Below are 144,179 nucleotides of genomic sequence, written 5' to 3' on the forward strand. Positions count from 1 at the left end.
TCAGTCAATATATTGTCGGTTTGAAAATGTTATTGACTGTGTGAATCCTCCTTTAGATTGCCGCATCTCAGAGCTCCAATTTTCCTCCACTCAAGTAGTGATGGGGAGCTCGTGAATGAGTAGTTCAAATGAACGCTTCACTTCCGTGAAGTGTGAACTAACCACTCAATTTCAATGAAATGGTACTTCAAACTCTTCACAGATAGCACACTCCACACTTTTTTCTAGTTCACTCACTCTCTTTCCCTCTCCCTCTTGGATCACCAATCACATCTATCAATTATAAATTTTCACCAATCACCAGAAATTTTATCTCCACCAAGTTGTATCTCAGTCCTAGGTAATTCCATTGATGAATTAAAGTCACCCAACCCAGTTGACATAATCTGCCTCTCTGAACACCATGTGACCACTGGTATAGGAACTAGGCCTAAGCACAATGAGAAACTCAGACAGGAGAGTACTGCAAATGTTAGAATAAGGAAAGGTTCTCATAAAAGTATAATTAAAAATAATGTAAGTATATTTCATCAAAATATTGGGAGTTTAAAGAATAAAGTAGATGAGCTTCTGGTTTGTTTAGAAGATTTAGAAGCTGAGAATGAAATAGATATACTATGCCTGTCTGAGCATCACATTGTTACTGATATGGATAAGGTAAATGTAAGTGGTTATAAGCTCTCTGCACATGTAATGAGAGAAAATATGGAGAGAGGAGGAGTTGCCATATATGTCAAAAGTTATCATTGTGCAAAAAGTACAGAAACAAAAAAGTTTTGTGTAGAGAAACATATAGAAGCATGTGCCTGTGAGCTTAAATTAAATAAAGGCACATTTATAATTGTAACTGTATATAGGTCCCCATCAGGAAATTTTCATCTATTTCTGAAAAATTTGGACTCCTTGTTGTGCTATCTGTCAGACAGGGGGAAGCAAATTACTATTTGTGGGGACTTCAATGTAGATTCTCTGAAAGAGGGTAATAGGAAAAATGACCTTGAAGTATTACTCGGTTCTTTCAATTTGACACCTGTTATTGATTTTCCTACTCGGGTGGTAAAGGATAGCAGCTCGCTGATAGATAACTTCTTTATAGACCAAGATAAGTTTAACCAGATAAATGCTCAGCCTGTTGAGAATGGTCTTTCTGATCATGGTGCACAGCTAGTTACAATATATGACATAGCTCCATTCAGCAATACTAAACAGTCCTCCAAAGTAGTACGTTCAGTCAACGATTTAACAATTGCAAATTTCAGGGAAAGCCTACAGCAGTTAGACTGGGATGAGGTGTACCGTGAACCTGATGCCAATTTAAAATATAATTTATTTCATGACATTTTTGTAAATGCATTTGAAAACTGCTTCCCCAAGAAAATAGTTAAATATACTCGTAAGAAACCTTGTAACAAACCATGGCTTACTAAGGGTATAAAAATATCTTGTAACCGGAAAAGGGAAATGTATCTGACAGCAAGAAAGAGTAGTGACCCAGAAACTATCAAAAATTATAAAAACTACTGTGTTATATTAAGAAAAGTTATTAAAAAATCCAGGAGTACGTGTATCTTGTCTGAAATCAGCAACTCTGACAATAAAATTAAAACAATTTGGAATATTATTAAAAGAGAAACAGGTCAACCAAGAGCAGAGGAAGACAGTATTACCATCAAATTGAATGAAAACTTTACGAACAAAAAGTCAGAAGTTGAAAATATTTTTAATAATCATTTTCTAAATGTTGTGGACATAGTAGGATCCAGGTGTTCATTAGAAGATGCTAGGCTGTTAATGGAAGAGGCCATACCTATGCAATTTGATACAATTGAAATCTCACCCACTTCTCCCTCTGAAATTAGGAAAATAATAAACTTGCTTAAAAGCAAAAACTCACATGGAATTGATGGCATTTCCAGCAAAATACTATAAGCTTGTTCTCAACAGATAAGTAAGATTCTCAGCCACCTGTGTAATAGCTCTCTGGAACAGGGCATTTTCCCTGATAGACTGAAATATGCTATTGTTATACCTTTGCATAAAAAGGGGGATAGATCTGATGTCAACAATTACCATCCAATCTCCCTTCTAACAGCTTTATCCAAAAATTTTGAGAAAGTAATGTATTCAAGAGTAGCTTCACATATCTGTAAAAATGAAGTACTAACAAAATGTCAGTTTGGTTTCCAGAAAGGTTTTTCAACAGAAAATGCCATATATGCTTTCACCAGTCAAATTTTGAATGGTCTGAATAACCGAACACCTCCCATTGGGATTTTTTGTGATCTCTCAAAGGCTTTTGATTGTGTAAATCATGAAATTCTGCTAGACAAGCTCAAGTATTGTGGCATGAGTGGGACAGTGCAGAAATGGTTTAATTCGTACCTAACTGGAAGAGTGCAGAAAGTTGAAATAAGTAGTTCTCATAACATGCAAAGATCAGCACACTCCTCAAACTGGGGAACTATCAAGAATGGGGTTCCACAAGGGTCAGTCTTGGGTCCTTTGTTGTTCTTATTATATATTAATGACTTGCCATTCTATATCCATGAAGAGGCAAAGTTAGTTCTCTTTGCTGATGATACAAGTATAGTAACCACACCTGAGAAACAAGAATTAACTGATGAAATTGTCAATACTGTCTTTCAGAAAATTACTAAGTGGTTCCTTGTAAACGGACTCTCACTGAATTTTGATAAGACACAGTACATACAGTTCCGTACAGTGAATAGTATGACGCCATTAATAAATATAGACCTTAATCAGAAGCATATAGCTAAGGTAGAATATTCCAAATTTTTAGGTATGTCCATTGATGAGAGATTAAATTGGAAGAAACACATTGATGATCTGCTGAAACGTTTGAGTTCAATTACTTATGCAATAAGGGTCATTGCAAATTTTGGTGATAAACATCTTAGTAAATTAGCTTACTACGCCTATTTTCACTCATTGCTTTCATATGGCATCATATTTTGGGGTAATTCATCACTGAGGAATAAAGTATTTATTGCACAGAAGCGTGTAATCAGAATAATAGCTGGAGTCCACCCAAGATCATCCTGCAGACATTTATTTAAGGATCTAGGGATATTCACAGTAGCTTCTCAGTATATATACTCGCTTATGAAATTTGTTATTAACAACCAAACCCAATTCAAAAGTAATAGCAGTGTGCATAACTACAATACTAGGAGAAAGGACGATCTTCACTATTCAAGATTAAATCTAACTTTGGCACAGAAAGGGGTGAATTATACTGGCACTAAAGTCTTTGGTCACTTACCAAATAGTATCAAAAGTCTGACAGATAACCAACAAGTATTTAAGAAGAAATTAAAAGAATTTCTGAATGACAACTCCTTCTACTCCATAGAGGAATTTTTAGATATAAATTAAGAAAAAAAATATTAAAAAATAAAAAAAAAATAAAAAAATAAAAATAAAAAAACACAAAAAAATAAAGTTGTTATATTAACTTAAATATGTTGTTAAATTAACCTAATTATGTCATGTATTGGAAAATTCGACTCGTTCCACATCATTACGAAATATCGTATTCATGATCCATGGAACTAGTATTAATCTAATCTAATCTAATCTAATCTCCCACTACATCGGCGCAACGTCACTCATCCTCCCTTCACTTCAGTCCTCCCTCTGCTGCCTGTCGACGAATCGCGCGGGGTTTGTGGGGAAAGATAGGTTTACGAGCGGTTGGGCGGCGAGGGGCGAGGGGAAAGCAACGTCATCTGCTACGTGCAGTGCTGACATTACTTGTGACTATTTGTGCAGTTATACTTCGCGTCTACGGGTAGCCTACCGTTGGCAGCGCTTGCAGACAAATAAATATTAAAGATATAAACGAAGGGGCTGGCTGTGTGAGCACGCACAGCCCACATGAAAATAAAAGGTTTGTTAATAACACTGAAAGAGGGATTTTACCTGAAATCGTACCAATGACTACAGGTGACAGTTTACGTTTTGAATCTGGAGGGTTATTATTCTCAACAAAAATAAAATCTACAGGAAAACTTCTGAATAATTACTTAACGTAGGTATATAGACTGTGACAGTGGTAAACATACTCATTCGATTTTGGATTAAATTTTACAAGGAACATAAAATTGGACTGCATTTCGTTGGTAGCCCTATTTTTCAGTTCATGAATACCACAAATAATATTTCATTTGGCAGATAAAGACTTTTTTGGACGCTTTATGAGAAAATTTAGAGCAAGATTAAATGTAATACCTTCTTTATATGTGACAGGCTTCTCTGTTTATCTTTCCTTTGTCCCCTTCGACCATGCTCTATTTAAGTTAACTCAGACGCTGTAAGAGCGCAAAACGTTGCGTGCACGTTACTGCATAGTTCGGCCATCTGTTGTAGAGGTGGGCCAAACGGTTATTCTGGAGTAACCGTTATCACAGTTACAGTTATTCTTTGATAACCGTTATCGTTAACCGTTATTAATTGCCAAGTTATTTTTCGCTAGCGAATACCGAATACTCCGACAGTTAAATAACGACATAGTTGGAATCCATCAGTTTAGTTACCAGTATAACTGCGAGTAGCGTGAAATAGCAGGAATGTCGTATGAATCGTGTCATAACCTTAGCTTATTAACTCCGGGTACATTTTAGTTGATGTTAGAACGATTATTAGTGTTTCGTATTATATGTTTGTAGGTTATCGGTCGCTATTAGAAATATTATCTTCGCAGCTGCGACAGAAAGTACGCGGAACTTCGCCAAAGCACTGTTTAAGTAAAATGTTAACAACGTGCGTTTTTAAGTATGAAGTAGTATGTAAACTGAGTACTGTAGGTTAAATTTGAAGCTTAATTTCTTGTGCTGCTCACATAATAGAATAAAGTGTACACCCTTCTAATACAACAAAAAATATACCTAATGTGACAGATTCGTTTACTCCTGTACTGTAAAAGCTAGTCCTGTTGGGGAAAGTGTGAGCACGCTAGTCAAAGTTTTATGTCAGATTTGCAAACTGCTCGATTTCTCCAGCGACAGCATGTTTATAACATATGAAGACATGCAGATCAAAAAGGTTGACAGTGTTACATTTCTGGGACTACAATTCGATAATAAATTCAGTTGGGAAGGGCATACCACATTTTTTCATTCTATTATTTCATAAGGGAGCATATTCTGTGGTAACTTATCAAACGTAGTAAAAGCGTGTAATAAAAATCGTTTGTGGTATCATTTCAAGAACATCATGTAGGAACCTGCTCAAGGAACTTTGTATTCTAACCACTGCTTCCTAGTATATTTATTCCTTAATGAAATTTGTTACAAGTATTTCCAACCAATAGCTTAATACATAATATCAGTCATAGAAATGGGAACAGCAATCTACATAAAGACCTAAAATTACTTACCTTGGTCCAAAAGGGTCCAATATTCAGGAACATGCATTTTCAATAAACTGCCAGCAAGTCAGCAACCATTAAAAACTCGGTTTCAGATAAGGCACGGTTTACATTGTTTTTGAAAGACTATTTGATACAGAAGTGTCTGATTCCACCCGCCATCAATATGCCTGAAATGGCTATTTTAAGTGTGTCTATGATGTCACTACACACACATGGCAACAAACACGAATATACATATAAATAATACAATAACATTTCCCACCAAAAATACAATCAAACCAATGAAACAACTGCGGGAAGTTGGGGGTTTTAGGGTGAGGACAAGCTAGTAAAAAAAACACACCATGATCCCAAAACACAAAATGAAGATCAAAAAGAAAAAAAAATACAGCATTCTGCTACACCAACAAAAATCTGCAGGAATCGAACACTGCACTTGAACAATATAGGTCAACTATAGGTGACCATACCAAAACACCAATACCCACAACTAAAAGTACGAAAATTGGAATCAGACATTTCCCTTGACCTACATAGGTCAACCTCAGATGACGATACTAAAACATCAACACACACAACTATGAAAATGGGAATTGGTCATCTCCGGTGACCTATATAGGCCCACCACAGCTACTGATGCCAAAAAACCAACACCTACAATTGCGAAAAATAAAACCACAATCCCAAAAGTCCACAAATCAATCATCCCTACATAAATTAAATCACATTCAATACTTCATAAATACACAAAACATCACAGCTAGAAAAAAAAAAATAATTACCACCAGCAAATTCCGGCACTGCAACGTAGATCGACAGCCCCCCCCCCCCCCCCCCCACACACACACAAAAACCAACTCATAAACACCGTGCCGTAATGACATTCACACACCACAACACCTTTACGTCGAAGCAGACGGGTGGAATCAGACGCTTCCATTGACCCCTCCTTCTACTCTGTAGATGAATATCGTAACAGAGACTGATAGACCAGCTTAGGTAAAAATTCTGCTATATTTCAGTTTTGATAGCACTTGGTTGCAACGGTCAAGATCGGGTATTCTGCGTACGATAAATTTATTAAAAGTACGTAACTGTGTTTTATTCTGTCAGTGTACCAATTCTGTAAATATCAGCAGTTACTGTGATATATTCACATATTTTGGCAATCTCCTGACAAATGATGAGGATAAAAATTATTATATTCCACTGTATTATGTTTTACTTTCTGACATGTTATTTGTCATTCGCGATGGCCAGCGGCTATTTCCGTAGCAGTACGAAAATATTTGTTCGCTCCAGTTACTATCCTCTCTGGAAATATCACCTGGAACTACGACCTTTAACTGGAGTCACCGAGTCAGTAACGTCTAGACACACAGTTACTCCGTTACCAGCTTCCAGGTTATCTGTGGTGGTGGCCCGATAACTACCAGAGAACTAGAACTACGAGCCAATAACGATAACTGCCAGAGGAGAATACAGGTCTCTGACAGTTATTTCCATAGTCGCTCGAATTCATTAGCAACTTTCCTTGTACTACCCGTCCAAGCTAAATTAACACGTAAGGCGGTGGCTTAAGGGAACGACCGTACTTGTTAATGCCTGTACTGCAGCTCCTATCAGCCACGGCTCGGACATGAACTTTATTTAATTGTTTATGCTAAAAGTAACGAAGGCCCACGAAATAGTACACAGTTCTTATTAACAGATGGCGCGCAGTCTCACAGTTATTCCCATGGTCTATAGAACGCCTTCCAAATGCGCAGTACGATCTTCGGTCAACAGATGGCGCGAGGCACTGTTGACACTAAACAGTTATTGAAATAACTGCCAGAATCAGAGGAACGGTTATCGCAGTAACCGTTACTTCTCAGTAAGCGGTTATTTCTATCAGTTACGTTATTTTTTGCCACCTCTAATCTGTTGGTAAAATTATGAAGTATTACGAAGCTTCATTGTACGAGCGAGGCGAAGCGAGCGTAGCAGCGGCTGAGCGGCGAACTGGGCAACTTTGACAGGCTTCCGTACTTCACGAATGAACTACTTCATTTGATCGCTTCACGGCAAAGAGTGAAATGAATGAAGTAGTTCACTGGAATGAACGAGTTCGAAACATCTCTACACTCACGGTCATACATTTCTATGACTGTGGTTCCAATGTAGTCAGTGGTGTTTAAAGGAAAGTCTTTGATTAGTAAAATCTTTGGATGACGTTATCGTTTGGTGGTTACATTTGAACTTTGTTGTTTAGCGACTTTGCGTTGTTGTGACATTTGACTCATAACAGGATATGGAGGTAAAATTTTGTGTATGTGATGTGCTTCGGATGATCATAGAAAATACTTTTGTTTGTAATATGTTACTACGGGGATTTTATGCTACATAATTTGGAGACTAGGTAGTGGTGTGTATAAGGATTTCAAAGTTCAGAAAATAATCGTCGGAACTTGCTTGTTAATAATATAACTTTTTCAATGAAAATTATTAGACCTTATAAACTTTAGAATGTTAAATATTATCATAATTGTACAAGCTTCAGTGCGCGAGATTAAATTAAGTAAAGTTAAGCCTGAAAAGAGCGAAAGTTTAGTTTTACCAATTCTGCAGCTGTCACCACAACCAGTATTTCAGGGTTCGGTCCACTTCCACGTACTAACCATTCCACGCCATCTGCGTTAGTGAAAGGCTTGTAAAGCCACTTGATTTTTCGAGGGAGGTGGGGTGTGGAATCTTCATCTTTAGTGAGGGAAGAAAGATTTAGAAAATTCCTATTTCATTATGTGAAGTGGAGACTGCGTTGGAGGCCATTAACCTACTTTCTTTGCAAAAGTATTGACCTCTGAAATCTGGTGGCATGTTTTCTTTTTTATATCTTGTGGTTTTACTTTGTTTTTAATTTCTGTTACCTGTATAGGAACAACAGCATGAAGTTCAGAGGCTATGTTTACTGTTATCAAATTTAAAAAATGAGAATGAAGGAATGCAGAATGTTATTACACCTTTAGAGTTGGAAAATGAGAAGCAAGATAAACTGGAAGCAAGCACTGAGAAGGTACACGAGACAGAACTAGCTGAAATGAATAAAGAGGTGAGTGCCTGATGTTTCAACCCAGTAGCCTACTTCATGGTAATTTTTTGCAACATCTTTATCACGACCGAGAGAAGTAGCGCAGTGATTAGCACGCTGGAGTTATGGTCAGAGTAACGACAGTTGAAAGCTATGTCCAGTCATCCTTATTTGTAACAAGTTTCCAAATGAAAAGGTATGAAACATTCTAGCGACCAAACTGGTTGAAATTTGCATGTCAATGGAATCAATGAAAACCTCGTAGCTCCAGCTGTCTGTGAAAGCTTCGTAATTCCAGTAACTGGTAACTCCGTTATCAAAGAGAGATTTGAAACTACATTGATTTCTCTAATCTGTCAATAACTAGGTTTCTACTGTATGGTTACACATGTAGCAAACTGGAGTTATGAGGTTTTCGTTGCCTACCATTAATATACTGCTTTTGGGTAACATAGTGAGGCATCTAGGAATGTGAATGTGGTGCATTGCCTTCCGAAAAAATTCAAAGCTGTGCACAAGGCAGGCAAGGTGATGTTCACAAAGATTTTCAATGTCCGAGGTCAAATACTCAATCATGGAAAAACCGTTAACAAGGTAACACTCTTATTGGATTGCATTGTGGTGAACAAATTAGAATGGGTTGCTCAACCATCCATGCTGCTGACGGTTTGGCTATTCAAAGCCTGCTACCCTCTCAACTCTGTGAATTGCAGGAGGGAGAAAGAGGAACTGCCAAATTTTATTGACTGAAAGCTTTGAGGGCTCTGCTGACACATGATTAGTGTGTAAACCGAGTTTGTTGATTTTGCGCTTCGACATTCGGAACCAGTCGGGTCTTTGCAGAGACAGCTGTGAGTAAAGCTCTGGTAAAGTTTGGCATTGTTGAAATATGTTGCCAAACTCTTTGACTGAGGGGACAGTTGTTACATTGGTCGTGATTATAACAGTTTTGCTGAAAACTTACGGTGCATGATATTGGTGGCTTTATCAGTTTCGCTTTTCATGCCACACGTGGCTCCATTCTCCATATATAAAATTTGCATTTTTCACGTTTCAGTAGCATTAATTCAATAAATAGAATTAAAGTACAGTGTTTTCATATAAATTTCAAATTAACAGACATATAGTTGTATCAAATGTTGTCTGGTGCGTGAAAAAATTAGTTCATCAGGGGCAGCCTGTTGTGAATACCATTACTGAACAATTAGACTTGTGTGTGTCAGTGAGTGGTCTTATCGGAACCAGATCACTGCACTGGGACAGCCCACTGAAACCATCATACTGTATGAGTGCCAGGGCTCCGTCTTGCATGGCCTGTGTATGCTGAGACGTCCTGGCACTGAAGTCTGCCTGTGGTGCAGTGTGTTATGTTCGGCATATCTTAACTATATTCATGTTACACTTGCAACATGTCAACAAACAATACAGTTCAAAAAAGATATGGTAGCAAGATGGTGTGGATCTTAATTACTTCTGTGGTTATATGTATCCGAACCTTTAATAAACAGAAGTAATAATAATAAAAAAATAATAATGCTTTCCTTGTGGTAATGAGGTTCAGAAGTGAGACTAAAGATCAGAGTGGAAGGATATCAGTGATAAGATTTGATGATGGTGTTGCTGTTCTCTATGAAAGTGGGGAAGAATTACAGTGCCTGTTGAATCGAATGAGTCATCTGCTAAGTACATAGCATTTATTTGGAATAAATCAAATACACAAAAGTATGTGGTAGTAGAAATGAGATCTGCAATGAACTTATGGAAATTGTGGACTACATAGCAGACAGAGGTGGAATTCTGCTACCTTGTAAGTAAACTTAATGTGAAATGGATGGAACTAAAAGGCATAAGAAGATGATACATGCATATTTTTCTAGTATTGGTTATTGGCCTTAATTTGAGGAAAAAATACCTTAGAATCTACATCTGTAATGCAACATTACATGGAAGTGAATTGTGGACTATGACGAAACCAGAAAAGAGACTGAAAATTTGGAAGCATATTACAGGAAATGAAATTGCGCCCTCACGACTGCTTTGACCTTCCTCCTGAGGTCGGCATTTCATGTCATGGGGGTGTCATGTTGCTCATACAGGATGACATTCATAGTCATCCCATCTCCCCGACTACCCATCTTCACGCTGTTGCAGTTCGCCTTTTCCTTCCCCGCCTGACTTTTTTCCTCTGTACCTTAAACCTCCATTATTTGATGGCACCAGGGCAGACTTCCTTCAGCTTATTGGGCAGTTTCCTCCCCCGTTTTTGCTACTGGGTGATTTTAATACGCATCATCCCCTTTGGGGTTCTCCCAGGGCCTGTCAGAGGAGTTCCCTCTTGGCTGACCTCCTTAACCAACTTAACCTTTTCTGCCTTAACACTGGAGCACCTACTTTCCTTTCCAACTCCTTGCACGCCTATCCCGATTTGAACCTATTATTTTGCACTGTCCAGCTTGCCCCTCGTCTTGAGTGGTCCACTCTTTCTAACACCTACTCGAGTGACCATTTCCCACGTGCTCTCTGTTTGCTGACTCCTGCCCCCATCTGCGTGCACGTCCAAATGGCACCTTACTAAGGCTGACGGAGCTTTACTTCTCCCTGGTGATTTTCGAAGAACAATATTTCCCCAGTTGTTATGACCAGGTGGACTACCTCACCAACGTTATCCTTACTGCTGCAGAATGTTCCATTCCTTGCACTTCCTCTTCACCACATCGTGTCCCAGTCCCTTGGTGGACTGAGGTATGCCGCGATGCAATTCGCACACAGAGATGTGCTCTCTGCATTTTTAACTGCATTAATTACAAATAGATGCATGCAAAGTGTTGTCATGGTCTTTGAGGTAGCAAATGAGCTAGCTGGAATTCATTCGCTAGTGCATTTAACAGTTCCACCTGCGTCGTGTGACCCAACCTCCGACGGCTCTCAGGGACCAAGATCCATTCTCCCATTTCTGGCCTGACAGTAGCAGACGGCATTATCGTGGACCCTATTGCTATCTCCAACATCTCGGGCCACCATTTTGTGGAAGTTTCGAGCTCTTCCCACTATCATCCTGCCTTCCCCCACCAAAAATTAGTGGTGGAGGCTCGGGCAATACCCTTCTCTTCTCTGAATCGTGAGTGCTACAATGCTGCCTTTGCTACGAGGGACCTCAATCATGCTCTCAGTTCATCCTGATCCTTTGTCCCAGCATCAAACGCCATCCACATTCAAATGTTGCAGCACCTTTCTCTTGCGAGCAAGCACTTTCTGCTTCACACATGCAACCACATCTGGACACAGGGCACATTTCCCAGACACTGGCGTGAGGCCACCGTCATACCCATACATAAGCCTGGTAAGGACAAAAACCTTCCTTCTAGCTACCACCCCATCTCTCTTACCAGCTGTGTTTGCAAGGTGATGGAACATATTAGTCATGCCCGGCAGGTATGGTGGCTCGAGTTTCGCAATTTAATGACGGATGAACAGTGTGGATTTCGAGCATGGCGTTCTGCAGTTGACCATCTCGTTACTTTGTCCACCCATGTCATGAATGGTTTTCTGTGGAAATCCCAGACTGTGACCCTGCCAGGATTTGGAGAAGGCCTCGACACCTGCTAGAGAACTAGTCTCATCCGTACTCTTTACATGTGGGGCTTCTGTGGCTGCCTGCCCTGTTTCCTTCAGGGATTTTTATAGACTGAGTTTTCAAGGTATGTGTGGGTCCTGCCTTGTCGGACACCTTTGTCCAGGAAAACGGTGTGCCTCAGGGTTCCGTCCTGAGCATCGTCCTATTTGCTATTGCCGGTAACCCTATAATGGCCTGTTTCCCACCGGCATCGGATTACGCTTTTCCACTGACAAAACCCTCTGTATAAATTTCTGGCGGCGCAATTGGTTCCCCCTGCGTGTTAGGGGGTAAGAATAGGCCTGTGGTATTCCTGCCTGTCGTAAGAGGTGACTAAAAGCAGACTCAAACGTTTTTGCCCTTATGTGATGGTCCCCTCTTGGGTGTGATGACCATAGCTCAAAATTATTCTGAAGAGCGAGCCAATTGGGGAAGGGCACCTTACTTGGTGCGTTGAGTCCATCGTGCATTGAGACCTTTAGCCAGCTTATTTGTCATTGCATTGCAGTCCCGCTCGCTCTCCATCTCTTGGGCGAGGATACATTCCTGGGTGCGATTTCCACCATGCACTCAGCAGTGTCGCTTTCTGCGCTGATGACGACCATGGACCGCTCGCCACCTAATATCCGATGCCTATCTCCCTGGGGCATCGGGACTGCCAGGTGGCCCTTGCTGTGGCTGGGTGGCGCCCACGGGGAGGGCCTTTGGTCAGAGTAGGTGGCATCAGGGTGGATGACACGCGATGAAGTGTGGCACATCTTCTCTTGCTGGTGGCCAACCACCAGCAGTCTCTTAACTGTTAGAGGGCTCACTTTAATGCACACATGTATGACCCCAAATCGTTCCCCTCTCCGGCCACACCATGGGAGGAACGAAAGGCTATGAATGAATGACAGCGAGACGTATTCACCCCAGTATCTAGTCTGTACGAGAGCTGATGGGGAATCCTTTGTGTCCATGAAGCCTCAGTTCTCTGTAGGGCATTTAGAGGTCAAGTTCGGGGAGGAGGGCTTGTCAAAAGTGCAGTCCGGGTCAGTCTTGCTACAAACAACATCCTCTGCCCAGACACAAGCATTACTCGCTTGTAAGAAGCTGTGAGATGTTTCTGTTACTATCATGCCTCCCCAAATCTTAAGTATGGTCCAGGGCATTATCTTCCACAGAGACCTTCTTTTACAGTCCGATGACGAGCTGCGCGTCAACTTAGAACGACAAGGTGTCCATTACATCTGGCGCGTCCACTGGGGTCTGAGGGATAATCAGGTTGACACCGATGCCTTCATCTTGGCCTTCGAGGGTGACACATTACCCGAGAAGGTGAAGGTGATGGTCTATCACTGTGATGCTAAGCCATATATCCCTCCCCCGATACGGTGCTTCAAGTGTTGAAAGTTCGGCCATATGTCTTCCCGCTGTGCTTCCAGCGTCATATGTCGCGATTGTGGTCGTCCATCCCATCCCGATACTGCGTGTGCCCCGCCTCCCATCTGTGTCAACTGCGGAGAGCACCATCCCCCTTGCTCGCCGGACTGTAAGATTCTACAGAAGGAACAGCAAATAATGGAATACAAGACCTTGGACCCAGTGACCTACACTGAGGCTAAACAGAAATTTGAACCGCTTCATCCCGTGTGCATGACGTCATCTTATGCTGCCACTGTCACTCCTGTTACAGGTTGCACCATATACAGGCAGCTCTCAGAGCCGAAGGACCACACCTGCCCCCTTGATGGTGGGGGGGTTCTCCCCTCCCTGTTGCTCCCGCACCACCTACCTTGGGAGCAACAACCCCTCCTATCGGGGACACCAGTCCCCACTTCTAAGCCGGAGAAGCGTAAGTCTTCTTCGCCTTCTCTCTGTAGGAAGGGATCCCTTGGGTCGCTCCCTTCCCAGGTTCCTACCAGTGGCAATCCAGACACCTGTCAGGGGCTGAAGAAGCTGCAGGTAGCTGGTCATAGGGCTTCGCGGTCCTCTTCGGTCCCGGAGACTGAATCAAAGAAGCCCTCTCAGCAAGGGCAACCACAGGATCAACGTGAGAAATCAGTCAAAGACCTCTAAGACCAAGGAAATCATGGTGGCACCCACTCCACCGCTACCTACAAGCCATGCATCTGAGGACGCAGTGGAGATTCTGGCGTCCACTGAGGATCTAGATCTCACTGGTCCCTCAGACATGATGGATGTCGCTTCTGTCGGTACTCAGTTGGTGGCAGCAGGTGACCCAGTGGTATAATCTGCCTCCTTGGTCCCTTCATGCCTTTCTCGGCCATGGACAATGTCATCCTCCAGTGGAACTGCAGCGGTTTTTTCCCACCATCTTGCTGAGCTCTGACAACTTCTCAGTCTTCACCCTTTCGTCTGCATTGCTCATGAGGAAACTTGCTTTTCAACAAGGCGAACCCGCGCCCTCCGTGGCTATCGTGGTTATTATAAGAACCGGGCAGCTTATTAGAGGGTATCTGGTGGCATCTGCATCTACGTCCTTCACTCTCTTTACAGCGAGTCTGTCCCTCTACAAACACCTTTAGAGGCTGTCGCTGTTAGGGTGTGGACGCCTGAGGCTGTTACTGTCTGCAGTCTCCATCTTCCTCCGGATGGTGATGTCCCTTAGCATGTCCTGGCTGCACTGATAGACCAATTGCCGCCACCTTTTTTGTTACTGGGCGACTTCAACGCCCATAACCCTCTGTAGGGTGGATCAGTGGCAACAGGCCGAGGCAGCATTGTTGAGCAAGTATTGTCACAGTTCGACCTTTCTCTTTTAATTACTGGTGCCTTCACAAATTTTAGTGTGGCACATGGCATGTACTCAGCCGTCGACCTTTCGATCTGCAGCCATAGCCTATTACCATCTGTCCAGTCCAATGAAGTGTGCATGATGACTTGTGCGGTAGTGACCACTTTCCGATCTTTCTGTCACTGCCACAGCGTCACTCTGCAGATGGGCTATGAATAAGGCTGACACCATTGATGTGGTGGTTCACTTGGTCACCACCGGCATCATTACTGCAGCAGAATCTTCCATTCCCTGTTCTTCTGGGTCCCTTCGGCAGAGAACTGTGCTTTGGTGGTCGCCCAAGATCGCCGAGGCGATTAAAGATCGCAGGCAGGCACTCCAGCGTCACAAGTGGCATCCCTCGTTGGAACACCTCATTGCCTTTAAACGGCTCCGTGCCTGAGCCTGCTGCCTCATTTGCCCACGTAAGCAGGAGTGCTGGGAAAGGTATGTCTCCACCATTGGCCTCCGTACCTCTCCATTGCAGGTTTTGGCCAAGATCAGGCAACTATGGCTTTCGGACCCCCGTCAGCTTACCTGCGCTTCACTGACTCTGACACAATTGCAAACTGCTTAGCGGAGCATTTTGCTCAGAGTTCTGCTTCTGCAAATTGCCCACTGGCCTTCTGCTCCCTGAAAGAGCGGTTGGAACGTCGGAGCCTTTCATTTCACACGCGCCACACTGAATCGTACAATGCTCTGTTCAGTAAGTGGGAATTCCATAGTGCCCTAGCCACTTGCCTCCCGGGCAAGATAGCATCCACTGTCAGATGCTCAAACACCTCTCGGTGGACTGCCAGCGACGCCTCCTAGACCTTTTCAACTGTATCTGGATTGAGGACGAGTTCCCATCGTGATGGCGGGAAAGCATTATAATTCCCGTGTTGAAACCTGGCAAGAACCCCTGGAGGTGGACAGCTACCGCCCCATTAGCGTCACCAACATTCTTTGTAAGTTGCTTGAATGCACGGTGAACCGGAGGTTGAGTTGGCTACTTGAGTCTTGGGGTCTTCTGGCTATGTCTCAGGGTGGGTTCCATAAGAGCCGCTCTGCCACCAATAATCTGGTGTACCTCGAGTCTGCCATCCATACAGCCTTTGCCCACCGTCAGCATCTGGTCGCCATCTTTTTTCATATGCAGAAGGCTTACGATATGACATGGCGGCATCACATGTTCTCTATGCTTCATAGTTGGGGTCTTCGGGGTCTGCTCCCAATTTTCATAAAAAAATTTCTGTCGCATCGTTCTTTACGCATGCAAGTTGTGGCCTCCCATAGTTCCTCCCAAGTTCAGGAGAATGACATACCGCAAGGATCTGTCTTAAGTGTCTGCCTCTTTTTAATTGCAATTAATGGGCTCACTGTGGCGGTGTGAACATCTGTTTCAGCTTCCTTGTATGCTGACGACTGCTGCCTATCTGTTAGCTCCACTGTCATTGCAGCTGCTGAATGGCAACTGCAGGGTACTATCCGCATGGTGCTTTCTTGGGATGTGGCTCATGGCTTCCAGTTTTCGGCTGCCAAGACCTGCGTTAGGCATTTCTGCCGTCAACACACTGTTCACCCTGAGCCATGGCTTTATCTTGACGGCAAACCTCTTGCTGTGGTGGAGATGCATCAGTTTTTGGGATTGGTTTTTGATACTCTGTTGACTTGCCTCCCTCATATTCGGCAGCTTAAACAGATGTGCTGGCAGCACCTTAACGCTCTCCGTTGCTTGCATCACACCAGTTGGGCTGCTGATCGGTCTACCCTTCTATGGCTGTACCAGGCGTTAATTCAGTCCCATCTAGATTATGGGAGCCTGGCTTACGGTTCAGCATCCCCTTGTGCATTGCAGTTGCTGGACTCCATCCTTCACAGTAGGATCAGACTCGCCACTGGAGCTTTCCGGACAAGCCCTGTCAACAGCATACTTGTGGAGGCAGGTGTCCCTCCGTTGCGGTTCCGGTGCCAACGATTACTGGCCGCTTATGCTACACATGTTTGTAGCTTGCCCGGGCATCCCAATTATCGTCTCCTGTTCCCTCAGTTGGTCGTCCGTCTTCTGGAACAGCGGCCCCAGTCAGTGTGTACAATTGCGGTTCACGTCAGAGCTCTTCTCTGTGGGTTTGAGGTTTTCCCTCTTCCACCTCTTTTCTGGGCCCCTTTGCGTATACCCCTGTGGCGTGTGCCCCGCCCATGCCTTCGGCTCAATTTGGCGCAGGGCCCGAAGGACTCAGTCCCTCCTGAGGCCCTCTGCCGCTGCTTTCTTTCAATCTCTGACACATTTCAAGGCTCTGACGTTGTCTATACTGACGGCTCGATAGCTGCTGGTCATGTCGGTTATGCTCTTACTCTAGGGGATCGTTATGAACAACACTCATTGACGGCTGGCTACAGTGTTTTCACTGCCGAGCTGGTCACCATCTCCCGCGCCCTAGAGTATATCCACTCCTGCTCAGGTGAGACCTTCGTTATCTGTAGTGAGTCCCTGAGCGGTTTACGAGCTATCTACCAGTGTTTCCCTCGCTCTCATCTGGTGATGGCTATCCAGGAGTCCCTCCATACTCTTGCCCGTTGTGGCCGCTCTGTGGTCTTTGTGAGAACCTTGGGTCATGCCGGCATCCCAGGTTATGAATGTGTTGACATGCTGGCCAAACAGGCTGTCGGTGCACCAGCCTTGGAGATTGACCTTTCGGAGAGTGACCTCAGGTCAGTTTTGCGGCAGAAGGTACTTCGCACCTGGGGTGAAGAATGGCGCCCCCTTCCTTCACCCAACAAACTTCGGACCATTAAGGAGGCTACCGGTTTGTGGCGCTCCTCCTTGTGTGTCTCTTGCAAGGACTCTGTTGTCCTCTGCCGGCTGCGCATTGGCCACACCTCGATGACACACAGCTATTTATTGCACCGTGAGGACCCACTTTTATGTCACTGCGGATTAGCTTTGACGGTGGTCCACATCTTGTTGGACTGCTCACTTTTAACTCCGCTCAGGCAGATGTTTGCACTGCCTGATACTCTTCCTGCACTTTTATCAGATGACGTTGCGATGGCAGATTTAGTTTTGAGTTTTATTTGTGCAGGGGGTTTTTATCGCTTGATCTAAGTGTTTGTCCTTTTTTTGTGTTGAGTCTGGCCTTTGGCCTACGATTTTAGACTGGGGTTTTTTGTGCGTTTCTTGGTGGTTGGCTTTTCCTTTTTTGTTTCTGTGGTCGGCCAACCACTGTCACACTTGGTGTGATTTTAATTCCTTTTTTCTGGTCTCTGTCTGTCTCTTTCTTGTGCTGTGTCATCTCTTGTCATCTCCATTGTTTGTTCTTATTCTTTGTGGGTGTTTAAAGTTCGTGGAAAAAGGGCCTGATGGCTCTAGTAGTCTGGTCCCTTCAATCCCACAAACCAACCAACCGCAATTGGTTTCTCCCACCATTTTTACATCTTGGGCCTTTTGTCCTTCTACAAAATCGGGCTCATGCTTGATAGGAAACTCTTGGTCTTCCCATGTATGTTACCTGGCAGCCAGCTGTACACAGTTCCTATGTGGTACTTCCTGGGGTGCCGATCGAACCACCTTCCTCTGTTTGTACCACTCCCTTGTCCGTTTGAAACTCGACGATGGGTGCTTTGTTTATGCGTCTGCACGCCCAACCCTCTTACGCCATCTTGACACTATCCATCATTGTGGCATCAGTTTGGCCACGGGCAGTGTTTACACCAGCCCGGTTGAGAGTCTGTATGCTGACACTGCTGAACTACCGTTGTACTACCGCTGTGACTTTATTCTCAGCAGGTATGCAAGCCGTTTGTCTGCCCTGCGTGGCCATCCATTCTATGCCTCCTCCTTTGATGATTCCTTTGATCGTCAGTATGGAGCTCGTCCTTATGTGTTACCTCGTGGAGTCTGCTTTCTGCACTTGCTACGGCGGCTTAACTTCACACTACCTGCACCTTTTCCGGTGGATCTGAACCCTTCACCACCTTGACTTCGTGAAGTGGCCCATGTTAACTTTGGCCTTGATTTGCTTCCTAAGGACACTACTCCAGCCTCAGTTTATCGCCTTCGGTTTCACGACCTTCACATGGAACTTCGCGATATTACCTTTGTATACACTGATGGCCCTCAGACGGACTGTGTGGTCAGGTGTGACTTCATCATTGGCACCAATGTCTTTAGATTTCGGCTTCCGGCACACTGCTCAGTCTTACAGCCAAGCTCTTCGCCTTGTAGCAGGCCATGGAGTACATCCGGTGGCACAGGCTTTTCAATTGTGTCTTCTGCTCAGACTCGCAGTGCCCTTCAAAGTCTGTGTGTGCTGTACACTGCCCATCCCTTAGTGCAGCGGGTCCAGGAAAACTGTCAACTGCTCATTCATGGTGGAGCCAGTGTGATGTTTCTGTGGGTTCCTGGTCATGTCGGTCTGCCAGGAAACGAGGCTGCTAAAGCTGCAGTCCTCGTACCTCAGCCTACGAGTACCTATATTCCCTGCAGTTATCTCTCTGTTGCCGTCTGTCAGGAGGTGGTGTTGCTTTGGCGTGGCCAATGGTCCTCCCTTCACGGGAATAAGCTCCGGCTTATTAAGCCTCTCCCAGCGGCTTGGACGACCACCTCTTGGCCCTCCCGCCGGGCAGAGATTATTTTAACTCTGCTGCGTATTAAGCACTGCCTTTTTAGCCATAGTCATTTGCTAAGTGGTGCTACCCCACCACTTTGTGCACATTGCACTCAAGTTTTAACTGTCTGCCACTTCCTGGTGGAATGTCCATTTTTTAACCTTTTACATCCCCGTTTGGGTTTGCCGTCGGAGTTATTGGCTGTTTTAGCAAATGACGCATGGCTGTCGACCGCATCTTACTTTTTATCTGCCAAAGCAATATGGCAAAGGCCACTTAATTTTTTAGTTTTGGACCTCTATTTCTGTGTGGTGTCGTTTTAGCCCTTTTTCCACGTGCCTGTTTTTAGCTGTCTTCTATTATGTCAATTGGGACTGACGTATAGTCGTTTTTTAACTCCTCTCTGTCTTTGTGTTCTACAGTTTTGACATGGGCTTGTATGACCACAGTTTTTTTGCGCCCTAAAGCAAAAAGAGAGAGGGGGAGAGAGTGCTGAATATTTATTTGACAAAGATAAGAAACGAGAAGCACTAATTATATGAAGTGACACAAGCAAAGCACTAATTATACGAAGTGGCACAATTATACGAAGTGGCACAATTATACGAAGTGGCACAATTATACGAAGTGGCACAATTATACGAAGTGGCACAATTATACGAAGTGGCACAATTATACGAAGTGGCACAATTATACGAAGTGGCACAATTATACGAAGTGGCACAATTGTACGAAGTGGCACAATTGTACGAAGTGGCACAATTGTACGAAGTGGCACAATTGTACGAAGTGGCACAATTGTACGAAGTGGCACAATTGTACGAAGTGGCACAATTGTACGAAGTGGCACAATTGTACGAAGTGGCACAATTGTACGAAGTGGCACAATTGTACGAAGTGGCACAATTGTACGAAGTGGCACAATTGTACGAAGTGGCACAATTGTACGAAGTGGCACAATTGTACGAAGTGGCACAATTGTACGAAGTGGCACAATTGTACGAAGTGGCACAATTGTACGAAGTGGCACAATTGTACGAAGTGGCACAATTGTACGAAGTGGCACAATTGTACGAAGTGGCACAATTGTACGAAGTGGCACAATTGTACGAAGTGGCACAATTGTACGAAGTGGCACAATTGTACGAAGTGGCACAATTGTACGAAGTGGCACAATTGTACGAAGTGGCACAATTGTACGAAGTGGCACAATTGTACGAAGTGGCACAATTATACGGTTTTTGTTGAGACACCAGGAAATGAAAGAAACAAAGCCAAAAAGATAATTGCAGCATCCAAGAACAAATCTTCGGAAGACTTTGGAAATAGGTTGGAGACTTTGGGTCAAGCTGCTGGAAAACCATTCTGGAGTGTAATTAGCAGTCTTCGAAAGGGAGGTAAGAAGGAAATGACAAGTATTTTGGACAGGTCAGGAAAACTGCTGGTGAATCCTGTTGATGCGTTGGGCAGATGGAGGGAATATTTTGAAGAGTTGCTCAATGTAGGTGAAAATACGATCAGTAATGTTTCAGATTTCGATGTACAATGGGATATGAATGATGGTGGAAATCGGATCACATTTGAGGAAGTGGAGAAAATGGTCAATAGATTGCAGTGCAATAAAGCTGCTGGGCTGGATGAAATTAAGTCGGAACTCATCAAATACAGTGGAATGTCAGGTCTTGAATGGCTACACAGGTTAATTTAAATGGCGTGGGAGTCGGGACAGGTTCCATCAGACTGGACAAAAGCAGTAATCACACCAATCCTTAAACATGGAAAGAGAAAAGATTGTAACAACTACAGAGGTATCTCTTTAATCAGCATTGTGGGAAAAATCTTCACAGGTATTGTTGAAAGGAAAGTGCGAGTATTAGTTGAGGACAAATTGGATGAAAATCAGTGTGGGTTTAGGCCTCTTAGAGGTTGTCAGGACCAGATCTTTAGCTTACGGCAAATAATGGAGAAGTGTTAAGAGTGGAACAGGGAATTGTATCTATGCTTTGTAGATCTTTGTAGATCTGCTTCCTAGGAGGAAGTTATTGTCTGTTCTACGAGATTATGGAATAGGAGGCAAACTTTTGCAAGCAATTAAAGGTCTTTACATAGTCAGGCAGCATTTCGAGTTGACGGTAAATTGAGTTCATGGTTCAGAGTAGTTTCAGGGGTAAGGCAAGGCTGCAACCTGTCTCCACTGTTGTTCATATTATTTATGGATCATATGTTGGAAACAATAGACTGGCTAGGTGAGATTAAGATATGTGAACACAAAATAAGCAGTCTCGCATATGCAGATGACTTAGTTGTGATGGCAGATTCAATTGAAAGTTTGCAAAGTAATGGCTCTGAGCACTATGGGACTTAACATCTGTGGTCATCAGTCCCCTAGAACTTAGAACTACTTAAACCTAACTAACCTAAGGACATCACACACAACCACGCCCGAGGCAGGATTCGAACCTGCGACTGTAGCGGTCACGCGGTTCCAGACTGAAGCGCCTAGAACCGCACGGCCACATCGGCCGGCCTTGCAAAGTAATATTTCAGAGCTAGATCAGAAAAGTAAGGACTACGTTATCAAGATTAGCATCTCCAAAACGGAAGTAATGTCACTGGGAAAGAGACATAAACGGATTGAGTGCCAAATAGGAGGAACAAAGTTAGAACAGATGGACGGTTTCAAGTACTTAGGATGCACATTCTCACAGGATGGCAACACAGTGAAAGAACTGGAAGCGAGATGTAGCAAAGCTAATGCAGTGAACGCTCAGCTACGATCTACTCTCTTCTGCAAGAAGGAAGTCAGTACCAAGACTAAGTTATCTGTGCACCGTTCAATCTTTCAACCAACTTGTTGTATGGGAGCGAAAGATGGGTGGATTCAGGTTACCTTATCAATAAGGCTGAGGTTACAGATATGAAAGTAACTAAGATGATTGCAGGTACTAGTAGATGGGAACAATGGCAGGAGGGTGTCCACAATGAGGAAATCAAAGAAAAACTGGGAATGAACTCTGTAGATGTAGCAGTCAGGGCGAACAGGCTTAGATGGTGGGGTCATGTTACATGAGTGGGAGAAGCAAGGTTACCCAAGAGACTTGTGGGTTCAGCTGTAGAGGGTAGGAGGAGTCAGGGTAGACCAAGGAGAAGGTACCTGGAATCGGTTAAGAATGATTTTGAAGTAATAGGCTTAACATTAGAGGAGGCACCAATGTTAGCACTGAATAGGGGATCATGGAGGAATTTTATAAGGGGGGGACTATGCTCCAGACTGAACGCTGAAAGGCATAATCAGTCTTAAATGATGATGATGATGATGATCAGGAAATTACTTCTGTGAACAGTGAACCATCTACTTTTTGTGTGTGCAGTGTAAGCTCTGATACTTTGCCCTGCGTCAAACTAAAAACAAAAGATATAGATGCTTCTTGCAGTCTTATGATTACACATTGTAATTAATTGATTATGTTGTGCTGAACAAATGAATTGTATTTACTGTCAACACTTCTGCAGCACTAGAGGACCACAAGGGGCAAAAATTGTAGTGCAGACACGGATTGGAATATATGGAGCATATAATTTAGGACATTGGGTGCCAGGTCTACTCTTGAGCATGGTACAGGGCAGGAAATAACAAGCTGGATCTAACCAGTTGGAGGAAAGCAAAATAACAATTCAATCTATGCTTGATAATGGGAAAGTTATGCTTGTTTAGCTGCTAACATCTATCTTTCTACTGAACTTGAATAGTGGACTATGATCTATGGGTTATAGAAATGGATGTGTATGTATTCCACATTTCCTCATAAATCACTGGATCGATTTAAACCAAACTAGGTACACACTAGATACTAGTCACATGGATCACTTGTTGTTGTTGTTGTGGTCTTCAGTCCTGAGACTGGTTTGATGCAGCTCTCCATGCTACTCTATCCTGTGCAAGGTTCTTCATCTCCCAGTACCTACTGCAACCTACATCCTTCTGAATCTGCTTAGTGTAGTGGATCACTTACACATGGAAAAAAAAAAAAAAATTGCTGAGGGTTGCCTATAGCAACTTCAAATAAATTTGCCATTACATGAATCATTTTTTATAAAAAGTGCTGTGGGATGAGCATGACTAGAGGGTGATGAGCTGGCAGGAATACCACGTGGTGGCGGTGGTGGTTCAGAATGCTAGGATGCGGGCGCACATGAAGTGGGGCAAGGACAAAGTGACTGACTCAGGTGTTTATGTGTTGATGACAGTAGGACTAACCTGGCAGTTCTTATGCTGATTGCAACTACATCTGATCATCGCTCGCCTCAAGCCATGCTCTTTTTCTGTATGCTAGTGACAGTAGTAAACATTTTTTGCATTTGTGTTTATCTGTTAGCTTGTCTCTACACTTTGTTTCATTGTTCTGCCCCCCAGTAGAGTGACTCGCATGTAGAGTTATGTTACCTTTTTTTGGTTCCAACTCACAGCTTTGCTGCTGAGCTGCTCTCAGCTCATATAGTTTACATTTGTGCCAACAGTGATGGTTCATGGCATTGTCAAGCCTTGCACAGATATAAAAGTGTGATGTAGGGTGACCTTACGTATGTGATACTTTTCTTTCTTCCTTTTTCATTGGTGTTAAATTGTGGCCATCATAGACCTGACATTTTTGCAATGCTGGCAGTAGTATTTGCATCTCCAGGAGTAACAACAGAAACTTCAGCAGGAGCAGATGCAGGAACTCTTCAGTGAGAATGCGTGATTGCTCCGTACTCATGCTGTGCTGACAATGAGTCAGGCACTGGCGGAGTAGCTTTCTCCATGCCACCCCAATGTTGTTCTCCCCCTTCGATGAGTCTATGGAAAGTTGGGAATATTACCTGTGGCCATTCTTGCTGCACTGGCAAGTAAGGCACAGTGTCAATCCAGTTGATAAGGCTGCCTCATTAATGTCCAACAGTACAGGATTATACAAAATTGTACGGAATTTGAAGCCCCCTACCGAGCCTGAGAAATGTGACTTTGACGAACTTTGTCAGTTGCTCACACAGTATTTTGGTGGCCGAACCCATGTGCTGGTGGCACAGTTACAGCTTGACCAGCACCATAGGCACCCTTGCAGTCTTATGCAGTGTGAATTGCTGACCTGCGAGGTCTCTTGCGCAAGTGTCATTTTTTTTCCCAGTGTGCTACCTATGTGTGGCCTCGCTCGTTAGAGACACAATCTGATCCGTGGATCCAAACTAGGGTCCCCCTGCGGGTCCGGAGCTTAGAATAGGCCCGAAGTATTCCTGCTTGTCGTGAGAGGCGACTGAAAGGAGTGTCACAAATTTCAGCCTTTATGTGATGGTCCCCTGTAGGGTTTGTCCTCCATTTTTCAAAATTTTCCTGAAGAGTGGGCCAATTGGGGATGGGCGCCTTGCATGGTGCATAGTATCCATCATGCACTGAGACCTCTCCCATCCTTCATTGACATGAAACTGCACTTCCACTCATTCTCCAGCTGTCGGGCAAGGTAACCCTCCTGGGTGAGTTTTCTTCCATCCTCTGTGCAGTATCGCTTTCTGCGCTGTCGACGATAATGGACTTCTTAGCTTGTTTGCACCTGATATCCAGCACGGTAGCCAGTCAGTTGTGGTGGGGCCGCCATGTACCGTGTTGGTTGTAGCCCCATGACCAAATGGGGATCGCTCTGCTGATGACTGTGCCGTTAACTCCCCACGTATACCAAGGAGTAGATGTCTGTCACCCTGGGGCAATGGGACTCCTGACAATGGTCATCCTGGCAGGTGGCCTTTGCTGCAGTTGGGTGGCGCCTGTGGGGAGGGCCCCTTGTCGGAGTGGTTGGCATCAGGGCGGATGACACGCCACGAAGTGTAGTACATCATCTCTTGCTGGTGGTCAAACACCAGCACTCTCCTAAACGGTCAAGATCTAACTTCAGTGCTAAGAAATATGACCCTAAATTCCCCCCCCCCCCCCTCCCTCCCTCCCTCCCTCCCTTCCTTCCGGCCATACCATGGGAGGAAAGCCAGGCTAATGATGGCTGTGAAGCTTATTCACCCTGGTACCTCGTATGTACGAGAGTTGATGGGGAATCTTTCTTGTCAATGAAACCTCAGTTTTTTGGTGGAGCATTTTGAAGACAATTTTGGGGAGGTGGAAGGCTTATCCAAAATGTGGTCAGGGTTGTTCTTGATCAAACCAGCGTCCTCTCCCTAGTCACGGGCACTGCTTGCCTTTGACAAGCTGGGGGATGTTTCTGGTTCCATCACGCCCCATAAGAGCTTAAATATGGTCCAGGGTATAATGTTTCACAGGGACCTTCGTTTACAGTCTGACGATGAGCTGTGCACTGATTTAGAGCGGCGAATTGTCCATTTTGTCCTGTGCATCCACTGGTGCCTTCATCTTGGTCTTCGAGGATGACACATTACCCTAGAAGATCAAGGTGATGGTCTACCGCTGTGACATAAAGCGACATATCCCTCCCCTGATGTGGCGCTTTAAGTGCTGGAAGTTCGGCCATGTGTCTTCCCACTGTACTTCCAGCATCACCTATCGGGATTGTGGACATCCTTCACATCCCAATACTCCCTGTGCCCCGCTTTCCATATGTGTCAACTGCAGAAAGCACCATTCGCCTTGCTCACCAGACTGCAGGATTCTCCAGAAAGAAAGAAAAGTAATGGAATATAAGACCTTGGACCTACTGACCTACACTGAAGCTAAGAGGAAATATGATTGGCTACATGCTGTGCATATGTCGTCAACCTATGCCGCCGCTACATCTGTTCTACCATCTTCCATTCCCCCATGTACAGTTGGCTCTCAGAGCTGTCAAACTCCACCTCCCCCCTTGATGGTGGGGGGCACTTTCCTCCCTGTTACTCCTGCACAACCTACTTCAGTACTTAAGGAGCAACACTCCTGCCACCCCCCCCCCCCCACCCCCCCTTTCCCCCTTCCCCCAACCATCAGGGATATCAGTCTCCACTTCTCAGCCGGAGAAGCATTAATCTTCTGTCTCCTCTCGCCAGGAAGGGATCCCTTGGGTCACTCCCTTCCTAGGTTCCTACCAGTGGCAAAGCTGATACCTGCCAGTGGCTGAAGCAATCACAGGTAGCTGGTCGTAGGACTTTACGGTCCTCCTCAGTCCCTGAGACTGCATCAAAGAAGCCCTCCCAGCCGAACAAACCTAAGGAGCAGCGAGAGATAATTAACAAGAAACAGACGCCCAAGAACCAAGGCACTGCAGTGACTGCCGCCGCCGCCGCCGCCGCCACCACCACCACCACCACCACCACCACCACCACCCACCACCACCACCACCACCACCACCACCACCACCACCACTACCTACAAGCTCTGTGTCTGAGGATGAGGTGGAGATTCTGGCGTCAGCTGAAGACCTAGATCAAAATGGGCCCTCAGACACAATGGATGTCAATTGCACAGGTACTCATCTGGTGGCAGCAGGTGACCCTGAGGCGTTGACTGCCTCATTGAGTGTTTCATGCCTTCCCAGTCTCATGACCACATAATCCTCCAGTGGAATTGTGGCGGTTTTTTTCACCACCTGGCTGAGCTACGGCAACTGTTAAGCCTTACACCAGCTTTCTGCATTGTCCTCCAAGAAACCTGGTTCTCAGCAGTACAGACCCCTGCCCTCCGCGACTATAAGGGATATTACAGGAACTGTAGCGACTATAATCAAGTGTCAGGTGGAGTTTGCATCTATGTCCTGAACTCAGTATGCAGTGAACCTGTGCCCCTTCAAACCCCTCTTGAAGCTGTGGCTGTCAGGATAAGGACAACACAGGAAATAACTGTCTGCAATGTATATCTTCCTCCAGATAGTGCAGTACCCCTGACCGTATTGGCTGCCCTAATTGATTAAATCCCTAAATCTTTCCTGCTTTTGGGAGATTTTAACGCGCATAACCACTTGTGGGGTGGCATCATGCTTACTGGCCGAGGTAGGGAGGTCGAAAATTTACTGTCACAACTCGACCTCTGCCTCTTAAATACAGGTGCCCCCACACATTTCAGTGTGGCACATGGCACATATTTGGCAATGATCTCTTGGTTTAGAGTCCTGGCCTTCTCCCATCTATCCAGAGCACGTGACGAGCTCTGTGGTTGTAACCACTTCCCCATCTCCCTGTCACTCCCCCAGCATCATGCCCATGGACGCCTACCCAGATGGGCTTCAGTAAGGCAGACTGGGAAGCCTTCACCTCTGCTGTCACTGCTGAATCTCCTCCACCTGGTGCCATCGATCTTGTCATTGAGCAGGTCACCACAACGATTGTTTCTGTGTCAGAAAACGCGATCCCTCGTTCTTTAAGGTGCCCCCGGCGAAAGACAGTCCCTTGGTTGTCGCTGTAAGTCGCTGAGGCAATTGAAGAGTGTCAGCGAGCTCTACAGCAACATAAGCGGCACCCTTCCCTAGAGCACCTAATAGGCTTTAAGTGGCTCCGTGCCCACATTCGCCAGCTTATAAAATGACGGAAACAGGAGTGTTGGGAGAGGTACATGTCGACCATTGGGTGCCATACGTCACCTTCCCAAGTCTGGGCGAAGATCAGACGTCTTTTTGGGTACCAGATCCCAACAGGTGTCCCTGGCATTAACATCAAACAGCGACTGGAAGGGAAAGTCCTCTCGCTTACTACATGCCACAGTGAATCCTATAATGCCCCATTTACAGAGTGGGAGCTCCTCAGTGCCCTTGCACATTGCCCCGACACAGCTCCCGGATCAGCTCGGATCCACAGTCAGATGATTAAACATCTCTCATCTGACCACAAGTGACGTCTCCTCGTCATCTTCAACTGGATGTGGTGCAATGGCTTCTTCCATCGCAGTGGCGGGAGAGCACCATCATTCCGGTGCTCAACTCAAACCCGGTAAAAATGCACTTGATGTGGATAGCTATTGGCCCATCAGTCCCACCAATGTTCTTTGTAAGCTGCTGGAACATATGATGCGGTTGGGTTTGGTTCTGGAGTCACATGGCCTACTGGCTCCATGTCCGGGTGGCTACCGCCAGGGTCGCTCTACCACTGATAATCTTGTGTCCCTAGCATCTGCCGTCCGAACAGCCTTTTCCAGACACCAACACATGGTTGCTGTCATTTTTGCTTTATGATAAGCGTATGACATGACTTGGTGACATCATATCCTCGCCACATTATACGAGTGGGGTCTCAGAGGCCCACTCCTGATTTCTATCCAGAATTTCCTAGCGCTTCATACTTTCCGTGTCCAAGACTTTAGTCACTTGTACCTACATGCTCCTATCACAACTAGGGCACCAATGCTCAGCTTGCGATTGAAAAGCAATACATTAATGAAACAGGTCCCATATTATTGCAATTGCAAATATCTTCACAAGAAATTACATAAGGTTTTTCGATAAAACTCTTGGGGTGCCATCCAGAACGATGACCGGAACTGTCATCAGAACACTAGTGATTCTGTATGTTTTGTGTAGTAAAAATGGGTCACACATTATTTCAGTTATCTTATAAACTATTAACTGGACAAAAAATATCATTAAGGTTCCCTGTACAACACTTGGCGAGCTCTTCAGAATTGTGATCGCAATTTTATTTTCCCAGATTGTCATATATTATTTTCAACGTTAAAATTTTCCCAGTTTCTACAGTTTTTTATTTTTTATTTTATTTTTTGTGAAATTTTACAGAACTATTCAAAATTTGTATAGAGTACTCTAGAATTGTAGCATAACTATGAATAACCCTGAAAAACTGGTTGCCAACTTCACAGCTATTCAGAATTGCACTCATGTTTTGTTCCACAAAACTCTATTGAACAATTAAAAATCTTGACAGAGAACTCTAGAACTATATCATATTTATATATCTTGAAAGGCGGGTGCCAGCTTCACATGACTGTGCAAATGGACCACTTATCATCACAGTTATCTTATAATGTATTATCTGCACAAAAAAGTCATTAGTGTTTTCTGTAGAGCTCTTTAGGAGCTATTCAGAATTGTGATTATTAATTTTTTTTGCAAATCTGGCAATTTTTTGTCCAAGATTTAAATTTTGCCAAGTATTATTGTTTTCTTCGTAAAATCCTGTATAACTATTGCAACTTTGTGCAGAGAACTCTAGAACTACGGCATATCTATAAAGAACTCTGAAAATATATAAAACAAAGATGTGACTTACCTAACGAAAGCGCTGGAAGCTTTCGTTTGGTAAGTCACATCAGCTAATTGCAGATGACTGTGACAGAGTTAAAATGTCAGTGGGGAACATAACAGTTATTAATTCCTCTCCCTGAATTATAATTCGCCTTTCTAATTTCCCTTTTGTTTCCTTTACTGTTTATTGAAAACAAATGTTATTAACAATAAAATTATTATATAGTTTGTGCTAGAAATGTGGAATATAATAAACACATCTGGAAAAACCAGAGCAGCAGACTAATTAAACAAGCCAACTGACTTCTGGTATTTGGTAGTTCATAACATGCAGGTGGGCCAGTCAGAAAGGGCTCCAAGTCAATGCATCTTATGTGGAACTAGAAAAATTGATAGAGCCTAATAATGAAACAGATTTAAAAATGTAGCTCTGTGTAGGCGGGATGACGGACAAAGAAACAGGAAACAAAAACTGTACTCACACTGTTTGTTTTCTTCTCTTTCTTCCTAAATGCCCAGTTAAGTCGATTTTTTTAAATTTTTGGTGTCCTACCTCAAACTGTCGATGGAAAAGGGGGGTGGGGGGGTGCCACTATCTAGTATTACCCTGGTTCAGAAATATTGTAGATATGGGACTGATACATAGAGCAGACTGAGTTGTAATGTGGAGGTGGGTAGTCTCCACGCAACCCGTGTTTACGTGTAGTGATTTTGCTGTTTTCTCTTCGATTATTTGTCACACGTCAAGCAAAAATAAAACGGATTTCTGTGGTGGGGAGCTATGAAGTGAGTTAAAATACATTCACATAATTACGGAAGGCTAAAATCTGTTGTTAGTTACAGATTTCATTTTATTTCCACCTTTCTGACAGGCAATCATTAATTGCCCTGCAGAACAATGAAGTAATTTCTGTCGGTTTGCTAAAGAAATTTGGGTTTTATTAACTTTTTTCGCTGAGGCAGTCAATTTATTTGAAACTAAGTGTTAAATTCTACACTATTGGATAGTTTCAACTGTTTGCTGCTTTGCAGTGCATGTTAACATCTTCTAGTGCGTATAGCATTATGCCATAATAAAAACCAAACACGAGATAATACAGTACTGGTACTCCAAGAAAGTTTGCATCTGAATCTGGACTTACGAATAAGCACTTACGCCAAATTTTGGATTTTAGTATGGTTCACGAAATTCTGATGCTCTTGAAGTATCCTCTGATATCTTGTTTCTTTTATGAAATAATGTAAGATATTTTAATGTTTTACTTGTATGAACATACAGGCTTCCTGCGTCATCGTAACTGCGCAAGTGCGATGATGCATGCTATCTGGCCCGCTCTGGCAACTGCTGAAACGAACCTATTTCCACAGTTCGTGGGAAAATATTTCGAATGGTTGTTTGAAGAGCGTTACTTTCAAAGCAAGTTTCCTTTTACGCAAAACGAACTATGAGCGAGAATGTACGGTGAATTTCTTAAATCACAGAGCATTTGACTCCCATTTAAAAATCAACTTGTTTAGGACGACCGTTTAGTAGAATTTCGAGCCCAGATGATAAGACATTTATGTCGTTTTTAAAAATTTTACTGCCACATTTGTGTGATGTATCTTAAGGTGTAACATGGGCAAAGAATATCAATATTATATATGAAAGCTTAGCTTCTCTTGCAGCTTATTAATCTTGGAGACCAATATCATATACGAAAGCTTTGCTTTTCTTGTAGCAACACTATGTATATTAATTTAAACCATTAACATTTCCTGTTTTTGTGTGATCACGCTACTCAATAGTGATGTTGCTGCTATTGGCTGAGTATGTCAGGTGTCCTCTGCTATGAATGTCCGCTGTCATCGGCTGGCGAGGCCACGACTTGAGCTGTGTCTGGCTTACAGAATTGGATCGCAATCTCGATTTCGATGCTTCGGAAAGTGACACACAGTTTTTGGTGGAATTCGAATTTATACTTTCGCAGTATGAAAACATGCAGTGTACATGTTGCCGCACAACACAGATACTCCCTGCCCCAGTTTCATTCCGAAAGTCCCGGGAAACTCTACACTGATGTATAAAACCATAATGATTCAATGGATTGATAAGTTTTACAGTTCTGAGGAAAAGTATACTGTCCCTTAATACTGAAAAAGTGTATTTTCATCCAGGAGAAAGTGTATTTTTAACTGGGAGATCAGGGAAAAATCCAGGAATTTTTTTTCCTTGTCCCCATATAGACTCTGTAAATGTATATGTAATATTAGCTGACATGCTAGTGAGCACTCAGCTTGTGTTACATATACATCTAGAATCGCTCCTATCCTGTCATCCACAGTGCACTTGGATATCTGATTATGGAAATAAATCTGAAACATGTCACATGAGAAATTTGATTATTAATGTCATTTTTTGACAAGCTGTGAGACTTCACTGAAGTGTCCTATTCAGCTCCAATAAAGTACAACAGGATAATACGACCACGGTTGCCTGTCTCCTACAAGTTTTTATGTCTCATCTATATTAACAATACCTTAATAGGCGCTGTCATGTGGTCAATATATTGATGGTTCAACATTATTATTGAATGTGTCAGGCGCCTTTAGATTGCTGTATCTCAGAGCTCCAAGTGGCTTCAACAAAATAAGCGATGTGTAAAAGAATGTCTTTGGTTAGTAGTATCTTTGGATGATGTGATCATATGGTTGTTGGGTTGGGTTGGGTTGTTGTTGGGGAGGAGACCAGACAGCGAGGTCATTGGTCTCATCGGATTAGTGAAGGACTGGGAAGGAAGTCGGCCGCGCCATTTCAAAGGAACCATCAGGGCATTTGCCTGGAGCGATTTAGGGAAATCACGGAAAACCAAAATCAGGATGGCCGGATGCGGGATTGCACCGTCGTCCTCCCGAAATACAAGTCCAGTGTGCTAACCATTGCGCCACCTCACTCGGTATGGTTGTTAAATTTAAACTTTGTTGTTCAGTGTTGTTGCGACACTTTTGGCTTGAAATATGTTACTATGGAAATTTAATGTTACACAATTGGCAGACATAGATTGTAGTGTGTATGAGGATTTCAAAATTCGGAAAATAGTCGTTGGAGCTTGCCTGTTAGTAATGTAACTTTTTCAGTGAAAATTATTAGACTTTATAAGCTTTAGAATGTTAAATATTATCATAATTGTACGAGCTACAGTGCGCAAGATTAAATTAAAGCAAGCTAAACCTAAAAAGAGAGAAAGTTTAGTTTAACCAATTCTGCAGCTGAAATCGCAGCCAGGATTTCAGGGTTGGGTCCACTTCCACGTACTAACCATTCCACGCCATTTGTGTTTGTGAAAGGATTATAAAGCCACTTGATTTACCGGGGGTGGGGGGGGGTGGAATCTTCGTCTTTAATGAGGGAAGAAAGAGATAGTAAATTCGTATTTCATTGTGTGAAGTGAAGACTACATTGGAGGCCATTAACCTACTTTCTTTGCTAAATCATTGACATCTGAACTTGGCCACCATGGTTATTTTTTGTCTTGTCGTTTTAATATATTTTTAATTTCTGTTAATGGTACAGGAACAGCAGCATGAAATTGACAGACTGCGTTTACAGTTATCCAATTTAGAAAATGAGAATGAAGGAATACAGAATGTTATTACATCTCTGGAGGTGGAAAATGAGGAGCAAGATAAACTGCAAGCAAGCACTGAGAAGGTACATGAGACAAAACTAGCTGAACTGAATGAAGAGGTGAGTGCCTGATGTTTCAACCCAGTAGCCTATGTAATGGTACCCTTTTCCAACACTTTCATCACTCTCGAACAAAGTGGTGCAGTTGGTAGCAAACTGGAGTTCGGTCTGGAATGATGATAGTTGATATCTCTGTCCTGCCGTCCAGATTTATAACGAATTTTCAAATGAAAATGTATGAAACATCGTAAGAAACAAACAGGTTGAAATTTGCAAATCATGATATCAAGGGGGTCCTTGTAACTCCGTTAGTCTGTGAATGCTTTGTAAATCCAGTAACTCAGTTACCAAAAAGATTTGAATGTGCATAGATTTCTCTAATCTGTCAATAACTAGGCCTCTACTATATAGTTACATATGTAGCAACTTTTTGTATCACTTTAAAATGTTTTTAACAAACTGTTCTTGCTTCTTATGTAAAATTAAACAAAATGGAGTTTGAAGTTTTCATTGCCTACCATCAAATGCTGCTATTAGGTAACATAGTGAGGCATCGGGGAATGCTAATGTGGTGTCATTGCCTTCCCCAAAAATTGCGAGCTGCGCACTGAGCAAGCTAGGTGAAGTTCACCATGTTTTTCAATGTCGGAAGTCCAATACTCAATCGTGGAAAAATCATTAATGGGGTAATACTCTTGTTGGATTGCTTTACGGTGAACAAATTAGGATGGGTTGCTCAACAGTGCACACTGCTGATAGCGTGGCTATTAGAAGCCTGCTATTTTCTCAACTCAGTTAATTGCAGGTGGGAGAAAGAAGAACTGCCAAAGGGTATTGACTGAAGGCTGGAGGTTGTGTACTCTACTGACACATGATTAGTGTATGAACTGATTGCGTTGGTTGTGCGCTTTGACATTCAGAACCAGTCAGGTCTATGCTGAGACAGCTGTGAGTATAGCTCTGGTAAAGTTTGACAATGTTGAAATGTGTCGCCAAAGTCTTAGGGCCTGGGGAGAGTTTTGACATTGCTTATAATTGTAAAAGTTTTGCTGAAAAATTAGGGTGCACAATATTGGTGGCTTTATCAATCTCCCCTTTCATGTCTCGCATGGCTCCACTCTCCATACAAGTAGTGTTGTTTCTGCTTCAATGACGTGTGTAAGTTGTGAATAGTTTTGCTGAGGTAGGTGGAAAATGTAAATGTAAGACAGCTAGATTCTGACTAAAGCAAGTGCTCAGCTCTGTTGAGAGCTATCAGATCTTAGTTCACATAGCACCGAAAACATAGAGCAGTGGCAGTAAGACTATTATCACCCCATTCTACGCATAAAATATAGCCTCTTGCTTTAAATTCGTGTGACCGTTCACAACAGATGATCCTGAAGAAATAGAAATATGGTGCGAAAATGACCCAGGTCAAGTAGGAACATTTGTTATTGCACAGTTCTTTGGTGTGGCCTAATTGAGAGCAGTAACAATGGAAATAGCTCTAAAAGGCTTCAAAAAAATGGGACACTTCACATGTAACAGGCATGTGGCTGAGACAGTGACTTTGCAGTACACTGGGAGTTTTGACTCTGAATGCATATTCTGTAGAGGTTGTTTGTCTAAAGGCTAACATGTAGAAATGTGACAGTGCATCGAGTGCTGTCCTTGTTCTTCAGAAGAAAGTTAACTCAAAAAAGAGCTTTTATGTATCCTGAGTGCACTTCTTTTGTACAACAAATGCAGGAAATGTTGGAGAGCGGCTAAGGAAGAGAGTATTATTACTTCAGGGCTAATCTGGTGTTACATTGATTGATATTGTTTTTTCTGATTGTTCCATATTAGGACACTATTTATATTCAAATTGATTTGTTTCAGTGTTTCCAAATTTACATTTATCTAGTTTTCAGGAGCATGAATTCAGTAAATAAAATATTAAGTACAATGATGTCCTGTAAATTTCCAATTAACAAAAGTACAGTTGTATCAAATGTTGCTGTATAGAGTGGAGTAACGTGGGATGGAGTAGCCGGCCACTGTAGACGAGCGGTTCTAGGCGCTTCAGTCCAGAACTGCGCTGCTGCTGCGGTCGCAGGTTCAAATCCTGCCTTGGGCATGGGAGTGTGTGTGTGTGTGTGTGTGTGTGTGTGTGATGTCTTTATGTTAGTTAGGTTTAAGAAGTTCTAACTCTAGGCGACTGATGACTTCAGATGTTAACTCCCATAGTGCTTAGAACCATTTTAACCATTTGGAATGGGGTAAGATTAACACCAGGGTTTAGGCTAACATGAGAGCCACCCACATTGGCATCAGTTATCTGCCTCATTTGATGAGACATGGAGGCAGTCAGCCTCTGGAAATATCTCATCATCAGCTAGACGTGCACATGTATCCAGCACTAGCTCCAGGGGCTAGTATTGGCAAGTGGAAGTTAATTTTCGCCCACAAGTTTTCAGTGGGAGTGAAGTGCGGTGCTCAAACAAGGTAGTCGATCAGGTCAATGTCAGCCTGTTGTGCAAACCATTGCTGGACGATCTGACTTCTATGAACTTACCGGAGTTGAATCACTGCTTTGGGACAGCACACTGAAACCATCATATTATATAATTTCCGGGATGCCCTCTCTCCTGGCCTGTGTATGCACAGACATCCTGTCAGGAAAACTTTCATATGCCAGTCTGTGGCTCAGTGTGTTATGTTTGACATACCTAGACCATATTCATGTTACGATTGCGGCACATAAGCAAACAATACTGTCCAAAATAGAGCGAGGTTGTTGGGTGTCTGTAAAAGTTGCAGACAACCTTTTGCTCCCTGTATTTTATCCTATTTACCTTTACAATTTCAAAGAATGTTTTCTAGTCAACGTTGTCAAAACATGTTTACTCTCCCAAGCTGAGTACTGGAGAACCACAGTTCTATTGCTCAACACTTGTAGCTACTGGTACTGCTATTAATCCCATCAAGATAACTTCGTAACATAGGCCTACTATCAAAATGCCCTATTTTTTTCCTTTATTTCAGTTACAGTGGTTTCACTTACCCAGTTAAAATTTTATGTTGTGTAATTACAGTTGTTTCATTTACCTATTCAGTCTCACTTGGTATGTAATATCTGTTTGTGATACAGGACATTTTAAGGACAATATTATCTTGTTCAGTCACCCCCTAGGAACATTAATTTATGTGAAGAGATCTGCTGCAGTTGTACTAAAGATTTATTCAAACGACGGCCAGTTTTGGGATGTTTAAATCCCATGTCAGTTGTATAAAACCAACATACAAAGAGGAAGAAGGAAGAAATATAATAAACATATCTGGAAGAACCAGAAGAGCAGGCTAATTAAACAAAACGACTCACTTATGGTATTTGGTAATGCGTAACATGCAGTCAGGTCCGTTAGGAAGCATTCAAAATCACAGAATCAAGTGAGAATCTAGAGAAAAGAAGTTGTAATAATTAAACAGATCTAAGAATGTAGCTCTGGGTGGGTGGGATGAAGGAGAAACGAACACTGTACTCACACAGTTTGTTTTGGTTTCTCTCTCTTTCTTCCTACCTGTCCAGTTACAACATTCTTAAGTCCATTTCACTATTAGGCCCTCTCCTTTTTTCTAGTTCTGCCTAAAATGCAGTGATACATAGAAGTAAGTCACCTTATTTCATTAGTCTGCCCTTCTGGTTTTTCTGGGTGTGTTGTATTATATTTCTTCCTTCCTCTCCTTTCTAGTACGTTAAAGTTTTATACACCTGAAGATAGGATTCTAACATCCCAAATTCAGTACTGGTTCGAATAAATGATTCGTGCAACTGAAGAGGATCTCTTCAAATTACTCAATCATGCCTCTCAGTTGAGCTCCCAAAGGCAGATAGATTAAATCTTCCAAAATTGTATATCATACGGAATTTCAGCAAAGAAAATACGGATTTATTCCACGGTAAACTCAGTACTGTAAGCAGGTCTGCGGAGCACTACATAAACTATGGCAAATTCTTAAATTGCTTTTTAGATATTTTTACTGAAACTTTCCCTTGTAAATCTTGGGAAAAGAATGTAAGCAGTAAACTTAAGTGGATTACACCAGGAATAAAAATTTATGTTGCTAAAAAAGGGAAACTCCACAATGAGTTAAAATCAAATAGGAACCCTGGATTTGTTATGTATGTCAGATGCTATAAAGCTGTATTCAGGAAAGTTGTAGTTGGATCTGAAAAAATAGCCAACAATACTTTCGTCCTCCAACATAGTAATAAGATTAATGCAGTATGGTCAATTGTTCAGTCAGAATTAGGAGCCAAGGTTGTAGTCATAAGATTTTGAAAATTAGATTTGAAAATGATACTGAACATTATGTGACAACTGGAATAGAGCTTTTAAGTGTTGCAGGATTTAGGTTAGCATCTCAATTTTGTAGAGCAGAAATGGAGAAAGGAGGAGTTATGACATTCATCAGGAAGCGTCATAAATTTAAGAAAACAAACATTCATAAATGTTGCCTAGAACAGCATGTGGAAGCATGTGCAACAAAAATAGAAGTTCACAAAAAATCCTTGGTAATATTTAGTTATATCGTGCACCTGCTGGTAACTTTAATTTATTCATAAACGACCTTGAAGCTGTACTGGCCCATTTAACAATAAAAAATGAAGAAATAGTGGTTGCTGGTGACTTCAATGTAGATTTCCTTAGACTCTCCCAATAAGAACTTATTTGAGTTAGTATCACTACCATTCAACTTAATTCCCACTATAAAGTTGCCCACTAGGGCAGCCAATTGCTCACAAACAGCCATTGATAATATCTTCATAGAAAAGTCCAATGAACAAAATTATATTACAAAACCAATAGTCAATGGTCTCTCGGGCCATGACATGCAGTTCCTTCGTTAAATGTTAATACTGAACAGGATATAAAATCTGTTAAATCTGAGCTCAAGAGGGTAATGGACAAGCCAAAAGTTGATTATTTTAGGACACTCCTCAGAGACATTCACTTGAGTGATGTTTACAGCGCTCATGGTGTGAATGAAACATATAACACTTTTGCTAATAAAGTGCTTACCTTATTGGAACAGTGTTTTACCCCAAAAACTAACCAAGGTTGAGCAAAGTCTACAAAGAAGCCATGGATTACTCAAGGAATAGAGGTATCTTGTAAAACAAAAAGAAAACTATATGTCAATCCGAAACAGTTCTGATGTCATGATATAGCACATTACAAGAAATAGTGCAAAATATTAAAGACTGTAATACGGACATCAAAGCAAATATATTACAAGGAAAAGATAGTCATATGAGATAACAAAATAAAGACAATATGGGATATAGTGAAAGAGGAGACTGGTAGAACCAGACATGAAGAGGGCCGAATAGCATTAAGAGTAAATGATACATAGGTGCCAGACGTTTATAGTGTTGCAGAACTTTTTAACAAACATTCCATAACTGTTACTGGAAGGATGGGGTTGTCAGTTTCTGTAGATGCTGCTATGGAATACCTCAGACCAGACATTTCAAGTAACTTCCACAATATGAATTTGACCCTCACTACCCCAGCAGAAGTAATGTCCATCATAAAGTCTTAAAATAAAAAATCTAGTGGTTATGATGAAATATCAACAAAGTTAATTAAAGAATGTGATTCTGAGTTAAGTATCGTATTAAGCTATCTGTGGAACCAGTCGTTAATCAGTGGAATGTTTCCTGAATGATTGAAATGCACTGAAGTTAAGCCACTGTTTAAGAAGGGATATAAGGAAATAGCATCAAATTTCCGCGCAATTTCACTTTTGCCAGCATTCTGAAAAATTTTAGAAAAGGTAATGTACAATTGGCTTTGTAACCATCTTATCACAAATAACATACTGTCAAAGTAGCAGTTTGGATTTCTAAATCGTTCTGGTATTGAGAAGGCTATCTACACTTACAGTGAAAATGTAGTTAATTCATTAGACAAAAAAGTAGCAGGCAACTGGTATATTTTGTGATCTGTCAAAGGCATTTCACTGTGTAAATCACAATATCCTTTTAAATAAATTAGAATATTATGGTGTAACAGGAAATGATGCAAAATGGTTCAAATCTTATATCTCTGGGAGGAAAGATACTTGTATTAAGCTATCAGGCATCATCCAACTGGGAGCCAATTACATGTGGGGTCCCACAAGGTTCCATCTTAGGAGGGCCCTTACTGCTTTTTCTTGTGTATGTCAATGACCATTCATCAATAACATTCCCAGATGCCAAGTTTGTTTTGTTTGCCAATGATACAAACATTGCAATAAATAGCAAATCAAGTGTAGTCTTAGAAAGATCGGCTAATAAAACATTTGTGGACATTAATCACTGGTTCCTAGCCAATTCTTTGTCGCCAAACTTTGAAAAAGCAAACTACATGCAGTTCAGAACTTGTAAGGGGTGTCCCCCGAGTATATGTGTAACGTACCATGACAAACAGATAGAAGAAGTGGACACTGTTAAATTCTTGGGATTACAGCTTAAATTTATTATCAACTGGGAGGAGCGGGCCACAGAAGTGCTGAAGCGTCTTAACAAATTCCTATTTGCAATGCGATTTGTCAGACATAGGGAATATAAAAATGAAAAACCTGGCATACTATGCTTACTTTCATTCCGTAATGTCATATGGTATTATTTTTTGGGGTAATTCATCAAGCCAAGTTAAAGTTTTCTGGTCACAAAAACATGCAGTAAGAGTTATATGTGGTGTGAACTCAAGACCATCCTACAGAAACCTGTTTAGGGAACCAGGGATATTAACTACTGCTTCCAAATATATTTATTCTTTAATGAAATTTGTCATTAAAAATATATCACTTTTTCAATCCAATAGTGCAATTCATGGAATCAGTACTAGAAATAATAATAATCTTCATAGTCATTTAAAATCACTTACTGCTGTACAAAAAGGTGTACATTATTCAGGAACACACATTTTCAATAACTTGCCAGGAGCCATAAAAAGCTTAACAACCAATGAAATTCAGTTTAAGAGAAGCCTAAAGGATTTATTGATGGCCAACTCATTTGTGTGTGTGTGTGTGTGTGTGTGTGTGTGTGTGTGTGTGTGTGTGTGTGTGTGTGTGTGTGTGTACACAATCTAACTTCTGCACCATTTCAGTGTAGTAATGTGTTAATTGTAAGTAAGTATTGTGGTCCAGAATGAGATTTTCACTCTGCAGCGGAGTGTCGCTGATATGAAACTTCCTGGCAGATTAAAACTGTGCGCCCGACTGTGACTCGAATTTGGGAAGGTCCTGAGTTCGAGTCTCGGTTGGGCACACAGTTTTAATCTGCCAGGAAGTTTCAAGTATTGTGGTGGTTCTATTAAATGTTCGTTACCTTACAAATAATAAAAACTTTCTTAAATTTTGAATTCAGTACATTAATGCGATCTTCGTAAATGAGTGTTTGTTAAATGGTTCTTTCATATAGTGTTCATTAAAAAAAAATGACGATCATTCCACTTGGGGCCTGTGGAAGGTTCATTAGCTTATCTGTTTCAGTTGTAAATATTTGTCACCTATTATTGTTTTTCTGATGTGTTCTACATCCTGGAGGACTTCCTCAGTATGGATCAATTGGAATGAAAATAAATATAATCTAATAAAACCTGTTGATAAGATGTCAGATTGTTTCAATGAATTCTTCTTAAATGGAATGATGTAAGATGAAGGTATAGCATCCATCAAGAAAATGTAAATCATATAAAGTTGGATACAACCTGAGCACATCTTTGAAACAGTTTGAAAAATCACTCAAAGGGACGTGGAAAATGAAATTTTGTCTTTAAAAAAACCAAACCTCATCTGGGTTGGATGAGTAGACAAGGGCAGAAAGGTCATAGGAATAATTTATCTTACAACAGCTTTAGATTCATGAAATACTCCTTACTTCTATGCATAATTCATGTATACAGAATCTCACACACTGCTTTATTATATGTTCACCTCACAACAGATAGGAAACAAAGAGTAATTATAACTCCAAATTCATGAAATTAAGTCTCAAACTGGAAAATAATTGGCCAAGGAGCCCTGCAGGGTTCTATATTGGGTCCGTCCATGTTCCTTTTCTGCATAAATGACCTACCATTTTGTACTGGTGCTCATTAAGTTTTATTTGTTGACGATACATCAGTCCTAGTTGAAAATGAGGCACCTGAAAGAACTCCGGAAAGTGTTGTAAATACTGTAGAGAAAATTAAATCCCAATTCCATCAAAGTGGACTGAATGTAAATGTAACTGAAATCAAAATGTTGCAGTTTGAACCTAAATCATTAGAACGAAACAAAATAAATTTAGCTAGCAATGATCTTAATATCACAGAAGTAAATGTCATTTCAAAAGGTGAAAAATTGCTTTATTATTCAAATTTTTCATGTGATGCAATTTCGGATTTATTTCCTTCATCATGAATCGAAGTGCAAATACGGTCACAAGATGCTGGGGTAACTAAATGCATATGTAATATTAGCTGATACACTAGTGAGTACTCAGCTTGTGGTACATATACATCTAGAATCGCTCCTGTCCTGTCACCCACTGTGCACTTGGATATCCGATTATCGAAATAAATCTGAAACATGTCACATGAGAAATTTGATTATTAATGTCATTTGTTGACAGGCTGAGAGACTTTGCTAAAGTGTCCTATTTAGCTCCTAATAGTACAGTAGGATATGACCATGGTTGCCTGCCTCCTACAAGTTTATATGTCTCATCTATATTAACAATATCTTCACTTAGCACTGTCAAGCAGTGTATATATTGATGGTTCAACATTATTGTTGAATGTGTCGGGGCACATTCAGATTGCCGTATCTCAGAGCTCCAAGTGGCTCTAATGATACCAATGATGTGCAAAAGAATGCCTTTGGTTAGTAATATCTTTGGATGATATGATGATATGGTTGTTAAGTTTGAACTTTGTTGTTAACTGTTGTGGGGACATTTAATTCATAGCAGAAAATGGAGGTAAATTTTTGTTTCATGTGAATTGCTTCGGAAGACCTTAGAGAATAATTTTGCTTGAAATACGTTACTATGGAAATTTAATGTTACACAATTGGCAGATGTAGTTTGTAGTGTGTATAAGGATCTCAAAATTCAGAAAATAGTCGTTGGAACTTGCCTGTTAGTAATGTAACTTTATCAATGAAAATTATTAGACTTTATAAGCATTAGAATGTTAAATATTACCATAATTGTACAAGGTACTGTAAGTGAGATTAAATTGAAGCAAGTTAAACCTAAAGAGAGAGAGAAAGTTTAATTTTACCAATTCTGCAGCTGTCACCTCAGCCAGGAGACTTAGGGTTGGGTCCGCTTCCACGTGCTAACCATTTCATGCCATGTGAGTTTGTGAAAGGCTTATATAGCCACTTGATTTTTCGAGGGTGGGTGGGTGGAGCCTACGCCTTTAGTGGGGGAAGAAATATTTGATATATTCCTATTTCACTGTGTGAAGTGATGACAACATTGAAGGCCATTAACCTACTTTCTTTGCAAAATCTTTGACATCTGAAATTGGCCAGCATGTTTTTTTTATATATCTTGTTGTTTTAATATAGTTTTAATTTCTTTTATCTGTACAGGATCAATGGCATGATATTCACAGACTACGTTTACAGTTATCCAATTTAGAAAATGAGAATGAAGGAATACAGAATGTAATTACGTCTTTAGAGGTGGAAAATGAGGGTCAAGATAAACTACAAGCAAGCACTGAGAAGGTACACGAGACAGAAATAGCTGAATTGAATAAAGAGGTGAGTGCCTGATGTTTCAACGTAGTAGCCTACTTAATGGTACCCTTTCCCAACACTTTTATCACTCTCGAGCAAGGTGGGGGAGTGGGTAGCGCACTGGAGTTGCGTCTGGTATGATGACAGTTGAAATCCTTGTCCTGCCATCCAGATTTATAACAAGTTTTCAAGAGAAAGGGTATGAAACATCGTAAGAACCAAACAGGTTGAAATTTGCATATTGATGGTATCAAGGAGATCCTCATAACTCCACTAGTCTGTGACAGCTTTGTAAATCCAGTAATCAGTAGTATGAGAGCCACCCTCATTGGCATCAGTTATCTGCCTCATTTGATGAGACATGGAGGCAGTCAGCCTCTGGAAATCTCTCTTCATCGGCAAGACTTGCCCATGTATCCGGCACTAGTTCCAGGGGTGAGTATTGGCAAGTGGTAGTTCATTTTGGCTCACAGGTTTTCATTGGAAGTAAAGTGCGGTGCTCAAACAAGGCAGTCGATCAGGTCAATGTCAGCCTGTTGTGCAAACCGTTGCTGAACGATTTGACTTTTATGAACCTCACAGTGGCCTTACTGGAGAAGGAGCACTGCATTGGGACAGCGCTCTGAAACCATCGCACTATATAATTTCCAGGACTCCCTCTCTCCTGGCCTGTGTATGCACAGACATCCTGTCAGGAAAACTTTCATACACCACTCTGTGATGCAGTATGTTACGTTTGGACATACCTAGACTATATTCATGTTATGATTGTTGCACATAAGCAAACAATACTGTCAAAAATAGAGCGAGGTTGTTGGGTGTCTGTAAAAGTTGCAGACAACCTTTTGCTTCCTGTATTTTATCCTATTTACCTTTACAGTTTCTAAGAATGTTTTCTAGTCAACGTTGTCAAAACATGTTTACTCTCCCAAGCTGAGTACTGGAGAACCGCAGTTCTATTGCTCAACACTTGTAGCTACTGGTACTGCTATTAATCCCATCAAGATAACTTCGTAACTTAGGCCTACTATCAAAATGCCCTATTTTTTTCCTTTATTTCAGTTACAGTAGTTTCACTTACCCAGTTAAAATTTTATGTTGTGTAATTACAGTTGTTTCATTTACCTATTCAGTCTCACTTGGTATGTAATATCTGTTTGTGATACAGGACATTTTAAGGACAATATTATCTTCTTCAGTCACCCCCTAGGAACATTAATTTATGTAAAGAGATCTGCTGCAGTTGTACTAAAGATTTATTCAAACGACGGCCAGTTTTGGGATGTTTAAATCCCATGTCAGTTGTATAAAACCAACATACAAAGAGGAAGAAGGAAGAAATATAATAAACATATCTGGAAGAACCAGAAGAGCAGGCTAATTAAACAAAACGACTCACTTATGGTATTTGGTAATGCGTAACATGCAATCAGGTCAGTTAGAAAGCATTCAAAATCACAGAATCAAGTGAGAATCTAGAGAAAAGAAGTTGTAATAATTAAACAGATCTAAGAATGTAGCTCTGGGTGGGTGGGATGAAGGAGAAACGAACACTGTACTCACGCAGTTTGTTTTGGTTTCTGTCTCTTTCTTCCTACCTGTCCAGTTACAACATTCTTAAGTCCATTTCACTATTAGGCCCTCTTCTTTTTTCTAGTTCTGCCTAAAATGCAGTGATACATAGAAGTGAGTCACCTTATTTCATTAGTCTGCCCTTCTGGTTTTTCTGGATATGTTGTATTATATTTCTTCCCTCCTCTCCTGTCTAGTATGTTACAGTTTTATACACCTGTAGATGGGATTTTAACATCACAAAACCAGTTGTGCTTCGAATAAATGATTCGTGAAACTGGAGAGGATCTCTTCAAATTAATGAATCATGCCTCTGTTGAGCTCCCAAAGGCAGATAGATTAAAGCCTCCAAAATTGTATATCATACGGAATTTCAGCAAAGGAAATATGGGTTTATTCCACGGTGAACTCAGTGCTGTGAGCAGGTCTGCAGAGCACTACATAAACTATGGCAAATTCTTAAATTGCTATTTAGATATTTGTACTGAAACTTTCTATTCTAGACCTGGGGAAAAGAATGTATGCAGTAAATTTAAGTGGATTACACCAGGAATAAAAATTTCTCGTGCCAAAAAAAGGAAACTGCGCAATGAGTTAAAATCAAATGGAAACCCTGGTTATGACATAACTTGTTAACACACAGTGGGAGGAGATAGTTAATGGGCATAGTATTCTTCTTTCTTTTTGTACTAGTGTAAACTTACTTGATGATAGAAGTGTGTAATATTTGCGCTCTTCTTGTCTGAATTTTAAGCGTGTGTATTGCAGTGAGCTCATGTATAAGTAATTTACTTTGTGTGTTGCTTTAAATATTAATTTAAACATAATTTCATCCAGCCTTTTTATAGTTATTAGAGAGAACTGCTTTCAAATAATGCATTTAATTTACGTATTTTCAGATTAATGAGCTGGAGTCAAAAATTCAAGAACTCGAAGTAATTTCAAGTTTGAGACGAGCAAGCATCGAAAAGGCTGAAGAGCAACGTATTAGTCTAACTACTGACAGTTCAGAGGAATTACTGATGCTAGAGGTAAAATGATTTCAACTTCCTGTGTACTTTTGATAAAGTAGCTTTCACTTTCCAGTGCCGGTTTTTACAATTCAAAACGTAAGTTCAAGTATGATTTTCCTTCAAATGCCCTAAAACATTATTCGAGGTAGGCAGATTTGTATGATATATCTATTATATCAATAAAGGCAGAAAGTTTTAACAAGAATATTTTACCATGGGAAATATGTTGTAAGGTAGGAAGAACTTTCAAATAATGTCCACAGTTCATTATGTGAGATTAATGTGAATACTAACGTGGCAGGTTACTCAGTAATGTCAGTCGTTTTAAAGTTAAGGAAAAAGTCCCCCCCCCCCCCCCCCCCCCCTCTCTCTCTCTCTCTCTCTCTCTCTCTCTCTCTCTCTCTCTCTCTCTCTCTCTCTCTCTCTCTCTCGACCAGATGATGGTGTGGTTCCTGAAGGAGGACAGCAGCCTTTTCAGCAGTTGCAGGATCAGCAGTCTGAATTATTGACTTACCTGGCCTAGTAACAACAAAAACGGCCTAACTGTGCTGGTACTACGAATGACAGAAAGCAAAGGGAAACTGTAGCCATAATTTTTCCTGATTGCATGCAGCTACTCTATGGTTGGATTATGATGATGTCCTTGGGCAAAATATTCAGGAGGTGAAATAGTCCTTCATTCGGACCATCAAGTGGGCACTACTCAGCAGGATGTCGTCATCAGGAGAAACAAACCTGGCATTCTACAGATTGGAGTGTAAAATGTTAGATCCCTTAATTGGGCAAGTAGGTTAGAAAATTTAAAAAGGAAAAAGGATAGGTTTGAAATAAGATATAGTGGGAGTTGGTGAATTTGTTGACAGGAGGAACAGGGCTTCTGGTTAGGTGAATACAAAGTCAGATAGGGGTAATACAGGAGTGGGTTTAATATTGAATAAGAAAATATTAATGCAAATAAGCTTCTGTGAACAGCATAGTGAATGCATTATCATAACCAATATAGACACGAATCTTACACGTACAGCATTACAGTTATGTGCCAACTAGTTCCTCAGATGGATTGATGAAATGTAAATGAGATAAAAGAAATTATTCATATAATTAAAGGAGACTAAAATTTAGTTCCTATAGTAGGTAAAGGAAGAGAAGGATAATGAGCAAGCTGCCTGGTAGAATTTTGCACAGTTTAATCGCCGCTAACACTTGTTTTAAGAATTGTGAAAAAGGGTTGTATACATGGAAGACACCTGGCGACACTGGAAGGTTTAGATTGATTTTATAATCGTAAGGCAGAGATTTTGGAACCAGATTTTAAATTTTAGGACATTTCCAGGGGAAGATGTAGACTCTGACCACCATTTATTGATTATGAATTGTAGATTAAAACTGTAGGAATTGCAAAAAGGCAGAAAATTAAGGAAATGGGGGCTGGATAAGGTGAAAGAACAAGATGATGTTGAGTGAGTGTTTCAGGTGGAGCATTGGGCAATGCTTGACTAGAAAAGGGAGAAGTACAGTAAAAGAAGCATGGATAGCTTTAAGAGATGAAATATTGGCAGCAGCAGAGGATCAAATAAGGAAAAAAGACAAGGCCAAATAGAAATTTGTAGATAACATGGAATATATTGAACTTAATTGATGAAAGGAGAAAATATAACAATGCAGCAAATCAAGCAGGCAAAAAGGGAATACAAACATCTAAAAACTGAAATTGAATGAAGGTGCAGGAATGGCTAGAAGACAAAGCTAAGGATTTGGAAGCATATTTCACTAGAGGAAAGATAGATACAGTCTGCAGGATAATTAAAGAAGCATTTGGAGAAAAGAGTAGTAGCTGTATGAATATCAAGATCTAAGATAGAAAACCAGTCCTGAACAAAAAAAGCAAAGCGGAAAAGTGGAGGGAGTATATAGAGGGTCTGTTCAAGGGAGATGAACTTGTAGGCAGTATTACAGAAATGGAAGAGCATGTAGATGAAAATGAGATGGGGCACATGATATTGGAAGAATAATTTGACAAAGGAATGGGATTCACTTTAGTGGTACATATGCTAATATTGGAACAATACAGAGAAGATTAGCATATTGCCATGTTCTTTGATATTAGAAAGGTGTACGGCAGTACTCAAGGACACAGAATCTCATGAAACTCCATCAATGGGGCTTTTGTGTCCACCTCCCCAACTTCATACAGTCGGTCCTTCCTGTCGAATTGCTTTTTTAGGTCCGGAGTTGCTGTCTGATCGTTTAGGAGAACTGTGTTCTTAAGGCAGTGTTTCAAGTATTGACCTCTTTGCCATAGCCATAAACAGTTTCGCATCAACGGTAAGGAGTCCTGTACAGTGTGGATGATTTTGTTTTCTGTTCCTCCTCCAGTGTTGTAAGACACATCACCACCTTCATAGTTTCAAAAGCTTAGAGAGGCATAAGGTATACAAAAGCAAAACTTTTTACTTATCTTAATTATCTCGTTGTTGTTGACTCAAGGTCTTGCATCCATGATACATTCTTGAGGTTGTAATTTTTATAATGTTGTGGGTTCTTGTTGAGCTGAATCACTGATGAAGATTTGCTTGTATATTCCTTGAATTTTATTCTTTGTCACATTATTAAACATCACACTGTCTTTGCATTTTCCAGATTAAGAAAAAAACATTATTTACATTGTTGTTGACAAACTTAGAAAAACATCTACTTCCATCAGAGGCATGCCCACTGCTACTTACGTTCTGTGGTAATTACAATATTCCAAAGAGCTCACAAACTTTCTTGACCAAAGAAGAATCTCCACTAAAATATATCAATATTTTTTAAATGAGTCCAGAAATAAATTTATTGATTAGTGTTAGATTGTACAATTAATAATATGAATTTTAGATGTGCTAGAAATTTTGTAATTTCAAATATTTTTAAAAGAACAGTAATTTTAACTGTACACATGGAGTACTAACAAATTAATTTAATTTTAAATATTTTAGCCTGAAACATAACACACCGTATACAGAATCATATGAAGTTTATTCAGTTAGACAGCTGATATAATGTTCACCTGTACAAGAATCGATGGTATACATGGTATCAGGTATTTCTATGAAAAAAGGTAATGTTAGAGGAGAGTGACCTATTACAGTATCCCATTCATAAAATTTGGAAACAATGTGTACAATATTTTGTGACAGACTATAATGTTTGCAACTAGTGAACAAAATGATGCCCAGGATAAGAGATGGATGTATAGAAGTATTTTACATGTAACATATTACAGAGAAGATAAGAAAGTATCTACTATACAAATCATAATCTATGCATATATCAGGATATTGCATTCAGATTTTCAGATCTGTGGAATATACTGTTACAAGACAAGTAATACAAATAATACTACATCAATACACCACTAAGCTATATAAATAAATACAGAGACAATGTAAATTACTAGAATTATAAATTTTACTAACATCCATACAAACCAACCTTAAAAATAGAAGAGAGAAATTTCAGAGCCTATGTGTATGACGAGTGAGCTAACTCTAAAAACTCATGACGATGGGTACAGACAATAATAATATACTCAATAATGAGTAGGAATCAGTCAGCCACATAAACCATGGTATTTAAATGTTTTGACTCAGCAAAACGAATAGAGCTCCTCATAATCATACCAGTAAGTTCAATCGTATGCAAAAAGTAATTGTAACAAGCATCTAGTCTCAATCAATAGTTGTACCCTCTTCTTGAGTGTGTATACACACACACACACACACACACACACACACACACACACACACACACAGACTCACGATGACCAGGGAACCCAAAACAGTTGAGCATGAGTCTGTCCACTACTCAAGATCCAATCAGATACAATGGTTGCAATACTCAGGATAAATTCAGGTAAACATAGTCATAAACAGCTTTGAATGATTACACAAACCAGTAACTTGAGGACCCAAATGAGTGTATGAAAGCAGACATGTATACATCATCTTGTTATATTGTCCATACTAATAAATGTCCTCCACACTATTTCATAGTTGCCCACGTAAACTAACCTACGTACATAAAAGCCTAGAAGATGCACTTACAGATGATTAAAAAAATGCATATGGATTTAATGTTACATAATGTATTGTACTTGAAAAAAACATACATTTACTCTGAATAAGACTGTCTTTAGCAGTCTTGGCTAACAATTCACAAGGAATAGTCCGTATCACTTCAGGTTGGGGGTTACCTTCATAGTCTTTGATGTTATTGAATTTAGCATATGTTAAAATAAACCTATTTTGAACTAATTATTTACTATATTTTAACATATACAGAAATCATTGAAATCAAAAATTTTCAAGCAACATGTAATTTTTTTTATCACTTCATATGGATTGGCCAGATGTGTGATTGTGTAGGTCAACGCTCATGATGTGGGAGTGAGTAAGCGATTGTCGTTTTGTGTCTTTCCTCCTCAATCTGTGATAACAGTTTGTCATTTTCTCCTCATTCATTTCTTTACACACACACACACACACACACACACACACACACACACACACCACTGAAAGATCTAAGTCAAAACAAGACCCAGGAGTAGCTGGAGTAGATGACACTCTATTAGAACTACATCAGAGAGCCAGCCGTGACGAAACATCAATTTGATATCAAGTTGTATGAGACAGGCGAAATGCCTTCAGACTTCAATGAGAATGAAATAATTAGAGTTCCAATGAAATTAGTTGCTGACAGGTGTGAAAATTACCAAACTATCAGTGTGTAAGTCATGAATGCGAAATACTAACATGATTTCCTTACAGAAAAATGGAAAATCTGGTATAAGCCGACTTCAGGGAACATCAGTTCAGTTTTTAGAGAAATGTAGGAACATGCAAGACAGTACTGACCCTACGACATATCTTAGAAGAGAGTGAGACAGGGTTGTAGCCTTTCCACAATGTTATTCATTCTGTACATTGAGCAAGATTAAAGGAAATGAAAGAAAAAAAGAAGAAATAAAAACTTTGAGGTTTCCAATGACATTGTAATCCTGCCAGTCATAAAAGAACTTGGAAGAGTAGCCGGATGGAAGGGGTGGTGTCTTGAAAGGAGGACATAAGATGAACATTAACAAAAGCAAAACAAGAATAGTCGAATGTAGTCGAATTGTATCAGGGGATGCTAAGGGAATCAGATTAGGAAACTACACACTTAAAGTAGTGTATTAGTTTTGCTATTTGGGCAGCAAAATAACTGGTGATGGTTGAAGTAGAGGATATGAAATGCAGACTGGCAATGGCAAAAAAAGCTTTTCTGAAGAAGACAAATTTATTAACACTAAATATGGACTTAATGTTAGGAAGTCTTTTTATGAAAGTATTTGTCTGAAGTGTAGCCATGTATGGAAATGAAACATGGATCATTAAAAGTTTAGACAAGAAGAGAATAGAAGCTTATGAAATCCCGTACTACAGAAGAGAGCTGAAGATTAGATGGGTAGATCACATAACTAATGAAGAGGTACTGAATAGAATTGTGGAACAAGAAATTTGTGGCACAACTAGACTAAAAGGGTAGATCAGTTGATAGGACATACTGAGTGACCAAGGGATCACCAGTTCAGTATTGGAGGAAGTGTGGGGGGGTAAAAATCGTAGAGGGAGACCAAGAGATGAATATGTTGGCAGATTTAGGAGGATGTAGGTTGCAGTACTTACTTGGAGATGAAGAGGCTTGCACAACATAGAGTAGCATGGAGAGCTGTGTTAGACCAGTCTTTGGACTGAAGACGACTACAACAACAACAAGAGTAAGATAAATTATTGTTGTTGTGGTCTTCAGTCCTGAGACTGGTTTGATGCAGCTCTCCATGCTACTCTATCCAGTGATCATCTCCCAGTACCTAGTGCAACCTACATCCTTCTGAATCTGCTTAGTGTATTCATCTCTTGGTCTCCCTCTATGATTTTTACCCTCCATGCTACCCTCCAATACTAAATTGGTGAGCCTAAATTAAGGGACACAAAAATGGATCAACTGTCATAAAATATTTTAATGTATTTACAAATGTCTTGTGTAATGCATGTAATTTAAATGATGTAATTGTTTATTAAGCTTAGATAAAGTAATACCTGTACTGAAAGTGAGATAGTTGGGTATAAGTTTAGAAAAAAACAGCTTTACCTATACACGACAACACAAAGATCTGTGCACATAACACACACAAATAAGAAACCAAAGATGCACAAATAATGTAATAATACAAATACACCTCTGTATGCATAAATTTATAAAATGAATATTAGATACATTTTGTACACTGCCTTGAATGTGACAGGCCTGATGCTTTGCCGAGCATCAGAGATAGGCTAGCTAGGTGGTGGCATGATCTGTAATACAAATCTGTGTACTTTCCTATTATCTTTTATTTCTCCTGTTTAAATGCAAGAATCTAGTTATTTTAGAAATTTTTTCCAGGTTTATAATGTCTTAACCTCTTCTTTATTTTCCAAAATTCCTGTCTTAGATACATTAATTGTCAATATTAAGATTTGCCATATCTTAATTATTTGAAAGTCTATAAATATGTAAAGCTGCAACATTGTTAAATATTATTAAAAAATAATAAATATCAAATAAGTTTCACATTCTGTACATGTACAGTTTTATATTGTGAAAACTGTACCTGTGTTAGTATCAATGTGACAGGTCATTTGCAAATGGCGCCAAATAAAATAGCCCGCATCTCGTGGTCGTGCGGTAGCGTTCTCGCTTCCCACGCCCGGGTTCCCGGGTTCGATTCCCGGCGGGGTCAGGGATTTTCTCTGCCTCGTGATGGCTGGGTGTTGTGTGCTGTCCTTAGGTTAGTTAGGTTTAAGTAGTTCTAAGTTCTAGGGGACTAATGACCACAGCAGTTGAGTCCCATAGTGCTCAGAGCCATTTGAACCATTTGAACCAAATAAAATAAAAAATATCTCTCTCTCTCTCTCTCTCTCTCTCTCTCTCTCTCTCTCTCTCTCTCTCTCTCTCGTGTGTGTGTGTGTGTGTGTGTGTGTGTGTGTGTGTGTGTGTGTGTGAGATTGTGTGATTGTGTGATTTTGGTATTATTTGTTGCAGGCTGAAAAATGTGAAGCTTGGAAAACCTATTCAGAGTTACAGAAGGGAACTGAAGAGCTTAATGCACAAAATAATCTACTGGCAAGTGAAACAAATGAGCTTTCAGAAAAAATTTCTGAACTGTGTTCAAAACTGGCTCTGACAGTTGAGGAGTGTAATATGTCCAATGAAAAAATGGAGGTAAGGCATGCTGATTCTAATACTTTACATTTTATAGCAGGCATGGATTATAATTTCGTGATAAGTTTACAGTGTAACTATAAAAAAGAGGTTATTTCATGAGGAAATACATTTGTACAGTTGCTTTTTTTTTAAGGGATGGAAGAAACTAGCTTTATTTATATAACATGTCATCATGTTTATTGTATTTTGTTACCTTTTAATTAATAGTGTAGATTTAGATGTAATCCATGACAAGTTATGGATGAAAGAAAAAAGGAAAGGAAGTGACAAACTGTAGAAAACAATGTTGTTGTTGTGGTCTTCAGTCCTGAGACTGGTTTGATGCAGCTCTCCATGCTACTCTATCCTGTGCAAGCTTCTTCATCTCCCAGTACCTACTGCAACCTACATCCTTCTGAATCTGCTTACTGTATTCATCTCTTGGTCTCCCTCTACGATTTTTGCCCTCCACGGTGCCCTCCAATGCTAAATTTGTGATCCCTCGATGCCTCAAAACATGTCCTACCAACCGATCCCTTCTTCTAGTCAAGTTGTGCCACAAACTTCTCTTCTCCCCCACCCTATTCAATACCTCCTCATTAGTTACGTGATCTACCCACCTTATCTTCAGCATTCTTCTGTAGCACCACATTTCGAAAGCTTCTATTCTCTTGTCCAAACTAGTTATCGTCCATGTTTCACTTCCATACAAATACTTTCAGAAACTACTTCCTGACACTTAAATCTATACTCGATGTTAACAAATTTCTCTTCTTGAGAAACGCTTTCCTTGCCATTGCCAGTCTACATTTTATATCCTCTCTACTTCGACCATCATCAGTTATTTTACTCCCTAAATAGCAAAACTCCTTTACTACTTTAAGTGTCTCATTTCCTAATCTAATTCCCTCAGCATCACCCGACTTAATTTGACTACATTCCATTATCCTCGTTTTGCTTTTGTTGATGTTCATCTCATATCCTCCTTTCAAGACACTGTCCATTCCGTTCAACTGCTCTTCCAAGTCCTTTGCTGTCTCTGACAGAATTACAATGTCATCGGCGAACCTCAAAGTTTTTACTTCTTCTCCATGAATATTAATACCTACTCCGAATTTTTCTTTTGTTTCCTTTACTGCTTGCTCAATATACAGATTGAATAACATCGGGGAAAGGCTACAACCCTGTCTCACTCCTTTCCCAACCACTGCTTCCCTTTCATGCCCCCCCGACTCTTATAACTGCCATCTGGTTTCTGTACAAATTGTAAATAGCCTTTCGCTCCCTGTATTTTACCCCTGCCACCTTCAGAATTTGAAAGTGAGTATTCCAGTTAAAATTGTCAAAAGCTTTCTCTAAGTCTACAAATGCTAGAAACGTAGGTTTGCCTTTTCTTAATCTTTCTTCTAAGATAAGTCGTAAGGTCAGTATTGCCTCACGTGTTCCAACATTTCTACGGAATCCAAACTGATCTTCCCCGAGGTCGGCTTCTACCAGTTTTTCCATTTGTCTGTAAAGAATTCGCGTTAGTATTTTGCAGCTATGACTTATTAAACTGATAGTTCGGTAATTTTCACATCTGTCAACACCTGCTTTCTTTGGGATTGGAATTATTATATTCTTCTTGAAGTCTGAGGGTATTTCGCCTGTCTCATACATCGTGCTCACCAGATGGTAGAGTTTTGTCATGACTGGCTCTCCCGAGGCCATCAGTAGTTCTAATGGAATGTTGTCTACTCCCGGGGCCTTGTTTCGACTCAGGTCTTTCAGTGCTCTGTCAAACTCTTCACGCAGTATCTTATCTCCCATTTCGTCTTCATCTACATCCTCTTCCATTTCCATAATATTGTCCTCAAGTACATCGCCCTTGTATAAACCCTCTATATACTCCTTCCACCTTTCTGCCTTCCCTTCTTTGCTTAGAACTGGGTTGCCATCTGAGCTCTTGATATTCATACAAGTGGTTCTCTTCTCTCCAAAGGTCTCTTTAATTTTCCTGTAGGCAGTATCTATCTTACCCCTAGTGAGACAAGCCTCTACATCCTTACATTTGTCCTCTAGCCATCCCTGCTTAGCCATTTTGCACTTCCTGTCGATATCATTTTTGAGACATTTGTATTCCTTTTTGCCTGCTTCATTTACTGCATTTTTATATTTTCTCCTTTCATCAATTAAATTCAATATTTCTTCTGTTACCCAAGGATTTCTATTAGCCCTCGTCTTTTTACCTACTTGATCGTCTGCTGCCTTCACTACTTCATCCCTCAGAGCTACCCATTATTCTTCTACTGTATTTCTTTCCCCCATTCCTGTCAATTGCTCCCTTATGCTCTCCCTGAAACTCTCTACAACCTCTGGTTCTTTCAGTTTATCCAGGTCCCATCTCCTTAAATTCCCACCTTTTTGCAGTTTCTTCAGTTTCAATCTGCAGTTCATAACCAATAGATTGTGGTCAGAATCCACATCTGCCCCAGGAAATGTCTTACATTTTAAAACCTGTTTCCTAAATCTCGTGTCTTACCATTATATAATCTATATGAAACCTGTCAGTATCTCCAGGTTTCTTCCATGTATACAACCTTCATTTTTGATTCTTGAACCAAGTGTTAGCTATGATTAAGTTATGCTCTTTGCAAAATTCTACTAGGCAGCTTCCTCTTTCATTTCTTACCCCCAGTAAATCTCTGTCTTACCATTATATAATCTATCTGATACCTTTTAGTATCTCCAGGCTTCTTCCACGTATACAACCTTCTTTTATGATTCTTGAACCAAGTGTTAGCTATGATTAAGTTATGCTCTGTGCAAAATTCTACAAGGCGGCTTCCTCTCTCATTCCTTCCCCCCCCAATCCATATTCACCTACTATGTTTCCTTCTCTCCCTTTTCCTACTGACGAATTCCAGTCACCCATGACTATTAAATTTTCGTCTCCCTTCACTACCTGAATAATTTCTTTTATCTCGTCATACATTTCATCAATTTCTTCATCATCTGCAGAGCTAGTTGGCATATAAACTTGTACTACTGTAGTAGGCATAGGCTTTGTGTCTATCTTGGCCACAATAATGCGTTCACTATGCTGTTTGTAGTAGCTAACCCGCACTCCTATTTTTTTATTCATTATTAAACCTACTCCTGCATTACCCCTATTTGATTTTGTATTTATAACCCTGTAATCACCTGACCAAAAGTCTTGTTCCTCCTGCCACCGAACTTCACTAATTCCCACTATATCTAACTTTAACCTATCCATTTCCTTTTTAAATTTTCTAACCTGCCTGCCCAATTAAGGGATCTGACATTCCACGCTCCGATCCGTAGAATGCCAGTTTTCTTTCTCCTGATAATGACGTTCTCTTGAGTAGTCCCCGCCCGGAGATCCGATTGGGGGACTATTTTACCTCCGGAATATTTTACCCAAGAGGACGCCATCATCATTTAATCATACAGTAAAGCTGCATGTCCTCGGGAAAAATTACGGCTGTAGTTTCCCCTTGCTTTCAGCCATTCGCAGTACCAGCACAGCAAGGCCGTTTTGGTTAATGTTACAAGGCCAGATCAGTCAATCATCCAGACTGTTGCCCCTGCAACTACTGAAAAGGCTGCTGCCCCTCTTCAGGAACCACATGTTTGTCTGGCCTCTCAACAGATACCCCTCCGTTGTGGTTGCACCTACGGTACGGCGATCTGTATCGCTGAGGCACGCAAGCCTCCCCACCAACGGCAAGGTCCATGGTTCATGGGGGGTAGAAAACAATATGAAAAGGAAATAACTCTGAGTGCAAACGGGAAATATATCGGAGGCATCGAGTTAGAATTATGGGTATTTTGTTGTTAGCCATGCTGATTGTAATTCTCCACACACCTAGTGCATCAAAATACAAAGCAGAAAGTAAGTACAGTAATAATGGTCTTGTAACATATAGAAACTTAACAAATTAGCAGTTGAACCTTAACTGACAAACATGGCACTTCTATCCCGAGAAAGTCTATTAACAACGTTTCAAGAAATGGCTTTAAATGATTGCTCTGGGAAATACTACAAGCCCTACATATTGCTCACATAGGGATTGTGAGAGTAAGATTAGAATAATTACTCACACATGGAGGCATTTCAACAATCATCCTTCCCAGGTTCCATACATGAATGGAACAGGAAGAAACCCTAATAACTGGTACAGTGGGATATACCCTTTGCCATGCACCTCATGGTGTTTTGCGGAGTATAAGTGTAGGTGTAGATGTACATGCACTATCGAGGACGCTACTGCTGTATGGTGCTCCTGTTCATATTCCTCCCAGAAGAAATCCACCATCTTGTCACCTCTGTTTTGGCTGTAGTAGATTAACCCCTAGTTTCATGTTATGTAATGTCATGAGCCAACTCCACATTGTGGTTGTGGAGCCTTGCAGACAGTAGCCCACATCCATATGTAATGCCTATCCTCCCAGATCTCTGTGCTAAGCATGGATTCTTTGTCACTGACTGATGGACCAGTTGCCATGTTGGATTCTCTCAAGAGCCACCTGGCAGTTTTATACCTCTGCTGTCACCTTCATCCCCTCTGTCAGATTCCATTGATGAGATTGTGGGAAGCATCCCTGATGCATTAACCTGTCGCTTAAACTGCCATCCCCTTTCCTATGGGCTCACTCCATCGGCAGCTGGTATCAAAGATTGTAACAGCTATTAAGAATTGCAGAAAGGCTGTGAAAAGTCTCATGTGACATCTTTCACATACCACCCTTATCACATTTTAAGTGACTCTGTACAAGGGCTTGCTACCTAATTAAATGCAGTAAGAACAAATGCTGGGAATGCTGCTTCTCCTTGGGAATATATATCTCCTCATCTGAGGTGTGAGCCAAGCTTTGTTGTATACTGAGCCACCAAAGATCATCAGCTGTTTTGGGTGTTCTCCATCACGGTGATATTTGTTCTGATGCGTCAATTCATGCTGAGCACCTCATAACCCACTTTGCAATGGTGATGTCATCCTCTTCTTGCCTTGTTACCTTTCTCTGGGGCGACAATGGTTCAAATCCGCAGCCAGCCAGCCATCCATATTTAAATTTTCCATGATTTTCCTAAATCGCTCCAGGCAAATGCTGGGTTGGTTCCTTTGATGGAGTACATCAGATTTCTTCCCCTTCTTTGACAATCAGGAGCTTGTATTCAGTCTCTAGTAACCTCGATGTTGATGGGATGTTAAACCCAGTCTTTCTTCCTTCCTTGTTAGCTTTCGAACACACATGACAAATTGAAGACATCCCCATATCTTTTAACCTCCGTAACACTGAATTATATACTGAACCTTTTACCAACCGGGAACTGCTTCAGGCTTATGACTCCCCACATGATACAGCAATAGGCATTGAATGTATACATAATCACATAATTCAACATCAGAATGTTATTCGGACTCATCTACCCAGTCTTCAGCTTTTTTTGGCTAGAAGCATTTTCCTTTGCTGTATTCCTATCTATCTTGCTGTTCGTATAAGAGGTGAAACAGATGACTACTTTGCTCAGAAACTTGACATGGCCACAAATTATGGCTCGAAACATACAATTTCATGTGTACTTAAATGTAATGTGTGGATGAGTAACTCAGAATATATTAGCAACATGTGATAGTGTAAAAACAGTGAAATATGGCACAAATCCTGGATACAATATGGCTGCCCAGCATTAGGAGTACTCTCAGCTCTCCTGACAATGCCGGTATAATTTTTCTTGTTTCAGAGCTACACCAAGCAGATCTTGAGAGATGTAAGCTGCTGTCTACATGGGGGGTCTGAACATGCAGAGTGCAACTATCTGAGATCTTGCCTTACTCTTGGACACTGCCAGCGAGCTGACTCTTGGCGCTGTTTACACGGCATATTTTGCTCCCAAAAGCTGCCTGAGAGAGAAACACTGTCTTTTCTGCGAAAGTTAACACTTGCTTCCCAGCCCATGCCCCTTGGAGTGTGAATCGTACTACTCTACTCCATAGTTACTGAGACATGACCTTGACCCCAATTGGACTATGGTTGACAGGTTTAACAGTCTCCTTGCCGAATTGTGAATCTTACTTCTTCAGTTCTGATACACAATTGCCATACAGCAACTTACTAATCATCTGACTTATCCATTTTTGTGAGAGTAGAAGAGCCTGGGACACTTGCCTTTGGGTTGGATTACCAGTTGGACTGCACAGCAAGACACTCTTCCTGGACCTCTGCCTGTCCCTTTTGGAATGTGTTGCTGATATAGTCCTGAACACTTCCCCTAGTTAGTACCCAGACAACGAAAAAGGAATGATTTATTTCAAGGACCTAAAGTTTCAGTTACCTGATAGATCTTTTGGCTTCTGTTTCTCCTGGTTCTTCAGGAGTGGTATCGTCATTTACACTGATGACTCTAAAACTATGGATGGTACGAGACACACTTCAACAGCTCCCACGAATCCAGATTGTCATTTGCTGTCCAGAATGGTAGCTTTTTTACTGTGAATCTGGTAGCCAATAACAGAGCCCTACATTTTACTATACTGCTAGTAATTGCAAGCCTCTTACTGTGTGGGAATAACAGTAATTGTGTGAGTATAGTATGTAGACATATGGAGACTTAAGGTGGTTTGTGTCGGTTCTCGAGGCATGCTCGGATGGCAGAGGCAGTTATGGTGACAGCTCATGTAAAGCAAGAAATGTGGGTTCAAGTCCCGGTCTGGCACTAATTTTCATTGTGCGTTGCACAGCCAGAATCTGATCGTATTCGCAATTGCAAATACATTTCATGTAGCCCTACATTTTTTTAAACAGATCTTTTACGCAAGTGTTCTAATTTGTAGTGATTGAAAGAGCAGTTGCTGGTCCTTTAATCGATGCTACTCATGCCTCCTTAGGATATCTGCCATTGAGGAGCTTCTCTCTGACCATAGTTGTACTACCTACTCACTTGTCTTTTGTTGGGGCCCAAGCTGTGGATATCCTGGGGAATAAATTGTCTGATTGTTTGGCTAGAGAAGCAATTACCCACACAGTATCCACATTGACAATCCCAGGTGCGTATTTGTTGGTGCAAATTAGACATCTGGTGGGCCACGGTCCCCTCTAATAAACCCTACACTATCAAGGAGACTATGGCAGCATGATGCTCCCTTTTCTTTTCCGCATAGAAGGAATCTACCATCCCATGTCACTTCTGCATTCGTCATACCAGATTAGACCTAAATTTTGTCTGATGTGTTGAGGCTTGCCTAGCATTAGACAGTAGCGCACGTTCTGGTAGTATACCACCTCCTCCTCCTGGCTACCTATGCCAAGCATGGTTTTCCAGATTCTTTGCCTCTAACATTGGTGGATGATATATGGACAGTTAAGATAGTTTTGTTTCCTTTGAGAAACTGGTTATTCACAGAGCTAATATTTTAAACTGCTTTTGGAGTGGAGACATGGTCGTTGGGTTGGAATGTCTTCCATCACATTCTGGGAGAGGGGCCCTCAGTCATACCTCTTGTGCTAGCTGCCATGATTGTCCCTCTTTTATTCTGTTTTAATTACATTTGGTTGTGGGTAACCATTTTTCTGCTTCACCCACTTTTACTTTTTAGGAGTGCTTCTTAAATGAATGTGATATCTTAAGGATTCCTTAACCTCGATACTTGTTGATGTCACAAGAATGGTTCAACAGGGCTTTATGCTTCCTCCAATGGAATGGAATCATTTTTATATTTAGCAATTTACCCATAGGTATCGTGTGGGAGAGACAGGTCTTGTCGCATGCAGAGCTCAGGCCACTTGGCTGGCCTTACTCAGTACTGATATGATTAATTCTCTGTCCAACAAATGTTTATTATGATTGCAGCCTTCTGACTTTTACTGTTGTGAATATTCTATCTAGAAGGCCTATTTTCTTCCACTCTGTCTTAGCTCTTAATGGGTTGTGGGGGAGGGAGGGGATAAGATTTGGGTGGTGTGTACCCCACCACAGATTAGTGCTGGGGAACCCTCATAGACTGGCATATCCATAGACATTTACCTCTCTTTAAATTATTTATCATCTCTGATATCAGTTTTGCATTTAGTATCTCAATGTTACTACTCCTACATACTGTCAGAAGCAAATCAAGTTTGTGGCTGACATCACTAACTCCTGATGGACTGCCTCCTGAACGGGGGACTGATGACTTCACTGTTTATTCCCTTAACCCTGTGGTGCACATGTCAACTTCAGTGAACAGTTTTTAATGTTGCTTCTTTGGCATTCTCAATCAGTCCGGAGGTGAAAGTGTATGCAGTCCATTCCAGTGGATATTCCCTGCTGGTGCTGTGCCCTGGGTGCATTTGCAGCATCACGACTGATAGAAAACACCAAAGAAGTGACTATTAACAACTGTCCACTGCACTGAAAATGTACACCAGAGGGTTAATTCCTACAAACCAACCAACCAATCATAATCAGGGTTATACACGCCAGAACAAGATGAAAGTAATTGTAATTTAATACCTATCCTCTGCTGCCACATTTTTGCTATTATTATTACTAGGTATGAGAGAAAAACATCAAAAATCCTAAAATGATTTAGTAAACGGACCTGGAACATGGGAATCCGTAAAGTCACTAAGAGTTCCTGCCCATGCCAACTTAATTATTCTGTATGCCATATCTAGGACCATTGCTGTAATATTGAGGGGTAGTCATACAGATTTAACTATCACAAAAAAGAAAGTCCCCCCCTCCACAGTACACATCTGCTGTCTGGTACATTCTGTAATCCTTGCTCCACATTACAGTAGAATCCCCACAGAGAAGCCAAAACAAAATGGCACAAACCGTTGATAAAGAGTAAATGGGCTTTGCTGTTTTGTTCCGGCTGTAGCAGAGTGGTATGATTCTTTAGTGTGGGGTTTCACTGTGTATCTGGACTGCATACAAAAAATAATTACATAATATTTATTTATTTCTTAAATAAGGTTTGGACTACTGTTATGCAAAGACCAAACAATGGAAAATCCAGGATGGAATATAATAATAATAATAATAATAATAATAATAATAATAATAATAGCAATATAGTAATAATAATCTTACGCAAAGACCAGTAATTAGGTTCCACAAGAGAATAACTATTGATAGATGCTGTTGTACCTGGTACCCTGCTTAACATTAGAGTTAAGTTCATCGCTTTGATGTGCTGTAAACTCTGTTTATGCAAAGGAAGTACTGGAACAGGAAGATGTTGTAAATATGTAGCCTCTTTCGAGAATACAATAAATATTTCAGTAATTGTTCCCAACAATTGGGTGATCAGATGTAGCAGTATTAAACTCCTTCATTGTCAATACTTAATAGTAGTTTAGACAAGTGCCTCAATAGATCGATGTCTGTATGTAAGTCTTGAAACTGAGCATGTTCCCAAATACAAGTAAGGAAAGTTCTCAGAAATAATAGACTTTCATTGCTTAGTTATTCATCAGTTTGTGACAGATTCCTACTCAACTTGGAACTATTGTCCTTTTGGAGCTAGTATTTTTAAATTATCAATCAAAAATATTCTAGAATATTTAATTGTGGAACAACAGAAAGGTCTGGTCTGTTAGGACAGAGTGAGTTAAATGGAAAGGAACAAGCCATCACATTATCACAAATCTTGTTTAACATAACTGTGTGAAGCCTGATCATGCAATCTTCATCAAATTATCTTTCAGAAAAGAGTCTTAATGATAAACATATTATTTGCCAATTGGAGTCAAACTTATTTTGTCCATCACTGGAGCATTAAAATTCTGTAATTTTCATTAACTTAGGATTAAATATCTATCTGCTTTTTCCATGGGTCCACAAGTATATTTTGATTACTCATTGTTATTTTGACTTGTTTAAGGTAGTGTTAATTGTTCATTATTATAGTGAATTACTTGCTGTAGAGTGACAGCTTTAAGTGCTTTTATACGTAGGGTGAATCACCTAAATCTTACATCGCAAATATTGTGGAAATGGAAAGTGTTATTGACCTGTGGTTTTCACAGAATAAATTGGTAGTCAGGGCTCGTATTGTTGTCCAGTAAACACATTGTAATAAATATGTTTTGTGCAGACACACTTTTTTAAATGTGACAATGCCTATTGACATTAACAAACTAAAGGCAGGGGTAAATTTGAATGTTGGTGGTGTTTGTTGCAGGATTCTAGTGCGAACCATTTATGAGATCGTATTTTGGAAAGTTTCCACACCTACCTATTTTGGTGCCATTCAACCTGCCTAGTTCCTCAACACAAAGTTATCATGTTTACTTACATGTGCTTTTGTGTTCCTTGAGTGCACTGTGACTTGCTAGTCAGTCAATCCAAGCAGTAGGTCCTGAGTGGATGATGAGATTTACAAGTACCAAAAATGATGGCATGTTCATGGTGTGTAGAGTGTGTAGGAAGAATGCAATTTGTTCTTGTATAACGTTTGTCAAGATATCCCAGTAAATGTCAACCATCTCGGCAATTATTCATCAACCTCTTCAACCAGTTACCCGAAAGTGATAGTGTAACATCTAGACGACAACAAAAGGAAATAGTGATGACTGAAGAGGGAGAAATTAATATTCTGCTGCTGTTGCAGTTGATCTGCTCATTAGCTGCTGCACAATTGCCTGAGGAAGTGACATGTCAGACAAGTGTCCTACGCATTCTCCATTGACATAGATTCCATCCCTATCACATCTCTCTTCACCAAGAGCTGCATAGAAACGATTATGAGAATCATGTTACTTTCTGTACATGGGCATTACTCCAGATGTATTGTGTATCTTGTTTAGTGATGAAGCCACATTTATCAGTCGCTGAAACACGCGCTATTGATCTGTTGACGGTCCCAATTGGCTTTGGCCGATGGAACGTCACCGTTCATGGAGTGTAAATGTGTGGTCCTGAGTGGATGATGACGCCTTTATGATGGCTTTATTTTCTGCAAGGCATCTTCAGTGGCCTGAACCACCTTCAAACTGTGGGTGACAACATTGTTTTGTTTACTTCGAATCCAGGCAAACTTCAGCAAAATGTGGAGTAACTGAACAAAGCAAAGTAGGCCCTATTGAGCCAGCACGACGTTTCTGGATGATCTTGGTAGGTCCAGTCCCTGGTACAGAATGAGTAGTTAATGCAGACATCTGACTTCGTATGCATGCGTCAGTAATGACGATGTTCTTCGAAACTCACGAACATTTACAATTCCTTTAAACAGAACGATTTGAAAAGCACATACTATAAACGTTTAAAAAGTCAAAAACATTGTTTACAGCACCATGGAGGCCATATTCATTTCTCTTGCAGTGCAAGCTTCAGGTGATTCACCCTGTATATATTTTTTTAGTGTGAGTAGAATGGAGGTAGAGTAAGAATGTAAAGTACTGGGGACAGCTTCAGTTTAATTTATTAGTCAGTAAGTATTATATCATTTAGGAGTAGGCTTTGCAGTATCATGCTTATAATTCTATTTTATACTGTAGGCTCTTCAGGAAGAAAATCTCATAATGAAAGGTGAGCTTGAAATGCTCAAGGGAAAGGTGGTCAATCATTCTTCAAAAGGAAACTCACTGTTTGCTGAAGTTGAAGTTAGTCGACAGCAATTGAAAAATGAGGCCAAGAAGCAGAAAGAGCAGCTTTTGGCTTTACAGAACACATATTCCCAGACAGTGTTTGAGATTCGGAAACTTATGGTCTGTACTGTTGACATTTCTCAGAATTTACAGCTGTCACAATAAAAAATCATTATCCTTAATTGTTTTTGCTTGAGTGGAATATAGGGCACTTAAGAAATGTTCTCCATTTTTAGAAAGAAAATGCCAAAATGTCTGAAGAACTAGAACATGCCAAAGAACAAAGATCAACGGAAGAATTAAAACTGCAACTCACTACATACAAACAATGCATAAAGGTAATGTAAGTGCTTTCCTTTGTTGCTTTCTAATTAGTAAGACTGGTAAAAATGAAAAACAAATTACTGCAAATAAATGTTTAAATTCCTAAAAATTGTTACGACTGTCCCAGGATCTAGAAGATGCACAAAAAATATGGGATCAGGAAGAAGCTGCTGGACCCATTGTTCGTGGTCAAGATGATGAGACAGGGAAATTTTATGATAATTTACTGAGGGAAGAGAGGTAAGATGCACCACTTATTTAAGAATGAATGTGTGTGTGTGTGTGTGTGTGTGTGTGTGTGTGTGTGTGTGTGTGTGAGAGAGAGAGAGAGAGAGAGAGAGAGAGAGAGAGAGATCAGTTCTCTGGCTCAGAAGCTCAGAAGTAATGCTGTAATTTCAGTACTATATGGCATAGCATTGTGTAATTTAGCTCAAAACCCCTTCTCATCTTTTTTAAAAGATTCATTATTCTGGCTGAAGGCTGTAGGTTAAGATGATTTGGTATTAGTAATGAACTTAAATACCCATGCTTCTCATTTAGCAATTGGGAGAAATCGTACTTTGTGATAGCACCTCAAAAGCAAAAGGAACTAATTAAATACAGAATACAGTAATTCTTTTGAAGATAATTAAGAAGTTTTTGGTTTATATTTGCTAATGGAATACAAGCACATAATCTTACAGGTCATCCTTGTTCATTTCTGAAGAATTCTGTACACACAAGCCCTAATGTCTAGCTCAGTCAAAATTCCAAACAAAAATAAAATTACTGTCTCGAAGACTACTTTTCCACTCAATTACTTTTCAGTTATTCCAAACAAGGAAATAAGAACCACTTCCAGAATTGGTTGTAGCTTACTGATGTTCCCACTAATTGTGCAGAAAAGCTGTAATTCTTCTATACTCAATAAGCATAAATTATTTTCTCTTGGCCAATTAACATTGGTTTCAATTCACTCGAGGCAGAACTGAAAAGTACGGAAGTGACACATTCACATCCTTTAACAATTACCAGATCATAAACATCTACTTTGAATAAGCTCTAAGTGGTAACCGATACAATCTAATAATGCTGTTCCAACAATTACAAGGTTAACAATAAGAAGTGTCCAGTGTTATCAAATTCTTCCTGGTCCCTAGCATGATTATTTTTTGACTCCAACATGCTTTTACTTAAACTTGTGGCCTCCCCCCCCCCCCCCCCCCTTCATAAACATTTTATTATTGTGTGTTATTATTTTTATGTTGTAATTTCATGTAATGACATGTTCCATGACCTTGGAGATGTGCTCCTCAATTTGGTCCTACGGAACTTGACATAATAAAATAAAATAAATAAATGATTATTCTCGGGAAACAGGTTCAGATTTTCTGTGCGTTTGCAGATCTACCAATTCGACGTTGCTGGCTCTGCGCTCTCCAGGAGTGCTCATTTTATACATCATAAATCTGTAACACGTTATTCACTTCGCATGTTACTAAAAGTAAGACTCCAAAAGGAAAATGTTCATAGACAGTAACAATGAAAAGAAATCACCAACTATGATGTGAATTAACATTAGTTGAACTAGAAACTTTCTGCAATGCTGAAAATGTCTATGTACATTTTTTCTTCATAGTTATACCATTGAAGACATTTTGCAGAAGTAAAAGAATAGAATTGCAAGAATATTATCAAATATACTTTAATGTTTTAAAAGGTAGTTGTTGGCCTTCACTGTGTTGAGCTGGGCAGAGAATGGAGTTGTATATGGCTAAATGTAGATGTCGTCATTGTTAGCTTATATAGATATCGAGATGGAAATGTATAATCTATCTCTTAAAGAGTTAGAGATACCTATGAGGTCACATTTGCTGGTGAAGCTCTTGTTTATGGTTTCCGATATTCTGTGAACAAAGGTCCAAGTCAAATTTGTCACTCAACAGTGAGCCTAGTATTACACTGCAAAAAGAGGGAAGAGGAATTTATTTATATATTCATTCATCATTCATTCATTCATTCATTGATGAATTAACAGATTTAAGACAAGATTTTGGGTAAGAGACAGTTTTATAAAGTTTTCTTTAAGAACCTGCCACAATTATTGTAATCATGCTCACCTTTAATCAGTACTAACCCTAAGCATAAAAAAAAACTAAAACTGATGAGAAGTATGCTGATGATGCGACATTAGAAAGAAGATGCTCAGACTATACAAAGTATAAGCACGCCAGATGTTACCTCTAGGACACCATTCCAGGATGTTGAATTGGAAGAGGAAGAGCGGAATATGAAATTCATAGCCAGTGGCCTTCCAGCTCTTGAGACTTCACGTCTTGTAACTTTGTCTGTGGGGTTATATAAAAGACCATGTTCTTGTCCCCTGTGCCTAACACTCTTGAAAGCCTGTGACATTGCACTGTTGAAGCTGTGAATTCATTAACAAGAGACCAGCTGCTTCGTGTGTGGCAGGAAATGAACCACCATTTGGATATTTGTCATGTAACACATGATGCTCACACTGAATACATAAAAATGTGAACTTTCTCTTTCCAAGAACACTGGAATTGTGTTTCTATCTTTTGTAGTTTGGCAGCAATAAATGTTTGAAATCTGTTCCTTCTTTTTAAATAGCACTGTATATTATTTTTATTTGTAAATAATGGCACAAGCTGAATGGCATTATTTATAAAGCTTATAAAAACATGATCTTAACAAAAAAAACTTACTTGTGAACAGTACATCGGTGCACCAAGCAAATGCAAAGCTTCACCAGACATCACCAAGAATTTTCAAACCTACAAACATATTTACTTCTGGACTAAAAAGAAATTAAGAAGTGCTGCCTGACATCAGTAAGAACACTGAAAAACTAAGTTAGAAAAAGTGGTACATCTGTATTACACTTGCTTAGTGCTTTCATGCACAACCATCTAGATAACTGTTTCAAAATGTACAACAGTTTCTGACAGGGTAGAAATACCACTACAGGTGTCATTGAGGTTGTAAAGCGCAAAGCAGGCAATGGACAGTTTGTCCATAGGTGCATTAATTTTATCCCAGTTGTTAATAGTAAGTAGGTTCTTCTCTTGGCATAGCATTGAACTTAAAATTGCTTGAAGATGCAAACTGCATCAAATTGTGCACCCTCATGACATTACACATTCTGTGATGGAGAGTAGACATGATTTCAACAGGGCCCATTGGGAACTGAGAGTCAGTTGTTACAAAAGCGTATGCTACTTCATAGCTTGCTCGCAGTGCTTCATTAGTGAATTATGAGGCAATTGCTGTGTGTCTGCCTTCCCGCCTTTCCGATGAAGTAAGAAGGGCAGCAGACTGTTTCTGGTTCACCCCCTTTGATTTCCGTAGTAATGTGCATAGATTAACATGGCTGGTAGATTTGCAGTCGGCAGGGCAAGTGTGGAGAGAGTGGTAGTGGTCGGAGTTTGGTGGTAGACTGTCAACGTGTTGTAGGGTAAATGCCAAGCACTGGAGGGGAAGTGCCATTCAAACAGAAACTTATGATCGTAGTTGTTGTAAATATTAAGTGGAGCCCCTCCACACCCACACCTGTATGGTGATCATCCAGAAAGATCTACTGTCACCTCTGCTTTGGTTAGTAACTAAAAAGAATCCTGCTGAAAATGCAACTAGTGACAATTTATTCTTGTCTGACTTGTTAACAATTTGTAACTTTCAGAGAAGTGTTATGAATAGCAAATTTTGAGTGAAGCCTAAACTTCTCTTGTAGACATGTTAAAATTTGTTCCTTTTGTCAAAACACAGCAGAGTTTACACAACGTGTTCTGCAGTTGCAATCACAACAAAATCCTGTAACAGTGGTTTATTAAGTGAAGAATTGATGACAAGTAAGGTCAGTAGCTTATGAAAAAGCACGTCCTTGATACAGAAATGAATGTGTAATGCCTTCACTTACGTTGTTCCAAAACACACAGCACTTCCTGGTTCACCAGCAATTGATGGCCCTTAAAAGTTTGTCTTACATAAAAAAAAAATCTGTAGCTAGTGGAATAACAGTGTAGACAATAAAGTTTCGCATACTATCCATATATCAAAATACTCTCCTCTTTGCTTGATACCATTTGTCAAAATCTCGTTTCGGTATCTCAAACCATTTGCCATTTGCCATTTGAGATATGAGGAAATTTATGGACATTTCATTGTGGCTTTATTGTTGGTGCGCGCGATAGCATATTAGTGCGCCACATGAAATAAATTTTCTTGAGACTGGTGACTGAGACCTCCATCCAAGTCTAAAGAAAAATTCAATATGTTAACTAAATTTCGTATGCAGCAACATATGTAATATGCACCAAACTCAAAATAATAGCCCCCCACCCCCCCACCCCATTTGTCATTGCAAACTTCGAATTTTGCTTTCTTTTATACATATCATCGCAATAACTGTGACCATTAATGAAATGATGGGCACATCATTATGAAGCTGATGTCTCAAGCTATAAGTAAGGCAAAAAGATTTTTTTACCATATAGTTTCTGTAAGATCATTTGAGGATGATTGCAAGGCATACGCAACCATTCTGTCATTGCAGTGTGTCACCAACCAGCTGAAAGGGGACAAACAATGTTGGCATCTTCTTCCGAAAAAATGAACTCCTGCATAACTTTAGATGGAAATTGGTCACTATTCACCAGCCACCGTATCCTTCGCGTACTCTACTTACTGGATTTGTAGGTCTGTATTTGGACATAAATTTACCAAAGCAGTAAGACACACGAAATGTGGGAAAAAAAGAAACCTCAGGGAAAAATTGTGTTTGAAGCTTTCCTAACACTGTTTTTCAAACAATTTCAAGCATTTTAATATCTTCTAATTGGGAAATTGCTGGTTCAGTTATCACCTGAAGCAACCTATTTCAACTTTCATTTCATTTCCATATTTATTAACAAATGGAAATATTAACAAAACTTTTTTGTTTTTAGTTACTAATTACATGAAAATGAGAGCATTCACAATAAATTTAATTTAGTACAAAAATGCAAAACATGTTGTTGTTGTTGTTGTTGTTGTTGTGGTCTTCAGTCCTGAGACTGGTTTGATGCAGCTCTCCATGCTACTCAATCCTGTGCAAGCTTCATCATCTCCCAGTACCTACTGCAATCTACATCCTTCTGAATCTGCTTAGTGTATTCATCTTTTGGTCTCCCTCTACGATTTTTACTCTCCACGCTGCCATGCAAAACATCAAATAGAAAATAAGTTTCCTGTTTCTAGAGATTGAACACTGTTATTGATTTATACATTTTTAGGTTTGGGAGTAAAGAATTTCACATTTCAGCATAAAATTTTAATTTATTTTGATTTACAATTAAAATTAAAATTTTTTTATTTAAAAATTGATATTCAATATTTGTTACTAACATTCCCGTTTGATGAAAGGAGGAGGAGGAGGAGGAGGAGGAGGAGGAGGAGGAGGAGGAGGAGGAGGAGGTGGTGGTGGTGGTGGTGGTGGTGAACTAGGTACTTTGTGACTACTAGAGTTTTACTTTATGCTCCCAGCTGCTGGTGGGTAAGATAATTTCACCATATTTCGGGGCACAATTAAATTTGTAGAGACCACATTGTTAATAGTAGCATTACATAGTTTAGAATGAAAATTTGTTTCTTAGGAAGATGTGTAAATTTTATAAGGGGAAAATAAAAGGATCTGGCAAAAAAGTATAAAATATTCTACATTTTTTATTCTTAACAACGCTAAAAAAACTTTGCTTGCAAAAGCCTTTTTAAGTTTTTTGGAGAAGTGTCCCTACTGCTTTAGGAAATTGGTTTCTAGGCGCTGACCTCAGCAGTATAAGTATGAAGAAAATTGAAGAGATCATCTTGTAAGTGCAAGTCTTTAACTGGCTGATCATTAAAGTTATGAATATCTAGAACTGCGTGTACACAATTGTACATGCTGCAAGGATAGTGACATAGGGCTGTTTCGCTGACAACCCAGGGGGAGGAGTTAAAACAGCTTGAAATAATAAGCTGCATCCAGAAGATGGCTGTCTACTTTGATGACCCTTTACTTGTGTCCAAAGAATGGAAAAATTATGGGCTCCAGTTGCGCACAGTTTTTTTATGCATTTCAGAGTCAAACAAACAATTTCCAATCACCTTTCTTTTATTAATGTGTTCTGAACATTTGTTTTGTTGGGTTGTAGTTTCAGGAATTGCACCTAATTTAATTACTGAACAACTTTATTTGTAGTTTCCTGTATGGAGGACAACATAGGATTGGGAACAACAGATCTGAAAACGTGCACATAGCGACATGTATGGATACTAACGATATTACATGTCAGTAGAATTTGTAGCTCAGCACACTTCCTCAAGCTTTACGAACAATTATAAATCGTTAAGTTTATGGTTCTAGGATTGAAGTCAAAGTACTTAAACACATTTCTGTGCTTCGGTGCAGGAAGAGCCTTTTGGCATCTGTCATCACGTATTCTGTTGGACTAGCAGCTCTCTTCTTGTGTGAACACCATGAGATTGCTGGTGAACCTTGTAGCCTTCCATAAGAACTCGTCAAACAGCCTCCATGAAACTGAAGATTCCTTTGTTGCACTTGATGTAGGTCAGTTACTTTGAAGAATATAAGTATTCGCTTAGGTGCTTACCAGTGAACAAAATCATGGCTGTTACTGTGCTAGCTTAGCTTACTGACTGCATAGCGTGTCTGGTTGAGTACTGATGGCAGTGAACATCAATGCTCCATCCAGTTCTGACACCATGATCCTTGACGTCAAATCTGGCAGGTAACTCATCCTTAATTTGTTTTATTTCTGCATCTGCTGAAACAAGTGTCATTTACTAAAGTGAGTATGAAGACTAGATAGTTTTCATACACTGTTTACAGAGATGCATGGACCAGAATGGGTTCGATGAAGTTGATGTTAGATTTACATTCAACTTCTCACCACTGTTGACCAGCTTGGCGCCGCTTATAAATAGCTTTTCTTAGTTTGCACACTGTATCACTGGATTTCAATGTTTGGAACGTGTCACTTGCCGCCTTGACTGTATGATTATCTTTCTGTTCGCCTCTCCTGTTTTGTAAGAATTCTACGAGTGTATCTAGCTTTTTGATGAATATTTCTGTGTCAATTTTACCAAGAGAAATGCAGTGATGATATCCAGTTGGGAGACATACAAGTTAAGCTTGACTGACAGAGCCTTGCGTAGTCCTAAGTATTAGATTCTTGCAATTGGAGAGACCATTTCCACATAGTCAACTCTAGGTTGTTGATGAAATCCTTGTGCATTTATTCTTACTCATCTCCTCGGCAAAGATCAATCACTATTGTATTTCTTCCTCAAAACAATTCTAGAGTCAATTACCCTTTCATTCATTGGTCTGTCTGTGATGTCCCATGTGTCATAGTTGACCTGATTTCATCATACACAGGTTAAAGCACTCTTGGCGATTCGGACCTAATCAAGGAACCTCACATCGATTATCAAGAGAATCGCGTAATTTCTTGTACCCACACACAGTAGGCTTTTGAAGAGTTAAAATAGCCTACAAAAATCTCTTCCTTGCCAAAGAAAGGAAAGTGCGACCCTCAAGGCAATTTATCTAGGATGGCAATGTTTTGACCAAATGTATGAACATGAGATACATCAGGTTTTCTCTTCAGCCACTTGCATACAGAGTTCCATTGCACGGTCCTTGAATTAAATGACAATTTCAAATGTAGTTAGCTGTGTTGACGGCTTCAGGCTAAAATGACGACGGTTGACGTGACTCGAGCAACACTTCGCCCAATGAACAGTTCTTTCATTCAGCAACACCATTCTGCTGCAATTTGTATGGAACTGTTAGACATTGCTGTATTCCCACCATTCTGAGGATGGAGTCCATTCCTTCAGTGCTGTACTTCATATCATCGTCTGACTGAAAGGATTTAATTGCATGACCAGACTGAGTTTAAACTGTGTTTTTGAATTTGACAGATTTGTTACAAATATCTCCTTTATGTTGAAGGAAATATACTTTACACTGTCTGATGTAGTTGTCTATAAATGCCACACACAAAAAAAATCCCACCCTTTGAAGGTATATCTCTTACTGGTCCACTGACATCCAGAAGTTCATTTGAGTTCCTTTCTTTGTGGATGAAGGAAATTGATGTGGTTTTTCCTTCAGGACACACAGTGCATCTAGTGAGATAGACGTCACTGAATTTCAAACCTGTAACGGGAAGTCTCATTTGTGCCCTTGTTACAAAAGCTGCATTTGTATGCTGACCTTTTTTTTATTACCATTTGTCACTGTGGCTAACAGGACTTTTTAATTTGTTCACAAAATGCTTACCTTGTTTAACAAACATTGCAGCACTTACTTTTTCACTGTCTTTCTGAATCCTTGCACTATGTTCTTCCAGGATATTTTAATTTTAGTGTCTTGATATCTGGTAGATGGTAACAGGATTCAATAGCACATTTAAAATTGTCATAAGTGTCCATAGAGCAGCATTATTGGCAATAGATTGCCAGAGATTGCTTGTAACTTGTTCACAGCATTGAAGAATTCAGTAAGATATTGTTACATCATCAGTGGGTTGCATTTTGTGAAACGTGAGGCATTTGAGCAGCTTTGCTTAGTCAGCAGGTCCTTCGGACGCATAGATTGATTTTAGTCTAGGCTATACTTCATGTGACGTAGTGCAGTTCTTTACTTGCTTCAGGTCTCTCTGATTTATAAAATCAAGTTTTCTTTTGCCATTTTATCTGCCGCTAGCCATGCTTTGTATGCAGCTTCTGCCCCAGCAAGCATTTCACCTTCACCATGTCACTACAAGTTGCATTACTTTTCCAGATGGATATTCCCATGTGTCATTTTTGAAGAGTACTTGTATTGTTTGAACTTGTATTCTCTAAGTATTGTAATTATTTTATGACAGCATTTCTGGTCGAACTCTGTGTACAGTGGTCATGTGTGCCGTATTCATCACATTAACGAGTTTATTTCTACACTTTCTCTGTGTGAAAAATGTTGCTTTTACCAGTTGCGTAACCTGTGCCCAGTGTTGTGGTTTGGAAGTAACAGGCACACCATTTAATTATGGAACATCTTTATTTGTACTCTTCTGTACAGGGAGTAAAATAAATCTTGAGAACAACAGACTTGTAAACTGCATATAGCAACAGCTATGGGCACCAGTGACATTAAACAGTGGTAAAATTTAATTTCGACAGCTTTGTGTGTAATAGTATTCTCCTTGAATACTGTCGTCCTACTTTTACTCAGTCTAGTCATCTTACTTTTACTCAGTCTAATAATCCTACTTTTACTCAGTCTAATTTATTTCACATAGTGCTTATTATTTTATTACACCGTTTAATTACACTTTCCTTAAGGTGTGTGTGTGTGTGTGTGTGTGTGTGTGTGTGTGTGTGTGGGGGGGGGGGGGGGGGGGGGGGAGGTTATTATGATAGATTTCACCATTGAAAAAACACTGCTTAAGAGATGAAATCTAATAACATATTCATTATCTACTATTTAGGACTGCTGTAATTCATTTGGGAAGTGTGGTTTTTCTCAAAACCTCAAAGGGAAGCCATCTCAGAAAGATGTTGTTTGTAGTAATTATTTTACATTTCTCCTCTGTAACCAGTCTGTTAGTAGAACTTCCATACTGGTTTGTGTTGTTTCATCCTCTGATGCTTTCCTTTGTCCTTCATAATCATGTTCCATGAGACTTAGTTTTTCATTGATTGACCTCCTCCTTGTCATTCTGTGATTGTAGCTTTTGTGAGTACACCCTCATTTTGAAAGAAAACATCCTCTGCAGAGTGTGCTATTGAATTCTGTTTGCTGGCCGGAGTGGCCGTGCGGTTCTAGGCGCTGCAGTCTGGAACAGCGCGACCACTACGGTTGCAGGTTCGAATCCTGCCTCGGGCATGGGTGTGTGTGATGTCCTTCGGTTAGTTAGGTTTAAGTAGTTCTAAGTTCTAGGGGACTGATGACCTTAGAAGTCAAGTCCCATAGTGCTCAGAGCCATTTGAACCATTTTTTGAATTCTGTTTCTTTCCTGTAGAGAGAAGACAAAACAGGTGTGGGAACGATGTGAAGATATTATGGCAAGGTACATTGCAGCAACTGAAGAAGTCGCAGCCACTGAACGTGAGAAAGCAGTTGTGGAAAGTAGGAAACTGCGTGCTGAGGCAGAAATAGTAAAACTTAAACTGCAGCTCCTGAAGAGTGAAGAAGGTAACTTTGATGGAATATTTTTTTAAGAAGGCTGTCTGTTGTGTGTGACTAATTTTGTTAAGAGAAGCTTGTTTTGATGATTAGGATAATACAGAAAAATACTACAATCAGTTTTGTTATAGTAATAAATATGTTGATAATTATTACAAGTACGACAGCCTTTAAGAAAAGAGGGCTTTAATAATAACAAGTTGTCACAAATTTAGCAGTTACTTTGAATCAGTAGTGCAAAATCTCATTTGGAACCATATACAAGTATGGGATCTGTCTGTTTTCCCAGTAATTGCTGAATTTAAGGTACATTTGTCCTAGTATATTGATGCCAATGCAAAATTTCAACTTGCTGAAAGAAGTGGTATTAGGCTGCTTCAAAGCTGCAAATCACTGTCAAGCACATGGAGTAGTACATGTGGTGAGCTCCCGGCATAGAGATAAAGAACGATGCAGTGTAGAAACCACAAAAAGCTAATTGGATTTGTCATCTTAAGTTTGGATGTGTCAGCTGCCAGCTCACGTCTGACAAAGTGTGGCTTTCAAAGAAGATGCTGGAAATTAAAAGTGGTTCTAAGTATTATACAGGAACAACCATGTGAGTCTAACAGAGCTGTAACCATTTGACCTGACTTTTTCAACATGAATGTAATATTCATCATCACTTTAGTGTGATATGGAACCTACGTACTTTCGTGTCACAGTTTGACTACTTAGCTACATTAATGAGCCAAAATATGACCACCGCCCTCTATCAGGTTGTATGCTGCCTGGTGGCAGTGAGCATACTTGATGGAGTAAGAGAAATATATGAGCGAAGCAGAAACAGAACAGTAAAGTGGAGTAGGGGACACTTTCTAGTGCTGATACGTGGCGAAAATGCTTAAATCCACTGACTTAAACAACTTTTACAAAAATCAGATTGTTGTGCCCCAGTGCTTGGGAACAAGCATTGCGGAATCGGCGAAGCTGGTTGTCTCACATGGAAAGTGGTTGAAGGATGCTGAAACCGCAAGTAGGCAACAAGAAGTTGGACATCCATACTTCATCACAGAACATATGGACCGGAGGCTTGCCCACTCTCTAAAGCAGGTGATCTGTGGTATATCTGATAACAAAGTACAGTGCTGGTCCAGGCACAAGCCTTCTGTAGCACAAAGTTAAGCACACGGTGTTGAACATGATATTCTTTGCAGAGAACCCCTATGTGTTCCCATGTTGATCCAACATCATCATCATCATCACCACCAGTTATGGTTACTTTGGGCTTGGTATAATTGAGATTGTTGCCTAGTTGGAAGAATCCTGTTTATCGCTGAAACTGGTTCGTTATAAAATCAATACGTGCCGGGCGCATGCATCCATGTTGCAGTCTCAAAATAGATGATAGTGTGCTTTAGGCCCTTATTGTTCTCAGCACCTCATTTACACTGAGAGAATGTTTGCACAGCAGCTTTGCTAATCGCAGTTACCAAGACATACTTACTACTTCGCGTGAGTTCTCTCATACTTTTGGGAAAGCTGCTCTCACGAATAGTAACCTGTCTGCTCCTACATGCTAGACAGCAGACATATCTTCTTCGGGAGAGCTGCTGCCTCAAATGATACTGTGGCCATTTCAAGTGGTACAGCAGCATCACAAATGTGTGGCGGCAGTATTAACCTGACATACTGGTGCAGCAGCTGCTGCACATTTAAGAACACTGTGGTCTCAAATGGGGGAGAAACTTACTCAATTGATAAGATTGCTGGTAATCATCATGAGATACTGCAGGCATTGTGATTAGGACAGGAGCTCTACCAGTGTCCACTCTGTGTACAAGCACATTCATTTATGAAAACATATGATCAAGATAACTAACCTACAAGAAAGACAACAAGGGATGCAGGGGAGCACTATACTTTGTATATATACGGAAATTGGATATTATTCTGACCTCTTACTGCAGCCAAGCAACAAAAGCTATTTTTCAGACTATTAAACACTTACTAGCTGACACATCATGTGACAGTTGTGCAATATAAAAAGAATTAGTGAATTTCCATCTGACAGTGTTGTTTTGGTACACTTACAGCATGAGAAAATGGGTAAACATAGTGTGGAATCATGATGATACCTGGTGTATGGAAGTTTTGATCGGTCCTGGAGATGTGCTTGGATAGCCGGGTGGTTAAAGCAACTGCTCACTTCGAGGTTTGAATCCTGGTCAGGCATAAATTTTCATGTGTTGCAAACAGCGGACATCAATGCATAGTTGCACAATATGAATCTATTTTCATTGTGTGGACAGTTCAGGCAGAATATAAGTAATTTACTGCTCCCGTTGTCCTTTGGACTCCCAGACCCATTACCTCATTCCTTATACTCCTTACCAACTATAGCCTCACATGCTGTGTTCCCGCTTTTAATAGGACGGTGTACAAACAAATCAGTGTCAGTCATGGGCAGCCGCATGGCACCATCTTGTGCGAAAATGTGTACTCACCATCTAGAGGAATCCTTCCTAGCCACCCGCACCTCTTGTTTGGTTCTGGTTCATTGATGATATCTTCATGATCTGAACGCAGGGCTGAGATGCCATATCCTCATTCCTCCATAAACTCAATACCTTCGCTTTCATCTTCTTTACCATGTCCATCTCAATCCAATGCTCTGCCTTACTGGATGTTGACCTCCACTGCTCTGTCCATACATCTGTATATATTAACCCCACTAACCACCAGTAGTGCATTAATTTTGACAATTGTCGTGCTATTCTAAACCAGAATTTCACCCCAAGGCCAGCCTGGGCACCTGCGAACAGTGTATCAGCAGTGATGAGAATTCCACTGCCCAGTATGCTGTAGGTCTCACAAAGGCCTTTCCGGACAGGTACTACCCTCTAAACCTAGTCCACAAATAGATTTCCCATGGCATATTGCGCACACACCCCCGCCACCTCCAAGAATTAGCTGCAAAGGAGTGCCCCACTCATCACTCAATATCACCCTGGAATGGAACAACTAAACCATACCCATCCCAGGATTTTGATTACCTGCCTGAAAATGAAAGGCACTCTACTGATGATTCTTCCTATTCTTCCTATAGTAGTGCCCATCGAACCTACACATCCTGACCAATCCCTATACCACTCCTACTCACAACCCCTTGCCACAAGGGTTGTATCCTTGTGGAAGACCTGTCAAGTTCACCCACACAGAACTTCCTAATCCAGTCATGTCACAGGCTTATCCCAAATGAGGCAGACTGTGAACATGACTACCAACCAGCTGTCCATCAGAACGAATGCCCCTGTCAAACTGTGGCAAAGAACAGAGTTGACAGTGCAGTGGTGGAACGTACTGTTTAGCATAAAATACTAGAGTTCAGTGGCTACTTTACCACATGTGCCATCTCCTTCCTTGCAGCACCAGCTTTTCTGAACTAAGAGGACATGCTGAAAAGTAATCCCTCAGAATTTTGTGAAAAACCTTACAGCTTTTTAAACGAAACAAACATAATTAACATTCTACATTTTTATTCTTCAAGGCTATATATTTATTTCTCACCATACCCACCTTGTCGATGAACACATTTCTCCCAATGAGAGACCAGGTTGTTGATCTCATTACTGTAGAATGTTTGACTTTATTAATGGGGCCACAACCTCAACTCTGCTTGCACTGCAAGCAAGTGACGTCCTCAATGGGTCCAAGTTGAGACTATGAAGGATGGTAAATGACAGTGAATCCAAGGTATCGGATTGTTTCAGATGTCGCAGCACTTGCGTGTGGCCTGGCATTGTCATGCTGAAGGGGGGGCTGCTCCATGTGTGGACGTTCTGATCACATTTGAAACACTGTTGCTCAGACACTGACATAGTTACATTACACACCACCATGTTATGTGCTACAGTTCAGTGCCCTCTTGTGGCAGAGGGTTGCAACTTGTGTTGGCGAAGTGGGAAAGTCAACAGAGTGATAAACACGATGAGTAATACCTAAGCCAATATTGCAAACGGAATAAAAAATTTGGAGGCATTACTTTTCATCATGTCCTCAAACTTAGATGGGAGTTATCGTTCAATATGTCCTTCACACCTGTAATCCTCCTGGATTCAATCTCCACTAACTTGCTGTCCCCACACCCTGTATCTGTTTGCTCTTGTCACCCCTCCTCCCAGTCCATGTCTCCATATGTCGTCCTCACTCTGTGTGTGTGTGTGTGTGTGTGTGTGTGTGTGTGTGTTTCTCTCTAACTCGTCAAAGGATTTCTTCAGAAAGCTAGCAAAGTTTTCATTCTTTTTTTCGTGTGTGCCTGTTGATGACTCTATGCTGTTGCTGTTCGGTGTGTGGTCTCCTGTACTTCTAAATTACTTCTGAATAAGAGACTAACAGTAAATATTCGTCATTTGATTGATATTTGTATTTTCTTGTTACCAAGTGAAATTCATCCCAGTGAGCCAATATTATTATAAGACTCTTGCTGATAGGTGGAAAGGAGCTGTATCTTTGGTTTTCCTTTTACTGTAGAAACTCTTAAAATGATGTGACAGTTCACTTTATTTTGTGGTACACCATGTGTTTGTAGTGATAGGTATGAGTATTACATGCATGCAACCTGCTGCTCAGCTTTTGAATGTAAAGCCACATGAGACAGCACAGTATTTACATGTGTACCTCTTACTCCCATTCTGTATCTAGGACTGTTTTAAGTGAAATTGAAGTCCACGCACTTGGAGTTCACAAAAACCCAGACACCAAAAAGAAAAGAAAAATACAGTTATATTATTCTTGCCTTCCCTTGACTTAAGACCTTGATAATATCTAAATAAATAAATATCAGATTGAATCAACTAACACTCATCATCAGTTATGTACATACTGTTCAACTTAATGGCCTATTCAGAGCAAAGTTTGTGTTGTACTCTTGCTGAAATCTGCAATAGTTGTAAGAAAAGTGCCCAGCACATTATTACTTCCACCAAGAAATCCTCAGATTGTTATGAATTGGAATCCCTAGGTGCAATGAAAATTTTAAATAATCTCAGTTACTCACCACAAATGCTTCCACTGTGGTACTAACTGAACCTCGGAATCCAGCTGCTTGCAATAATCTGTGGTTATGACAATATCCTTGATACAAATTGTATAGAGAAAACAAAAAATAGAAGAAATAAACTAGTAGGAAAGTAGTTAAATATTTTTAGGAATAGTATTACTGTTTTATTTGGCGTTGAAGTGTTTTATGAAAGTTCTATGGCATAACTTTCATAAAATTAAGGAAACATGATCTTGTAAGAAATTATATATCCAGAGATAGTCTTTGCAGAATAGAGTAAAAGAATTAGTTTTAAATATTGAAATCTTTCTTTAAAAATTTGTTCTGCCTGAATATGTTTTGATGATTCTTTATGTTAGTGTTTTTACTGCTAAGAATAGTGGAATTTGCTGAAATCTTAAAATGTCGACTATTTGTGCCAACTGCTATTCCATGACAAAAATTGGCCCAAAGTACAGCGAAACCCCTACTTCATGTTTTTGTGCTTTCCAGACTTAAAAAAATGCAGAATTGAGGAAAATGACAAAACCCCCAAAATATGAGCAAAAACACGTGTAATTTGCATATATGTGGTTAAAAATCTTAATCCTCTCCAATACTGTGTACAAAATCTAAGGGAAGTAAATTAAATGTACAATACAATGTTGTGCAATATTTTATGGTAATGAATTTCGTCAGTTCTTAAAAAATCACAGATGTGTAACAGCAAGTAAAAACCTGTCAAAAAATTGTAATTGGTATCTGGGTTCAAGGTAATTGAGCTGTTTTCCGACATGCTATGAGCACAAATTATATGTTCAAAACAAGTGTTTTTGAGAAATCATTCTATGTGCTCACCCAGAAAAAAACAAAAATTGATGAACATGTTGAATTAATCCAAAATCATCACAGCGGTTAGATACTTAAACCATAAGCGTACGAGGTGCGGCTAGAAAAAAACCGGACTGATGCTGGAAAAAACATTTATTTACAATTATTTACAATTTCGTGTTATCTCCTTCAATGTACTCTCCTCCTCGGTCTCTACACCGCTCCATACGAATTTTCCACTGTTCATAGCAATGCTGCAGATCATTTTCGGTAAGTCCATACATTACTTCCGTCGCTTTCTCTTTTACTGCTTCAACAGTCTCAAATCCAGTTCCTTTCAAAACTGACTTGACTTTAGGGAAAAGAAAAGTCACAGGGGGCCAAATCAGGTGAGTAGGGTGGATGATCTAAGATGGGTATGTTGTGTTTTGCCAAAAATGTCTTCACTGACTACGCACTGTGAGCTGGGGCATTGTCTTGGTGAAGGATCCATGACTTTTTTCTCCACAAATCGTTCCGTTTTCTCCGTACTCGCTCACCTAGGGTAGCCAGGACGCTAATGTAGTAATGCTGACTCACTGTTTGTCCCTCTGGTACCCAATCAATGTGCACAATCCCTTTGATGTCAAAAAAAAAAAAAAAAACAATCATCATTGCCTTGAATGTCGATTTTGACATTCGTGCTTTTTTTTGTCGTGGAGAACCAGGAGTTTTCCAATGCGTCGATTGGCGTTTAGTTTCGGGATCGTAAGTAAAAAAACACGATTCATCGCAAGTAATAACATTTTGTAAGAAGGTGGGATCACTTTCAATGTTTTCCAGGATGTCAGAACAAATCATTCTTCGGCGTTCCTTCTGTTCAATTGTGAGACACTTTGGAACCATTTTTGAACACACTTTGTTCATGTTGAAACTTTCATGAAGAATCTGCCTAACATTTTCCTTGTCAACTCCTGTTATCTCAGACACTGCTCTGATTGTTAAACGGCGATCTTGTCGAACAAGTTTACCGATTTTTTTCAATGTTTGCATCAGTTTTTGCTGACAATGGTCTGCCAGTGCGAGTGTCATCACTGGTGTCTTCGCGGCCATCTTTAAATCGTTTAAACCACTCAAACACTTGTGTTCGTGATAAACAATCATCGCCGTACACTTTTTGTAACATTACAAACGTTTCACTTGCAGATTTTCCTAGTTTGAAACAAAATTTGATGTTAACACGCAGTTCTTTCTGTACACACATTTTCCGACGCACAGACAAAACGTCAACTACTTAAAACAGACGCCACGGGCAGACTGAGTGCAGGAGGCAGATGAAACTCGAGCAGGAGGCGGAGCGAGAGTCACGTGACAGGCCACGCGACTTTCAGCCTTATTGCATTCGTTTTATTGTTTCACCAGTATTAGTCCGGTTTTTTTCTAGCCACACCTCGTAAATGTGGACGTCTGCTTAACGACATAGTTTGTCACCATTGCTGTTATTGTTTAATGACTTTCTGACGAGCTGCACTTTGTATGCTGATAACTGTTGAAGTCTTATTTTACGCTTGATGAGAGGAACAGGGATGTGAAAAAATGAGTTCACTTCCTCAGCTGATGTTACAAGCATTTTAAAGTTACCTCAGTGGATTTCTGTACACTGTGTAAAATGTAAGTCTGAAATAAAGCTCAGGTGCTACAGTTTTGCTTCATGCCCTCTGTTACTGCTGCCAGTCTTTACGATCTACGGTGTGTGGTGTGTGCGATGCAGAGTACATGCACAAGTTGTGTATGTACTTCTTGCAACTGTATCATTTCAGAAGTCTTTAAAATAGGCTATTGCAAAACCCTTGTTCTATTCCCATGTGACAGCTGTGTCATAGCACAGCATTTTCAGCACTTCACAAAATGCTTTCACCGTTACATGCTGTCCTGTCACTGAAGGGCCACAACCCCTCTCCACGCATCCAGTAGGAGAGCTTATTTTGTGTGTGTTGGTGTGGTGTGGTGGCTGGGCTAGCTATTGGATGACGTAACAAGTCACTAATGAATAAGAATTCACTAACCAGAAAGAGGTGATGTTTCCTTGATTGTGACCAAGCATATTGAGACTTGGTTTGAATTTAAAAGGCTGACAATTGATATTGTTGCTGAATACAATACAGCGGAAATATGTGCTAAAAGTTGAGACTTAGTTATAATTGGCTCAAGAAAAGATGGTGCCTGGGTCCCTTCGTCATGTATTGGCTTGGTCTGGAACACTTCATGTTGACTGTCTTGTTTTTCCTTTACTCCTGTAACCTTGCAGTAGTTCTATCATAATTGCGCAGTGAAGTGAAATATCGTAAGTTGTGTTGGCACCCCTCTCTGCAATGGCCAAAAATATTCCCTTAATTCCGCCACCACCCATGGTGTGAGCCATCTTCCTTCTTGTGCCACTTATAACTCGTTCAGTCACTTCAGTTGTCAATAGGAAGAAAACGGGATGAAGTCAAGTGAGACGCTGAGTAAGTATTTAGAATCGAAGTAAACCTTACTAGGAAGAAATATAAAATTGAAGAATTTTTAGCATTGATCTTCGGGGCTTTTCATAGAGGCTACGAATTTATGGTATAGAATCGCAAAAAAAAAAAAACGTAAAATCGAAGTTCCACTGTAATAGTGATTGTAGAAAATAAATTACGAGTATATGTTCATGTTCCACTTGAGATGTATTTAAGATTCCAATAATGTATTTACTGTGAATCAGAATGGACAAGAAGTGTCCCTAGCTTTGTGTGTGTGAAATGTTTAAAATCAAAACCTGGTGGTTCATAGACTACATTTACATTTAAAATAAATTACAATATACAGGATAACCATTATTGAACTATATGACAGTCATCGTAACTTCTGAGCGGTTTGCATTAGGACGTTCAAACTGCACGGTTAGCTGTGGGGCATCATGGGAATTAACATGCGAATGCATGGTTTGGTTTAGTAATGAAGCCCGTTTTCATTTGCATGGGTTCGCCTATAAGCAAAATTGGCACATTTGAGGGACTGAGAATCCGCATTTCACAATTAAGAAGTCCCTTCACCCTGAATGGGTGACTGTACAGTATGCAATGGCCATTCATAGATAATAGAAACGATATCCCTCGATGGCTCAGTGACTACCAAAAGGTACGTGAAGGATTTGGAAGATGATTTCATACTCATTATCCAAAGTGACACTGACTTCAACAGGATGTGGTTCATGCAAGACAATGCTTCACCCTGTTGAAGCAGAATAGTGTTTGATGTCCTTGAGGAGCACTTTGGGGACCCCATTCTGGCACTGAGGTACCTAGAGACAACTGACATAGACCTGTATTGGCTGCCGTATTCTCTGGATCTGAATACATATGACTCCTTTTTGTGGGGTATATTAAAGACAAAGTGTACAGCAATAACCCCAAAACAATTGCTGAGCTGAAAACAGACATTCAGGAAGTCATGGACAGCATTGATGTTTCGACACTTCAGCAGGTCATGCAGAATTTTGCTATTTGTCTGTGTCACATCGCCTCCAATGATGGCAGGCATACCGCACATGTCAAACCTAAATCTGAATATCTGTAGTACTGTGTTCACATTTCTTCTTATCAGCTATATACACATTGCAACAGGCAGACTAAAGGAATAAAATCACTGTGTGGTATTCATTTAAATGTGCGTAAAATATTGTTATTAACATGAAGTTAGGAACTACGCTGTACTCTGAGAACCAAGTGTGTAGTTTTATAATTTTACCTTTCAAAGCATGTATTAAAAACTTCTGCAGTTTACAAAAAGTTTGACTTTAATAAACAACTTACATCCGACAACTATGACAATGAATTGACGAACATGACGTTATATATATTACCTACCTGAAATATAAATGAAAAATATGCAGTAACACAGAACATCAGCATCATTCGTATTGTTTTATTTTCGTGCTGATTTTTTAAAATGTTTCTTTGTACAACATAAAAATACATTTTTGATTTTAGTGTCAGATGCAGAGAAATCTTCAGTCTTTCCAGTTTTTAAAAATTGTCTTAATAATAATCTTTGGCTTCAACTTGATAGATATACGGAATTCGTCAAATCAGTGCTAAAGTGAGTGAGTGAAAGTTCAAAGTTTTGACATGTAGACCAGAAAATTAAGTAAAAAGCTTGGGTGGTGATTGATTTTCAAACTGGAGACCTGGAGCAGAGCAAACAAGGGCTCACACATAAAGTTCTTTTCCTGTTCCCTCCAGGGGGCTCATGGTTCTTTCGTGAGTTTGTGCGTGGCACCCATTGGGTCCCGAGCTGTTGCAGCCCATTCTTCCTCCCCCGCTGCCCCCTACTCCCCCTCTCGCGGTGTTCTTACTCATGTCAACATGACTCCACCTGGATTCCTGTATTCCTTGCAATTTTGTTTCCCCCTTGCCTTTTCTCATTCATCCTTTTTGGCGTTTTTGGTCCCCTTTTGGGATTTGCCTCCACTTCTAAATGTTCTGTCTGTAGAGTGAGTTATTTGGGGAAGAACTCCTTCCTAAGTGTCTCCCTCCCTCCCTCCCCCTCTTCCCTCTCTGTGGTAGCCTCACTCTGCCTTGCTAGGTCCCAACACGTGTAGCCAATCTGTGGTGGAGCTGTTATGTAAACAACTGGCTGGCCACCTGACAACACTTCTGATACCTGAGCTGTTGCATCCCCATTTATGCCTAGGTGTGGTTGCTTGTCATTCTGGAGCATTGGAGCTCTTGGAAATGGCCACTGCGCCATATGGCCCGTGATGTGGCTGGGTGGTGTCCATGAGGTGAGCCACTGGTCGAATTGGCGGTATTAGGGAGGATGCTTTGTGCATAAACCATATTGAGTTCCAAAAATGTCCATTCTCCTATGACCATCTCTTCGTGTGGTAACAGACTGTTGAATGCTGCTTCCTATAAGCCGGCGACTTTCCCTTTTCTGGCTGCACCCTGGAAGGTTCGGAGTAAAAAAAAATTTCCCCACTACCTGGTCTGTACTAGGACGAATGGGACACATTCACTGACAAAAAGCAAATTTATTTTTTTTTTTTTTTTTTTTTTTTTTTTGCAGAAAATATGAAAGACAAGTTTGATGAAGTGGATTCTTTCAGTAAGATACTGCGGGGTTGGCTGTTGATCAATGCTTCCTCTGCTGCCCAGTCTGCCGCCCTTCAGGCTTATGATTATCTTGGAAAGATTCCAGTGTGTATTACACCTCACCAGTCTGTGAGAATGATCCAGGGAGCCATTTTCCACGGGGACCTCAACCTTTAGACTGATGAACTACAGGCTAATCTGGAATTATGGGGTGTTCATTTTGTTTGATATGTGCAGGGAGGTTGTAGGGACAACTGCACCGATACTGCGGCCTGTGTTCTGGCTTCTGAGAGAGATAGCTTCCCATTGAAGGTCAAGGTTATGTGTTATCAGTGTGAGGTGAAGCGTACGGCCCACCGCCTGTGAGATGCTTGGAGTTTGCATGTCAGGCACAGATCTTCCTGATGTATCGCGGATCCGCCATGTGGCGACTATGGGTACCCACTCCATGAGGGGAGCACATGCGTTCTGCCACCCATGTGTGTAATTTGTCATGACTGACACTCCATGCTCACCATACCACCTGATTTACAAGAAAGAAAAGAATATAAGAGATTCCTTGATCATTTGTTTTACACTGAGGATAGTAAAAATATGGCTGACTCATCCTGTGTTGATGATTTTTACTGGTGCGTACTTCCCTCTCCTACCTCTTCCTTGCCCCAGTCCTGTCTCCCACCCTCCCTCCTTCTGCCCGTCTCCCGCCGTGGTCTTTCGGCTATCACTCGATGTGTTTCCCACCACCACTTTGTCTGTGCTGTTCACGACCTCCTTGCTCACCTTCATCACTGCTTGTTTGGTTTGATTTCCTTTTGGTTCCTGGCCACGTGAGTATCCTGGCTTGACGTCAAATCCCTTTTTATTCAGTCGTGGCCTTACTCCTGGGAGGCTATCCCCTGTCAAATGAATTTTTTTGTGTCATCAAGGAGACTCCCACCATGTGATGTTGTTCTCCCTGCCTCTCCTGGTGGGAGTTCACCATCCTCTTCCATCTTAATATTGGCCATACTACGTTGGCCCATGGTTTTTATTCTGCAATGATTCCTTTGTAGTTGTGGGGCTTCTCGCACAGTGATCTATATTTTGTTGGACCTCCGCCAGCTTTCGGCCTTTCGTACTAAATATGCCCTCCTGCCTTCCTTGTTTCTGGTGTTAGCAGACGATCGTCACATGTTTGTCTGTCCTCAGTTTTCTTTGTGAAAGTGGTTCGTACTCTTGGGTATAAATCCTTGAATTTTCCTTTGGAATTTTGAGCCCCTCAGTTTAATGTAGGCATTGGTTATGAAGACCTTGATCTTGCCTCCACACTGGCCAGGTTCTCCCTACCTTTTCGTTACATGTGGTCTTATCTGTTCTGCTTTTTTGCTCCTCTTTTCTAGTGTCTTCTTCCTCTGGTGTTGTCCTGTTCTATCGTGATAATAGCATGGTGTGGGTGTCAGGACAAATCAGTGGCTGTTCTGATGCCCCACCGTGCATAACGCTTGTGGGGCACCCCTGATTTCCCCATTTCCACCCACTGCACTCCTGTTATTTCCTCTTCCTGCTGTCCTGATATCCCTTTCTCCACTTTGCATGTTATACCTTCCACTTGACTGAACTATGATGAGTGTTGTTCCTCCCTCGATTTCTGCAATCCAGATGATGGGAACAATGACCTCTCTGTATGGTTCCCGACCTTGCTGTTTGGTCCCCCCCCCTCCCCCCCCCCCCCAAAATTAACCATCTTTTCATGTTAATTGTATCAGGACATAAAATACCCATTGAAACTAATAATGAAGTTCAGTTGATATTGTCATTTTATTTCAAACAAATAATGGACTTTTCTCCACATCTATGTTTTTAGCTGTCTTCTCTTCTGTCAGTTGGTATTAAGGTGTAGTTGTTTTTAACTCCTCTCTTTGTCTTTGTGTTCTACAGTTCTGATGTGGGTGCTTATGGGCCTAGTTGTTTTTGTGCCCTAAAACAAAACCATAATCAAAATTAAATTCTTGATCTGGTGGCAACTACAGACTTTTTAAGCCCTATGAAGGAGATAGAAACTTCTGCTTGTCTTTCAGTTTTATAACATGAAACTTCTGATGTGTCCCAAACTGAAAAAGTATCTTTGAGCATCAGTCACTGTCAAAAGTAAGGGGCCAGTATTAGAATGAGGCCTCAAATGTTTTTGGCTAAGTCTGCAGTCACAGATACACAAGCAAGAGCCTTGAGCATTGCTTTTGAATTGTAATTCTCATAATCTTAATTTCATCATGCAATATGGAATTCAAACATTTTTACCTGTCAGAAAATTTATTGGAATAATGAAAGACTTAGTAAACTTTATACGGGAGTCACCGAAGCGCTGTGCTCAGTTCAAAGAGTTGCAGTTTGAAAGTGAGAAAGAAATTGAAAAATGTTTACCTTCTCCATCAGCCTACAGTCCAACAATTTATATATTAAGATTTAACATTTTATGGAATTGTGGTTGATGTCTCATTTTGGTATACATTCCTATTTAACAGACATGTAGCACAAATAGAGTATAGCAAGGTTGTAATGGCAAATTATAAACAACTGATGTAGCTTCTGTATGGCATTTCTATTGACAAGGGAATTGGCACCAAGGTATCGGCCAAAGCATGGGTTTCTACGATTATGATTATTTGCAAAGGTGAAAGTGTTATTTCAATTTAACAATGATTATTAAAGTTTTTCATTGGTTAAAAATTTTAAATACAGAATTACAGAAATGTAATCGTGTGAAAAAATACCAGTTACTGATGATTTAAGTGCTTCTTGTGATTTTAAATTTGAAGAATTTTCGCGTAAAAGTGCTCAGACAGTTGCTTATCTTGGTTCTACCTCAAAACATCTTGATGAAAGTATCAAATTCAGAATGTCTCAAGAATTTTTCAGAAAATTGTGTTTTGAAGTTTTAAATCAATTTATTGCATCACTCTAGGGTTGATTCAGCATTAGTTCCTTGAAATTTTTTTAATCATTGGAAAAATATACCCTTGGACATAATACAGACTTGGATGGAATTGTAAAATTTTACAAAAGTGGGTCTGATGGAGAGAGATTAAGTAAGAGATGTGTTTTTGCAACTTTTAGAGAGAGAAAATGAGCAGTTAGGAAAACTGTGGAGTTTTTAAAAAGTTATGAGTGGACAAGACAATTGATTCCAAAGCTTGCGTGCTTTGTTTGCGTTCTTATTAAGCTTCCTTGGTCATTTGTTGTAATAAACAATGCTTTTGTAAGTTTACGAAAAACTTGTTTAAGATAAAAGATGTTACAAGGTAGACTGAACCATACGATTATTTTGCATGTGGTCTGTGACATTAGTAATGAACTAGATTTGTATTATTTGTTAAATACATTTCTTTCATGATGGACGAAGTGTAGCACAGTTTTTGCATAATGCAAAACATATTTTTTGTATTGGAATGCATTTAATTAAATAAATATTTTAAGAAGAGTTGAATAATATTCTATTTTTATCCCTAAAAAGTCTCCAGTTCATGAATTTTTCTTCTGTTTACAATTTCTTCCTTTTGTGGACAACTACACACTGGGGCAAAATATGAACTACTGGGCCTGGTAACAGTGACAGTTGCCTAAAAGCAGTAATAATCGATTCACAGTTTAAGATGAAAAGAAATAAAAGCAAGTGCTACTCTTTCTCAACCAAATTAAATGACTGCCCTTCAGGCAATCATTAAGACCTTGAAATCGGGTCCCTGTAATAAATAATTATCTTTTCTTTTATCTCCACTGTCAGCCATGAAACAGGAGCTGTCTTTGACTGTGCAAATGAATTCTCAATTTCATGATCTAATATAGTCTTGTCGCTTATGTCCTATCATTGGATATATGTCAAGTTATGGCTGGTGTTTTTTGTATTTCTGGAACTTAGGACAAATTCACTCTGGCAATTTATACAGTGTGTGTTAAGACTTCCACACTGTGGTTGAACGCCGGACAAAAGTTTGTGTTACTCATATCACTGTGTCCTTTTCTTTGTGTCACACCGATAGATAATGAATTTATGGCTTATGATGGATTTTCTGAAACCAAACATCTGAACTTGTGAAGAATGCAGGAAATGACATTTTCAGGTTTCCTGAAGGCTTTTGACACCATCCCGCTCAAGCGACTTCTATCTATGTTACAAAATCCCTATCCTGGTTTGTGGTTCACAGTCCCAGTTGCAAGTTGCCTGTTGAATGATCTTCAGAGGCAACAGAAATTTGATTTTCAATATCTCACATAATTATCAACCAAATTTAAAAATTTAAATTTCTGTCATAACCTTCATGCTATGAGAGATAATTTTATGTTGTAACCATAACATAATAAGTCAAGTATTACAATTAGAAACTGTGTGCGCCTTGAGGCAATGCAACTGACATTGTGCAACACTATATTCATCTGGTGTTTGAGAATGATAGCACTTGGTTACTTGCAACAAACTTTACACATAATTTTCTCAATTATACAATTCAAGTCAAATATTTAATGCATCAAAAGCAGTGGAAATTCCTGGATGTTGCAGTACGTAAAATAAGGGAAAGGCAATGGCAACCACTCACCTACAGCAGATCGATGGATGGAGGACAGTAACATACAACAGAAAACAGCATTCACACTAGCTTTTGAGCACTCCCTCTTTCTAGCAACAGTACACACATTCACACACACAAATGCACACTTCCTGACCACAGAGGTGTGGTTGTTTGTATGAATGTGTGTACTACTGCTAGGAAAAGAGGCTGCAGGAGTGTCAGTGTCCTTACCCATCTAGCCCCTTCCCTATTCCCATTCCAGCACTAAACAGCCCACTATTTCACCAATGCACCAAGTCTTTTCACTTCTAACCTTTCAACTGCACCTTAATGCCTTACCCTCTCTCCACCTCGTCCCTGCACACTCCCACTAGCAGTATTTTACCCTCTCTGCCACTACCCTGCCATCCCCCCTCCTCCCTACCACGACTTCCTAGGTACCCTGCCTGGTTGCCTGTCGCATCATGCACTGCTGCTCGTAGTCTGGCTTCAGCTGCCAAAGACTGCAGTCGTGTGTGTGTGTGTGTGTGTGTGTGTGTGTGTGTGTGTGTGTGTGTGTGTGTGGCTGTCTATTTTTGACAAAGGCCTTGTTGGCCGAAAGCTTATTTTGTGACAGTCTTTTTGTTGTGCCAATCTGCGACTCAGTAGCTCCGCTATATGGTGAGCAGAAACTATCCTTTACATAACGTTATTACATTCCAGCCTGTATTTTCCATTCATAATATTATGAAAAGGATAGTTGCTACTCACCATACAGCAGAGATGCTCAGTCGCAGATAGGCACAACGAAAAGACTGTTGGAAAGTGAGCTTTCAGCCAACAAAGCATTTGTCAAAACACACAAGCACACACGCACATGCACACGCTTGCATGCACACGTGCTCACAAAAGCAACTCGCACACACATAACCTCAGTCTGTGGCAGCTGAAGCTAGACCATTTCTCAAGTGCAGTATAGAAAGCCATTGTGGGAAACTTATATGAGACAATAGGCAATAATGCAAAGAGAATGAAAATAATAATGATTAAAAGCCTTGAAATTGACACTTTTGACATCAGTTTCTCGTGCTGTATAGTGGCACATAACAAACTGATAGGGAACACAGGTCAGATTCAGACTGCACCAAAGAATAAGAAAATTCACAAAGGCATTTGATGTGTGGATATCTTACTTTTCTTAAATAATGTGCCCACATGATTTGATAGCTACCTGAGACAAAGTATTGACAAGACTGTAGAAGGGCTATCACATGTGCTCTTAGGAGACCTGGGGGTTTCAACGCGTGTTCTGTTGATTTGCTGTAGTAGTATATCAGCTGTTACATTCTTGTTATTGACAATATATCTAAGTACCAGCTCTAAGAATACCACTTCTGCTTTTCAGGCATGATTAATGATCTTCCTTCAGTTTCAAGATGAGCACACACTGACTGAACTCAAAGAAGTTGTTGTTGTTGTTGTGGTCTTCAATCCTGAGACTGGTTTGATGCAGCTCTCCATGCTACTCTATCCTGTGCAAGCTTCTTAATCTCCCAGTACCTACTGCAACCTACATCCTTCTGAATCTGCTTAGTGTATTCGTCTCTTGGTCTCCCTCTACGATTTTTACCCTCCACTCTGCCCTCCAATACTAAACTGGTGATCCCTTGATGCCTCAGAACATGTCCTACCAACCGATCCCTTCTTCTAGTCAAGTTGTGCCACGAACTTCTCTCCTCCCCAATCCTATTCAACACTTACTCATTAGTTATGTGATCTACCCATCTAATCTACAGCATTCTTCTGTAGCACCACATTTCGAAAGATTCTATTCTCTTCTTGTCCAAAATATTTATCGTCCATGTTTCACTTCCATACATGGCTACACTCCATACAGGGCGTATATGCCACAGGACAACCAAGAAGAACCCAGGAATTTTTTCATGTGGGAGAAAACCGGGAAAAACCCAGGAATTTTTCATTGTTTTAGTTTTCAGTTAAATTTTTGTAATTTTGACTGGTAAGAACTGATACTCTAACAGAGAATTTTACTGTAGCCCACTACTGCAGAATAATATTGCAGCTGTGGGACCAAAATAAACTTAAATTGCAAAGGAAATGCGCCATTTCAAACAACAAAACACAGTGCACACACAAATGTCTGCCAGCACCAAAATATGTCAAAGGCTTTAGGATGAAGACTATGCAATACTTCCTAACAACAAACTGCTTCCAATGACTGTGATGTCATGGCAATTTACATTAGGTTCGTTTGAACATGTGCCAGCGGGCTCGTGTGTATGCTCAGTTCAGTCGTGTATGAGCAGTACCTGCTCGTGCTTATGGCTACTTGAAGTACGGCTGTTAGCTGTATCAGCAGTAGCAACAAGCAGCCAGACACTAGTTGGAAAACTACTTCTGGTGAGCCCAAGCAGCCAGATGCACGCATGCATGCGCAGAGCAGTCTAAGTTGCAGTGGAGAGGGTAGTAGTCTCCATGTGATAGTCTTCACATGCCCCGTGCTTAGGTTTAGTGATTTCACTGTTTTGTCTTTGTTTACAACTCTTGTATCGAATGAAAACAAAATAGATTTCTGTGAGAGCTAGCGAGTGAATTAAAATACATTTACATACATGTGGAAGGCAAGAATATGTTATTAGTTTTAGTTTACTGCCTTGCACAACACTAAAGTTATTTTTGTCGATTTGCTAAAGAAATTTGGCTTTTATTAATCTTTTCCGCAGAAGCAGTCAATTTATTTGAAAGAGAGTGTTTCATTTTACAGTATTGGCTAGTGTCAACTGTTTGCTGAATTAAAAGTGCCCATTTTTACCTCCTGGCACATATGACGTTATGCCATAATAAAGAACCAAACATGAGATAATACAGTACTGGTACTCCAAGAAAATTTGCAGTCTGAAAACCACACTGAAAAGCTTAAGATAAGGTTGGGACCTATTTCTTTGCAAAGTTCAGATTCTCTTCGGGTACCCTCTGATGTTCTGTTTCATTTATGATGTAATGTAAGATCTCATAAAGCTGTATAGGTATGAACATGTGGGCTTCCTACATCATCATAGCTGAGCATGCATTGTAACATCGTTTTCTGTCGCTCTCTGACAACTGCTGCAACGAACTGTAACAGGTCGTGGAAAATATTGCGAATGGTGGTTGAAAAGCATTACTTCCAAAGTAAATTTCATTTTACGCAAGATGAATTATGTTACATGTGCGAATGTGCTTTGAATTTCTGAAATCACAAAGCTTTTGATTCCCATTTAAAGCTTAATACGCTGAGGGCCAACCACTTAGAAGAATTTCGAGCCAAACGTTTATGTATTGTTTAAAATTTTACTGGCACGTTTGTGTGATTTATATTAAAGTTTAACACGTGCGAAAAAGACCAATATTATATGGGAAAGCTTAGTTTCTCATGTAGCTACACTATATATATAAACTTAAACAAATAACTTTTCCTATTTATTTGTTCGTGTTACTGGACAGTGATGTTGGTTGCTATGGCCTGACTCGTGTGTCGTATGCCTCGAATATCTGCTGTCATTGTCTGGCTATGATTGGCATCGCAATCTAGATTTCAATGCTTTGGAAACTGATGTGCTGTGTTTGGTGGAATCCAAACACATACTTTTGTAATACGAAAATATGCAGCGTACATTCTGTTGCACATCAAAGATCTTTCCAAATCCCCCCCCCCCCCCCCCCCCCCCCCCCCCATGGGGGGGGGGGGGGGGGCGTTTGTTTTCAAAAGTGCAGGGAAGTTTTATGCTGGGGTATAAAACCTTAATCATTCACAGGGGCAATAAGTTTTATGGTTTCGGGAGAAAGTATTCTGGCACTTAACATGGAAAAAGTATATTTTCACCTGGGAATAAGTGTATTTTCACTCAGGACACCCAGGAAAAATCTGGGAATTTTTTTCCCCTCTTGTCCACATATACACCCTGTTATAGCCGATTCTTAAATCATTTTCGGTCAAGACTTTCGTGAAGCAGCTCCTCCCACACATCCTGCTGATGCCTCATTACCTTGTCAAAACAGTAAAAGCTTCCACCATATTCCATAGTAAGAATTTAAATTGGTCAAGAGTGTATCACAATATGCTGAAAATCTCACTTGCTAATTTGCACTTTAAAAAATTCAGAGAAACCATATCCACTTACAATAAAATCATGTAGTCCAGTAACTGTTGTGCTGATCCTTTACCATTATGATGAACATAAAGGTGGAACAAATAGTCATCTGAAGTTTTCAGAAACCATGCTTGTGTAAGATTTGGTTTTTTGATCATGTTAATCCTCCTCTTTGTTAGTTAGGGTGGCTGTATCCAGATAAGTAATGAGATTTTCTTAGTCAGTGCACTGACAATAGCTTTCCTTACTCTCCCTATTTTTCTTCCATATCCTATGCTGCTTCTGTAATAATTGTTTCTGATGATTTTTACCAGTTATTGTTTAGCTCTCTCGTTTTCCAGATGTGATTCCTGAAGTGCTGTTGTCATGTGGTTCAGGTAACACACTCACAGGCAACTGTATTATAGCTAGATACACTGTTTGGGGGAAAGCATTCTCTCAGTGAATTTAAATAGTTTGTGTGTTCCATGACTGGGATGTCAGACATTACATTTGGCATGGCAATTGAGTGAAAGTTGGATAAGGAAAACATCAGCATATTTGATTGTAGGCAGAATATGGGTGCTCATGCTCTTTGCCCTTTGCATCTCATAGGTTATTTACGCACTAAGATTTCTTGTTATGCCACATTGAGTGTGCTGAGAGTGCTAAAATTTTGGAAAATCTGGTTTCAGAGACAGATATACTACCCAGAATCACATCCTTGCTTTTAGGTACAGAAACCACTACCCTATACTTGCATCGCTGCTTGCAAAACCACCCAAGGCATACTAATTAACACAGGCACAAAAACACAATAAATCGACACTAAAAGCATTAAGTTTTGTCACCTGAAGATGAGAGTCAGTCTATATGTTACTATAAGCTGGTGGTGTGGTATGAATGCATTGAAAGCCACGTGAGGCCTCACATTTCTCTTGCCAACAAGGACACCATTCAGGCAGGTAATGGAGTATTTTTGTATAGTGGATGTTTACAAAGAAAAGAACACACACTTGGCATTACCTTACTGTCAGACAATAAAGACACTTTCTATTTGACCATGTGGATCTCTTTCTTCAACTACAGCACCCTGCTTGTGTCATGTACCTTCAGAAGGACAATTTGTGGGGATTGTTTCCATAACTAATTTTCTAAAACTAAATACAGTGTAGTGGAGTGTGGAGTGCTAGGTTCTACATGTGGCTAGAAAATGACACTTTTATTAAAAACCAAATTGCTACACCAAATGGATATGAATTTGCCTCACAGATTAACTTCCTTGCAGGAGATCACTTGGTAAGTTCTGCGGTGCTAAGTAAAGGCGCGCATTGCAATCGTCTCTCGCGGGAAGTGTCAGTGGCAAGATGACGAATGGAGAATCAAGTTTTGCACGGCGATACCCGCGTAGCCACAAAATGAACACCAGTCGGAATGTTTGTTGCACATTATTTTTCACTCACGGTGAGGGTGAACCTTCACCTTCACACTTGATGGCACGTTTGTCAACGACAAATGTGTTGCTACATAGTGTGTCCACCGAAACACAGTTGCAGGACTGGAACGATTCTAACACAATGAGGAAAAGAGTCAGTCTGAGCAAAACTAGGCTGACAGCCTTGTTACACCCCGAGCAACACTCTTTGCACTTGTAGCCAGTGACCATAGCGTGCAGGTAACCGATCATGCAGCAGTCTGTGGGGGAAGGCTGAATTCGAAGAAAAACTTGCTGCTGTAGCAGGCAGGCCACCACAAATTCATCATCCGCAAAATGTTATGGATGTTAGAATGCTTGTGTGGGATCCCAGTTCACCCAATTTGCATTCCATTGGGCACATCTGGGGCACCATTGAGTGATAAGTGTATAATATACACCATGGATCCAGTACTGACAAATGTTCATAAGTTATGGGTGGTAATTGAGTGGTCGTGGACCTGGATGGCTCCTTGATGTTAGTGTCCTGTAGGGTATATGCCACAATAAATTGCCCCCATCATTATTGTTAAAGGGTATGCTAAATGCTTGTTAAATTTGTGTCTTTTGGTTGCTTAGAAGTATGTACAGTACTCCCATTTGACATGAATGTTACACTCTGAGAAATTGAGAGGTGGTATTGCTTGCTAGTACTTAACTGCAGGAGATGAACTAGGTAGTACTAGTACTGTCAATACACACTACTTAGCTTTTGGAGCTAATAGTTCTTGTGTGGCAGAGGAGATACGGACATGCTGCTGAAGGTTAAAAGGGAAAGTTAAGTCATTGTGACACTAAGACGAGAGACCCACCAGTAATTATGATGAGGGTAGACAAAGATGAAGGGGGAAGCATTGGAGATAGGTCAGAGGTGGTACATTGGTAAGTACTGTGCCAGCTTCATTCTAGAGATAAGGACAGAGTGAGAAGTAAAGATAAAGGAGAAGAGAAATTAGGATGTGTATGTAAACTATCTGATCAAAAGTAACCAGACATACCTACGAAATGGGGAATTTACCACTGGATGTGGTGAGAGGCAGATGTGCTTGTAAAAGGAGCCAGGGAGTATTGTATTGTTTGTAGAGAAGCAGCTATAGCAGAATGTGTCAATCAGGAGAGCTCAGTGACTTCGAATGTGGACTAGTCATTGGGTGTCACCCGAGTAGAAAGTTTATCAGAGACATTTAGACTCTTCTGAAGCTGTTCAGGTCAACTGATGATGATGTGATGGTGAAGTGAAAATGTGAAGGGACAACAACCACAGCTAAACAAAGACCAGGGAGATCTCATATACTGAGGGATAGAGACTATGGAGTGCTATGGGGGTAGCATTAAAAAGTCACATGATATCTACAGAAGGAAGTACTCAAAGAGTTCCAAAGTTCTACCATCAGCGCAGTGAGCATATTAACATCCACAAATAGTTGTCAGAAAACTTCTGATGTGATACTGTCTCCCATAATATATGTAAGCAAGATGAATCAAAGTATGTTCAACATTTTGAAGTACCTCAGCAGTTGGGCATGGAAAGTAAAAAAAATTGCCTTAACCTTCTAGCAATCATTAATTTCATAAATATCTCCATACCACCTTCAATTGTCTATTGTCACCTTTGGTACAACTAACAGTGGCGACACATCATGGAATGGCAGCAATGAGGCCTTGGTAGGTTGCTGGAGGGGGTTGGCACTACATTTGCACACACAGGTTGCCTAATTTCCGTAAATTTCGGAAATGGGGGCAATGAGCTCTGATGGCATGTTTAATCATATCCCAGATGTGTTTGATCATGTTCAGATCTGGCGAGTTGGGGGGCCAGCACATCAATTGGAACTCACTTGCACAAGCTCCACTGGACCCATGGATGCCCATGTGAATGTTTCCCAGAGCATAATGGAGCTGCCACCAGCTTGATTGTGGTCTGCAATACAGGTATCGAGAAGCTGACGACAGATTCGTGTCCTCCCTTTGGCATGATGACAGAGGTATCAGGATTCATCAGTCCATGCAATGCTCTGCCACTGCACCAACATCAGTGCCGATGGTGACACGCCCTTATCAGTCATAGCTTCCGAATGTCGTGGTGTTAACATTGGCACATGCATGGGTCATCAGCTCATCATTGGGAGTGTTTAGTGCACTGTGTATTCATACACACGTCTACCTTGTCCAGCATTAAAGTCTGATGTTTGTTCTGCCACAGTTTGCTGACTGTCCTGTTTTATCACTTTTCCCAGCCCTTGACGTCCGACATCTGTCATGAGGGTTGGCCACCCAATCCCACAACATCGGGACATGGTTTCACCTTGGTTTCACCATGTGTTGAAGTCATTCAGATTGATGGCGTGCCTCTCCCATTCTACACATGGACGCCATGCTCACTGATACTACTTACACCCTGTCTGTGTCTGATAAGCAGTCATTCCTTGGCCCATTGATGCTGCTATCGCCTGGATGGCTTTATATTGATAGTAGGTTGGTGGTCATGTTTTGGCTCCTTAGGGCATATGGGATGTTGAATCCTGTCTTGTGCAGTGTGATGAAATACAAAGTAGGAGTGTCAGACTTACGATTCAGGATCCAAACACATCAAGAAAAAAATCCGGACAAGGAACTGAAATTGAACTGAGAGTTTTCCAACTGTGAAGAATTTGGGCATGGCATTGAGAGCTCTGATTGGAGGAAACCAGTTCAAATGCATTAAGTTGAACTCTCAAGTAATTTTAATCGGATTATAGCTGTCAGATTCCAACATTGTGAATCATGTTCAAAGCCAGGAACAAGGTATGTCAATGTGTAAGACAGCAGAAAATTACTATAGAATTAAACATCGCTTGTTTTGTCCTCTTAAGATGTACTTTCTGACCGATGAGTAGTTTTGTTTGATATCTATTCTGTTACATTATGCCAATTGTGTCATATTAGCAACTTTAAGAATGTAGTTTGGAAAGGAAATTGAGGTAGGCTTAGGAAGGAAACAAATTCAAGAAGTAATGTAAATTAAGACCAGGTGGATAATGAGGAGGAGTGATTGAGGAAATTATAATCTTGATATTTATAGATTTTTGACCAGGATGAAACTTGACAAGGCAGTAGTCTTTTGTTTTATAGTAGCATCATGGTTTTGAGTGGGGTATATATAGCAAAGATATTTGTTTGCTTATGTGTTCAATATGGTAATTGTGGGTGTAAAAGCAGTTACGAGATTGTTGGTTTACGTACTGAGAATATCTGTCAGAACACGTCCACTCAGTTGGAGAACATTTAATGTGTAAGTTGTGGCAGCTGCTAAAATGAATATTAGTTATCCTATTTTGGTACTACTGAACTCAGTGTGTATTAAGTTTCTGGGTAGAACCATTGGCTGTGGAATATTTACAGATAAGAACTTCAATTTTGCAAAGGCTTTATATTAATTTGCATGTTGGCTCATAGCTCATATTGGGGTAAATAGGCTTCCACACTATATGTTTGTAGATAGATTCATGAGTAATCTGTGTGATGTGCAAGAAGTGAGAAGAGTGTTTTGCTGACTTTTGCATTTGTTATTATATTCTATCACCTAGTTATTTAAGAGAGTTTTGCATTATTCAAGTACTCTTCAACATCATATATTCCCTGGATAAAAAAAATTACACTCTTTGGTTTTAAATAATTTAGTGACTGACCCATTAATGGAGTACAAATTACAACTGTTGGTGTGTTAAGGCTCACAGTTCCTCAAACATGCAAAAACTTATTTTTTCTTTCATGGAAACGTCATGAAGTGACTAATCATAATGTATAAATTTCAGTTTAAATATTGATGACACCAAAGTAGGACTTGTGACAGTTCTGTGAGTTTACCATAGAACTTGAGAGAAAGTCACATAAATGAATATAAATATGAATGAAAACCTCGATGTGAATTTACTTATACTGTTGTATCTTTAACTTCAGTGTTTTGACACCAAAATAAGAGACCATATTTCAACTGCAGCACATATTTCTCATGACTCTTTTAAGTTTGCACAGTCCGCTGCCTAACTCCCATATACTATTGCTTTACCTTACATGTTCTATCTTCTGATAACTGCAGCAAATGAAGCAATCAAAAAGGGATATATGTGTATAAAAAATGAGATTGACATGTGTGACTAGGAGAATAACAGGTGCTACCTATAGGAAAATTAAAGAGTCCATTGGAGAACAGAGAAGCAGTTGTATGGATGTAAATAGCTCAAATGCCAAGCCAGTACTAAGCAAAGAAGTGAAAGGAAATGTGGAACAAATATATAGAGGGTCTGTATAGGGGAAACAAATGTGGAGACAATATTACAGAAAGAGAAGAGGAAGTAAGTTGAGGTGAGATGGGAGACGTGATACTGCGAGAAGAATTTGACAACATTCCTTCATAACTATTTAAATCGTTTGGAGAACCAACTATAATAAAACTTATTCCTCTTGGGGTGGAAGACACATGTGAGAAGCAAAATAACTTCTTGAAGTGTGTAGTAGTAATACCAACCCCAAAGAAGGCAGATGCTGCAGTTGTGCATACTTCTGTACCATCAGTTTAATGAATAATGTCTGGAGAATATTGACCTAAATTATTTACAGAAGAAGAGAAAAATTGGTAGAAGTTGCTCTTGGAGAAGGTAAGTTTGGGTTCCAGAGAAATGTAGGAAGGCGAGAGAGTACTGACCTTACATCTGACTTGATAATTTAAAGAAAGCCAAACCTATATTTAAAGCATTTATAGGTTTAGAGAAGTCTTTTGACAATGTTTACTGCACTCCTTTCTGTAAAATTTTGAAGGTAACAAGGATAAATACAGGAAGCTAAAGGTTGTTTATAGATTGTACAGAAACCTGACAGTGGTTATAAGAGTTGAAGGATGCAAAAGGGGAATAATAGTTGAGAAGAGAGTGATATGGGGTTGTAGCCTATCCCTGAAGTTATTCAGTCTGTACATTGAGCAAGCAGGAAGGGAAACAGGAGAAATTTGTAAAGAGAATTAAAGTTCAGGGAGAAGAAATAAAAGCTTTGAAGTTTATCGATCACGTTGTAATTCTGTTAGATAGAGCAATGGACTTAAACAAGAGTTTTTATAGATCCATCATACAGATGTGGATGGATTTTGCTATTTTGGCGGAAAAATAACTGATGATGACTGAAGTAGAAAGAATATAAAATACAGGCCGGCAGTAAGAAGAAAAGTTTTCTGAAAAAGGGGAATTTAACATGTGATATAATGTAAAGTGTTTGGGAGTGTTTTCTTAAGGTATTTATCCGGAGTGTAGCCTTCTGTGGATTTGAATCATGGACAATTAGCAGCTCAGACAAGATGAGAATAGAAGCTCTTGAAATGTGTGGCTGCAAAAGAATGCTAAAGTTAGAGGGCTAGATTCAATAGCAGATAAGGAGATACTAAATGTAATTGGGAACAAGTTAACTAAAAGAAGGGATTGCTTGACAGGACACATGAGGCATCAAGCAATAGTCAGTTTGGTAATGGAGGGAAACCACCACCACCACCACCACCACCACCACTGCAGGTAGATTCATCAAACCTTAATATTATGCAATAAACTCTTATGAAGACATTGTTCCTCATTGGTTGTAACAGGCCTTTGTCGTTGATTTCATGACAGTTGCATTACATGGTTGTGACAGGTATTAGATTTTTATTCATCAATTACTTACTTTGTAGTTTTCCTTCGGAAAAGGCAGCCATATTGAAAATGAATTATTATAGAAAATATGTAAATTAGTCCCGGATGAATTTTTGAGATTGTCATGGTTGTAATTTTACAGATAACCATAAAGAGAATGTGCTGCAACTAGTTGTTGAAAGATGTCCTCTTAAAGAAGTACAGAACATAAGGAAAAGCAAGTTTGCTGCAGAAGAAGTAGATTGTTCTACAAGAAAACTTCTCACCAAGAAAGAAGCGGATAAAAGAGGTCGCTTGACTTGCAGTTAAAAATGTAAGTGTGTGTGTGTGTGTGTGTGTGTGTGTGTGTGTGTGTGTGTGTGTCAGTGTCAGTTGTATATGCTTTTGTGATTTTATTGTAGTGTGTCAATGTTTTTTACATAATGTTTATTTTGATGAAGAGCAAAACCTGTACATACTTTTTACTAAAATTTATGTATGAAGATTATTCTGTGATATTGTATGAATATGAGGGAAATGTCATATGTTTTCTGTGAGAACTTTATGCCTTGTAATAAATGCTCATTACAATCTTTTTTTTGTATTCTTGCAATACCTGGTTCTTATGTCTTTTATAGCAGTCAGTACTATTTCCTCTTATGGAATGCTCTCTGATTTGAATTCTACACGAATGTTCATATCTCACAAAAGTATGGTTAATCAAACAATGGAATATCCAGGATGGAATGTAACAATAGGAGAGAAGGAAAGTTGCATCTCCGCTATATGGCAAGGAGCAACTTTCCTTCTCTCATATTGAAAGTATGGTTAAGTAAGTTTGGTACCTCTGTGCAGGCAATACTGCACCCTTAAGTGTATTCTGAATTCCACTGTGATAGACAACTAAATAAATAAGATTATAAGTAATGTGTCATACTGATAAAAGTGTATTTTCAAAGCAATTGTCTAAGTGGACATTTTAGTGATTATAATGTAATAAAAAAATCCCATCTTGTTCTCTCATCTGCATCCACATAGATACACAACAAGCCACCATTTAATGTGATTTGGAGGGCTCTTTGTATCTGTTAATAGTAATTTCCTTTCCTGAGTGAGGGAAAAGCGATTGTCCATATACCTCTGTACAATACATAATTTGGTCCTTAAGCTAAATGTAAGAAAGAGGCAGTAGTTCTGCAGTCAGCTTCAGATGCTGGTTTTCTAAATTTTTTCGATGGTGTTCCTCAGAAAGAACATCGCCTTCTCTCCAGAGATGCCCATTTGAGTCCCCAAAACATCTCCATAACACAAGCGTGTTGATTGAACCTATAGGTAACACGTATTGCAGCCCACCTCCAAATTGCTTCAATGTCTTCCTTTAATCCGACCTTGTAGGGGTCCCAGACACTCAAGCTGTAGTCAAGTATGGGTCACACTAGTATTCTGTACATGGTTTCCTTTCTAGATAAACCACACTTTCCTAAAATTTTCCCAATAAACCAAAGTCAGGCATTTGCTTTCCCTGCTGCATTCTCTACATGCTCATTCCATTTCCTATCACTTTGTGACGGTATGCCTAGGTATGTAATTGATGCAGTGTGTCAGGTAGCCTACTATTAATACCGTATTTGAACATTACAGGACTGTTTTTACTATTCATTTGCATTAACTTAGATTCTTCTACTTCTGGAGCAAGCTGTCACGTATCACACAAACTAGAAATTTTGTCTAAGTCATCTTGTATCCTTCTACAATCATTCAACAATGATACTTCATCAGCAAAGAGATGCTGATTTCCCCCACCCTGCCCATCAGACCACTTAAGGATAGAGGAAATAAAATCTTCAATGTGCTCTTCACACTTTGTTTCTGCTTTCTGGATAAGCTTCCAACCTAGATATCATTAAGTTTTACAGGAAATTTGAATAATATAGATCTCAACAAATTCTACATCAGCTCACCACCACACTGAGTAAAATTTTATCCAGAGTGGAAGCAACTTCTGGACTGTGTCCACTCACTACAACTGCTGCCACAACAAGAAGACCAATAAACACCTTTTTGATTTTTCTCCTTACATTGGTAACAGATGAAAAAGAGTAAGCAGCTGAGAGATATTTAATGAAGTAAGCACCTAATGGATATAAAAAGAAATCTCAAAAAAATAGAGCAAAAACACTACATTACAACCACAAAATTAAACACTGTTGTCGCAGATAGGGAGGTAAGTGAGATGTTATTTGCAGTAAAGCAGTGTGAAAAGTGAATATTTCTTCTTGCTATAGTAGATGTGTTCCTAGGATTAATTTTATGCAAAGGAAGTGTTCAAATATTGATAAAAAATTTATTATTTCATTAATTTTGTTTTTATCTCATTTTATCTGCTGCTAGTTCCATAAAACAGATCATCCATATGTGATTAGTGTGGATATTGCCATAGGTTAATTAAATTTCTCTCTCTCTCTCTCTCTCTCTCTCTCTCTCTCTCTCTCTCTCTCTCTCTGTCATGCAACTACAACGGAGGGGTATCTGTTGAGAGGCCAGACAAACGTGTGGTTCCTGAAGAGGGGCAGCAGCCTTTTCAGTAGTTGCAGGGGCAACAGTCTGGATGACTGACTGATCTGGCCTTGTAACATTAACCGAAATGGCCTTGCTATGCTGGTACTGGAAACGGCCAAAAGCAAGGGGAAACTACGGCCGTAATTTTTCCCGAGGGCATGCATCTTTACTGTATGGTTAAATGATGATGGCATCCTCTTGGGTAAAATATTCTGGAGATAAAATAGTCCCCATTTGGATCTCGGGACAGGGACTACTCGGGAGGACGTTATTATCAGGAGGAAGAAAACTGGCGTTCTACGGATCGGAGTGTGGAATGTCAGATCCCTTAATCGGGTAAGTAGGTTAGATAATTTGAAAAGGAAAATGGTTAGATTAAAGTCAGGTATAGTGGGAAATAGTGAATTTCGGTGGCAGGAGGAACAAGACTTCTGGTCAGGTGAATACAGGGCTATAAATACAAATCAAAGAGGGGTAATGGAGGAGTAGGTTTAATACTGAATAAACAAACAGAAGGGTGGATAAGCTACTAAGCACAGTGTAGTGACCGCATTATTGTAGCCAAGATAGAAGCGAAGCCCTCGCCTACCACACTACCACACTAGTACAAGTTTATTTGCCACCAAGCTCCACAGATGATGAAGAGATTGAAGAAATGTATGATGCGATAAAAGAAATTATTCAGATAGTGAAGGGAGATGAAAATTTAATAGTCATGGGGAACTGGAATTTGATACTAGGGAAAGGAAAGAAGGAAAAGTAGTAGGCGAATATGGACTGGGGGGTAAGGAATGAAAGAGGAAACCGCCTGGTAGAATTTTGCGCAGAGCATAACTTAATCATAGCTAACACTTGGTTTAAGAATCATGAAAGAAGGCTGTATGCGTGTAAGAGGCCTGGAGACCCTGGAAGATTTCAGATAGATTATATAATGATAAGATAGAGATTTAGGAACCAAGTTTTAAATTGTAAGACATTTCGTGGGGCAGATGTGAAGTGACCACAATTTTTTGGTTATGAGCTGTAGATTAAAACTGAAGAAACTGCAAAAAGGAAGGAATTTAAGGAGATGAGACCTGGATAAACTGAAAGAACCAGAGGTTGTAGAAAGTTTCAGAGAGAGCATTAGGGAATGAATGACAAGAACAGGAGAAAGAAATACAGTAGAGGAAGAATGGGTGGCTTTGAGAAAGCAGGAGAGGATCAAGTAGGTAAAAAGACGAGGGCTAGTAGAAATCCTTGGGTAACAGGAGAGATTTTGAATTTAATTGATGAAAGGAGAAAATATAAAAATGCAGTAAATGAAGCAGGCAAAAAGGAATACAAACGTCTCAAAAATGAGATCGACAGGAAGTGCAAAATGGCTAAGCAGGCATGGCTAGAGGACAAACGTAAGGATGTAGAGGCATATATCACTAGGGGTAAGATAGATACTGCCTACAGGAAAATTAGAGAGACCTATGGAGAGGGTCTGTACAAGGGTGATGTACTTGAGGGCAATATTATGGGAATAGAAGAGGACGTAGATGAAGATGAAATTGGAGGTATGATGCTGCGTGAAGAATTTGACAGAGCACTGAAAGACCTAAGTCAGAAAAAGGCCCCAGGAGTAGACAACGTTCCATTAGAACTACTCATAGCCTTGGGAGAGCCAGTTATGACAAAACTGAACCATGTGGTGAGCAAGATGTATGAGACAGACGAAATACCCTCAGACTTCAAGAAGCATATAATAATACCAATCTCAAAGAAATCTTGTGTTGACAGGTGTGAAAATTATCGTACTATCAGTTTAGTAAGTCATAACTGCAAAACACTAACACGAGTTTTTTCTAGATGAATGGAAAAGTTGGTAGAAGCTGACCTCGGGGAAGATCAGTTTGAATTCCATAGAAATGTTGGAACACACGAGGCAATACTGACCCTACGACTTATCGTAGGAGATACATTAAGGAAAGGCAAGCCTCCGCTTCTAGCATTTGTAGACTTAGAGCAGGTTTTTGACAATGTTGACTGAAATACTCTCTTTCAAATTATGGAGGTGGCAGGGGTAAAATACAGGGAGTGAAAGGCTATTTACAGTTTGTGCAGAAACCAGACTGCAGTCAGAAGGGTCAAGGGGCATGAAAGGGAAGCAGTGGTTGAGAAGGGAATAATATAGGGTTGTAGCCTATCTCTGATGTTATTCAATCTGTATATTGAGCAAGCAGTAAAGGAAACAAAAGAAACATTTCGAGTAGGAATTAAAATCAATGGAGAAGACATAAAAACTTTGAGGTTTGCCAGTGACATTGTAATCCTGTCAGAGACAGCAAATGGCATGGAAGAGCAGTTGAACGGAATGGACAGTGTCTTGAAAGGAGGATATAAGATGAACATCAACAAAAGCAAAACGAGAACAATGGAATGTAGTTGAATTAAATCAGGGGTGCTGAGGGAATTAGAATAGGAAATGAGACACTTAAAGTAGTAGATGGGTTTTGCTATTTGGGGAGCAAAAGAACTGATGGTGGTCGAAGTAGATAGGATATAAAATGTAGGCTTGCAATGGCAAGGAAAACGTTTATGAAGAAGAGAAATTTGTTAACATTGAGTATAGATTTAAGTGTCAGTAAGTCGTTTTCTGAAAGTATTTGTGTAGAGTGTAGCCATGTGTGGAACTGAAACATGGACCATAAATAGTTTAGACAGAGAGAATAGAAGCTTTTGAAATGTTGTGTTACAGAAGAATACTGAAGATTAGATGGGTAGATCACATAACTAATGAGGAGGTACTGAATAGAATTGGGGAGAAGAGGACTTTGTGGCACAACCGGGCTAAAAGAAGGGATCAGTTGGTAGGACATGTTATGAGACATCAAGGGATCACCAATTTAGTATTGGAGGGAAGCGCGGAGGCTAAAAATTGTGGAGGGAGGCCAAGAGATGAATACACTGAGCTGATTCAAAACCACGTAGGTTGCCGTAGTTACTCAGAGGTGAAGAGGCTTGCACAGAATAGGGTAGCAGGAGAGCTTCATCAAACAAGTTTCTGGATTGGAGACCATAACAACAACAGGTAGAATTGCAAAATGAAATTCTAGATTGGGACAGTTAAAAGGATGGGGGTACTGGTGCTGGGAAAAAGGGTGATCAGCAAAGAGGGGAGGACAAACATTTAATTAGCACATTCAAAAGTCAGATAACAAATAAATTTGATTTGTTACTAGAATTAGAGGAGGAGAAGCTTTCTACGGACGGGCAGCGGTAAATATGCAGCAGAACACTTCTAGGTATCTTACAGGTAAGTTGGGTGAAAAATAGAGCTCTGCTGCTAGGTAGTAGTAGTAGTAGTGGGCAGCTAAAGCAAAATATTGGGCTTTAGGCCCTAGGTTATAATGTTTGTGAAACTAAATGCCAATCTTAACCATATAAGAGAGAACTTGAGACAAATGTTTAAGAATTTTACCGAAGACAATCACTAATAGTCGGGTAAACGGAAAACAGTCTGGCCAAAAATGAAAAATACAGTAGTAGAAGCAACTATTGAAAATGCAAGCGTAAGTTTTGCAGAGACCCTGTGGTGACATTATCAGTCCTGGGTTAATCCTAATGTAGAGGGAAAAACTTTAAATCTGAGACAAAATTCCTTAAAGGTACTTACATTTAGGTAGTAAAATTTCAGGTTAGCAGATCTGTTAGCACAAAGTGTAAGATGATCCACCTGCATATGACCGCAAATCCCTATGGTTATTAGGATCAGATGAGACTACTGTTTAAGGTACGTTCTGATACTAAGAGACGCATTTGTCGCATAAGAATATAGGGAATGGGAAATAAACTTGCTTCATAACAACACTGAATAATGGCGAAAATGAAAGTAATAGGAATTTGAAAGGTAATAACAGAAAGGAAATGGGTTGCTTTTGTCAGTCTCCTTCTAAATGTCTTTCTGTGAAACGTGAACTGTATTCTGTGTACTTCATTTTTGTGTCCTTGGAGTCTGTAGTTGCTCTACAGTTATTAGAACACACAAAATATTTCTTTGCAAAGGCAGTTTTAGTATAGTTTTAAATATTTATTGTCTTTTAGATGTTTGTCACTCATTTAACTGTTTGTTTATGGTATTTTCTGTGATGGAAAGTGGGAACCAATGCAGAATTTGACTAAACAAGCATAGAAAACTCTCTCAGCCTGGCTAGTGTACCAGACCAATAGTTGTTAATCTGCAGTGTGAATTTGTTTCACCTCCCTGTCTTACACAATAGCATGCTGCATGTCAAACTACATGAGCAGGTCATTCATAAAAATTCAAAAATATAGAAACATAGCAGGGTTGCCGCAAGTTCCGGAAATCACAGAATATCAGGGAATTTCAAACGTGTCAGGGAAATCAAGGAAATTTGGAAAAACACCGGAAAAATGTAGTGTTGGTCTCAGGAGATGAAATGGTTTGTTTACTGAGATATCGTGCATCGTTGCTGGCTGGGCACAGCTGAGTATGTGAGCCTCTTCCCTACTCCATCATTCTTATTGCTTCTTCCCCTTCTGCCACTCCCCTCAGCTTTCAGTCAATGCTGCCACCACTTCTTGCTGCTAGCCCAGTAGCTGCCGATGGGAGGCATGAGGAGAGGTTTGTTTGCATCTGATTCTCAGAGACTGTTGATGCAGTGGCCAGAGACAGCAGTCGTGTGCATAAATTGTGTCTGAATGATTGTGTGAATGTGTGTGCGCTCTCATTTCCTGACAAAGTCTATGGCCAAAAATTTTGTTGTGAGAGTGTGATTGTCTTTTCTAAGTGCCTGTCTGCAGCTCAGTGATCATCTTTACAGTGAGTTGCTGCCTATCCTCATCCGTATTGATTTCCAGAGTACTCTTGCAAGTTATCTGTTGTATGGCTTGATCATTGTGGTTTCATTTCATCAGCAAGGTGTCTGTGACATGTAAATAGCTGCCCACACCAGTGGACTTCCATGATGGCTCAAAACCACAGGCCATTACTGTGGGTATCTCTAATGGACCGGGCCTGCCAGTCTGAAGTCCATCATTTCCCACTAAAGTGCACGCCCTGCCCGTTGGGTCTAGTCTCACCCATCTGCCCACATATCAGGTCTGTTTGTGTGTGGTGTAATGTGGCAGATTTTTGTGGTTTATCCATGGACTCGGGACTGTGGTGCTTCTTGGCAGGCCAGAGGCCATGGGCAATGGATTTCAGGAATTACGACTGTCTCACTGCAAGAACATTGTACAGTGGGGAATTTTATGGACATTTTATTTATTCTAGTACATTTTGGCATTTTAAAAGTAGTTTATATATTAGAAAGTAGTTTATATATTAGAGAGTGTGGTTGATAGGAGGAAGAAAATAATGGCAGTCACTGGCAATTTGTACACTATGTACTCATATTTTGTGAAAGAAAAACCACACAATACCTGTAAAATAATAGACAACACAGTGAACAGCAACCAACAATAACAAACATAGTAGAACCAATATTTTATTGGCAGTCACCTATAGTGTTGATTCATAGAACTCTTCCCTGCCTTATGCACTTCTTTCAAGAGGCCTGCTTTTTTTCTGACGACATAATGTAACGCATATAACATTTGACTTGCTTTCCCCATTTAAAAACAATTCATTGCAAAAGATGTTAATGTTAGTACTTAAGAATTTTGCTCTCATGTTTAGAAATATAGAAGTCCTTAAATTTTTGTGTCAACTTACTTTGTTTACTTACCCTTGAGCTCTCAAAATTTGTCCCTGCAGCGGGCCAACAGCTGTTTGATGGCTGTGTGTGTGGTGGGCATGGGTCCCTGAGCTATTTGAAGCCTTTATTCTTTTCTGGGTTGCTTTCCCTTCCCCTTCCTTCTTCTTCCCTGCCCTCCTTCCTTTCCCTTTGCCCCTTCCTTCTTCTTCCCTGCCCTCCTTCCTTTCCCTTTGCCCCTTCCTTCTTCTTCCCTGCCCTCCTTCCTTTCCCTTTGCCCCTTCCATTCTTTCTCTTGGTGTTCTTCTTTATGTCGGTCTGGCTATCCTAATGACTTTGCTTAATCTTGCGGTTTTGTTTGGTTGCTTTTCCTTATCCTTTTTGGCTTTTCCTTTTCATTCCCCCCTTAGGCGTTCGACCTCCCTCTCTAATTGAAATCTGTAGTGTGAGCCAGATGGGGAAGAACTCCCTCCCTATAGTCTTTGGCGTGGATTCCTCTCCCTCTCCTCCCTCTCCCCCTCCCCCTCCCCTCCCCCTCCCTGTCCCACTCCCCCTCCCCTCCCCCTCCCTGTCCCACGCCCCCTCACACGCCCCCTCCCCTTCCCACACTCCCTCCCCCTCCCTGTCCCACTCCCCCTCACACGCCCCCTCCCACACTCCCTCCCCCTCCCCCACTCCCCCCCTCCCACACCCCCTCCCTCTCCCCCTCCTTCTCCCCCTCCTTCTCCCCCTCCTTCTCCCCCTCCTTCTCCCCCTCCTTCTCCCCCTCCTTCTCCCCCTCCTTCTCCCCCTCCTTCTCCCCCTCCCCCCTCCCCCCTCTCCTTCACCCTTTTCTCCCTTCCCCTCTCCCTCTCCCTTTTCTCCCTTCCCCTCCCACCCTGCCAAAGTCCTTTCGCCTTCTTGTTAGGTCACCTGCTTGGTAGCCAGTCCATGTGGTGGGGCTGTTATGTACCCACCTGACTAAGCCCCTCTATATCACAGGGATAATTCTCCTTATAAAGACAACTTCTGCCAGTCAGCCAGCCTCCCTCTGTGCCTGCAACTGTTTAGGAGACAACCCCGTCAGTGTGACATAGGATGTAATGTTCCTTAGGGACCTTCTCCTCGAGTTGGAACACATGGCGTTCATTTCATCTGGCGTGTCCAGAAAGACCCCAAAGACCATTGTATAAAGACTGGTGCTTTCATCATGGCATTTGAGGATGATATCCTGCCCGAGAAGATCAAGGTTATGGTGTACAGGTGCAATGTGAAACCGTACTTTTCACCTCCATTGCCTCAGGTTTCGCCTCATGTCCTAGCGATGCAATGCCGCTCGCATCTGTGGTGACTGTGGGCACCCTTTTCATGTGGGGAGCCCTTGCACCCCACCGTCTAATTGTGTAAACTGCTCTGGTCTCCATTCTCCCCACTCACCAGAGTTTCCAGTGTACGTGAAGGAAAAAAGAATTCAGGAAATAAAGACACTAGACTGTCTCAGGTGCTTTGAAGCCCAGAAGAAATATGATTTACTTCGCCATGTAAATCTCTCCTCTACCTGTGCCTCAGTTATGCCTTCACCTCTTCCCCCCTCACCCTTACCGCCACCCTTGCCCTCCTTCCATTTCCTCACCCTTAGTGGCTCCTCCTCCTCCAAGAACCGCTCCTCCTCATCCTCCTCTGCCAGGGAAAACTTCCTATTCTCTGACTCCTGCTAGGGATGGGACTCCATCCCGGAACACCCCTCCCCGGAATTCTCAGGACAGGAAGCCTGCACCCTTGGGCAGGAGGAGAGATCCACTCTCCAAGGGCCCCAAAGCCACTCATTTTCTGTCCAATCCTGAAATCACTGCCACCTATTCCCTTACTGAAAATGCCTCCCCCCTCCCTCCGAGGGAGGAGGAGAAGAAGAAGAAGAAGAAGAAGAAGAAGAAGAAACAGTGCAAGTCAATGGATGGGGCTTCCCTGCTTTCCCGGAGGGCTTCATCCCTCCACCTCATCCTGAATCAGACCCAGTTTTAATGGATGTCACCCCATCCTCATTGGTGAAGACCACCGAGAAAGTGACTTGACCTCCCCTCGTCTTCTTTACGTCTCACCTGGACTCTCACCACATGATAGTCCAATGGAATTGTGACGGATATTATCGCCACCTCCCGGGAATAAAATGCCTTGTTCCCTCCTGCTCTTCATTCTGTCTTGCTCTTCAAGAAACTCATTTTCAAGATGACCACTCTCTAAAGTTTCGTGTTATTGAGCATTGCGCCAGAACTTTACCGGCTCCGGGATAGTTTCTGGAGGGGTTTATACTTTGGTTCGCATCGATATCATTAGTGACTGGATCCCCCCATCTGGGAGTGCCACTTCATTGGGTAGGGGTCTTTTACTTGACCAACTTATTACAGACTTTGATTTGTCTCTCCTCAATGACAGTTCCCCGACCCACTTCAGTGCCGCTCGTGGAACCTTTTCTGCTGTCAATCTCACAATCTCCTTCTCTACTCTCATGGCTTGCCTACATTGGTCACCCCCTTGATGATCTTTGGGACAGTGACCACTTTCCAGTGATTCCGTCATTCCCCTGCCTCCACTAGGCAGACAGGCCCCACGTTGGGCATCCTGCAGGGCCCATTGGCCTTTATATACATCTGCTGTGCACTTAGACACGTCCCTCGAACTGCATCAATGCAGTCGTGCAAGGTATTTCTGCCACTATTGTTCATGCTGCTGGCACTGCTGTCTCCCTATCCACAGGTCCCCCTCATCATCGACCAGTACCATGATGTACCAAGGACATAGCAGTCGCCTACAGGCACTGCAACGATTTAAATGACACCCTTCACAGACCAACCTCCCCGCTTTCAAGTGTCTCTGTGATAAGGCTTGTTACCTTACTAAGCTGAGCAAAAAGGTATGCTGGGAGTGCTATGTTTCCTCCCTGGGGACAAATGGCTCTTCATTGCAAGTTTGGTCCAAGCTCTCTAGCCTTCTGGGCCACCATTGACAGTCAACTGTCCTGGGGCTTATCCTCCAAGGTGCTCTTGTCTTCTGATCCATTGGTCCTTGCAGAACACCTTGCGACACACTGTGACTGCATCGGCTTCCTCTTCGTATCTTGCCACCGTTCCCTGGCAGAAGCACAGAGTTGAAAAATGGAAATGGATCTGAGCACTATGGGACTTAACATCTATGGTCATCAGTCCCCTAGAACTTAGAACTATTTAAACCTAACTAACCTAAGGACATCACACAACACTCAGTCATCACGAGGCAGAGAAAATCGCTGACCCCGCCAGGAATCGAACCCGGGAAACCGGGCGTGGGAAGCGAGAACGCTACCGCACGACCACAGAGTTGAACAGACCCCCTTCTGTTTCAACTCTTACCAAGCTGAACCCTATAATGAACCCTTCACTGAATGGGAATTCTTGCAGCTCTTACCTCTTCACATGACACGGCACCAGGCCCAGATTCCATCACAACCAGATGATCCAACACTTGGACATTACACAGAGGCAATATCTACTCTGGGTCTTCAACCACATTTGGCCTACTCAGGGTCTTCAACCACATTTGGCTCGTGGGTGCCTTCCCCTCACAGTGACGACACACTGTAGTTATCCTCATCTTTAAGCCTGAGAAGAACCCAACATCTCTCGACAGCTACTGCCCAATTAGCCTGATGAACGTACTTTGTAAACTGCCTGACAGGATGGTTGCTTCTGATTATGTTGGGTACTTGAATCTTGGGGCCTCCCCATATCAGTGTGGTTTTCAGGAAGGATGATCTCAAACTGACCATTTATTCAGATTTGAAACTGCAATCTGACTGACTTTTACTAACTGTTGACACCACGTCACGGTCTTCTTTGACCTTCCTAAGGCATATGATGTGGCTTGGCGCCATTGTGTTTCAGTTACCCTCTGTGACTGGAGCTGTTATGGCTCCCTTCTGATTTTTATTTACGATTTTTTTATCTCACCACCTCTCTGAGTTCCATTTGACACTTCACTCAGCATCCCTCGGATTCAGGAGAATGGTATCACACATAGAGAGAATGGTATCCCTCATTGCCATCAATGGGCTTGTAACCTCTCTTGGCCCTCAGATTACCCTGGCATTGTATGTCAACAATTTTTGCATCTGGTACAGCTGCCACTTGGTAGCGTCTCCTGAGTGCCGGATCCAAGGGGCCATCCAATGAACTTCTGTGTGGGCTGTCTTTCTTGGCGTCCAGTTTTCTTCCCCCAAAATGCGGGTTACGCGTTTTTGCTGTCAATTCCTAGTGCACCCTGATCCAGAACTTTATATAGGCGACCAGCTCCGAGATGCTACAGCACAGTCCCTTTTCTTTGGCCTTTTCTTTGATGAAAAGCTGACGTGTTTGCCCTGTGTTCATCGCCTGAAGACTATATGCATGCGGAAGCTTAATGCTCTCCACCTCCTGGCCCACACATCTTGGGGTGCAGGCCATACTAATCTTCTCCATATTTACAGTGCTCTGGTCTTGTCCAGACTAGATAATGGAAGTCAGGTTTATAGTTCAGCGGCTCCTTCCACTCTGAAAATACTTGATCCTGTTCACCATTGTGGGGTGTGCCTGGCTATTGGTGCCTTTTGCCCTAATCCCATTGGCAGTCTCCTCACGGAAGTGGGGATTCTCCCTCTACAAAATATTGGTAGACTTTCCCCTTCATGCTAAGTATAGTCTACCTTAATTTTAATATTAGCAGACAATTTATGGATGGTTGAACTGGTCATCAGTTTCCTCTGTGAAAGTGGTTATTTCCAGATATAAGGTTTTGCTTTATTCCTGGGGCAGAGGCAGGATGGTTGTGATTGAGGCCTCTCTTCACGTTTTCTCAGTCTGAGACCCCATGACCACTCCCCCGTGGAAAGATCACTCTTTTTTTCCGGTTTTTAGATTTGGTCTAACCTTTTATGCCTTTTACTGTGGTGTTTTTTAATGTTCTTGTTTTATTGTTTGAATCACCTGGCTGGATCCATTTACTTTTAGCTGATCCTATTTCTTCTGTGAGTAACTTCGAAATCGTGGGACTGATGATCTCGCCATTTGGCTCCGTAAACCATCTCAATTAATCAGTCAATCAATCTATCTCAAAATTTGTCAGGGAAAAATGCTAAAACATGTCTGGAAATCAGGGAAATTAGGAATTTCACTAGGGGAAAAACTTGTGGTGCGTGCATGCGTGTGTGTGTGTGTGTGTGTGTGTGTGTGTGTGTGTGTGTGTGTGTGTGTGTGTTTGTGTGTGTGTGTGTGTGTGTGTATGTGTGTGTGTGTGTGTGTGTGTTGGATGGAACCTTTGCTCCTCCATGCCTCTCCCCCACCCCACCCCACCCTTCCTCTCACTCCACCACATGATCAGACTATAGAAGAGCACAAAACAGGACGGCTGGGAAAAAAATACCCTTGAATTATGTTAGAGTTTCATCAGACAGCTTAGAACGTTCCATAGTGGTTCCATTGTGTACACCAGAGCAAAAATAGTGATCACAATACACTCCAAAGAGGGTCATATCATGTTTCTTGGGGTAGCAACCCCTTAATGTCATTAGAGGAAGGGTTGAATCATCCAGGGAGTGTCAGTAGTGTTGAACATTGCCAAGAATGTCATCTTGTTGTGTATCACATTACTAAATGTTTTCAACCGCAAAATGTGTGGAAATCAACACTCCAAGGGAATGGATGGTTTCATTGATACCCTGTATGCCACCCCCAGTGGCCTTTTCATGTGGATTTTGTGTTTTCCTTGGTTATACACAAGAAAACCACATGATTTAAATACCGGACATCATGGTTCTGAGTTTCATCACGGAATTGTCAAAAGAAGGGATAAAATGAGGGTAAGAAGAGGTTTGATGAGCTTCCCATCATGAGACGTGTTCATGATGGCATTGGACAGAATTGTGGTGAAATTTGGTGTCATTGTGATATCATTAACCCACCTTACATCACACATGAACATCTGAGCTCTGACCTTTCTTTCACATGTGTTATCACCTTGCTGTTTGAAGCTTTGCTGAGCCTGAGGGCAATGTTGCAGAGCACCACAAATTTGCAGCAAAGCAGGGAAAGGTTTTTGGCACCTAATCTGAAACTTCTGCATCCAATGGACGACAATTACAGGTTTTCGAAAAAGTGGCCCTTTAATTTTTGTTGCAGAATGTAAAACTGATCTGCACTTCCCTATGATGGATTCAACTTTTGCATAGAAAGGAGTGAAACCATTGCAGAAATGTACCACTGAAATCTCCTGATGAGGTTACAAGATACTCTCAAGGTGAAGTTTTATGGAGGCAAAGTCTTGTAGTAAGCTGTCTAGGAGATATTTTTCTCCATGATAACACTATGGGCCATTCTGAACAGGATGGTCACAGATGCTGCTGCTGTGGTCTACCCAATTTTGGCTCACCCCCTCCTTGTATTGTCCTGACATACCAGAACAAGGTGATTTTTGAGGTGGAACGTTTCCTGAATAGCCAAAGTGCAGACTTCTACAATCAAAGTCTCGACCAAGTCATCCAACATTGGTAAAAAGATGTTGCATTGAAGGGCATTTATGTAGAGGAAGACCAACACCTCTATAAAGCCTCGTGGTTGCAGCTTGAGTTTTTTGAAGTGATAATTAATACTTACTCCTGCCCCTCATACTTGTTTTGCCTTGTGGATAACAGTGCCAAGGTATTAACTATCACCAATCAGCAACCATGTTTTTCAGCTATATTCACAATCCAGGAGAAAGTTTACACAGCCTTAGAAAGGTGACCATTGGAAAATAATGATGTGAGATTTGCTTATGACACTCAGATGTTGGGATACACCAACTGGGAGCGTGCTGGGTGGTCTCCCACTGAGGAATCTGTAGATACCTTTAACTGCCTCTATCTGTACACTGAGGTGACAAAAGTTGGGATATTGTTATGTACATATACAGATGGCAGTAATATTGTGTACACAAGGTATAAAAGGGCAGTGCATTGATGGAGCTCTCATTTGTACTTAGGTGATTCATTCATTTCAGGCAGTACCTCTCACCACGGACAACGCAGTTACTGGCTGACTGAGAGCAGCAGCATTTGCCTAGAGTTGTCAGTGCAAACAGACAAGCAGCACTGTGTGAAATAACCCCAGAAATCAGTGTGGGAAGTAAAACAAACATGTGATGCACATCCTCAAGAATCAATAAACCCAAATTGTCAACAAGGTCTTGTGCAAGTTGATGGTGGCTCCATAATGGTGTGGGCTGTGTTTGCGTAGAATGGACCAGGTCCCATGGATGTTCAGCCATTTTGGAGACTATTTGCAGACATTCATGGACACCATGTTTCCAAACGACGATGAGATCTTTATGGCTATAAAGTGCCATGTCACTGGGTCACAGTTGTTCATGTATGGTTTGAAGAACATTCTGGACAGTTCGAACGAATGGTTTGGCCACGCAGATTGCCTGATATGAATCCCATCGAACATTTATGAGACTTAATCGAGAGATTAGTTCATGCACAAAATCCTGCACTGGCAACGCTTTTGCAATTATGTATGGCTAGGGAGGCAGCATGGCTCAATATTTCTGCAGGAGACCATGCCACTTCGAGTAGCTGCACTATGCCAGGTAAAAAGAGGTAACCCATGACTTTTGCCACCTCATTGTATTCCAGAATAAGGCAAAGATACAGTGAATGGTGATTAATGTTCAGTGCACCCTCCCACAAAAAATAAAAATGTTCCTTATAGCTCGATGATTGTCTTAGAAATCAACCTGAACCTTTTACCCTCAAGTAACTATTTCCATTGTGGTGCTTTGCCATCAATAGATATATTCTTTTTTGGTACAAGATTGCCAGTTTTGGAACTGTGAAATGTATACATTGAGGACAGTAGTAGTTTCTTGGTTACAGCTAGATTTTTTCGAGGTGAGCCAGTTTCAACTTGCTGAGTGTTTGTAGGTTGAGGGACTGAAGAAAACTATTTGATCTCCTTCTGTAAGATGATTTCCCTAAAAAAGCAAATCAAAATTCCACTGGTTTGAAAGCAATGCAGGTGACTAGAATATGGAGGACAGAAAGTGACGGGGGGGGGGGGGGGGGGGGGGGTTATGAATGCAATGCAGGTGACCAGAATATGGGGGACAGAAAGCAGAGATATATTACAGCTGACTTTACTGGGATCACTACAGATCACAAATGCTAACAAGATTTCTAAAGCCCTGCATCACATCGATAGGAAAGTACCAATTGATAACAGTAAAAAAGAATTTGTGTGAACTCAAGAGTAACATCCTTCATGACAAGTTTTTCACCGTCAAAGTCCATAGTTCTGTGAATCACTGTGAAGTGCAGGGCGTAGTGTACTTTCCATTGTACCAAGGCTTTTGCCTGCTCCATTCAAGTATGGAATGTTGGGTGAAAGGTTGCGTATTAACCTCTGTGCCTGCTGTAATTAGTCTACTATTATCTTTGTAATCACAGTGGGAGCAAAACAAAGGGGGTTGCAGTATGTTACGAGATTCATCAGTTAAAGTTGTTTCTCGAAACTTTGTAAGCAGACTTTCACTGAGTAGTTCACATATATCTTAACACTTATACCAGTCCAGTTTCTTCAGGATCTGTGTGTCACTGTCCCATGAAGCAAACAAATGTTTGAAAATTTGTGCTGCTCATCTCTGTATACATTCAATATCCTGGTAGTCCTGTTTGGTGCAGATCCTGACAGCTGAGCAATATTCTGCTATGCATCACAGGACTTTTGTTATGTGAATGTTCCTTTTCATATCTGTACAAACTGATACCGCAGGATGTTTGTACGAGCTGGCCGATTCCAACTGTGGCTGAGTGATATTTTAGTTATACGATAGTATGTTTTTTGCTTTCTGAAGTTAAAGAGTTTAATTCCATTAACAACAGAATCTCCAAGACTGCAATTGTTTTCTGTAATAGTGACTTACCCTTGATTAATGCACACACAGCCTATGAGGATAAGGTGGAATTTTGCACTGAATTTGATCATGTCTATACTCATTTCCAAACCATAAGGTGATTTTAATGCCAAAGTGGTTCAGGAAGACATGTATAAATCTGTGACTGTTAATGCAAGTCTGCATCAAGAGAGCAGTGGCTCAGCAGCCATTTGATCAGTTTTGCAATTGACTATAATATCTGCATCATGAGTAAATGATTTCAACATGAAACATACCTAAAGGGACGTCGGTGGCACCAGACACTAGGGAGGAAGGTGTGCTGGGGTAGTCCTTTCAGTTGTGCAAAGCCACTGTGACAGGATGACATAGGGGTTAGCACATCCATCTAGTGAGCAGAAGACCTCGTACCAAATCTTGGCCTTGTACAAATTTTTGTTTGTGTCTGCATATACACCGAGGTGACAAAGTCATTGGGTAGCGATATGCACATATAGAGGTGGTGCTAGTATTGTGTACACTAGGTGTAAAAGGGCAGTGCATGGACAGATCTGTCATTTGTATTCAGGTGATTCATGTGAAAAGATTTCTGACTTGATTATGGTATGATGAGGGAATTAACAGACTTTGAACACGGAATGGTAGTTGGCACTAGACGTGTGGGGGCATTCCAATTCGGAAACCACTAGGGAATTCAATATTCCGAGTGCTGGTGCTTCTGTCTGCATGTATATTCATCATAGATATTTCAAGCATTACCCCTCACCATTGACAACACAGTGGCTAATGGCATTCTCTTCACGATCGAGAACAGTGTCGTTTGCGTAGAGTTGTCAGTGCTATCAGACAAGCATCACTGTGTGAAATAACCACAGAAATCAATGTGGAAATACTACAAATGTATCTTTTAGGACATTGTGGTGAAATTTGGTGTTAATGGGTTAAGGCAGTAGACAATCAATGTGAGTGCCTTTTGCCAAAGCACGACATCACCTGCAGCACCTCTCCTGGGCTTGTGACCATATCAGTTGAACACCAGCTGACTGGAAAACCGTGGCATTGTCAGGTGAATCCCAGTTTCAGTTGATAAGAGTTGATGATGGCATTAGAGTGTGACACAGACCTCACGAAGCTATGGATACAAGTTATCGACAAAGCACTGCTCAAGCTGGTGGTGGCTCCATAATGATGTGGGCTGTGTTTACACGAAATGGGCTGGGTCCTCTGGTCCAAATCAACCAATCATGGACTGGAAATGGTTATGTTTGGCTAATTGGTGACCATATGCAGCCATTCATGGACTTCATGTTTCCAAACAACAATGGGATTTTAATGGATGACAATGCTCCTTGACACTAGACCGCAGTTGTTCATGATTGGTTTGAAGAAAATTCTGGGCAATTGGAGTGAATGATTTGGCACCCAGATTTCCTGACATGAATCCCACTGAACATTAATGGGACATAATCAGGAGGTCAGTTCATGCACAAAATCCTGCAACAACACCACTTTCACAGTTATGTATGGCTATAGAAGCAGCATGGCTCAGTATTTCTGCAGGGGCTTCCAACAACTTACTCAGTCTATGCCACATTGAGTTGCTGCACTATGTTGGGCAAAGAATGTCTGATGCAATGTTAGGGGGTATCCCATGACTTTTGTCACCTCAGTGTCTAATCATAGTACAGATGTGTGTACAGGAAACCTGTTGCAGAGTAAAGATGAGTACAAGAATGCAGAGTATTTCAGAGTCATAACAGGTGTTAGACAAGGAGACACACCGTCTTCAATAATTTTTAATTTAATTTCAGAACACAAAAAAGTAAACCCAAGTAGAATAAGGCAACACAATAAATCAGCTTGCATATGCAGACCATTTGTTTATGACGTTCTTGTATAATTTGTTCAAATAATAACAGTTAAATAAATGAATAATGGAAAATGAAGTTCCACAATCGTTGAACAAATTTATAGAACTTATAAATATGATCGCCTGCAACAGATGTTGCATTGCCAAAAACAGAGCGCCTGCTACGTGCTCTCAGGACCCCTGCCTGCACCCCATGCCTGATGTCACATCTGCAAGCTACCCGAGGATGTGTTTTCTGCACAACTGCGTCTTTGACTACAAATGTAACTGTTTATTATGTTTTGGTGGAGGCTGTGACTTATACTGTCTCTGTTACCACCCAATACTTTGAAATAAATAAAATGAACAATAAAATTGTTTAAATAGGTGGCTGCTGGCTATGAAATAAGTGGCATTGAAAGAAAAGGAAAAAAAATAAACATTTGCTATAGTATGCAGGGGGAAGAGAGTGTTGGAAACAACAACAACAACACCAACAATAATAATGATGATGATAATAATAATAATAATAATAATAATAATAACAAGTTTTAAGCATCTCAGTGATGAAGCTTCTCTGTGACATAATGCATTCCAAATGCATGATCCCTGCCTCCTTTCTTTGTTCCTTTTTACCTGTACTCCTTTTAATACCTGAACTTACATCATCTAATAATGAGTCTTCTCTCATGTTTTTCCTCCTTGTTCATTTTACAAGAAGTTACTACTAACAGCCACTCAGTTTGAGGCGCCATGTGACAGTTTGCGCAGCCCCTTCTGCTGGAGGTTCGAGTCCTCCCTTGGGCGTGGGTGTGTGTGTTGTTCTTAGTAAAGTTACTACTAACAGCTGCGCGGAGTGGCCGCGCGGTTTGAGGCGTCATGTTATGGATTGCGCGGCCCCTCCCACCGGAGGTTCAAGTCCTCCCTCGGGCATGGGTGTGTGTTTTGTTCTTACAAAAATTAGTTTAAGCTGGTTTAAGTAGTGTGTAAGTCTAGGGATTGATGATCTCAGCAGGCCATTAGGAATTCACATACATTTGAACCTTGAACTACTAACATTCAGGCAGGCTTCTCAGGAAAGTCTTCACCTATCAATAAATATTTGTCGTCAATGGCTGTCTCTAGGGATCTATTCATTGTTACCAGAATATAAACTTTATGTGTATTATTTATTATTAAAGCAGTCACATTCTGTTCACATAAAAAACAGTGCAATAATATAGTCCTCTGTGTTTACTTCCGTGAAATGAAGTCTTTTCCTCATTTCTATTGACGAATGCTCACTGTCTGTAAGGTAGCTTCTTGAAATCTGTTGAGACTAATTCTAAGCTTACTCATAATCTTTATTTAACTTTCCAGTAATTATAAGGTAAGAAATGTCTACTCAATACTTCGATTTTATACCTCCTGACAAAATATGTTAATAACTATTGCCTGTTTTATTTTATTCACTTAAGTCATTTATTCATCAGCATTCTCTCAACAGAGATAACTCAAGGCATATTTATTGTTTTCATGAGCTCTCTCTTGTCAGGGATAATTCATGTCCTTTTTTATTTATTTTATTATCTTTGCTCGTCACCTTTAGTTGCACTATTTTGTGGTACTATCTGATCATGTTAGCATGTCAAGGTATTCTTTATAATCACAGGTTCCTTTCCTACCTCTTCCCTTCCTTTTTATGAAGTGCTTATCATATATTTAAACATAAACCATTTGTCCAAGGGAAAAAAATGGCCTGACTCACTTAGCAGGGTCTGTATTCATCATCATACTTGCGTTACTTCCCTTGCTGTCCTATGTTAGGATTTGGTGGGCTTGGAGAGAGAAAGGTGATAGAGTCCTAAAGACAGAGTCCTATAGCACTCCCCAACCCAGGATCTCCTTGATGTTTTCATCACTGAGATGCCAGGGGATGAAGAACATCCCGCATACCCAAAGAAAAGACTTGTCTTGGCATCACCTGTAAGGCCCTGAAAATTGAGCCTCAGAAAACCCTACAATTAGCATGAAGAGAGAGTAACTACATGCTTATAACTCAGTGAGGTGACATCAATGTCACTATGCCTATCTGTGGTGATTACCTCCACAACCTCATATTGCCTTATGGTGTGTAAACTCCCTTTCAAAAAGTTGTTCAAACTGAAATAAAATACATCAAAGTATAGAAAAAGTATAAAATTCTCATTGTACGTAACATACATGATTATATAACGTACACATGTTATTGGGGTGATCTCTGTTTGTATATGTATTTTGTGAAAGCCAATACCACTTGATTTTAAGACCTTTATTCCAATTACTAGTTTCAACAGACTCATGCTGTCATCTTCCGATTGGCAATACACTGTATGAAAAGAAAATAAATAATCGATAATCTGCACAAGATACAACCATTTTTTAGATGACCCAAATTTTACAAAAACTTGCATATATGTTCAAATATATGTGTCATTGACATTTTGAGAACAAAATTTAAACATATTAAAACCTCCACATGGTTTATCATTTATAAAACAGAATGGTCCCTAGTGAGTTGTCAAATGAATAAAAGGTACAAGTACAACATCCCTAGCACCAGTAGAGTTAAAACTACACACCTTGCTGACAGCCTCATGTGAACTAAACTGAGGTGCCACAGAGCCCTGCTGACTTGCCATTGTATTAACCGGCAATGTATTGAAAAATTTTGAAATTAGTCTAATGAAAATTTTGTGCAATGTAAAAAGCATATTATATACTATAGGAATCACAAAGGTAAATCTTCGCACCTGATTCATACAGACAGATATCGTGCATCTCACCAGTGTAAATAACGTGTGGAAAAATGTAATGGTAACAAACATTTTTAATCCTACTAGATTGTCGTTATGTGCTACAATGCACTCTCTACACCGCAACAGCCGATGAGCTCGCCCACTGCACACGACGATATTTTTACTTATACCCAACACATCTCAGTCACTAATCCATCCAAGTCATGTTATACAAAAATAGTTGTATGCGCCATAGAAAAATAAATCTAGAAACCAGGCGGAGGGGATGGGAAGATGGGAGGGGGGGGGGGGGGGAGGAGGGAGGGATTTGGAAGAGGGAAGGATAGAGGGTGGGGGAGGCAAAAGGGAAAGGGGGCAGGGAAATTGAGGTAATGAGAGAACGAGTTTCAGGAAGTGGAAAGAATCCCAAAGGGTTAGGGAATTGGGGCAGAAACAGGAAGGGGGCAAGGGGGATAGAACTGTAATTCTGCTTAGCTGCACCATGTGATCAAAAGTATCTGGATAACTGGCTGAAAACGACTTACAAGTTTGTGGCACCCTCCATCGGTAATACTGAAATTCAGTATGGTGTTGGCCCACCCTTAGCCTTGATGACAGCATTCGTTCAATCACATGCTGGAAGTTTTCTTGGGGAATGGCAGCCCATTCTTCACGGAATGCTGCACTGAGGAGAGGTATCGATGTCGGTCTGTGAGGCCTGGCATGAAGTCTGCGTTCCAAAACATCCCAAAGTTGTTTCATAGGATTCAGGTCAAGACTCTGTGCAGGCCACTCCATTACAGGGATGGTATTGTCATGTAACCACACTGCCACAGGCTGTCCATTATGAACAGGTGCTCGATCATGTTGAAAGATGCAATTGCCATCCCGAATTGCTCTTCAACAGTGGGAAGCAAGAAGGTGCTTAAAACATCAGTGTAGGCTTGTGCTGTGATTGTGGCACGCAAAACAATGAGTGCAAGCCCCCCTCCATGAAAAACACGACAACACCATAGCACCATCGCCTCTGAATTTTACTGTTGGCACTAAATAAGCTGGCAGATGACATTCACCGGGCATTTGCCATACCCGTACCCTACCATCGGATCACCACATTGTGTACTGTGATTCGTCACTCCACACAATGTTTTTCACTGTTCAATCATCCAATGTTTATGCTCCTTATACCTAGTGAGGCATTGTTTGGCATTTACCGGCATGATTTGTGGATTGTGAGCAACCGTTCGACCATGAAATCCAAGTTTTCTCACCTCCTGCCTAACTGTCATAGTACTTGCAGTGGATCCTGATGCAGTTTGGAGTTCCTGTGTGATGGTCTGGATAGATGACTGCCTATCATACATTATGACCCTCTTCAATTGTCAGCGGTCTCTGTCAGTCAACAGATGAGGTTGACCTGTATGCTCTTGTGCTCTACATGTCCCTTCACGTTTACATTTCACTATCACATCAGGAACACTGGACCTAGGGATGTTTAGGAATGTGGAAATCTTGTTTACAGACATATCACACAAGTGACACCCAATCGCCTGACCACATTCAAAGTCCATGAGTTCTGTAGAACTCCCCATTCTGCTCTCTCACGATGTCTAATGACTATCATCATCACTGATATTGAGTACCTGGCAGTAGGTGGCAGCACAATGCAGCTAATATGAAAGAAGTATGTTTTTGGGGGTGTCCGGATACTTTTGGCACTTAGTGTATCATCTTACTCTTATGATTGTGAATTCATGCACACTGTGGCATTAGTGTGTTATTATTTCCTTGTAAGCACCATATTTTGACTGTTGATCTTTACAAAGATACTGTACATTTAACGTGACATAACTTTTAACCATGTACCACCTCCCCCTTTCTTCTTTCCACCCCTGTTCCCTACACAATTCCCTAATCCTCTAGGATTCCTTCCACTTCCTGCCACTCCTTTCCTCATTACCTTGCCCTCTCCCTCCCTATCCCCATCCCCATCTCCATCCGCATCCACCTTGTTTTTGGATTATTTGTTCAGTGGTGCATATAGTATTTTTTTGTATGACTGGGCTTGGATGGATTAGTGAATGGTATGTGTAGAGTATGAATAAAAAGATTGTTTTGTGCAGTGGACAAGCTCATATGTTGTGATGTACTGAGCGCCCTCTAGCACATAACGACCATCTAAAAGGATTATAAATGTTTGTTACCACTATGTTTTTCCACACATGTAATTTATATTGGTGAGTTGCATAATATCTGTGTGTATGAATCAGGTGTGAAGATTTACCTTTGTGATTCCTATAGTACATAATATGCTTTTTAAATTGCATAAAATTTTCATTAGACTAATTCCTATATATTTCAATATATTGACGGTTAATACGATGGCGCCACCTGATGTCTACATGGCAAGTCATTAGGGCTCTGTGGCACCCTAGGTTAGTCACATGAGGCTGTCGGCATGGTGCATAGTTTTAACTCTATTGGTGCTATGGATGTTGTACTTTTACCTTTTATTCATTTGACAACCCACTAGGGAACATTCTGTTTTATAAATGACAAACCATGTGGAGGTTTTAATATGTTTGAATTTTGTTCTCAAAATGTCAATTACGCATATATTTGTTGACATAAGCAAGTTTTTGTAAAATTTGGGTCATCCAAGAAATGATTGTATCTTGTACATGTTACCAATTACCTATTTTCTTTTCATATAGTGTAATGCCAATTGAAAGATGACAGCATGATTCTGTCATCTGTTTCTGGAAACTACTATACTTGATCAACATCACACACAAATATACAGCCTACGGTGGCTATTCAGTTGTTTTGTTCTCTTCTATCACATTTGTAATGTATCTTTTTTTATATTAATGTGCTTGTTTATTTTACCTGTGAAAAAAGAATGGTATTCTCTCTGTATTAGGACACTGCCAATCCCTCTCATTCTAGCAGTAAAACTAACATAGGACAATGGGAGATTTTTTTGCCTTGAAGGAAACAGGATAATTGAAGAGGAAGACATTGCTGCATGGGAAACTATATAGGAAGTAATGAAGCAGTTAACTGTGACTACAGATGGAGCTCACTCCATCGAATTTGCAATGGGCACAAATTGTCCTGAGTTATGAATTTCTTTAACATGTCACAATTACATAATCTTTTTTCTTGACCAATTTCTGCGTTTACTAGGAATCCAGCGTTTGGATGAGGTAAGTCGAACACCTTGAAGGGTAGCCTGTAGTGTGGAAAAAATCTGATTGTTTCTTTCTTCAGATTAGAACTAGGATGGAAATCCTTGACTAATACTGAGTCCTCAACGTGGAATGCAGGTATAATTGCTTTTTTATTGTGTGTCTGTATCCAAAATTGCACTGGTTTCTGTAAATTTTCCTGTACCATATTCTGTACATCGTCTGTTGTAATTTCCATTGAAGGTCGCCTCTTAAGTAACTTTGATAGGTTCATCAATGAAAGTTAAGTTCAGAATTTTTGCTGCTGATAAACCTGTAGACATATGCAGTAGTTTACTCAAAATATTTTGGAACTCAGCAATCATCTGAGCCCATGTGGTATGCTTGTTAGAACAATATGTTCTATACAGATGTCCAATCTCTTTCGTGACTCATTCACAAGTGTTAGATTGGAGGTGATATTTAGAAATAGCTATATGTTCTATTCCTTCTCATGCTAGATAGTCTGTGAAGTTATTGCTTGTAATTGTGATCTAGTATCCGTGAGTAGCTGGTGATTTAGTATTATGATGGCTATTATCATCTTTTACCTACTGTCATACTTCACAATATTATAGTAGCTTTACTATTTTGCAACTTAAGTTCTTAAAGCAAAAAAATTTATTCATGTGCTTTATGCACATATGTACACCAAAATTTCCATGTCTTTATAGATAAACCATATGAGATCTTCAACACTATGCAGGATGCATTGTTTCCAGCTGTATACTGTAGTATTTAATCTCCAGAACAAGGTACCATTTACGGTATTATCTTCCATAATGCCGCCTCACCTGGTTATGTCTGTTCGCATTGCTGAAATTTAGTGCTAAAATATTCATGTGTTTCTGTTTCCTGGTTTATTTTTGTTGCTATGGTTCTAACCTCATTATTGGTATAACTTGAGTTACAAAATTGATTGCAAAGATAACACTAGGTCCTTCAGTCCTTTTCATTTGACTCATACCTAGAGGTAATCTTGACAATGCATTGGAAACTTGGTTTTGAGAACCCTTTATGTAATGAATTTCTATTTGGAAGTATTGTAAAAGCAAGGCCCACATCATTAAATTGATGTGTAATAACCTACGCTCCATTGAGAATGCTGGTTGAAGTAATTATTTTTGACCCCCTAATCAACATTTGCAATTTTTGAATGCTCCAAACAATAGCTAATAACACCTTTTCCATAGCTGTGTAATTTAACTTGTGCTTATTAAGGCTTCTACTTGTGAAACTGATAGTCTTATGTTCCTGAACTTCAGAATTCCATTGCTCCAGAATTTCTGAAGTGACTTCCTATTTTGAAGCATTGGTTGCTAATTTTAATGGCTCATGCTTCACAGGATGGCTCAGCATAGGTGCATTTACTAATGCTTGCTTGAAATTCTTAATATTTGCTGATGCCCCTTCACCCATATCCATCTTGATCTTTGTTTTAATAATGTTAATAATCAAGGATTGTTTATGTACCAACAATAGAAATCTGCTTGTCGTAGGAAAGAGTGTAATTGGTTCATGTTCTGCTGTTCCAAACAATCATTTATAATCCCTTTCCTTTCAGGATAGGATTTGATTTCATGTACGTCTTCCTGATGTCTTAAGAACTTTAGTTCCTTCCTGTTGAAAGGAGATTTCTCATAAAACCTGTGCAGAGTTTTTGCTAATAACATATAACCTTCTTCCCACATCTTGGTCACTATTAAAATATCATTCATGTAGATAACCAGTTCTTGTAAAAATTTGTTCCCCAGAGGCCCATCTATAGCAATACAAATGCCAAATCTGAAATATTTAATTATGTAAAAGGTTCTCAGAATGTAGATATGAATCAACTGGACTTTCTACATCTATACTCTGCAAATCACTGTGAGGTGCATGGCAGGGGATATGTCCCATTGTGCCAGTTATTATGGTTTTTCCCGTTCCATTCCTGTATGGAGTACGGGAAGAATGATTGTTTGGATTTCTCTGTGTGTGCAGTAATTACTCTAATCTTATCCTTATGATCCCTATGTGAGCGATACATAGGGGGCTGTAGTATATTCCTAGAGTCATCATTTAAACCCAGTTCTTGAAATTTTGTTAGTAGATTTTCTCGGGATAGTTTATGCCTATCTTAAAGAATCTCCCAGTTTAGTTTCTTTATTACTGCTGTAACACTCTCACATGGATCAAGCAAACCTGTGACCATTTGTGCTGCCCTTCCCTTTATATATTCAATACCCCTGTTAGTCCTATTTGATATGGGTCCCAAACACTTGAGCAGTATTCTAGAACTCATCACATGAGTGGTTTGTAAGCAATCTCCTTTGTAGACTGATAGCATTTCCCCAGTATTCTACCACCTCCTTTATGCACAACTGAACCTATATGATCATTCCATTTCATATCCCAACAAAGTGTTATCCCCAGATATTAGTATGAGGTGGCCAATTCCAGCAGTGACTCAATGATATTATAGTCATAGGATACTATGTTTTCATTTTGTGAATTGCGTAATATGACTTCCCATCAAACAAGAAGGCTGTGTAATGTTTTGAATGTTCAAGTAACTTCAACTGCCAATCAAACTGAAATATCCAGTTTGTTCAAACATGGTTAGCAACTCATTAATATACAGAGGTCCATCTCTCTCAGTTTCAACGTGTTTGTTGAGAGTAAGTGCGTCTAAGACCAGACGTACTCCACCTGTAGCCAGACAACAAGAGATTGATGTAAATACTAGCACTGTGTTCAGCGATTTAGTTTTCTATAATCTTGTTTATTTCCTCTGGTACCGCATTTCTTAAACATAAACGTGCCTTTTGTGTTATCATTTCTTCAGTTTTCTCCCTGGACATTATAATGAGTCATCCTCCTCTAACATTACCTTTTTATTATAGAAATAACTGATGCCATGTATACTATCGATTCTTAAATAGGTTAAAATTATCTTGGCTGTTTCTCTAAAATAATTCATATGATTTTCTATACGATGTGTTATATTTCAGGCTAAAATGCATAAAAAGAAATTAATGTTTTAAAATTGATATGTACTAACAGTTAAAATTATTGTTGTTTTAGAAATATTTGAAATTACAACATTTTTGGCGTACTTAAAATTCATATTATTAATTGGACAATCTAATGCGAATTATTAAATTTAATTCTGGACTCATTTATAAAATAATGATGTAAATTAGTAAAGATGCTTTTTGTATCAAGAAAGTTTGTAAACTCTCTTGCTTTGTAAACTATTTGGAATTGTGCAGAATGTAAGCAGTAGTGGTGGGCATGCCTCTGATGGAAATGCACGTATTTTGCTAAACTTGTCAACAACAATGCAATTTTTGGTGCGATAGAAGTGAAAATTGTAAAGTCGGTGTGATTTAGAAGAATGGGATACAATAAAAAGATATTCGTAACAACAGGCAAAATCTTCATCAGTTATTTCATCTTCAGGAACCCAGAATGTTAAAGTTTCAGCTGCAAGAATGTACCCCTAGACAAGACTTGAAGCCTACAACAGCAATAACAACAAGATACTGAAGGTAAGTAAAAAGTTTTTCTTTTGTACATCTTACACCTCATGAAACTTTCAAAATTTGTGCAAAGACAGAGAATTTAACAGTGATGTGTGGGAGGGTAAGATTATAACATTCTTACAGCAATCTGTATGAAAAGTCTGTAGCCTTTCAACAAAGGTCAGCAAATCACTAATGGTTGTCCACCCTCTATGGCAAATTGACTTTCTTAAATAGTGTGACAACCTGTATACCAATACTTTCACAAGGCGTGATTCCTCTAACAGGTTATACAAATATTTAGATCAAGTTAGATGCCACTCAATGTATTTCCTATAATTTTCCCAAGAACTATTACAATATTTTGGGGTTAGTAATTCTAAAGGCAGTTTTTCGTTTATGCTGGAGGACCAGTATTTCATCTCGAAATTTTTCCTGAAAATTTTCCCATGATTTAATGTCTTGTGAAGGAGTAGTTCCCCATTATGCTGCATCCCCTACCAAATAACTAAGTGCAAAATCTATTTTCTTGTAATCTTCCCATTTCTTACGTAACAACCTAGAAAATACTTGCAAAAAATGGGCTGAGTGTATCTCCCCATGAGGTTTGAACTTTGGAAATTGTTTTGATAAATTCATACCATTTACTAGTTTAAGTTCCTCTATTAAATCACTTGATACTCAAGTATTATTGTTAGTCATTTTCTTACCAAGTTATCTGCAGCTCGTGGTCTATGGGCTAGTGTTGCTGCCTCTGGATCATGGGGTCCCGGGTTTTATTCGTGGCCGGTATGGGATTTTCTCTGCCCGGGGACTGGGTGTTTGTGTCCTTATCATTTCATCATCATCGTCATCATTTGTGAGAGTGACTGGATTGGATTGTGAAAAGAAAATGGACTGTGTAAAATTTGGGACTTCGTACGGTTGCTGATGATGCGCAGTTGAGCGCCCCACAAACCAATCATCATCATCATCATCATCATCATCATCATCATCTTACCAAGTTCTTACTGACTTCCGAAATTCCTTCTGGGTTCTACAGTATTACCCAAAGAATTGGTGGTACAGCTAGCAGACTTAACATTCTCTTGCACTTTTTGTTCAGCTAGTTCCTGTGGATATACTTACAAACTAATTAATGTGTATGGGTCACTAATTACGTCACCAAATTCTCTGCTTTGTTCTAATGCCTCTTCAGACTTCTGTATCTGAGATTTGATTATATATACTTTTGAATTTATTGGTTTTAGATTCCTCTGTTTGTTTTATCTTATTGCTTTGTTCTTTAAACTGTTCTGTAACCTACTCCCATACTAAGTCACATTGCTTAATTGTCTCCATTTGTAACTCATTGAGTACTTTTTAGTGCTTTTTCAGTACTACTTGACAATGCTTCCCCTTGAGTTTTAATACTATTTGACAACTCTTCTTTGGTGGCTTGAACTGTATTAGACACTTCCTCTAATTTTTTAAATATTCTGTGTTACGGATAGTAACTGCCATATGGTATAGGCAACAATATATATCTTTACTTTGTAGCACTTAAACATTGTTCCAATGTTTTGACACCACTGAACAAAGCCTGTGAAATGTCTTCACAGAATAAATTGTATATTAAAAAAATCTCAGGTCCAATTGTTTACAGCTCACATTATCGGGTGTACAGCTATCTACAAGGTGTCACTTGTGAGCTAACTGATGTAGCAATGCCCTGCTGTGCAGACACTGCATAGCCAGCTGATTGATCACTACGCAGTGAAGCAGGACCGCACAGTTGTTGTGCTGGTTGGCCGCCAGAGGAATGCTGTCAAGATCTATGCAATTGTAGTCTTGATATCACAATGTAGGATTCCTCTCTGTTGCTAATGAAATTCTTCTCTACTCAAGTGTGAAAGGTTACTTAAGCATGTGAATATCTTTCATTGTTGATCTTGACCTCATTGCTGAGGTCAACTAACATCCTTTCTCCAACTCGTGAATGTCAGTTAACATATCTTTGATCGTAAGCAAATGAAACTAATTTCTTATTAAATATTCAAATCAATTCGAGCAGTACCACTGTGTATGACTGTTCATATTTTCTCAGTTACTGACTTGGGTCGCCCTGGGCAACACTATGTCTTTGTCCCTTGTTTTCATCAAATCTCTTGTAAATTCTTTCTGTTATTATTAAAGTTCTTTTCTTTTAGCACCTCTAATTCGTGTCATACACTAAGACGACAAATGGAGTGACACAGATGTGATTTTGATATGTATTCCACTTTTTACACAATGTCACACAGCTGATATGTGCAAATATCTTGTGGTCATCATTTTTAATATTATTTGCTATAATGGATATGCTGTGCTATGCCCCCTGGACTGTGACTAGCCCTTGATAATGGACCTCTTCACCTTTTTCAGGGCTGGGCACTGAAAGAGGGCTCTGATCTATTCAAGCTACTAAAATAATGTAGCCATTTGTGCAATAACTCTCAATGGAGAGAAGCCTTCTGAAGTAAGAGTGATTTCAGGTGTGCCGCAGGGGAGTGTTGTAGGACCGTTGCTATTCACAATATACAAAAATGACCTTGTGGATAACATCGGAAGTTCACTGAGGCTTTTTGCGGATGATGCTGTAGTATATTAAGAGGTTGTAACAATGGAAAATTGTACTGAAATGCAGGAGGATCTGCAACGAATTGACGCATGGTGCAGGGAATGGCAATTGAATCTCAATGTAGACAAGTGTAATGTGCTGCGAATACGTAGAAAGAAAGATCCTTTATCATTTAGCTACAATATAGCAGGTCAGCAACTGGAAGCAGTTAATTCCGTAAATTATCTGGGAGTAAGCATTAGGAGTGATTTAAAATGGAATGATCGTATAAAGTTGATCGTCGGTAAAGCAGATGCCAGACTGAGATTCATTGGAAGAAGTTTCGAGAACATACCTTCACCGAGGAGGCAAGCAGTATATTTCTCCCTCCTACGTATATATCGCGAAGAGACCATGAGGATAAAATCAGAGAGATTAGAGCCCACACAGAGGCATACCAACAATCTATCTTTCCACAAACAATATGGGACTGGAATAGAAGGGAAAACCGATAGAGGTACTCAAATTACCCTCTGCCACACACCGTCAGGTGGCTTGCGGAGTATGGATGTAAATGTAGATGTAGATGTGTATTATAAGCACATTGTTTCCACTGTACAGTTTCATTACAGTTGTGGATGAAACAAATCTCTCTCAACTTGTAGCTCACAATATATCACAACATGTATAGATTTACTGATCTGACGTTGTACATTCTTCAATTGTTCTGGTGTTGAAATTATTGCCCAAGTCCTTTGGTCTGTGGCTTCTAAGGCACCACCAAGCCACAATGCCAAAGTATAAGTGGCGTTCCCCAGCAGGTGGAGGTGCTCACTCGCTGTCGTGCCATGTCTATGTTTTGATCCGAAGTTTTTTACACCCATGTGAACGTATGACAAGCCAGAGGTGGCACAGTGGGATGTTCCACACTTCACAAATACATAAACAATGTTTCTGGCTTCATGAACATCTTTCACTGGTCTGAGTGGTTAGAAGTGGAACATGTTATTCCACAGAATATTTAATTAAAATTCTGGTAGTTAAAAATGTCAGGTAATCTGTAATTAGAAATTTGTTGTGAAATCAATTGAATTGTAAAAATGTAATTATATTGTAAGTTGTAACAAAGAAAATGGTGAGTTGATTAAAGATTTTTTTGTAGGTGATTGCTAACAGCTGTTAAGTGTTTTTGAGCTTCAAGACACAGAGCTGCCTAAAAGTCCTTCATTACCACTACTGGGTTTGGTTAATAACCATCATCACAGTATAGGTGTTCATATGTTACTTATGTACAATGTCATGTCATACATATGTAGCAATGCTGTTACTATAGCCCCATCAGAACTGTTGAATCTCAAAAGAACTAATGGATATCTGACTCATCACCCCTTGTGCACAGATATATACTTGTTCTTTGATGTTTAGAAGTTCTGATGGGGCTATTTTGATAATTCTGCTCTGCAGATATGGCATCAAATGATACGTAAATAATGTAGGACCTCTTATACTATGATGATTATTGACTTAAATTGGTAGCGATAATAAAGGACATGTAGACAGCTGTGTGTCATGAATTTCATAAAATGTAATTTGATTGCCATAACATTATGTAGGCGAATGCAGTTGTGACCACATGTCTCAGTTCAGAGCAGTGTTTGGTTGGTATTATGAATTGCTTTGTAGTACTGTGTTATGATGGTGGAGATTGAACTAGAATTAACACGTAAAACTGAAAAGATGACTTTCAAAAGAAGTGATATTAACTGTCACACCTACAATGAATAAATTAACACATTTGACTCAGGTTATTTATGGACTTGTTTATTCAGGATGCAAATTAAGCATATTTTGTTATTGTTCTAAGTGAAATAACAAGAATATGGATGGCAAACAGGCTCCAGTGACCAGAGACAGTGGTCCCATGTGTGTAAGTGATTCTGTTTACCTGTATGCAACTCAGCACCCTGTATGTGGTGATTAGCACTCTATCCTTTGCATATTGTTGTTATTGTTATAATGTTGTATGTTTCAGTGCTTGCATTGTGACAAGCTTTAGGTTGTCTTGTCAACAAAATCTCCTGTTGAACGATATTATTAATTATATTTTTAAAAAGTCAGAAACTTTGTAGATGAAACAAAGAATATCACATTAGAGCATACATTAACATAAAACAATTAAATCATAGAGACATAACCTGTTCAATATGATAACAAACTTAACGCTAATGCTCTGGTACTGCACGCCATGGAATTTGAATCCGCGCCAGACGTCATGGACGTCGAAGACCAATAGAGGTCTCTGCACCATCGTGCCGTAAGCTGTGGCGATGCGCGCCTCCTCGCCCGCTTTTAGTGTGAGGGTGCCACAGTGGAACACATGATCCCAGCGGCCAATAGCAGCGCCCCCAGTAGCATACTTAAGGGCCTGCCTTGCGCTCAGCCAGCAGTCTAACATTGCGTTGTGTCTCAGGACATATTGTCTCAGACAGCGTATTGACTTCGTGTTTCTATTCCAGTGGACGTGGTTGCCTTGTTTGGTTCGTTACGCTGTTGCCTGTTCTTGTTGTGTCGTAAGGTCCTCTGTTGGTCGTGTCTATCCTCTCTGTTGTGTTGTTGTTCGCGGGCCGCTCCACGGGTCCCGCCACGTTTCCGTCACTACTACCCCGCGACCGTTCCGGTCGCCGTTACAACATATTTGGTGATGAGGTAAATGGTGGTCATTGTTGGTATGGAGGCGAAGTTGGTCTGTCTGCTGGAGCAACAGCAGCAGCTCATGCAGCAGCAGCAGCTCCAGTTATCTTATAAAAGTCGCTGCAGTTGCTCACGGACGAAGTCGATGCCCGGGATGCATTACCGCAACAGCTTCTGAGTCCTACGGTGTCCGATGCTTTCCCGCATCCACCATTGTTTCCACCCTTTAATGACACAAAAGACGACTGGGAAACCTACTTACATTGGCTGAAACAACATTTCATGGCTTTTCAAGTCACGGACGACTCCTTGCAGTGGTCGTTATTTTTGTCTTGGGCCTCTCCGGATACTATCTTTCTTCTCTGCAAGTTGGCACTGTTGTCTGATCCTGTGTCTCTCTCTTTCCAGGAGATCTGCCTTTTGCTGACAAACTATTATTCCTAACGCTACCATGTGGTCACCTCTCGGCTGGAGTTCCACCAGTACCATAAACAGCCTGGTCAATCGTGTCGTTCCTGGGTTACGGACTTGCAGGGTCTAAGCCGTCAATGTGATTTTATGTGCACCAATCAGCAGTGTAAGGCTTTGTACGTGGACTCCCTGATCCGAGATGTGGTGGTTCAGCTGGCTGCCGATCCTGAGGTCTGTACTGTGGAGTTGAAACTAGAGAGCCCCTCCTTGGAAGAGATTCTCCGCATTGCCCACTCCTTTGAAATTGCTCAAGTGGCTAACGAGCGTCTTACAGCATGACCGCAGGTGGCAGCGATCGCGGCGTCACGGCGGGCTCCTCCCTCGCGCTGTCGGCGTTGCCCAGCCAACAGGCCAGCACCGTCAGGACTCCTCATTGTCTGACGTCTATGGCATCGGCGCCTTTGGTTACCCCTCGTCGCTGGTCACGCGGCCCACTTCCATCTTGCCCACCGTGCTTTACTGCTCATTTGTGGGCTGATAGTCCTCACCACTGGAAAACGTGCGCGCTGTATCACAAGGAGGGCCACATCTGATCGGTTTGTCGTAGTCGCTTGACTCGATCCAGTCCTGCCCCTCCTGGGCCTCAAGATACCGTCCATGCTCTGCAATCGGTCGTCCCACAGGATGATCCATCAGCGTGGAGGCTTTTCCTCAAGCTCCGCATTTTCACAGAGGATGTCAGTTTTCAGGTCGACACTGGGGCCACCATCTCCCTGATTAATATGGTGACGTATACACGGCTGGGCTCTCCTGTGTTGTCGTCTCCCTCTCGCTGTTTGGTCGCCTATGGAGGCGGTTCCATTCCCCTTCGTGGGCAGTTCGTCCTCCAGGTGACGTACAACCAGGTTCCACGGCTCCTCACCCTCTTTGTCATCGACCATCCATCGGCTTTGAATATTTTTGGCCTGGATGCGTTTCAACTGTTTGGCTTTTCAATTTCTGACAAAGTTAAGGTCGTTTCCACGGCTGTTCCCTTTCAGGACTTGGACGATCTGTGCTCGCTTTTGCGTCGTTGTTTGCACTGGATCTCGGATGTGCTTACGGCTTTCAGGCGCACATCACCCTACGGCTGGATGCACAGCCTTGCTTTTTCCGGGCCTGGCCCCTTCCGGTGGCCTTACGGCCAGCCGTCAAGCAGGAACTTGATCAGCTTCAGGCCGCTGGTGTGCTGGAACCTGTAACTTACAGGGCATGGGTGACACCACTGGTGGCCATACGGAAACCCAATGGGTCCCATCGGCTGTGTGGGGACTTCGGTGCTACGGTCAATGCTCATTCCCTCATTGACACTTACTCCATACCCCGACAGGAAGACCTTCTTGCCAAGCTTGCTGGGGGAGAGTATTTTTCCAAGATCAACCTGGCTGAGACATACCACCAGTTGCCCTTGGATGCCGAATCTCAGAACATCATGGTTATTAACACGCCTTTCAGATTGTATAAGTACAAGTGCCTTCCCTTTGGTGTCTCTTCGGCGCCGGCCATTTTCCAGCGATTCCTGGAGCAGCTTACACAGCCTATCCCTCCACTTGTGAATTATCTGGATGACATCTTAGTCACTGGGCGTTCCCGCCAGGAACATTTGCAAAGCCTCAGCGACTTATTTCACGCACTGCAGTCTGCTGGTCTCTGCTGTCGGCTGGACAAGTGTTGTTTTTTTTCAACCGGAAGTGGAATACTTAGGCCACTGGCTTAGCAAAGATGGCATTCGCCCTTCGGGTCGTAATGTCATGGCCATTGAGGCCCTTCTCCTACCAAGGACTTATCTGAACTGCAGGTGTTTTTGGTCACAGTTACTTACTACTTAAAGTTCTTGCCACAGGCTGTCTCCATTGCTCAACCCCTCAATCACATGCATCACAAAGGGGTACCTTTTGTTTGGACTCCTGCCTGTGACCAGGCTTTTCTCCATTTAAAGGTGATGCTGAAGTCCACCCCTTGCCTTACTCTCTTCTCCCCAGACCGCCCCTTGGTTGTGGCAGCTGATGCATCGGCATACGGCCTTGGGGCCATCCTCATGCACCTGGATGCCGATGGCTCCAAACAGCCCATTGCTTATGCCTCTAAGGCGTTAACCCCAGCGCAACAGAACTACTTACAGATTGAAAAGGAAGCCCTGGCTATCGTGTTCGCCTTCCAAAAATTTCACACCTATCTCTTTGGGGCAAAGTTCACCCTCCTGACGGACCATAAACCCTTGGTTACACTTTTTTGGCGCCACTCTCACATTCCCAAGCGGACGGCTCAATGTCTCCAGCGGTGGGCATTGTTTTTACGTAATTACGTTTACACCATCCAGTATAAGCCCATCGCCCAGCATGCTAATGCGGACGCTTTGTCACATCTCCCAGCAGGCCCTGATCCTGCCTTTGACCAACAGAAGGTCCTCTGCTTTCACATTGATTCCGCCCGCCGGGATGCGCTGGGCAGTCTTTCTCTTATGGCTGCTGACGTTGTTGCGGCTACCCGCCCCAACTCTGTCTTGCGGCAGGTTCTCAACTATGTGGTCCACGGGTGGCCGTCCTATGTTACTTGTTGGATGCAGTCCGATTTCAGCTCCTGGTGCCACCTGTCCCACAGGCTCTCTGTGGTCAGTGATGTCCTTTTGTTGCTCGCAGAGTCAGATGCCCACCGGGTGGTCATCCCTCCGAAATTGCAGCTTCGGGTGGTCAGTTTGTTACACCGCGGGCACTGGAGTATGTCCCGTATCATTGTTTTGGCTCGCTGGCATGTGTACTGGCCCGGCATCGATGGCGATATTGAGCACCTGGTCCGTGGGTACACTGTCTGTGCGCATCACCAGGCAAGCCCCCCCTCAGTCGTTTGCACCCAGGCCTGTGCCTCGCTGGCCCTGGGGTCGCGTCCATATCGATTTTGCAGGCCCGTTTTTGGGGTTCATGTCATTGCTCATCATTGATGCCTACTCCAAATACCCATCTGTTGTCTGAGTGGCATCCACCACCACGGAGGCTACACTCACGGCCCATACCCAGTTTCTCGCCATTGAGGGCTTGCCCCACACGTTGGTCTCTGATAATGGTCCCCAGTTCACAGCATCCTCCTCCTATGTCTTCTGTCAGGCCAATGGTATCAAACATATCCATAGCCCCCCTTTCCACCCTTCATCCAATGGCATGGCGGAGAGGCTTGTCTGCACCTTTAAACACCAGTTGGCTAAGGCAGTCGACACATCCCCAACCACATCGGCTCTCACCCTGTTTTTGAGCACCTATCGCACTACGCCCATTGACGGACGTAGTCCGGCAGAGCTCCTTCATGGGCGACAGCCACGCACCCTGCTCCATGTGCTGATGCCGTCCTCCTCCCACCCCCACTCCCGGCGGTATGCCCCTGGCACGGCCATGTGGGCCCTCGAGTACGGGCGCAAGGCGGGTTGGACACCCGCAGCCCATGGGCGGTGTGTGACATCGGTGCAGATGTCGAAAGGGTTGGAGCACCACCATCATAATCAGCTCCGCCCTCGTGCTGCCTTGGGACTTGCACCGCCGCCTCTTTCCCTACCTCCTCTGGGTACGGATGTGGTCCTCGAGTCACCCTGCAGGCCTGCTGCCAGCCCTCTCCGCCTCCGGGTGGATCAGCGGCTCCCTCCCCTGCCCTGGACTCTGGATCGGCTGTCATGGACACTTCGGGCGCCCCTTCATCCCCAACAATTGCAGTTGATACACCAGTTCCTCGTCCTACTGCCGCCCACCTCAGCAACGTCCAGGGCATTTCCGCCCCTATGCGCAAGTTTCAGGGGGGAGGGATCTGGTACCGTGCGCTGCGGAATTTGAATCCGCACCAGACGTCATGGACATCGAAGACCCATAGAGGTCTCTGCACCATCGCACAGTAAGCTGTGGCGGTGCGCACCTCCTGGCCCGCTTTTAGTGTGAGGGCACCACAGTGGAACACGTGGTCCCAGTGGCCAATAGCGGCGCCCCCGATAGCATACTTAAGCACCTACCTCGCGCTCAGCCAGCAGTCTAACATCGCGTTGTGTCTCAGGACATATCGTCTCAGACAGCGTGTTAACTTCATGTTTCTATTTCAGTGGACATGGTTGTCTTGTTTGGTTCGTTACTCTGTTGTCTGTTCTTGTTGTGTCGTAAGGTCCTCCATTGGTCATGTCTGTCCTCTCTGTTGTGATGTTGTTTGCGGGCCACTCCGCGGGTCCCGCCGCGTTTCCATCACTACTACCCCATGACCGTTCCGGTCGCCATTACAACAAATGCATTCACACTTCATATAAGTAAATAGTAGCCCTGTAGGGAGTATTTCTTTGCACACTTTTAAGAGAATTATACTTGAGAAAGAGAATGTAAAAACAGCATAATGAATTGAAACATGCATCATTACACTATATGAACCAGAGTAAATTATCATGAAAGACTGAGTAATGAAAGATTTTAAGGGGATAGATAATAAAATCTACTCTCCAACTGGCGGGAGAACACACACATAAAAGAAGGTTGTAATTTGTCAAGCTTTTGGAGCCAGTGGCTCCTTCTTCGAACAGGAGGGTTGAAGGGGGAGGAAGTGGGCTGGAGGAAAAGGACTGGAGAGGTCTAGGAAAAGGGATAGATTTTGGGGAAGTAACCGTGGGTCAGGAGAGACTTACTGTACAGGATGAGAGGGAGAAACACAGACTACAGCCCAGCCCACTTGCTGGTGGAAGACATTTCTTTAAAAGGCTGTGTAATGATATAAAGAAACTGTATCAAAATCTTTTAAGAGCAAATTAAAACAATTAATAATGTTTTGGCGAGCAAGACCAAATGTAATTCATGCCACAACACTGTGATCAGATGACCAAGCCCGAGAATATCTTGGCCCATGATTTTCTGAATGTGCAAGCCACCTATTGCTTGAAAGCTGGACTCATTTGATATGAAAACAATGTATGGACATCTCACTATGTGCCTTCTGTTGTCAGTTTCTAGAATTACTACTAAAGAAACAGTAGCAAACATAAGAGCCATTGTCGTGGCTGACCGAACCAAAGTGTACTTGTATTTTAATGATTTCGTGCGTGTACTCATTAGGTTTTGCTATTTTCTGTAATTCTGATTCAAATACGTCATGTATGTTTATTGAGAAAGAAATTTTGGAAGCTCAAGAGGCACATTTCACTCCCCCTTGTCAGCTAGTATCACTTTGGACTGGAACATTTCCTTCATCACGGCTTTGATTACCTATCATCGTACCCAGAAATGAGGTGCATCCTACCTGAGATCTTAATGTGGTATTCCATCACTCGCCAAACCTAGTCAACATCCTAATACATCCCCATGTCCATAATTCCCAACACCTTGCCACAGGGGTCCTGTCTGTGTGGAAGATCCAGGTGCAAGACTTACCTGGTGTACCCACCCAGCCCATGCTACACCAATTACATTACATGTTTATCCTGTCCCATCAGAGACAGGGCCACCTTCGAAAGCAGTTACATCATATAACAGCTGTCCTACAGTCAACACACAGCATTTTATGTGGGCATGACCTGCTACTTTCTGTCTATCAGAAGGAACGGTCACCGTCAAACTGTGGCCAAGAACAATGTCGATCATACAGTAGCAGAACATGGTGCTGAGCGCAGCGTGCTTGAATCCAGTAGCTGCTTCACAACCCATGTCATCTGGATTCTTCCCCCAAACAATAGCCTTCATGAGCTACGTATGTGGGAGTTACCATGACAAACCATTCATTGCTCTCATTATCCTCTTGTTCTCAACCTCTACTTACACCGTGTCCACACATGTTCCTCTGACAGTTTCCCCTCCCTCTGTCTTGTCACCCCTCCCTATCCATGCCTCCAATCACATTCATTGTGCAATGCACCTCACCAACTCCTGTTCACTTGAGACACATGCCTAGCCCATTCACATACCATCCCTCCCTGCCACATTCCTGTCATGAACACTTACTGCCTCCCTCTGTGCTACAAGCTACCTTTCCCCAACTCCTCCTCCTCCTCCTCCTCCTCCTCCTCCTCCTCCTGCTTTTCACTTGTGTGTGTGTGTGTGTGTGTGTGTGTGTGTGTGTGTGTGTGTGTGTATGTGTACACACACTAGCTTAGCAAAGTTTTCATTCTCTTTCGTAAATGGGTCTTGATGACTCAATGCCTCTGCTATTTGTTGAGTGGTCTCCTTTTACTGCTAAATATTTACTCTAAAAAATGTGCAATATTTCACTTCTGCCATATCTGATATTCCTTACAGTATATCGGTGTGGAATGAAGTTCAATGATTTTTTTTTTGAGCCTATTTTCCCATAGGTAAATACTTCATTTTATTAGTTTATAATCAAACATGTATGGTATATTATCATGTGTGGCAGAGTTCCCATTATTACTGCAGATTAGGCTTCTTGTTTTCAACTGAATGGTTTGGATTGCAGCAGCCCTTTGTCCTCATTCTCTCTCAGCAGTTAGTCTCTTCAGATGCTAGTAGCATCCTTCATCAGAATGATTTTTATTGGTTGAATTCACGGTCATAGAAAATTTTTTTTACTAAAGTCATCATCATGACCCCAGCTGCAAAAACCTCGGCTTACAAAACCCAGCATTCCTCCTGGCCTCCATCCATTTTCACATGTTCACGTGGAACAAAGTGAAATCACCATGGTTCAACATATGTCAAAATTCTAAAAATACATTGGCAGGAAAAATTAGATCACCCTTTTAGTTAGAAGTTTCAGTTCACTCAGGATTTATTGACTTTCACGGGATATAGCACAAGCAGTTCTGAGGTACCAGCTATTGACCCATACTGAAGCACGCATATTAATAAATGGTGTAGTCTCCATGTGTGCCAGAGCAGGCACTGATTCTGGCACCCAGTTGATCGTACATATGGTGAATACTTTAGTCCATGCGTGCTCAACCTGCATGTAATTCTGTAAGAGCTGTTGGTTGATGAGTCCTATGAGTCAGTTCTTGTACCATCACATCCCACATATGCTCAATTGGAGACAAATCCAGAGATTGTGCAGGCCAGGAAAGTTGTTGCACCTCTTTTGAATGCTCCAAAGATGTGCAACAACTTTCCTGTTGAGTTTTGTGGGAAACGTTTGGATGAGCATTACCCTGTTGGGACAACACATCACCTTCTTGTTGCAAGAATGGCAAAAATGGGCCAAACAACATTCTGTACATACTGAGAACTGATTAGCATCCCCTTCTGAAACACTAAAAGTGAACGAGAGTTGTAGCTCATTGGATCCTAGACCATAAGGCCTGTGGTGGGGCTGCTGTGTCTTGGACAAATGCGCTATACAAGACAGCACTCATCAGGTATACATCGTACATGCATGTGACCATCACTTGCATGCAGGTGGAATCTGCTTTCATTACTGAAGACCATGGTGCACCATCCATATTCCAAGTGATCCTCTGATGACACCAGTCGAGCCTTGCGTGTCGATGGTGCGGTGTGAGTGGAAGATGGATTAAAGATGTGTGTGCCCATAGTCCCACTGCTAACAACTGGTTCACAACAGCTCATCATGTTGACATGACTGGGCTCACAAGCCCTATTATCTGTGCTGTGGTAGCTGTAGATCTGTCACTGCTGCCCTTACAGTACGACAGTCCTGGTGGGTGGGTGTGCAACGTGGACATCCATTTCCTCATGTGCCAATATTCACATGACCACTTATACCAGCATTGTTGCACAACTGACCCAGCACGTACAAGTTGTGTAACGTTTTTTTCAAAAGGACCATCCCACCATTCAGAAGGCCACAATTTGATCCATTTCAAACTTGCTCTCTTGGCTGTAGGGAGCACAAATGCATCTCTGTGGCATGGTTGCCTACTTGCTTCACAAGTTTGCACCACACTGAGCCTTCTGATTGTAAGCATTCATTATTAAAGGGTAGACACAGATGACGTTCTGATAGCTATGCCACCATGCTATCTGTTGTCTGATGATGTTGAAACCATTATCAGTACATGCACTATCTCCCCGGTGGGATATGCCATTGTGAGATCAAAATCAATGTCATCTTTCCAGGTGTACTAATTATTTTTTCTTGTGTGTATCAGCCATATGTATGTCTGTAAAATGAAGCCCCACTCTACAGCAGACTGTGGACTGACTTGAAACTTCCCGGCAGACCAAAACTGTGTCCAGAATGGGACTCGAACCCTGAACCTGTACCTATGAGAGTGGGACGTGGGTTGCCCCTGGATAGCTTAGCCGCCAGAGAAATTGCCTGTGAAAGGCAAAGGCTTT

The 144,179-nt window shown here is 40.9% G+C and overlaps 1 protein-coding gene across 2 annotated transcripts; it reads left to right on the forward strand.

The window, feature by feature from the left end:
* Positions 1–7,476: 7,476 nt before the first annotated feature.
* On the forward strand, positions 7,477–115,168 carry LOC124619507 (protein Spindly-like). Of its 2 annotated transcripts, XR_006980088.1 has the most exons (12): positions 7,477–7,691; positions 8,310–8,483; positions 33,155–33,328; positions 42,872–43,045; positions 45,493–45,624; positions 52,711–52,890; positions 64,363–64,572; positions 64,689–64,790; positions 64,904–65,016; positions 74,829–75,001; positions 101,866–102,086; positions 115,136–115,168. XR_006980088.1 is itself a non-coding variant. In XM_047145954.1 (11 exons), the coding sequence occupies exons 1-11, from the start codon at positions 7,686–7,688 to the stop codon at positions 102,030–102,032; spliced, it is 1,605 nt and encodes a 534-aa protein (XP_047001910.1). In that variant the 5' UTR covers positions 7,477–7,685; the 3' UTR covers positions 102,033–102,268. The 2 variants fall into 2 exon arrangements, 1 of the variants encoding a protein (XP_047001910.1); XM_047145954.1 differs by lacking the exon at positions 115,136–115,168 and having other exon boundaries at positions 101,866–102,268.
* The last annotated feature ends 29,011 nt before the right edge of the window (positions 115,169–144,179 follow it).

The sequence above is a fragment of the Schistocerca americana genome, chromosome 6 (assembly GCF_021461395.2).
Source record: "Schistocerca americana isolate TAMUIC-IGC-003095 chromosome 6, iqSchAmer2.1, whole genome shotgun sequence".
Classification (NCBI taxonomy): domain Eukaryota; kingdom Metazoa; phylum Arthropoda; class Insecta; order Orthoptera; family Acrididae; genus Schistocerca; species Schistocerca americana.

Excerpts from the sequence above, each read along its gene's own strand:
- LOC124619507 (XM_047145954.1), top strand. Across the intron at positions 52,891-64,362 it reads TGTCCAATGAAAAAATGGAG|GCTCTTCAGGAAGAAAATCT; the intron begins GTAAGGCATGCT and ends TTTATACTGTAG. Across the intron at positions 64,791-64,903 it reads CATACAAACAATGCATAAAG|GATCTAGAAGATGCACAAAA; the intron begins GTAATGTAAGTG and ends CGACTGTCCCAG.